Genomic DNA, 121,896 nt, shown 5'->3' on the forward strand with positions numbered 1-121,896 from the left:
AAACTTTCAACTCTTATTTACTTTTTCTTATTTTATAGAATTCATTGTCCACAGGACTGCCACAAGCAGCTTAAGGCTGATGTTTATGGAAGTGAAATCTTTGCACCGGTAAGTTTTTAAATATTAAAACTCAACTATTTAGCCAAGAAATGGTGAAATACAATGATTGAAATCATAACCCAGCGAAGAAGCAAACTATAGTCAAGCCTCTAAAAGTTGAATTCCTGCGTTTCTATTGAAATTGGTCTGATTTTGAAATTAATGTCTACTTTTTTCTACAGATGTCCTCCGTTTGCAGAGCAGGTCTCCATCAAGGAGTAATGAGCATTGAGGGAGGTATTATGTATCTAGAAAAGGTGGAAGGACTACCCAGTTATGAAGAAACCACAAAGAATGGAGTGAGGAGCAAAAGATATGGTCCTTCTGAAGTATCATTTAGAGTCTACAAGCACCTTCACGAGTCTCCATCTGAAGATAAGCCATCCCTAGAAGATCTTATATGGAAATCTGAACCTTCAGAGTTTCCAGGGACTCCAGAAACAGGGGAACCTAGCAAAGAAACCCGACCTTCATATCCTACTGATGATGCTGAAGATACCAAAAAAGGTGGGAAGAAACCAAAGAAACCACCAGGTAAATGCCTATCGATAACTTGTCAAAATATGCAGTAATTAAAAAAGAAATGGATTTTAATGCTGGAGTAGGACTGTATTAAACTTTATGGGAGATTAGAAGATATAGGCTACCTGAATATAAAAAAAATTGTGTGATGACTTCATAGAATTGCCAAAATCACTCATTATCTAAACTTTAAACTTGGTGTAATGCTAGATTTTTGAAAAGACAGGTGACACAGACAGTGACTGTAGTCCCTGAACTAAAGCCCCTTTTAGCTGTCCCTTCCTACTTAACTAGCCTACCCCAAGCGGTAGGGGACTTGTGAACATTCCCTTCCAAGGGGCAAAAAAATACAGAGACAAAGACAAAACAGTGAAGAATAGTCACCAGAACTGGATCACAACCAAGTGAACAAACACAGTCCAAAATCACAAGGCAAAAGGATAGTCTGAATAGAAGCAAAGGGTCAAAATACCAAGATACAGAGTACTGAAGAATAGGATAACCAGGAGGTTGCAAATTACTAATACTTTAGCAGACCAAGAACCTAGGGCATGCAGGCCTTTTTATGTTATGTCAGAGTCCCAGTCCCAGGAAGTGAACTCTAGAAGGCAGACAAGACAGAACAGCGAGGGATCAGTTTGAGTGGAAGGAGATTCAATCAGTAGCAGTGGGTTCACTATTGTTGAGCCGCAGGAAAGCTGCAGGAGACTGACGGGCGTGGTGAAATTCAATCAAGTCTTTCAATGAAAGGAATACACTAAGTGTTCAAACTTAAAAATAAACAGCATGAAGAGACTGACAAATCAGCACATCCTCTGCTTAACTTTAGGGGCAGTCACAGATGAAACACATAGCCAATTTATTGGACACATTGGAAAATGATCATAAAATATTCAGACTATATCAAAACAAATTCTCTGATACCAATTATTGACATAATCACACATACAAGTATTACTCACAAAAGATGTATGAATAGATTTAGACACCTTAATTATATATTTTTTTCTAAATTGCAGCTTTAATGGAAAAACATTTTGTGTAGATTTTTCTCATATCCTGACAATGCTGTTCTATAGTTTCACAAAAAGTCAAAAAGGTCGAAAAGTAATGTTTGCCTTTTTCTCTTTTCTTAACAGTTAAGAGCCAGTGCCTAACATCTGCCAAACAATTGGCTGAATCGGTTGCAGAGTAAGTTGAACTAGCAGCTCTGTTTCTGACTTGCATGCTATTTCTTCTGTACCACTGCACTTTTTTATGTTCCATTCCACTTATTTGTCCATTTTCTTTGTTAGTGTAACTTGCCCAGCCGACTGTGACAAACATCCTAACACAGTGTGGGGTATAGGTCCCTACAGCATAGTAAGTCGCCACTGAAACATGTACTGTATTCTCTCATGACTGTGACTTTTTTGCAAATAAATAATCATGTGTTCTTTTTGCCATTAAAATGACGGGAAACATGGCATGATTTATTAGACTTGTTTTTGAATGTAGGATTCTTCCATGTGCCAAGCTGCAATACATTCTGGAATACTGAAGCGAGGAGAAAGTAGAGTCATAAGAGTGGAAAGAATCCAAGGTCTACAGAGTTATAAAGAATCAAACAGGAATGGAATCATGACAAAACCATCTGGTCCTTCTTCTTGGGCATTTAGAGTAAGATTACCACCACGGGAACCAGAGGAATCGCCTTCACAACTTTTTAGGTTACCAGCAGGTGATTACTAATTTCTGTTATTTTTCTGGTACACACAAAGTTAACCTTTTAAAGCAACATGCTAACACAAAAACAAATTCTTTGAATTTCAAATATCCTTAAAGGGGCTCATGGAAGAAAATCAATATTTGGCTATCTGTCAATAGAGTCAAAACTGGGTTGGACTTGATAGTTCTTGTTAAACCTTATCTGCTTTACTTACAGTCAATATAGTCAAAACTTTAAGGGAGATGACAACAGCTATATATGCGAAAAATCAAGCTTCATCAGCCCAGAAATTGCCACCTATATAATGTGCCACATTCATTGTTTCTTTTATATTTGAAATGTGTTTCATTTTCTAACAATATTATTTTAATATATGTGACATGAACTTTTGTTATAACATGTATCAAACATCTCATCAAATTATTAAGTGAGTAATGTGACATTGAATCCATCTCGTAATCAAACGTTACTTTTCTCTTTTTTTTAGCTTTTTCTTTCCAAGCTTAGATGTAACAGTGCCTTAAAACACTAGATTTTACTTAAACCATAAATATGTAAAAGTTGGTTTTATTCATATTTTGCTTTTATATTTGTTTCAGAAAAATCCTCCTGTACATTAACTGCACTACAGATTAAAGAGCGTTATGCAGAGTAAGTCTGGTTTTCTTGGTTTTAAATACATTTTTGTGGACCAAGTGTAAAATACTTGAGCTAAATATGGAATTGGTCGGATTTACTGCAACATATGATATCCCCCCTCAAAAAGAACATTTCAACTCTTATTTACTTTTTCTTATTTTATAGAATTCATTGTCCACAGGACTGCCACAAGCAGCTTAAGGCTGATGTTTATGGAAGTGAAATCTTTGCACCGGTAAGTTTTTAAATATTAAAACTCAACTATTTAGCCAAGAAATGGTGAAATACAATGATTGAAATCATAACCCAGCGAAGAAGCAAACTATAGTCAAGCCTCTAAAAGTTGAATTCCTGCGTTTCTATTGAAATTGGTCTGATTTTGAAATTAATGTCTACCTTTTTCTACAGATGTCCTCCGTTTGCAGAGCAGGTCTCCATCAAGGAGTAATGAGCATTGAGGGAGGTATTATGTATCTAGAAAAGGTGGAAGGACTACCCAGTTATGAAGAAACCACAAAGAATGGAGTGAGGAGCAAAAGATATGGTCCTTCTGAAGTATCATTTAGAGTCTACAAGCACCTTCACGAGTCTCCATCTGAAGATAAGCCATCCCTAGAAGATCTTATATGGAAATCTGAACCTTCAGAGTTTCCAGGGACTCCAGAAACAGGGGAACCTAGCAAAGAAACCCGACCTTCATATCCTACTGATGATGCTGAAGATACCAAAAAAGGTGGGAAGAAACCAAAGAAACCACCAGGTAAATGCCTATCGATAACTTGTCAAAATATGCAGTAATTAAAAAAGAAATGGATTTTAATGCTGGAGTAGGACTGTATTAAACTTTATGGGAGATTAGAAGATATAGGCTACCTGAATATAAAAAAAATTGTGTGATGACTTCATAGAATTGCCAAAATCACTCATTATCTAAACTTTAAACTTGGTGTAATGCTAGATTTTTGAAAAGACAGGTGACACAGACAGTGACTGTAGTCCCTGAACTAAAGCCCCTTTCAGCTGTCCCTTCCTACTTAACTAGCCTACCCCAAGCGGTAGGGGACTTGTGAACATTCCCTTCCAAGGGGCAAAAAAATACAGAGACAAAGACAAAACAGTGAAGAATAGTCACCAGAACTGGATCACAACCAAGTGAACAAACACAGTCCAAAATCACAAGGCAAAAGGATAGTCTGAATAGAAGCAAAGGGTCAAAATACCAAGATACAGAGTACTGAAAAATAGGATAACCAGGAGGTTGCAAATTACTAATACTTTAGCAGACCAAGAACCTAGGGCATGCAGGCCTTTTTATGTTATGTCAGAGTCCCAGTCCCAGGAAGTGAACTCTAGAAGGCAGACAAGACAGAACAGCGAGGGATCAGTTTGAGTGGAAGGAGATTCAATCAGTAGCAGTGGGTTCACTATTGTTGAGCCGCAGGAAAGCTGCAGGAGACTGACGGGCGTGGTGAAATTCAATCAAGTCTTTCAATGAAAGGAATACACTAAGTGTTCAAACTTAAAAATAAACAGCATGAAGAGACTGACAAATCAGCACATCCTCTGCTTAACTTTAGGGGCAGTCACAGATGAAACACATAGCCAATTTATTGGACACATTGGAAAATGATCATAAAATATTCAGACTATATCAAAACAAATTCTCTGATACCAATTATTGACATAATCACACATACAAGTATTACTCACAAAAGATGTATGAATAGATTTAGACACCTTAATTATATATTTTTTTCTAAATTGCAGCTTTAATGGAAAAACATTTTGTGTAGATTTTTCTCATATCCTGACAATGCTGTTCCATAGTTTCACAAAAAGTCAAAAAGGTCGAAAAGTAATGTTTGCCTTTTTCTCTTTTCTTAACAGTTAAGAGCCAGTGCCTAACATCTGCCAAACAATTGGCTGAATCGGTTGCAGAGTAAGTTGAACTAGCAGCTCTGTTTCTGACTTGCATGCTATTTCTTCTGTACCACTGCACTTTTTTATGTTCCATTCCACTTATTTGTCCATTTTCTTTGTTAGTGTAACTTGCCCAGCCGACTGTGACAAACATCCTAACACAGTGTGGGGTATAGGTCCCTACAGCATAGTAAGTCGCCACTGAAACATGTACTGTATTCTCTCATGACTGTGACTTTTTTGCAAATAAATAATCATGTGTTCTTTTTGCCATTAAAATGACGGGAAACATGGCATGATTTATTAGACTTGTTTTTGAATGTAGGATTCTTCCATGTGCCAAGCTGCAATACATTCTGGAATACTGAAGCGAGGAGAAAGTAGAGTCATAAGAGTGGAAAGAATCCAAGGTCTACAGAGTTATAAAGAATCAAACAGGAATGGAATCATGACAAAACCATCTGGTCCTTCTTCTTGGGCATTTAGAGTAAGATTACCACCACGGGAACCAGAGGAATCGCCTTCACAACTTTTTAGGTTACCAGCAGGTGATTACTAATTTCTGTTATTTTTCTGGTACACACAAAGTTAACCTTTTAAAGCAACATGCTAACACAAAAACAAATTCTTTGAATTTCAAATATCCTTAAAGGGGCTCATGGAAGAAAATCAATATTTGGCTATCTGTCAATAGAGTCAAAACTGGGTTGGACTTGATAGTTCTTGTTAAACCTTATCTGCTTTACTTACAGTCAATATAGTCAAAACTTTAAGGGAGATGACAACAGCTATATATGCGAAAAATCAAGCTTCATCAGCCCAGAAATTGCCACCTATATAATGTGCCACATTCATTGTTTCTTTTATATTTGAAATGTGTTTCATTTTCTAACAATATTATTTTAATATATGTGACATGAACTTTTGTTATAACATGTATCAAACATCTCATCAAATTATTAAGTGAGTAATGTGACATTGAATCCATCTCGTAATCAAACGTTACTTTTCTCTTTTTTTTAGCTTTTTCTTTCCAAGCTTAGATGTAACAGTGCCTTAAAACACTAGATTTTACTTAAACCATAAATATGTAAAAGTTGGTTTTATTCATATTTTGCTTTTATATTTGTTTCAGAAAAATCCTCCTGTACATTAACTGCACTACAGATTAAAGAGCGTTATGCAGAGTAAGTCTGGTTTTCTTGGTTTTAAATACATTTTTGTGGACCAAGTGTAAAATACTTGAGCTAAATATGGAATTGGTCGGATTTACTGCAACATATGATATCCCCCCTCAAAAAGAAAATTTCAACTCTTATTTACTTTTTCTTATTTTATAGAATTCATTGTCCACAGGACTGCCACAAGCAGCTTAAGGCTGATGTTTATGGAAGTGAAATCTTTGCACCGGTAAGTTTTTAAATATTAAAACTCAACTATTTAGCCAAGAAATGGTGAAATACAATGATTGAAATCATAACCCAGCGAAGAAGCAAACTATAGTCAAGCCTCTAAAAGTTGAATTCCTGCCTTTCTATTGAAATTGGTCTGATTTTGAAATTAATGTCTACCTTTTTCTACAGATGTCCTCCGTTTGCAGAGCAGGTCTCCATCAAGGAGTAATGAGCATTGAGGGAGGTATTATGTATCTAGAAAAGGTGGAAGGACTACCCAGTTATGAAGAAACCACAAAGAATGGAGTGAGGAGCAAAAGATATGGTCCTTCTGAAGTATCATTTAGAGTCTATAAGCACCTTCATGAGTCTCCATCTGAAGATAAGCCATCCCTAGAAGATCTTATATGGAAATCTGAACCTTCAGAGTTTCCAGGGACTCCAGAAACAGGGGAACCTAGCAAAGAAACCCGACCTTCATATCCTACTGATGATGCTGAAGATACCAAAAAAGGTGGGAAGAAACCAAAGAAACCACCAGGTAAATGCCTATCGATAACTTGTCAAAATATGCAGTAATTAAAAAAGAAATGGATTTTAATGCTGGAGTAGGACTGTATTAAACTTTATGGGAGATTAGAAGATATAGGCTACCTGAATATAAAAAAATTGTGTGATGACTTCATAGAATTGCCAAAATCACTCATTATCTAAATTTTAAACTTGGTGTAATGCTAGATTTTTGAAAAGACAGGTGACACAGACAGTGACTGTAGTCCCTGAACTAAAGCCCCTTTTAGCTGTCCCTTCCTACTTAACTAGCCTACCCCAAGCGGTAGGGGACTTGTGAACATTCCCTTCCAAGGGGCAAAAAAATACAGAGACAAAGACAAAACAGTGAAGAATAGTCACCAGAACTGGATTACAACCAAGTGAGCAAACACAGTCCAAAATCACAAGGCAAAAGGATAGTCTGAATAGAAGCAAAGGGTCAAAATACCAAGATACAGAGTACTGAAGAATAGGATAACCAGGAGGTTGCAAATTACTAATACTTTAGCAGACCAAGAACCTAGGGCATGCAGGCCTTTTTATGTTATGTCAGAGTCCCAGTCCCAGGAAGTGAACTCTAGAAGGCAGACAAGACAGAACAGCGAGGGATCAGTTTGAGTGGAAGGAGATTCAATCAGTAGCAGTGGGTTCACTATTGTTGAGCCACAGGAAAGCTGCAGGAGACTGACGGGCGTGGTGAAATTCAATCAAGTCTGTCAATGAAAAGAATACACTAAGTGTTCAAACTTAAAAATAAACAGCATAAAGAGACTGACAAATCAGCACATCCTCTGTTTAACTTTAGGGGCAGTCACAGATGAAACACATAGCCAATTTATTGGACACATTGGAAAATGATCATAAAATATTCAGACTATAACAAAACAAATTCTCTGATACCAATTATTGACATAATCACACATACAAGTATTACTCACAAAAGATGTATGAATAGATTTAGACACCTTAATTATATATTTTTTTCTAAATTGCAGCTTTAATGGAAAAACATTTTGTGTAGATTTTTCTCATATCCTGACATTACTGTTCTATAGTTTCACAAAAAGTCAAAAAGGTCGAAAAGTAATGTTTGCCTTTTTCTCTTTTCTTAACAGTTAAGAGCCAGTGCCTAACATCTGCCAAACAATTGGCTGAATCGGTTGCAGAGTAAGTTGAACTAGCAGCTCTGTTTCTGACTTGCATGCTATTTCTTCTGTACCACTGCACTTTTTTATGTTCCATTCCACTTATTTGTCCATTTTCTTTGTTAGTGTAACTTGCCCAGCCGACTGTGACAAACATCCTAACACAGTGTGGGGTATAGGTCCCTACAGCATAGTAAGTCGCCACTGAAACATGTACTGTATTCTCTCATGACTGTGCCTTTTTTGCAAATAAATAATCATGTGTTCTTTTTGCCATTAAAATGACGGGAAACATGGCATGATTTATTAGACTTGTTTTTGAATGTAGGATTCTTCCATGTGCCAAGCTGCAATACATTCTGGTATACTGAAGCGAGGAGAAAGTAGAGTCATAAGAGTGGAAAGAATCCAAGGTCTACAGAGTTATAGAGAATCAAACAGGAATGGAATCATGACAAAACCATCTGGTCCTTCTTCTTGGGCATTTAGAGTAAGATTACCACCACGGGAACCAGAGGAATCGCCTTCACAACTTTTTAGGTTACCAGCAGGTGATTACTAATTTCTGTTATTTTTCTGGTACACACAAAGTTAACCTTTTAAAGCAACATGCTAACACAAAAACAAATTCTTTGAATTTCAAATATCCTTAAAGGGGCTCATGGAAGAAAATCAATATTTGGCTATCTGTCAATAGAGTCAAAACTGGGTTGGACTTGATAGTTCATGTTAAACCTTATCTGCTTTACTTACAGTCAATATAGTCAAAACTTTAAGGGAGATGACAACAGCTATATATGCGAAAAATCAAGCTTCATCAGCCCAGAAATTGCCACCTATATAATGTGCCACATTCATTGTTTCTTTTATATTTGAAATGTGTTTCATTTTCTAACAATATTATTTTAATATATGTGACATGAACTTTTGTTATAACATGTATCAAACATCTCATCAAATTATTAAGTGAGTAATGTGACATTGAATCCATCTCGTAATCAAACGTTACTTTTCTCTTTTTTTTAGCTTTTTCTTTCCAAGCTTAGATGTAACAGTGCCTTAAAACACTAGATTTTACTTAAACCATAAATATGTAAAAGTTGGTTTTATTCATATTTTACTTTTATATTTGTTTCAGAAAAATCCTCCTGTACATTAACTGCACTACAGATTAAAGAGCGTTATGCAGAGTAAGTCTGGTTTTCTTGGTTTTAAATACATTTTTGTGGACCAAGTGTAAAATACTTGAGCTAAATATGGAATTGGTCGGATTTACTGCAACATATGATATCCCCCCTCAAAAAGAAACTTTCAACTCTTATTTACTTTTTCTTATTTTATAGAATTCATTGTCCACAGGACTGCCACAAGCAGCTTAAGGCTGATGTTTATGGAAGTGAAATCTTTGCACCGGTAAGTTTAAGTTTTTAAATATTAAAACTCAACTATTTAGCCAAGAAATGGTGAAATACAATGATTGAAATCATAACCCAGCGAAGAAGCAAACTATAGTCAAGCCTCTAAAAGTTGAATTCCTGCCTTTCCATTGAAATTGGTCTGATTTTGAAATTAATGTCTACCTTTTTCTACAGATGTCCTCCGTTTGCAGAGCAGGTCTCCATCAAGGAGTAATGAGCATTGAGGGAGGTATTATGTATCTAGAAAAGGTGGAAGGACTACCCAGTTATGAAGAAACCACAAAGAATGGAGTGAGGAGCAAAAGATATGGTCCTTCTGAAGTATCATTTAGAGTCTATAAGCACCTTCATGAGTCTCCATCTGAAGATAAGCCATCCCTAGAAGATCTTATATGGAAATCTGAACCTTCAGAGTTTCCAGGGACTCCAGAAACAGGGGAACCTAGCAAAGAAACCCGACCTTCATATCCTACTGATGATGCTGAAGATACCAAAAAAGGTGGGAAGAAACCAAAGAAACCACCAGGTAAATGCCTATCGATAACTTGTCAAAATATGCAGTAATTAAAAAAGAAATGGATTTTAATGCTGGAGTAGGACTGTATTAAACTTTATGGGAGATTAGAAGATATAGGCTACCTGAATATAAAAAAATTGTGTGATGACTTCATAGAATTGCCAAAATCACTCATTATCTAAACTTTAAACTTGGTGTAATGCTAGATTTTTGAAAAGACAAGGGACACAGACAGTGACTGTAGTCACTGAACTAAAGCCCCTTTTAGCTGTCCCTTCCTACTTAACTAGCCTACCCCAAGCGGTAGGGGACTTGTGAACATTCCCTTCCAAGGGGCAAAAAAATACAGACACAAAGACAAAACAGTGAAGAATAGTCACCAGAACTGGATCACAACCAAGTGAACAAACACAGTCCAAAATCACAAGGCAAAAGGATAGTCTGAATAGAAGCAAAGGGTCAAAATACCAAGATACAGAGTACTGAAGAATAGGATAACCAGGAGGTTGCAAATTACTAATACTTTAGCAGACCAAGAACCTAGGGCATGCAGGCCTTTTTATGTTATGTCAGAGTCCCAGTCCCAGGAAGTGAACTCTAGAAGGCAGACAAGACAGAACAGCGAGGGATCAGTTTGAGTGGAAGGAGATTCAATCAGTAGCAGTGGGTTCACTATTGTTGAGCCGCAGGAAAGCTGCAGGAGACTGACGGGCGTGGTGAAATTCAATCAAGTCTGTCAATGAAAGGAATACACTAAGTGTTCAAACTTAAAAATAAACAGCATGAAGAGACTGACAAATCAGCACATCCTCTGCTTAACTTTAGGGGCAGTCACAGATGAAACACATAGCCAATTTATTGGACACATTGGAAAATGATCATAAAATATTCAGACTATAACAAAACAAATTCTCTGATACCAATTATTGACATAATCACACATACAAGTATTGCTCACAAAAGATGTATGAATAGATTTAGACACCTTAATTATATATTTTTTTCTAAATTACAGCTTTAATGGAAAAACATTTTGTGTAGATTTTTCTCATATCCTGAAAATACTGTTCTATAGTTTCACAAAAAGTCAAAAAGGTCGAAAAGTAATGTTTGCCTTTTTCTCTTTTCTTAACAGTTCAGAGCCAGTGCCTAACATCTGCCAAACAATTGGCTGAATCGGTGGCAGAGTAAGTTGAACTAGCAGCTCTGTTTCTGACTTGCATGCTATTTCTTCTGTACCACTGCACTTTTTTATGTTCCATTCCACTTATTTGTCCATTTTCTTTGTTAGTGTAACTTGCCCAGCCGACTGTGACAAACATCCTAACACAGTGTGGGGTATAGGTCCCTACAGCATAGTAAGTCGCCACTGAAACATGTACTGTATTCTCTCATGACTGTGCCTTTTTTGCAAATAAATAATCATGTGTTCTTTTTGCCATTAAAATGACGGGAAACATGGCATGATTTATTAGACTTGTTTTTGAATGTAGGATTCTTCCATGTGCCAAGCTGCAATACATTCTGGAATACTTAAGCGAGGAGAAAGTAGAGTCATAAGAGTGGAAAGAATCCAAGGTCTACAGAGTTATAAAGAATCAAACAGGAATGGAATCATGACAAAACCATCTGGTCCTTCTTCTTGGGCATTTAGAGTAAGATTACCACCACGGGAACCAGAGGAATCGCCTTCACAACTTTTTAGGTTACCAGCAGGTGATTACTAATTTCTGTTATTTTTCTGGTACACACAAAGTTAACCTTTTAAAGCAACATGCTAACACAAAAACAAATTCTTTGAATTTCAAATATCCTTAAAGGGGCTCATGGAAGAAAATCAATATTTGGCTATCTGTCAATAGAGTCAAAACTGGGTTGGACTTGATAGTTCTTGTTAAACCTTATCTGCTTTACTTACAGTCAATATAGTCAAAACTTTAAGGGAGATGACAACAGCTATATATGCGAAAAATCAAGCTTCATCAGCCCAGAAATTGCCACCTATATAATGTGCCACATTCATTGTTTCTTTTATATTTGAAATGTTCATTTCAAGTGTTTCATTTTCTAACAATATTATTTTAATATATGTGACATGAACTTTTGTTATAACATGTATCAAACATCTCATCAAATTATTACGTGAGTAATGTGACATTGAATCCATCTCGTAATCAAACGTTACTTTTCTGTTTTTTTAGCTTTTTCTTTCCAAGCTTAGATGTAACAGTGCCTTAAAACACTAGATTTTACTTAAACCATAAATATGTAAAAGTTGGTTTTATTCATATTTTGCTTTTATATTTGTTTCAGAAAAATCCTCCTGTACATTAACTGCACTACAGATTAAAGAGCGTTATGCAGAGTAAGTCTGGTTTTCTTGGTTTTAAATACATTTTTGTGGACCAAGTGTAAAATACTTGAGCTAAATATGGAATTGGTCGGATTTACTGCAACATATGATATCCCCCCTCAAAAAGAACATTTCAACTCTTATTTACTTTTTCTTATTTTATAGAATTCATTGTCCACAGGACTGCCACAAGCAGCTTAAGGCTGATGTTTATGGAAGTGAAATCTTTGCACCGGTAAGTTTTTAAATATTAAAACTCAACTATTTAGCCAAGAAATGGTGAAATACAATGATTGAAATCATAACCCAGTGAAGAAGCAAACTATAGTCAAGCCTCTAAAAGTTGAATTCCTGCGTTTCTATTGAAATTGGTCTGATTTTGAAATTAATGTCTACTTTTTTCTACAGATGTCCTCCGTTTGCAGAGCAGGTCTCCATCAAGGAGTAATGAGCATTGAGGGAGGTATTATGTATCTAGAAAAGGTGGAAGGACTACCCAGTTATGAAGAAACCACAAAGAATGGAGTGAGGAGCAAAAGATATGGTCCTTCTGAAGTATCATTTAGAGTCTATAAGCACCTTCATGAGTCTCTATCTGAAGATAAGCCATCCCTAGAAGATCTTATATGGAAATCTGAACCTTCAGACTTTCCAGGGACTCCAGAAACAGGGGAACCTAGCAAAGAAACCCGACCTTCATATCCTACTGATGATGCTGAAGATACCATAATAGGTGGGAAGAAACCAAAGAAACAATGCCTATCGATAACTTATTAAATATACCGTAATTCTTTAAACACTTACACTTGTTTATTCAGATAAGAAATGTTATATAACATCTTTTGTTTGTACTGCAGTTTCAGGTACCTGCTATACTACTGCAGCAAAGTTTACGGAAACATTTACGCAGTATGTATATCTTTGAATAGAAAATGTTATTTCTACGTTATCTTCTATCAATGGTGAAAAAAATTGTTGTTGCTTATTTTCAGAGTCAACTGCCCGAGTGGATGCTTAAGCCAGAAAAGCCTTGTTAAAGGATTTCTTACGTATACAGATGTAAGTTAAAATATCAATGGTATTAAAAATATAAGTCTGTTTAATATACTGGCAAATAGGGATAGGCGGAACAAAACGTCATTGCTTTGGTCAGTACCAAACACTGCAGGTTTTTGTTCCCAAACACGAACCTGAACTTCAGCCAACTGCGGTAGAAACTACAATCAACGCGAGGGCTTTGCCTGAGGCATTTAAAGGGTAACAAGCACGATCAGTGCAGTCTCTAATCATGGATGTTAAATTGTGATGAACAGACCGTGCATCCGGGATTTACAGGTACGGAAAGTATTCAGACCTCTTTACATTTTTCACTGTTTGTTTCACAGCAGCCAATTGGTAATATCAAGATAGTTCTTTTTTTCTCTTTAATGTACACTCTGCACCCCATCTTGACAGAAATGTAGATATTTTTGCTAATTTATTAAACAAGAAAAACTGAAAAAATCACATAAGTATTCATACCCTTTGCTGTGACATTTATATTTAACTCCCATTCCTCATTGGAATCCAGCTGCATTCAATTAAACTGATTGGACTTCATAAAGAAATGCACACACCTGTCTATATAAGACAGCTCACAGAGCATGTCAGCGCACATGAAAATCATGAGCTCTAATTAACTGCCTATGGATCTCAGAGAATACATTTTGGCAAGGTACAGATCTGGTCAAGGTTAGAAAAGAATTTCTGCTGCACTCAAGGTTCCTAAGAGCACATTGGCCTCCATTACCCTTAAATAGAAGAAGTTTGAGATGACCACAACTCTTTCTAGCATGCACCATCAGCCAAAATAAGATCTGGCTGAGCTCCAGAGATGCAGTAGGGAGATGAGAGAAAGTTCCAAAAATCACTGCAGTCTCCACCATTCAGGGCTTTATGGCAACAGCAGCCTCTCCTCAATGCAAGACATATGAAAGCTACATACAGTGAAAACACACATAAAGGACTCCCAGACTATGATAAATTAGATTATTTAGTCTGCTGAAACAAAGATTTAACTTTTTTGCTGTTAGTTCTAAGCGGTATATGTGAAGAGAACCAGGTACTGCTCATCACCAGCCAAATACAGTCCCAACAGTGAAACATGATGGTGGCGGCATCATGCTATGGGGACAGGGACAGGACGACTTGTTGCAATTGAATGAAATATGAATGGCACCAAGTACAGAGAAATCCTGCATAAAAACCTGGACCTGTCAGCAGGTTCAACCTCCAACAAGACAATTACCATAAGCAAACAGCTAAAATAACAAAGCAGAGGCTTCAGAGATCTCTGAACATAACTGATTGGCCCAGCCAGAACCCGGACCTAAACCCAAGTCTCTGGAGAGACTTGAAAATGGCTTCCAGCAATGTTCACCATCCAACCTGAGGGAACTGGAGAGGATCTGCAAGGAAGAGGTAGAGGATCCCCAAATCCAGGTATGAAAAACTTTTTGCATCATTCCCAAGACAACTAATGATTGTATTAGCTCAACAGCTGCCTCTACTCCATACGGAGCAAAGGGTCTGAATACTTATGAACATTTGATATTTCAGTTTTTCTTGATAATAATAAATTAGTAAAAAATCTACATTTCTGTTTTTTTTTCATTATCTTTCTTAAGATGGGGTGGAGAGTATACATTCATAAGCAGAAAAATAACTTTTTCATTCTAATAAATTGGCTGCAATGAAACAAAGAGTGAAAAATTTAAAGGGGTTGAATACTTTCCGTAAAAACTGCAAAGTATGCCAGCGGCACCCAGCGATCCATGCAAGCTTAGCGGTTTGTTTGGGTTCTCGTCCCCAAACCAAACCTTTGTTCTATGTTCAGGTTAAGCAGCCTAACCTGAACTATACTGGGTCTGCTCATTACTACTGGCTAATAAATACTTGTTAATTTAGTCTTTTAGGAATGTAAAAAAACCCTCTGTTTTGTGTGCTATTTGATTGCCAGGACTCCGCTATTTGCAGAGCTGCTATCCAAACTGGAGTCATAGACAATAAAGGTGGGGCAGTTATTGTTAAGAAGACTGCAGGACGAGACCGCTATGATGAATCCAACAAGAATGGAGTGAAGTCGATCAAGTTTGGCCAATGGCCGGAGTCTTTTGAATTCCATACACCCTCATCTACATCCGAGGCAGAAAAACCTGCTGAACAGTCTCATGCTCAACAAATTCCAACATACAGATCACCAGAAGGTAAAAAAATATGAAATAAAAACAAATCTTAAGATGGTCACATCAAATTGGTAAAAAGTATAAGATAGCTCTTTTGTTCAATAACTGTTTAACCAAAACCCACACATTTGTTACACTCTGTCCAGTTTGTTTATGTGTTCAGTGGCAAGATGCTACTACTGATTACCCAGTCCCAGGAAGGGCTCATGCACAGAAACATATTGGGGACTGATATGCCACCGCCACAATTGCGGCTGCATACCAGTCCCCATTGACGTCTATGGTGCCAGGTACTGTGTGGTGAGCAGACGTTGTCTCACCGCACCATGACCAGGTATGGGAAAATATAGAACATGTCCTATATTTCACCGTGTTACAATGCCGGACCTGCACCGCTCTATGGAGAGGGGAGGGGTGAGCGCAATCTTCAGCGCAGTAACGTGTGGTAGCTTTGCTTACGGCACACATTTGTGTGAATGTACACTAAGATTGTTAGGTTGAGCTGATACAAATCTATTATGTATTTGCAAATAAATTTTATAGAAATGTTACCAGTAATGAGAAAAGTCTCCTTAGTTCTCTGGGAAACCATGTTCTAAATGTATCTGTTCGAAGGTGGTATCCATAGGAAAGTCCATGTGACTTTGTATCCACATGTTTCTGATGTTGTGAATTGGCACCTACTTATAAAGAAAAGATACTGTTCTACCGGTGAAGTTTTCTACACAATTGTGTAGGCATTGTCTACAGACTGTTGCCCTTCATTCATAAAATAGCAAATAATATTTGGAGCCACATGAAATTCTAGTGATCTCATTTACAGTGACTGATTCATGATTTTTCATTTCATTGCTCCAGTAACTTGCAGAACTGGTGGACATCAGATACCAGAGAACATTGCAGAGTAAGTTTGATGGCAGCTATTAATAAACACAATATTGTTTTAATAAACTAAAAACATAAAACATAAAGGCAACTATACGTGAAACTGTGTTTCTTATGTATTTATTACTAGAATAATATGTCCAGATGGATGCATCAGAGATAAAGCTAGTGTCTGGGGATCCAAAATCTACAAAGAAGTAAGATAACCCTGCATATTTCAGAAACCTTTAATGGGGTTGTCGACTTTCAGAAAATAATTTATATTGTTTGTGTGATAAAAATGTTATATAATTTTACAATATACTCTATCAATTCATCATGATTTTCTAAAAACTGCTTGCTGTCATTTTATAGAAAGCTTCTATGTTTGCTTCCATTGGACAGAAATATGTCCAAGGTCATATGATATCACATAGGTGCACAATAGAGATGAGCGAACATGCTCGTCCGAGCTTGATGCTCGTTCGAGCATTAGCGTACTCGAAACTGCTCGTTGCTCGGACGAATACTTCGCCCGCTCGAGAAAATGGCAGCTCCCGCCGTTTTGCTTTTTGGCGGCCAGAAACAGAGCCAATCACAAGCCAGGAGACTCTGCACTCCACCCAGCATGACGTGGTACCCTTACACGTCGATAGCAGTGGTTGGCTGGCCAGATCAGGTGACCCTGGGATAGACTAGCCGCTGCCCGCGCTGCTCGGATCATTCTGTGTCTGGATGCCGCTAGGGAGAGAGCTGCTGCTGGTCAGGGAAAGCGTTAGGGTGTTCTATTAGCTTACTGTTAGGCAGGAGTGATTCTCCAAGAACCCAACAGCCCTTCTTAGGGCTACAATAACGTTCTACTTTTTTTTTTTTTATTTGCATCTAGTACCATTTTGTGAGGAATTAGCAGGGGGACTTGCTACCGTTGTGTTTAGCTCTTAGTGGCACACATATCCACCTCAAACACCAAAGTGGGAAAATTTAGTAGGGGTTGGATTTCAATTAGGCACAGTCTGCCATTTTTCCTTTTTTATTTTACGTTTATTTTGTTTAATAACTCAGCGTCATCTCATCTGGCATAGTAGTGTGCTTTCATACTTGGCTAGAAAATAGCCATAGGAGAATCCAAACGGCTTACGCCTACAGTAGCGTTATATATTTGATTTCTGGTTGATCTGCTGGTGGCTGTACTTGCTGCAGTGCATCTACTAGCCAATTGTGAGCAATTTGTAGTGAGACTTGCGACCGGTGTGTTTTGCGCTTAGTGACGCACATATCCATTGCAAAGACCGAAGTGGGAAAATTTAGTAGGGGTTGGATTTCAATTAGGCACAGTCTGCCATTTGTCCTTTTTTATTTTACGTTTATTTTGTTTAATAACTCAGCGTCATCTCATCTGGCATAGTAGTGTGCTTTCATACTTGGCTAGAAAATAGCCATAGGAGAATCCAAACGGCTTACGCCTACAGTAGCGTTATATATTTGATTTCTGGTTGATCTGCTGGTGGCTGTACTTGCTGCAGTGCATCTACTAGCCAATTGTGAGCAATTTGTAGTGAGACTTGCGACCGCTGTGTTTTGCGCTTAGTGACGCACATATCCATTGCAAAGACCGAAGTGGGAAAATTTAGTAGGGGTTGGATTTCAATTAGGCACAGTCTGCCATTTGTCCTTTTTTATTTTACGTTTATTTTGTTTAATAACTCAGCGTCATCTCATCTGGCATAGTAGTGTGCTTTCATACTTGGCTAGAAAATAGCCAAAGGAGAATCCAAACGGCTTACGCCTACAGTAGCGTTATATATTTGATTTCTGGTTGATCTGCTGGTGGCTGTACTTGCTGCAGTGCATCTACTAGCCAATTGTGAGCAATTTGTAGTGAGACTTGCGACCGCTGTGTTTTGCGCTTAGTGACGCACATATCCATTGCAAAGACCGAAGTGGGAAAATTTAGTAGGGGTTGGATTTCAATTAGGCACAGTCTGCCATTTGTCCTTTTTTATTTTACGTTTATTTTGTTTAATAACTCAGCGTCATCTCATCTGGCATAGTAGTGTGCTTTCATACTTGGCTAGAAAATAGCCAAAGGAGAATCCAAACGGCTTACGCCTACAGTAGCGTTATATATTTGATTTCTGGTTGATCTGCTGGTGGCTGTACTTGCTGCAGTGCATCTACTAGCCAATTGTGAGCAATTTGTAGTGAGACTTGCGACCGCTGTGTTTTGCGCTTAGTGACGCACATATCCATTGCAAAGACCGAAGTGGGAAAATTTAGTAGGGGTTGGATTTCAATTAGGCACAGTCTGCCATTTGTCCTTTTTTATTTTACGTTTATTTTGTTTAATAACTCAGCGTCATCTCATCTGGCATAGTAGTGTGCTTTCATACTTGGCTAGAAAATAGCCAAAGGAGAATCCAAACGGCTTACGCCTACAGTAGCGTTATATATTTGATTTCTGGTTGATCTGCTGGTGGCTGTACTTGCTGCAGTGCATCTACTAGCCAATTGTGAGCAATTTGTAGTGAGACTTGCGACCGCTGTGTTTTGCGCTTAGTGACGCACATATCCATTGCAAAGACCGAAGTGGGAAAATTTAGTAGGGGTTGGATTTCAATTAGGCACAGTCTGCCATTTGTCCTTTTTTATTTTACGTTTATTTTGTTTAATAACTCAGCGTCATCTCATCTGGCATAGTAGTGTGCTTTCATACTTGGCCAGAAAATAGCCAAAGGAGAATCCAAACGGCTTACGCCTACAGTAGCGTTATATATTTGATTTCTGGTTGATCTGCTGGTGGCTGTACTTGCTGCAGTGCATCTACTAGCCAATTGTGAGCAATTTGTAGTGAGACTTGCGACCGCTGTGTTTTGCGCTTAGTGACGCACATATCCATTGCAAAGACCGAAGTGGGAAAATTTATTAGGGGTTGGATTTCAATTAGGCACAGTCTGCCATTTTTCCTTTTTTATTTTACGTTTATTTTGTTTAATAACTCAGTGTCATCTCATCTGGCATAGTAGTGTGCTTTCATACTTGGCTAGAAAATAGCCATAGCAATAGGATAGCATTGTTTGGTTTTAAAAACTCAAAAACACAAAAAAAAAAAAAAAACACAAAAAAAAGTTAAAAAAAAATTAAAGCTATAACTCTCATTTTAAAAATGTTTAACCCGAGGGCTAGGGGTAGAGGACGAGGGCGGGGACGTGGGCGTCCAACTACTGCAGGGGTCAGAGGCCGTGGTCCTGGCCGGGGTGAGACACCACCTGCTTATGAGGGAGCAGGGGAACGCCGCAGAGCTACACTCCCTAGGTTCATGTCTGAAGTTACTGGGACTCGTGGTAGAGCACTGTTGAGGCCAGAACAGTGCGAACAGGTGATGTCGTGGATTGCTGACAATGCTTCGAGCAATTTGTCCACCAGTCAGTCTTCCACGCAGTCCACCCATGTCACCGAAATCGCCACTCCTCCAGCTCCTGCACCTCAGCCTCCTCCCCGCCAGTCTGCCCCCTCCCAGGAAAATTTGGCATTTGAACCGGCATACTCTGAGGAACTGTTTTCTGGACCCTTCCCACAGTCACAAACCACTTGTCCGGTTGCTGCTGAGCAATTTTCCGATGCCCAGGTTTTCCACCAGTCACAGTCTGTGGGTGATGATGACCTTCTTGACGTAGTGGAAGTGTGTAAAGAGGTGTCCGACGATGAGGAGACACGGTTGTCAGACAGTGGGGAAGTTGTTGTCAGGGCAGGAAGTCCGAGGGGGGAGCAGACTGAGGGATCGGAGGATGATGAGGTGACAGACCCAAGCTGGGTTGAGAGGCCGGGTGAACACAGTGCTTCTGAGACGGAGGAGAGTCCTCGACCAGAACAGGTTGGAAGAGGCAGTGGTGGGGCCAGACGGAGAGGCAGGGCCAGAGCTGGTGCATCAGCGCCAAATGTGTCAACTAGTGAAGCTCCCGTGGTGAGGGCTCTTGCGGCGAGGGCTAGATCTTCAGAAGTCTGGAGGTTCTTTAAGGAAACACCGGATGACCGACGGACTGTGGTGTGCAACATTTGCCAAACCAGGCTCAGCAGGGGTTCCACCACTACTAGCTTAACTACCACCAGTATGCGCAGGCATATGAATGCTAAACACCCCACTCAGTGGCAACAAGCCCGTTCACCTCCGGCCGTGCACACCACTGCTCCTTCCCCTGTGTCAGCTGATAGTCAGCCCCCTGCCCAGGACCCTGCCACAAAAACCCCATCGTCGCCTCCACGATCCTCCACAGCATCCACCAGCGTTCAGCTCTCCATACCCCAGACGCTGGAGCGGAAACGCAAATATAGTGCAACCCACCCGCACGCCCAAGCCCTTAATGTGCACATCTCCAGATTGCTTAGCCTGGAGATGCTGCCCTATAGGCTAGTAGAGACCGAGGCCTTTCGCAACCTCATGGCGGCGGCCGCCCCTCGGTATTCGGTCCCCAGCCGCCACTACTTTTCCCGATGTGCCGTCCCATCCCTGCACCAGCATGTGTCAGACAACATCACCCGTGCCCTGACCAACGCCGTTTCTGACAAGGTCCACCTGACCACGGACACGTGGACGAGTGCTGCCGGGCAGGGCCACTATATATCGCTGACGGCACATTGGGTTAACTTGGTGGAGGCTGGGACCGAGTCTGATCCTGGGGCTGGTCATATACTGCCGACGCCGAGGATTGCGGGGCCTACCTCGGTCCAGGTGTTTCAGGCCTACTATGCCTCCTCCTCCTCCCACCCCTCCTCCACCTCCTCCTCCGAACTACCATCCGTGGGCACGGCGCCATCAGTCGGTAGCTCTAGGCACAGCAGCAGTGCCGTCGCTAAGCGACAGCAGGCGGTGCTCAAACTGCTGAGCCTAGGCGACAAAAGGCACACCGCCCAAGAGCTATTACAGGGCATCACGGCGCAGACTGATCTGTGGCTGGCACCGCTGAACCTGAAGCCAGGCATGGTTGTGTGTGACAACGGCCGTAACCTGGTGGCGGCTCTGCAACTCGGCAGACTGACACATGTGCCATGCCTGGCCCATGTGTTAAATCTGATAGTTCAGCGTTTCCTCAAGACATACCCCAATCTGTCTGATTTGCTCACGAAGGTGCGCCGCATCTGTGCGCATTTCAGGAAGTCCAGCCCAGATGCTGCCACTCTCAGGGCAGCGCAGCGCCGCCTCCAACTGCCCGCTCACCGACTGTTGTGCGACGTGCCCACGAGGTGGAATTCAACACTGACCATGTTATCCAGAGTTTACCAGCAGCGCAGAGCGATTGTAGACTGCCAGATGTCAACTTCCACCAGAAGTGGTAGTCAGGTCAGTCAGCTTCCTCAAGTCTACAATGAGGAGTGGACGTGGATGTCTGATATCTGTCAGGTGCTGAGTAACTTTGAGGAGTCAACACAGATGGTCAGTGGCGATGCCGCCATCATCAGCCTCACCATCCCGCTGCTTGGCCTGTTGAAAAACTCTCTGATCAGCATGAAGTCGGAAGCTTTGCGCTCGTCACAAGAGACGGGGGAAGAAGATTCCCTTGTTGATAGCCAAAGCACCCTCAGGTCTGTTTCTCAGCGCATATCGGAGGAGGTGGAGGTGGAGGAGGATGAGGAGGAAGAGGAGGAGAATGTTGGCGAGACACAAGAGGGGACCATTGTTGAGTCCTTCACTGTTCAGCGTGTATGGGCAGAAGAAGAGGAGTTGGAGGAGTTGGAGGAGGAGGAAATGGACAGTCAGGCCAGTGAGGGGAGTGAATTCTTACGCGTTGGTACTCTGGCGCATATGGCAGATTTCATGCTAGGCTGCCTATCCCGTGACCCTCGCGTTCAAAGAATTTATTCCAGCACCGATTACTGGGTGTTCACTCTCCTGGACCCACGGTACAAGCAAAATCTTTCCACTCTCATCCCTGCAGAGGAAAGGAGTGTGAGAATGCATGAATACCAGCAGGCCCTGGTGCACAAGCTGAAACAGTATTTCCCTTCTGACAGCGCTAGCGGCAGAGTGCGTAGTTCTGCGGGACAAGTAGCGAGGGAGAGTAGGCGAGCAGGCAGCTTGTCCAGCACTGGCAAGGGTACGCTTTACAAGGCTTTTGCCAGCTTTATGTCACCCCAGCAAGACACTGTCACCTGTCCCCAGTCTCGGCAGAGTAGGGCTGATCTTTACAGAAAGATGGTGAGGGAGTACGTAGCTGACCATACCATCGTCCTAAATGATCACACAGCTCCCTACAACTACTGGGTTTCAAAGCTGGACATGTGGCACGAACTGGCGCTGTACGCCTTGGAGGTTCTTGCCTGCCCTGCCGCTAGCGTCTTGTCCGAGCGGGTTTTCAGTGCAGCTGGTGGCATCATCACAGATAAGCGTACACGCCTGTCGACTGACAGCGCTGACAGGCTGACGCTTATTAAAATGAATAAAGGCTGGATTTCTCAAAATTTCCAATCTCCACCAGGTGAAGGAAGCTCAACCTGAATAATTGATCCACTCCTCCTCCTCCTCATTTTCCTCCTTCTCCTCCTCTTTGTACAGTAAAGCAGAGGAAACTGGCTATTTTTTGACAGGGCCCACTGGCTCTTGCTATAGTACTTTATGCATTTAATTTTTCTGGAGGGCCACCTACCCGGTCCTCTGTTTGAAACAATTTTTGTGAGTGCCACATACAGGCACTCAATCTATTCCATTTTTCTGGAGGGCCACCTACCCGGTCCTCTGTTTTAAAAAATTTTTGGGACTGCCACATACAGGCACTCAATCTATTCCATTTTACTGGAGGGCCACCTACCTGCTCCTCTGGTTTGAAAAATTTTTGGGACTGCCACATACAGGCACTCAATCTATTCCATTTTTCTGGAGGGACACCTACCTGCTCCTCTGGTTTGAAAACTTTTTGGGACTGCCACATACAGGCACTCAATCTATTCCATTTTACTGGAGGGCCACCTACCTGCTCCTCTGGTTTGAAACATTTTTGGGACTGCCACATACAGGCACTCAATCTATTCCATTTTTCTGGAGGGACACCTACCTGCTCCTCTGGTTTGAAAACTTTTTGGGACTGCCACATACAGGCACTCAATCTATTCCATTTTACTGGAGGGCCACCTACCTGCTCCTCTGGTTTGAAAACTTTTTGGGACTGCCACATACAGGCACTCAATCTATTCCATTTTTCTGGAGGGACACCTACCTGCTCCTTTGGTTTGAAAACTTTTTGGGACTGCCACATACAGGCACTCAATCTATTCCATTTTACTGGAGGGCCACCTACCTGCTCCTCTGGTTTGAAACATTTTTGGGACTGCCACATACAGGCACTCAATCTATTCCATTTTTCTGGAGGGACACCTACCTGCTCCTCTGGTTTGAAAACTTTTTGGGACTGCCACATACAGGCACTCAATCTATTCCATTTTTCTGGAGGGACACCTACCTGCTCCTCTGGTTTGAAAACTTTTTGGGACTGCCACATACAGGCACTATCCAAATTAAATTGTCTCCATAGCAGCCTCCACACGTTGTCTCCATTGCTACCTCCAAAAGTCGTCCATATAGCTGCCTCCATACATCCTCCCCTTATCAAACGAGGTGTGTCAGGCAGAAATTTGGGTTGTTTTCATGGATTCCACATCAAAGTTGTTAACTTTGTTGCCACCCTGCTGTGTTATCCACAAAATATACTGGCAAACTTTTATGATTAACCGATATTATTTCAGCGCTTCTTGCGCAGCTGTTTACATTCCCCTCACCCGCCATATCCCAAACTTATAAGAACGCTACTACACTTGATCTTATACAAAAGGTTCTTAGAAGTGCTGTTTGGGGAGTAGCCTAGAGACAGGGGCTTGGATTGGCGAAAGCTCGCCTGGCTGCAGAGCGCCAGCTCCATCCCAAGATCCAACTAACATAGTTTTAACTGCAGCACCTTTAATCTACTACTAGTTCACTGCCTCCATACATGGTCCCCTTATCAAACGAGCTGTGTCAGGCAGAATTTTGGGTTGTTTTCATGGCTTCCATGTTAACTTTGTCGCCACCCTGCTGTGTAATCCACAAAATATACTGGCAAACTTTTATCATGTACCGATATTATTTGAGCGCTTCTTGCTCACCTCCTTTGGTTCCTCTCTGCCACCCATTGGTTTGAAGCCTGAGTCCATTTAGGGTATGTCGCCATGACACTCTCTAGCCTGCTGCCGCTGCCTCTGCATGCCGTCCCCTATAGTGTCAGGGTCAATTATTGGATGTTTTAGATGCTATCTAGCTTCATTCTGTCACTCTGTCATGGCCATGCTGTTGCCCATAATTTTGGCATAATGTTGCGATTATGCAGCCTCAGAGGCATCCATGCATGCTGCCCCTGCTGTTTCCTGTCCATTTCCGTGGTGTTTCCATCCTTTTCTGAGGTTCCCAGGTGTTTGGCCAAGCTTCCCTGTGCAGAGCCTTGGTCCCCTTGAAAAATGCTCGAGTCTCCCATTGACTTCAATGGGGTTCGTTATTCGAGACGAGCACTCGAGCATCGGGAAAAGTTCGTCTCGAATAACGAGTACCCGAGCATTTTAGTGTTCGCTCATCTCTAGTGCACAAGCATTATAACATAAAGCTCTGATTACTCTCTTTGATACTAATGGTTCACTGGAAGTAAACATAAAAGCTACCTATAGAGAGACAGCAGAGATCTAGAAAACTCGGAAGAATTCATACAGAGACTACATTGGAAAATTGTATAACTGTTCATTATTTGATCAATATTATTTGATCCCTTTAAGCCAACTGTGCATGCCTTGTTAAGTTATTGTCTAATTTCATAGAAAAATGTATAAAGAATATGGAGTTCAAACCACTTATATTTCTTTGAACCTATGAAAAGCAGAAACATACCAATACCGATCAACAAACGTATGTACATTATGAGGGGGATGTATTAAAGCTTGTACGTCTGGGTAGGAATTCCGACTATTTCCTATCACCATGAATGTTTGATTATTTATTTTATTTAAACATAATTTAAACACCACATATTAGATTATTTTTCTCCATTCCTAATAAAAATATCAGACATGACATAATGCAAATATAAAAATATATTATTTCCTAATTATTATTTTACAGATATAGTTAATAGACATGCTAGAAGAGTTGACATGTCTTCTTCAATGAAAAATCAGCATTTTGAAAAAAAAACCTGTTTTGTAAAAAATTTTTGTCTACAATACACAGGACTCATCTATTTGCCGAGCTGCCATTCATAATGGAGATCTGCCTCTCTCCGGGGGTGCTATTACAATAGAAAAGATACAGGGTGAAAGTAGTTATGAAGATACTACAAGAAATGGAGTGAGATCCTTTAACTTTGGTAGCTGGCCTGTATCGTTTAAATTCCGCCCGGCCATAGATCAGCCATCTCCTGAAAGTACAGAACAAAAGGATAAAGCTGTAACAGGTACTTTTGTTACTTATTAGTGGTGAATATACAGAAAAATAGTTTTCTCTGTGTTGTTATTTTTATTTCTGTTAATGGGGTATTCCAGGAATATGAACTTCTGATACAAAAACCCATAATGCTAAAAATAAAGGAACCCAACTCAATGTTCTTAATCACAAAATGGAGTTAAAATAGTTTTCTTTAATGATTCAAAACTTTTTATTGTCTTTTTAAAGTAGGCGGGGTTATCTCTAAGATGGCCACCATCTACAACTACAATCCCCATGAACCCTCAGTTCTCAGTAACAGCTCCCCCTCTCATTCTCCACTCCCAGTGATGAACTAACAAACTGTCCTTAATAATGATGTGTATAACTCCAATCATTGCATGTTGCCCCAGTGAGATGACGTCTCACCACAACACTGGCCATACTGTATTCAATGCAACCAACTGACTAAAGAAAAACATAGTGATGATCACATGACCTGGCCGGGCTGCTGCAAGACACGTAATATGGACAGTTGACCAATGACCATCTTCTGTCCTGTGTCTCCTTCATAGGGACAAAGTCTGATTAAAGGACTGATTAAAGGGCCAGTAGCACTATTTGTTATGATTGTTAAAACATCAGAAAATAGAGTATGAAAGTCTAGCTCCATCTTTTTTCTGTGGTGGTCAGCTCCATTACTTCTAGCTAAGCTCCTATTTAAAGCAAATTTACCACATGGGTGTAGTGTTTCTAAACCAAGCACACTTACATGCTGGGATGGTCATCCTGAAACAAAATCCATTCTTCTTTTTGCTTCTAATGGCCTCGTTGTAGAGAAAACCTGTCTTTTAAAATTATGCAAATGAGTCTCAGGGGCTCCTGAATACATCAGAGAAATCTTGTCTGTCTCCATCGTTTGTTCATTTTTACACCTCCATTCAATGTTTCTGTCACCTCCTCCCTCCCCACCCAGAGAGCTGAATTGAGATATGAATAATTACCAGACACTGGAGCAAGAAGTGGTTTCTGTGACATATCAAAGAGCCCCTGAGGCTCTTTTGAACAGTTTTAAAATATGGTTTTCTGAAAAAGTCATTAGAAGCAAAAAGAAGAACAGATCCTATTTCAGGAGGCACATGCCAGAATGTAAGTGTGCTTGTTTAAGTAGCACTGCATCCATGTGGTGGATTCCCTTTAATTGAACAGATTCTCCATGTCAGTACCACAGCTCGGCCACTACATAGAAGTATGAAGAACAGGAAAAATGAGACTACATAGAGTATAGGGCTAGATTTCCAGCTTCGTTCTTTGTTGTTACTTGGTCTCAGAGGTTACCTAAATCGACTGATCATTGGTGAGACCACTATTATCATTATTATTATTATTATTTATAGAGCACCATTAATTCCATAGTGCTGTACAATCAGTAAGGGGGTCACATGCATTACACATTTATGTGTTCAGTGGCAAGATGCTACTACTGATTACCTAGTCCCAGGAAGGGCTCATGCACCCAAACGTAATGGGGACTGACATGCCACCGCACGAATTGCGGCTGCATACCAGTCCCCATTGACGTCTATGGTGCCAGGTACTGTGTGGTGAGCAGACGTTGTTTAACCGCACCATGACCATGTATGGGGAAATATAGAACATGTCCTATATTTCACCGTGTTACAATGCCGGACCTGCACCGCTCTATGGAGAGGGGAGGGGTGAGCAGCGCAGTCTCCACGTTTGGTCGCTTTGCTTAGGGCACACATTTGTGTGAATGTACACTAAGATTGTTGGGTCGACCTGACACAAATCTATTATGTATGTGCACATTAATATAATAGAAATATTACCGGTAACAAGAAAAAATCTCCTTAGTTCTCTGGGAAACCATGTTCTAAATGTATCTGTTCAAATGTGGTATAAAGAGGAGTCCATGTGACTTTGTATCCACGCATTTCTGGTGTAGGTTGTGAATTGGCACCTACTTATAAAGAAAAGATACTGTTCTGCTGGTGAAGTTTACTGTAGGCGTCGTCTATAGACTGTTGCCCTTCATTCATAAAATAGCAAATAATATTTGGAGCCACATGAAATTCTAGTGATCTCAGTATAGAGATGTCTAATATCTACATTTACATTTTAGAATTTTATTCTATCAGTACAATTCATGATGATTTTTCATTTCATTGCTCCAGTAACTTGCAGAACTGGTGGACATCAAATACCAGAGAACATTGCAGAGTAAGTTTGATGGCAGCTATTAATAAACACAATATTGTTGTAGTAAACTAAAAACATAAAACATATAAAGGCAGCTATACGTGAAACTGTGTTTCTTATGTATTTATTACCAGAATAATATGTCCAGATGGATGCATCAGAGATAAAGCTAGTGTCTGGGGATCCAAAATCTACAAAGAAGTAAGATAACTTCAGATGTCAGATACCTTTAACGGGGTTGTCGACTTGCAGCAAATAACTGATATTGTTTATGTGATAAAAAAATGTTATTCAATTTTCCAATATACGCTCTGTATCAATTCATCGTGATTTTCCAAATCTCCGCTTGCTGTCATTTTATAGAAAGCTTCTATGTTTGCTTCCATTGAACAGAAATATGTCCGAGGTCATATGATGTCACACACGTGCACGAGCATTATAACATACAGCTCTGATTACGGCTCACCGGAAGTAAACGTAGAAGCATGACAAAGAGTGACAAAGAGTGACAAAGAGTGACAGCAAGCAGAGATCTAGAAAACCCAGAAGAATTCATACAGAGACTACATTGGAAAATTGTATAACTCTTCATTATTTGATCAAAGTGGACAATCCCTTTAAGCCAACTGTGCATGCCTTGTTAAGTTATTGTCTAATTTCATAGAAATATGTATAAAGAATAAGGAGTTCAAACCACTTATATTTCTTTGAACCTATGAAAAGCAGACACATACCGATACCGGTCAACAAATATATGTACATTGTGAGGGGGATGTATTAGAGCTTGTATTTAGGAATTTCCTCCTGACGCCACCAATAAGCCAAGTGGGCATAAAGCGATGTGAAGTCGCCTTCCCCTGGCTGCAGAGTGGTCTGGAACGGGTTCTCCTACACCGCTCCTGGAGAGACCAGGATTTACATCATGCGCTGGCCGCACACTAATGGATATTCTCATACAGACATTGGGGTACATTTAACAAATGCCTGCACAAAGTGTACCAGCATATGATGTTGCTCCCATCCTGCTGTATCCAATTTTCAGAAGGCTTTAGGGCAAAATTGTACCTATTTCTGGGCTTGTACTCTAGACCTCCACCCCGTGTTCTCAAATAAGAAAACATTTTCCATGTAATAGTCTTAAGCAGTTTTATGATATCTGTGCATCAGCCTTACTAACTAAAGCCTTATCACCGATCAAGTATAAACTCGGGTACCAGAAGCTTGTAACCACCGCATATTAGATTAGTAAATAACAAACATGACCATATTGCAAATATATAAATTTTATTTCCTGATTTTTATTTAACAGATATAGATAGTTACTAGAAATTAAAGAAGAGTCTTCTTAAGTTAAAAATGTTAATTTTTGGAAAAAAAACTGTTTTGTAAAAAAAAATTTGTCTACAATACACAGGACTCATCTATTTGCCGAGCAGCTATTCATAATGGAGATCTGCCTCCATCTGGAGGTGTTATTACAATAGAAAAGATACAGGGTGAAAGTAGTTATGAAGATACTACAAGAAATGGAGTGAGATCCTTTAAATTTGGTAGCTGGCCTGTATCATTTAGATTCCGCCCAGCCAAAGATCAGCCATCTCCAGAAACTACAAAACAAAAAGTTAAAGCTGCAACAGGTACTTTTGTTACTTATTAGTGGTGAATATACAGAAAAACTGTTTCTCTGTATTGCTTATTTTTATTTCTGTAAAAGGGGTATTCCAGAAATATGAACTTCTGATACAAAAACGCATAATGCTAAAATAAATTAACACAACTCAATGTCATTAATCACAAAACTGAGCTTTAATAGTTTGCTTTTATGATTCACTAAATTTTATGGGTGTTTTAAAATAGACAGTGTTATCTCCAAGATGGCCACCATCTACAACTACAATCCTCATGATCCCTCAGTTCTCAGTAACAGCTCCCCCCTCTCATTCTCCACTCCCAGTGATGATGTAAAAGAATGTCCTTCTTTGTTACCATAGTAATGATGTATAACTCCCATCAATGCGCATTGCCCCAGTGAGATGACATAGTGATGATCACATGACCTGTACAGGCAGGGGTAGGACATGATGTGGGCATGTGACCAGCGGCCATCTTCTATCCTGTGCTTCTCCATCATATTGTATGCCCACAGCAGGGGAGAAACATTTTAAATAACAACTAATTACTTATTATCTTATTATTTTATTGACCCATTGGAATATAAATTTAGCTAATTCCTGGAATTACCCTTTATAAATTATTAACTTCTCTAAAAAAAAATTCACATTTTGATACAACCATGGATTCTTGTTTCTGACAGTGGCAGCTTCATGTGCCATGCCTGCTAAATACCTACCAGAGACATTTAATGAGTAAGTATAAGTTTTCATGTTATTTTTTTCGATTAATGTCTGAAATATGAGAACACTCTAATTAGCATTGATAGAATGAGATGGAAAATCCAATAATATTAACTAGGGATGACCAGACCCCATTAAATTCAGAAAACAAGCAAAAGATCCCGCTGCAGACACGTTCCTTAAAACTTAATCCAACTTTTTATTCCCTATTCATTAAAATGTCCATACAGACTCCACAAAAATACCAGGCAAAGCCTACGCGTTTCGACATAATCTTAATCATGGCTACATAATCTTGCATTTCCTGTTAAAATTGCTCACCTCCGGAAGCTTGTCTAATTGCCATGAAAATACACAGGTGATGTGGGACCCCTAGGTGGAGTTAAAAAACAGCAAAAAGTAGGATATTGTTAAGGAACAACCGACATTATCAACTTTTGCAAGCACGATGATGTGTGCACAATCCTTACATTTACTCTATTCTTATAAAAATACATAAAAAGATCCAAAGCCCAAACAGTAACACCTACAATTGGTGCTGGCACCAAGTGTTGTTGACTTAAATGCTGGTGGCTTACCAGCCACATGCACTTGCTTGACCCCATTACTTTGTGTATGGTCGCTCTCCATGACATTATAGGGGAGCGCCAATCCACCCCTAAAATTTCAATGCTGCTGGCACAAATCACAATTAGAGGTGGTGTTGAGCCAGACCAGTACACAAACTGACTAAAGTTCATGTCCAGGTTCACGGCCCAAACATTTTACAGACCAGGAACTTTGCAGCTCGGACTGATTGAACACTATAAATAACACATAGCTACTAGCATTTGTGCTTTACTATTACAAACACAACAAACGTAAAGACATTTTTTTTTCATTAAAGTTTTCAGATTAAATATAATATTACTAAACAATTGAGACCATTGGGTATCTTAAAGGAAACCTGTCACGAGGTACCATACCATTTTTTTATGGCCACATGGCATATGGCCACATTCATTTCAATGGACAATACATCCACATATTTATACTGCTGTACCGTAATGTATATAGCATGTCCTATTTTCTCCCGTATTTCAGTTCCGTATGCCCTTAAAAACCTATGGGGACGTGTAAATATGGGTAAAATACGGATAAAATAATGGGCATAAAATAAAAATCACATATGTAGAAGCTCATATGGCACGGAAATACGGGACTGGAGAAATCACATGTTCGTGTGAATGCAGCCTAAGTATAAATCTGTTGAATGTCACTTTACATCTACTATTTGTTGGATTATTTTACACCTAAAAATGCATCCTAATTTTGGTGCAAAGTCAATCAGTCAGCGCCTATTTCAAGTGAAACCATTCTCTTTTTGTCAAACTAAACTTACACACTTGATAATTGTAATGTAAACAATTTTTCTGTAAATTGAGATAGATTTTAGTTTTTCAATTACAAAATAGCCATGGATCCAACTGTAGCATAAAAATATACAATAAACATATAACTGAAAAATATATAAAAACAATAAACAGCTTCTACTTTTTTAAATATTTTAAGCTGCTTATTAAAATTTTATAAACAACAATATTATAGAAAATTTTAATAGTGAAAGATAAAAAGTCCAGGCATAGCCATAATGAAAATGGCTTTCCAGGCTCAGGAAATTGTCAACGGATTATGATTGCCAAAACTAAATGTATGGGCAATTCGACATCAGGGACCTCTCTGACCCGCTTAACCAATATCCTTCAGGACTGGAATAACATCAGAAAATAGAGTAAGATTTACAGCTTCATTCTTCGTTGTTACTTTGGTACCAGAGGTTACCTAAATCGACTGATCATTGGCGAGGCCTCTATTAATAATATTTATTTATAGAGAACCGTTAATCATATATTACATTAAGTACAAATGCAAGTGATTGGGAGATAAGCGGAAGGAGGACTTTGCCCCTGAGAGGTCATAATCTATATGAATAAATCTATTGATCTCATACTGGTTACCTTAATTATGTATAATTAATATCATGAGCTTTGAAACCATATAGGTATATCCAACTTGAAAGAGACAAAATAATGATGTTCACATATAAAAACTCATCCCGATCGTGGGTATTAACTATTTAAATGCTGCTGGCAATGTTGACACTGATGTTCAAATTCCCACGGACACGTGTGCCTGCACTAGCATGCCAATAAGGCTCAGTGCTTCTACCATGCTAGAGCTTTTTAAAAATTGGCAGTGGTATTTAAAGAGTTAGCATCCACGATTGGTGCCAATCGGTAATGAATGTCGTCGCTAATGGTGGGAGGGCTGAACCCAGTACTGGCCCCAAATTTTTAATGAAGTCTGCTCATCACTAGATTCGACTTCATTCATCTCAGTGCCTTATACTTAGTATAACTATGCTGCAATTTATTTGCCTTGAGTATTATATATATATATATATTATATATTTCTAGAGTCACGTGTCCACCAGGATGTCAAAAACAAACAGCTGCCATCTGGGGAACAGATGATTACATGGATGTAAGTAATTATTTCTAGATTTCCAGGCCTTTAGTGAAAATTAGGGGAAATATATAAATATGTAAATCCTTAAGATAACACATATCTTATTGATAAACCACAGGGGTGGAAAAAAAGCAGAAAACTAAATGTATGAACTTTTGTCAATTCTCCTTAGGAATCCTCTGTGTGCAGAGCTGCAATACACAATGGAAACCTAGAAGATGCTGGAGGAATCACTTGGGTGGAGAAAAGGCCAGGAAAAGATACTTATAAGGCATCCTTTAATAATGGAGTGAACTCTGGAAATTATGGAAAATCATCAGGATCTTTTGTGTTCCACAAAGAATATCCCACTGTCAATGTTCACAATCAACAGCCTGATATAAAGGAGCAAGTAGGAGAAGGATCATCAGCTGATATATACCAACATGGAGAAGGCCAAAAACCTAGTTTATACCATCCAGCTAATGAAAATGTACAACTAGGTCAGGACCTACCAATGGACATGAATGTACAAGTTAAAGAAAGACAGTCACCCGATGAATACCAACCTGGAGTAAGTCAACAACTTGGTCCATTCCCAACTCCTAGTGCAAATATACAACCCGGGGAAAACCAACCACCTATATCATATCAACCTCCTAATTCAAATATTCAGCTAGACCAGGACCTACCACAAGGCATAAAAGTAAAAACAGGAGAAAAACTGTCACCTGATGAATACCAGCCAGGAGCAAGTCAACAACATCGTCCTAACAATTCTCCTAATACAAATACACAATCTGGTGGAAGCCAAACATCTGGTTCATATGAACCTCCCAGTGCAAATATCCAGCCTGGTTGGAAACAACCATCTGGAATAAATGTGCAAACAGGAGAAAATGATAAATACCAACCTGGAGTAAGTCACCAACCAAGCCCATCCCAAACTCCTAATGCAAATATTCAACCTGGGGGAAGCCAACCACCTAGTTCATATCAACCTACTGATTCAAATATACAGCCAGGTCAGAACTTACCACAGAGCATAAATGTGCAAACAGGAAAAAGACCATCATCTGATGGAAACCAACCAGAAGAAAGTCAACAATCAAGTCCATACCAATCTTCTAATACAAATACACAGCCTGTTGTAAGCCAACCATCTAGTACATACCAACCTCCTAGTGGAAAAGTAGAACCTGGTGGGGACAAACAAAAAGTTTCATACCAACCACCTGGTACAACCATACAGATTATTGGCAACACAAAACCTACTGAGAGCAAGCCACCAGTTGCTGAACAACAAAAAGAATACCAAGAATATGAAGATAATATTGTCATAAAAACACCACAGATATCAAGTTTTACAGGTACAGCTTGTCACATTCAGGGGTTATCGTCTTTAGAGAAGAAGCCTACCTAATGATAAATAACCCCCTTACATGGTATGTGGTAAGGGGGTTATTTATCGGCATATAGGCTGTAGGTATGTGTGTTAATACTGTATACATATTTTGTGTATTTGTATAAACATGTGTATGTATAGAAATGTATATTTTGTTAAGGGTAAGGTGCGGCCCCATTCAGCAGTGTGCTATGGGACCCAGCCTCTCCTAGTTACGCCCCTGATCACAACACATTGGGGCTCATCTACTAAGGGTCTGAATCGCGCACTTTCGTCGGGCTTCCCGAATATTTCCGATTTGCGGCGAACTGCCACGAGATTTTGGCGCACGCGATCGGATTGTGGCGCATCAGCATCGACTTTCACGCAACAGAAATGGGGGGGTATGGCCGTTGGAAAACTCGATGGATTCGGAAAACCGCGGAATTTTTTTTAAAAAAATGTGTCGCAAGAATAGCGCAGTGGGATGAAGAAGGTGAACTCCGGCGGACTTCAGGGCAGCAGCGACACCTAGTGGATATCCAGCGCACGACCTTAGTGAATCCCAGCAATCTCCGAATCAACGTTGGACAGCGTGCCGCAGGATTGCGAATGGACCCATTAAATTAAATGAGCCCCATTGTCCCACTAACAGCACTAACTGAACAGTATCATAGGTGGATTATGTAATCTCAAAAGAATAGGACATTGGAGCGTTTAGGGGCTGTTATTTAATAGGCAATATTATTATTTGCTAAAATTGTATTATAGATCTACCAAATTTTTGTGTCCATTTTTGTATCTTCCAGTTCAAGCTCTGTGTTCTTCTGTTGGAACCAATTTGACGGCGAAAGTTACCAGGTTGTTACAACTACACTGCGGGGGGTGTACATGGGTTTTTATTTTTTACGTAAAATAACATCAACTAAATAAAACTCGATTTGTACTTCCAGGGTTGTATGTCCTCCTGGATGCTTATATGAAAAGGGTCAGTTGTGGGGAACCGATGAGTACACAGAGGTAAGCTCGATTATTTTTTAACAAAGAAATGTAAAAGTAACCTAAAATACTTCCTCTAGGATCTTAACTCCTATGCTATATTCCAGTGACCAGTGATATTGATACATTTCACATTTTAAGGTGATATAAAAATCAAAAAGAACGAATACTTACCACGTACAACGTTTGATTCCTATTCTATTTTCTTCTGCACATGTAAGGGAACTCTAGCAGTAGCATATATTAAAAAACAACATTTGTAAAGCAGTTATCTGATAATAACACCATGACCCCCTGGTCAACTAGACCACTGGGATGGCTCCCCAAAGCCAAAAACTACTGATTTCATTAGGTGTAAAAAGTTTTAATATACAGGCAGTCCCCGGGTTACGTACAAGATAGGGTCCGGAGGTTTGTTCTTAAGTTGAATTTGTATGTAAGTCGAAACTGTATATTTTATAATTGTAGATCCAGACCAAAACATTTTTGGCCCCAGTGACAATTGGAGTTTAAACATTTTTTGCTGTAATGGGACCAAGGATTATCAATAAAGCTTCATTACAGACACCTTACAGCTGATTATTGCAGCCTGGGACTGTAGTAAAGCATTCAGAGAGCTTCACCAGAGGTCAGAGGGGTCTGTCTGTAACTATGGGTTGTCTGTAAGTCGGGTGTCCTTAAGTAGGGGACCGCCTGTATTTACAAAACCATTGTAATCAATGCCATAGCTGCCTTTAGATTGGTTCCCTGTTCTGGCTCATAGACGGTGGTCTAGTCTATGAGCATAGTCTACATTCCCCATATGTCCTAGAATGGTATTAAGACCAAAGTTACCTTCATTACACAAAGACTTACATTTTTAAATGGCAATGTTATACTCACATGAGGGAGGAGATTTATCAGAAGTGTATGAGAGCATAACTGTTCTAGTCGCCCATGGCAACCAATCAGACCTCAGGTTTAATTTTCCCACAGCTGTTTATAAAAAGCACAGCTGAATTTTTATTGGTTGCCACTGGCATTTACAACTGTTCTGCTCTCACACAGTTCTGATAAATCTCCGTTATGGAGTGGCAGAATTCCCCAAAGTTTCCAAAATTTATTGTATTTCTATTTTTTTTCTTTTTTTTCTGCAACAGAACTCTGTCATTTGCAAAGCAGCCATCCATGCTGGAAAACTAACTAATCAAGGAGGTGATATAACAACTGAGAAGATTCCAGGGCTAAACAAACATCAACCATCAGAGCGCAATGGCATCAAATCTATGGAGTATGGCCCATGGCCTTCCTCTTTCAGATTCATCTCCCCATCTGTTGCAGCTCAAGAACTTGGTGTTCCATCTGTTGAAAGCCCACAACCTGCTGACACGGAGTCCCCCGAAAACTACATGGGAAAAAGTAACAATTATTTATTAGATTTTATTTTATTTAAATTGATTCCTTGTTTTTTTTTACAAACCATGTTAACTGCTAAATTGAGAACATTATCACATATAACATGCAATATTTCTCCACTGAAGGGTGGAAAATGGGCTTAAACATAGCAGTCCTTGCCAGTAACAGCTGATCTCAGGGGCTGCAGACACTGATCAAAAAATATTAGATATTTGCATGACTTTACAACTACAGATCAGTGAAAACTTTGACTTTTTACTGCTTGCCCCTGAACAGAAGTTCTTTCTTATATTAGTTAGGCGTAGTCCCATGTGTAGCTATGTAGTACTATATATTAAGACACATAGCTGCTCTATTCTCGTTCTGGCAATACTATTTTTCTGATTGGGTCTAATCTCGACTAGTACGAGTAAAGAGTTTGACCTTTGAAAAGGGGGCGTAGGCTCATGGTAAAAAAGTTTGTGCACCCAAAAAATTATGCTGATGTGCCACATTTTGGTGCATACACTAGACCAAGTAATTGATGGTGCAAAGTAGGACTTGACAGCCTAAGACGTCACCAGATTTCATCAACACAATGACACATGCGCCGCAGCAGAAGAATATTGTCTTATTGTCAAATTGTTTATTTCATTTTCAGTTGAAGCCTTATGCTCATCCACTGCCACACACCTATCTACAATTGTGACCGAGTGAGTATTAGTTCACCACTTATATAGAAACCTATGAATGGAAGTACTACATAAAATGAAATGGTCATCGCAATATTAATACAACATTAACACTTTATTAGAAACTCAGAATTACTAAGAAATTAGCAAAATCGTAACATGAAGAAGTCGCATTACATTGAATATCACTATCACTTAAAAATGAGGGGTGTTTTAATTCTGTAATGATGGTTTCCCTAAATCCACGTATAATTTTAAAAAGTGTATTGCTTCAATCTATGTGATAACAAAGCCAACAGAACAAATAGCTGTCCCGGAAACCATAAAAAAGAAATCTGGACATTTTTGTTGGCTAATATGGGGTAGCATTGGCTATTATTAAAAATGACTGTTAAGTTATATATTGTGTATCTGTAGCTGTTGTATACTTCGAATAATGCGTGCACCATAGTCCTATGAGATCCAGCAGTGCTCTGTGCAGAGCATCCAGTGTATGCATAAGAGATGGGCTGCTTCCTGTCAACTCTCATAAGCAGTAGGCAGAAAACAGCAATGTTTAAATGAAACTAGCATGAAATGCACTGGACTTATTGCACTTTGTATCCACAAGATGCAGATGAATATTTAACAATGTGAGCCATGAAGGATGAATAATTCTGCAGTTTGTCATTTAAATGATTCACCTATTATATCATTGTACAGGCAGTCCCAGGGTTACGTACAAGATAGGTTCCGTAGGTTTGTTCTTAAGTTGAATTTGTATGTAAGTCAGAACCATATATTTTATAATTGTAACCCCAGCCAAATTATTTTTGGTCTCTGTGACAATTGGATTTTTAAAAATGTTGGATTGTCATAAGAACCAGGAATAACAATAAAGCTTAACTGCAGATGGCTTTAATAACTATTATGGCTGTTTATTGTGGCCTAGGGCTAAAGTACAGTAAATTACCAATTACCAGAGGTCCGTTTGTAACTAGGGGTCGTCTCTTGGTCAAGTGTTCTTAAGTAGGGGACTGCCTGTACTGGAGCTTTCACTTGCTACCTTACATAGGAAAATATGTTTAGCTGCACTGTATGCATCGGGACAGGAGCTTATGACAAATGCCATACAGGTAGTACCCGGATTAAGTACAAGATAAGGTTTGTTCTTAAGTTAAATTTGTATGCAAGTCGGAACAAGTATATTTTATAATTATAGCTCCAGTCATCATCATCCCAGTGACCATCGGATTTTTAAAGTTTTGTGCAGTTTTCGCCTGTACTGTAGCTTAAGAAATTAACAGGGTTCAAATATATGGATTCAACTTAGCTGAGCTGAAAAAAACATAATTTTTTTGATCACTTTGTTAAAGGGGTTCTCTAAGAATTCAAGATGAGTCAGTGATAGAATTTTAACATAATGCTTTCTAATAATGTTCGTTTTCCTTTGTAGAATCATTTGTCCATCCAACTGTATTGAAGAGGCAGATGAAGATGTGTGGGGATCTGATATTTATACTGACGTAGGTGCTAAGTAAAATAAATGTTAAAAGGCAGTAAATTTCTTTTACCGTTTTCTTTTACTTTTTACATTAAAAGTAAGATTTCAATCAATGTCGGCCACATACAAGTCACAGTATAAGCCAAAATTATGGATTCTTATTCCGTTCCATAACAAGTTAGAAATAACTGAACATTTGAAGTTATTGTTCTATGATTTTGTTTATTAGGATACCCCCATGTGTCTCGCTGCGATCCATTCAGGATGGCTTAAACCTGTAGGAGGTCGTGCTTTTGTCAAAAAGATGCCAGGACAGAACATGTATGAAGGATCAACCAGAAACGGTATAACATCATATGAACATGAGGAATGGAGCGGATCATTTACATTCATTAGTCCAGAAGAAGCCGCCAAATTTACTACAGTAACTCAACGTCCTTCAAAGCCAAAGCCAGCACCAAAATTACCAGTTGGTAAGTTTCATCTCAATGTATAGAATATCTGATATTCTTCCATAATTGATCCATAATTCTATATAAAACATATCTAACTAGCTAAATAGAGAAAAGCTTATCTACTTGTTGGTTCGTAGATTCAAACTAAGTGAACTAATCCATGTTTTAGAGGACTACCGGGTGTTATATACCAAATTCCAGGACAAAAGGATCAACATCTGCTCAAATCTAAATAGATTTAGACCACAACCAAATGTTTAGAAAAGTTTAGTGAAGCTTCAACAAAGCTCATCTGTGATGATTAGCTCATACTGAAGTTTCCAGTATTTAGCTATAAACTCTAAAAAAAAAACCCTGTGAGTGTTCAGTTTTTCAGTAATACCACCAAAAATAAGGGAACCTGTCATCACGGAGGTAATTTTTACATGATGACAGGTTCCAATAGTCTCTGGCATATTGATTTAAAAACATTTGTTGTGCATTTAAATAATTCCAGAGCTTTTTCATAATTTTTTTAACATTACCTGTGTGTGGTGAGTCCTGGCGGGGGTAACAGTTCAAATGAGAATTGCTTGCAGCAAGGAGCTGATGTAAACAACCGGATGTAGTGGGGGAGAGTCTGGGGAGGAGGCATTGCAGAGAAGATGTTGATGTCTCATTTTAAATGCCCCCTCCGGGGCTCACTACATGGTGCTTGAAGGGAGCCAGGTATTATTAAAGAAACAATTAAAAAGCACAGAAATTATCCGGATGGAACCTGTCATCATGTAAAAATGACCTTCCCGATGACAATTTCTTTTTTTAAAGGGAATATATGAATCTTTATAAATCAGGTGATAATTTCACTTTTAATTTGTTTTAAATTCAAATAGCACATTGTTTTCTCATATTTTATGTTATGTTTTTTCTCATATATTATGATTATAGTGGTTGCCATTAACTTTTCCCATACTCTGTTAACAGCATTTATTGGCAACAGTCTCATATAAAATAGGTAGCAGTCCCTAGTTCTGGGTCTAGGGCGTACTTTAAACGGCTGATCTGTGCTGGGTCCGGGTTTCAGAATTCCATATTTGGAACTGATTTGAAACACCATCTTATAGGTCATTCAGATCAATTCAGATCATTCAGATTTAGATATCCCCTTTAAGTATTGTTTTTCCATCAGCAATGTCATCTATCTTTTCAGCTGAAGCCTTATGTTCATCCTCCGCCCTTCATCTACCTGCTCCACTTACTGAGTGAGTACTGCACACATATACAGTATTGCCTATTAGTCATTATCAGATATGACAGCATTGAACACCATCCTCTTTGTTCAGGAATAGTCACCATAAAATTGTTCTGTAATATAAATTTAAAATAATTCCTTCCTTCCTTGGTTTCATTTCCACTCACTTACCTGCACCCATACATGGAATTATATTGTGTAGACTGATGCCACTAAACGAACAAAGAGTTATAACATATTACTCATAATTTTTCTAGAGTTATATGCCCTGCTGGATGCATGGACGAATATATACAAGTCTGGGGAAGCAAAATCTTCACCGATGTAAGTTGCTGAAATAGATAGGAACTTTTAATCATGGGAATGTTTCTTCCACATAAGTTTCAATGCTAGAAGGTGGTACTTTCAATATAAGTTTTAAAACCTTGAACACAAGCATCGGGTCAACTCATCTTTACTGTTGACCATAATGAACCAAAGATACTGCCTTTCAATAGTTTATCCAGTATTTCCATGATCCCTAAATATCCTCCACTTTAACTAGTTTAATATTCATTGATACCTGCATTGTGTTTATGTGCACTATATAAGAAATCAAAACTAATCATCTATAGTCTAGTCAGAAAATAAAAATATGAATATTGTTGATACAACAGACTGTATAAAGGCACTACTGATACATCATCATAATTTTTTCTGTCTTAAAGGATTCTTCCATTTGTCAAGCTGCAATTCATGATGGAAAACTACCCGTTACTGGGGGACGAGTTGTTGTGCAAAAGAAACCTGGTGAAAAGCAGTATGTTGCCTCCTTGCAGAACGGGATACAGTCATTCGATTATGAGGAATGGACGGGATCCTTCATAGTTTTAACTTATGAACAAGTATCTACAGAATTGGCAGGAAGCATACCACAGGAAGTCAATCCATCTTATATATTAAACCCACCATCTACAGAAAGTTCACCAATTGCAGGAAACCCACCATCTACAGAAAGATCACCAATTGCAGAAAACCCACCATCTGCAGTAAATCCACCAATAGCAATAAACCCTCAATCTACAGAAAATCGACCTTCTGAAGTAAATCCTCCAGATGGTGCAGGTACAACAGCTCCTTTTTCTCCACCGAAAAGTTAGCATGTACAGAAATATTCAAAACATTAATGTACTGTTTATACATTAAACCCAGATAAAAAAAATCACTATAAAGAAATGGTCAAACTTTAAAAATTACTTACATAATTATTTGTCATGAATACAGCTCGCCAGCTTCCTCGAGCAACATATGGCCAGTACATGGACTACTGAGCCAGAGGCAGTGGTAATATTCAGAAAAGACATAGTGATGTCCAGCAACCAGGCAAAATCATCTTGTAGATGAAAAAAATTGAAAATCTTAAAAATGTAGTGGCACCACTGCACAATCTGACATGTTTCGAGTTATACAGCTCTTATTCATAGTATAAAGAGGAAATGGCTAGTAACAAATTTATACCCATAAAAGCTAAACTACTTGATGGTCACATGACACATCAGCACAGTGAGGCATCACAGCGAGAAAACCCAACATGGAATGACAGACAAGCGGTACAATAAAAATAAAAAACATTACAAAATGCACAAAATATAATAATAAATTCTGAGATAACTAACAGTAAAGTGTTTGTAACGTGGGGATGCAAAATGCTTCTCTTTTGCATAATACAATAACCCAGTCCCTTACAATTTGTGGGCTGGCAAGACGGTATCGTCGCTGGGAGTGGCTCTTGATACGTGTGCTACAAGATGTGCCTCGAGTCTACGTTTTGTACTGCCAGTAGTTGCAGTTGCTGAATACGCCACATATAGGCCTCTTTCACACAAATATATGATTTCTCCAGTCCTGTGTTTCAGTGCTGTATGAATCTGTATTATATGTCACTGTATCTGTACCGTCCCTGGATAAAATACAGTGGGACGGCAAATTATGTCTGGCTGACTATTGGCTGACAGAACTGGCTGACAGAATGCACCTCCCACTAATTCTGGTCTCCTTGGATACTGCATGTATATATGGCAACATACGGTCTAGAACTGTACGCAGCATGTATGCAGCACATAATTTAAACATTCCCATAGAATTCATTGGGGCATACAAAATGGAAATACTGGAAAAAATAAACATGCTCTATATTTTTTTCATCTCGCTCATGGTACGGTAAGGTACAGAGGACAATACGTATGCTACCGTATAAAAACAGTACTATATGGGTAACATATGGCCTTTTTCATACGTTTGTGTAAAGGAGGCTAAATACTAGTGTTCTTTATCAACTGCAACAATGGGGCAGATTTACTTACCCTGTCCATTCGCGATCCAGCGGCACGTTCTCTGCGCTGGATTCGGGTCCGGATTTATTAAGGTAGTTCCTTTGCCTTCCACCTTGTGGCGCTGCTGCGCTGAAAAGCATCAGAACGCGCTGGAGTTCACCGGCTCGGGCTGAGTGAAGGTAAGTGCAAGCTCTGCAACAGAATTTTTTTTTAAATGCGCCGGTTTTTCCGAATCCGTCGGGTTTTCATTCGGCCACGCCCCCGATTTCCATCGCGTGCATGCCGGCGCCGATGCGCCACAATCCGATCGCGTGCGCCAAAATCCCCGGGCAATTCAGGGGAAATCGGCGCAAATCGGAAATATTCGGGTAACACGTCGGGAAAACGCGAATCGGGCCCTTAGTAAATGACCCCCATTATGTGTGGTGTATTTGGTGTGGTGTATTTTATCATTTTTTACGTGGAAAAATGTACTGTAATCAGTACCTGGAACCATGTGGCCAATAATACATTTATTCTCTGGCAATTTGTGGTCTGTAAAAAAATTTGTGTTTCTTATATGGAGAAAGTGTTAATTTTTTATGTTGAGTTTCGGCAAAGTTATTTTTTAAATAGGTAGTTATCAATCCAAAGACCTGAGTGTATTACGTTTATCATGATGCATCATTTATGGTATAGATATATATGTCTGTAAAACATTTTTCCTATTTCATTTGTTACAGAAAAGACAACGGACGAAAATGTGCCTGAAGGTATTTAATTTCTTCTAGTATTTTTTATTTTTATTTTTTGCTTTATTTTCTCTCACTATTAAGCATTGGGGTCCTGGGTTCAAGTCTTATCCAGGTCAATATCTGTAAAGAGTTTGTATGTTCTCTTTGTGTTTGCACTGGTTTCCTCCGGGTCCTCTGGTTTCCTCTCACACACCAAAACATACTGCTAGGTGGATTAGATTATGAGCCCTATTGGGGACAGGGACTGATATGGCAATGTCTGTGTAACTCTGCAGAATCTGTGCGCTATATAAATAAAGGAATTACCTGTAATTAATTAAGACAGATTTGATTACAATAGAAGATAAAACATCATTATACTTTATACATTATACTAGGACACTACTTGTACATCTTTTTGTATAATTATAGGCAGTATGTCTTTTTTTAAAGGGAAATATTAAAAGTTATCTTTACATAAAAACATAATCACATCCACTACTGATGCTTGATAACTATAAATGATGCCACTCATTGGTCTTGATAAAGAGAGACCCATCTTATCCATAGGCACTGATAGTCAGACTAATAGTGATAGTGTGACTGATACTTCACTCAAAGCCCTGTACTCATGACTGGTAGGAAATTTAGCAGTAGGATCCCCCATCAATGATCAGCCACTCATCACTGATCATGAATTGTGTAGGTTGAATAATCTCTTTAATAGAATGCAGTTCAAAAGCTCTTACATGTCATTTTATCTCTTTAGTACAAGCATCGTGCTCATTGACCGGAAAGGACGTGGTTGTACCAGTAGCAATGTAAGTGCAAAATAATAACAAACATGTAAACCTAATCGGTAGTAGAGAAACCACAGCACTCCTCATGAGGGCTTCTTCCTCATCTGGTAATATTTGGAATGCTGGTAAATCCGCCATTGAAATTTCAAACTGTATATAGAATATCATTGGTTCTATAGTATTTATTGGGATGATGTATACTTAATTACTCTATAAACAACAATTACCATACATTTGGGTGCTCTATTCTCTATACAGATTTATATTGTGCCCCTTTATTTCTGCACTATAGTGCCTTTGTATTTGAGAATGGCACAGTTCATACAACATCCAAGAACAAATCCCAATGTGCCACTTTGTATTGTCTTAGGCCTTCAGAGACACAGGCCACAAATTGTTGTATCCTTAACCTGTACCTAACTACAATATCAGTTATCACACGAAAGAGAGTCAATACTTACAGTTCGGTAAAAAATTGATATGTCATAAGATTTAATAGTATCCCATATCCACATGTTGATTAGTGGAGGTCCGACTAGAGGGATCCCCCACCACTGCTCATTGGATTTGGGCTAGTGGGTCTGTCTGAAATCGATGACCAAAAGGTCACAATATTTATACGAGTATTACATGTTGTGTTTGTTTTGAAGTAGGTAGTGTCCTTCATTGAGAGGCCTTGAAGAAAGTACTAGGACACTACTTGTACATCTTTTTGTATAATTATAGGCAGTATGTCTTTTTTTAAAGGGAAATATTAAAAGTTATCTTTAAGATGGTTCAATTTTTTCTGTGATTTTTCATTGGATTGGGGATAATGTTCACCCTATTGAATAAAGTCGAGTATGCACCCTGCTAATCCATCCATTCTCTGTGGCACTGCCGGTGATGGCCGAGTGATGTTTGCTGGAGTACATACTAGACATTTTGCTCCATTCTTCAGGGATAGTGGGAGTCCTGTTCTTATGTTTGGTGGGTGTCACAGCAGTCACACAGGATCAGTATGTTATCACATATTCTATCACAAGAATCTTTTACGGCCCTCAACGCCCGAGAGTTATGATTTCATGTTCCATAGTTAACAAATATTTTTGTCTCCTCTCCTAACACCGAAATCTTTCCTTTTCCATTTTAGAATCACTTGTCCTGAGAATTGCCATAAACAACCTGTGCAAGTCTGGGGATCCAAAATCTATGCAGATGTGAGGATAGAGAACAAATAAACACTGAATCACAAAACAGGTGGCAATAGTTTTATATTAACATGTATTCATTCTGATCTTTAGGATTCTGCCATTTGTCTAGCCGCCATCCATACTGGATATATGACCCCCAATGGTGGACGTGTAATCCTACAGAAGAAGCCAGGGCAGAGCAGTTATGAGGAATCCACAGAGAACGGAATAACAACACAGCGTAGAGGTCCTGCATCCGGATCATTTATACTGAGCCTCTCCTATGAATACCAGACCACCACATATACAGAATATTCCTACACAGTGCCGATTAGTGGTATGCTGACACATATGCAACTTATACAAAATTATTCCTGTATCACCACCACAACTCTTACCAGTGTAATATAATTATACCTTCTGTTTCAGGAATCACCTGGGATTCTAAGCCAGGTAATGGTCTATATTTAACCAGACTATTGGAATTATTTTAATTTGTTCACAGGCAAATTATTTATTGAATGTAAATATGTGAAATGAAGACTTGACGTAGACCATATAGACATTTGGAAAACTACATTCCATGAATTTGCAGTATTTTAATGTTTTAATAACTTTAAAAAACCCAAACCCAAAAAGCACAAAAGCACAAGTACAGTAGGGAGAGGGGCCCAGAGGTATCCTTACACATTAGACAAACTATGGTCAACCTATTAATTTTGGCTGGTCCAGCCACCGGCTAATTTTTATCCCGATTCTCCTCCAATGGCAGATGTTGGGAGGCAGAAGAATTAAGTTTGTGGGATGGCAGCATGTTTGATTTCTTGTTTTCATGGGAGAGACATTTTTGTTGGAGATATAAGTTAGTGGCTTAATTCCTACATACCTATTGGGAAGTCAAGAAGAGCAGGCAACATGCATATTAGATTTTTGCAGATACCCATCTGATTCATTAAAACATTTATCTAATGTTGCTTTAGTTCTGAATCTCAAGTAATCACCCCATCAGCAACATTTCAGCCATCCAAAATGTCTGAAAGGTGTAGAAGACAGAAAGAGTTTAGAATGAGAGAATATATATGGGGAATGGTGAAAAAATGGAGGATCATCACACCCCTGTGTAAAATACCAAAGGTTGTTTTAAAATCTCCTTTCAACATGGTTTTAACCATTAATGGAGTTTCTGGGCTCTATTTTTTTACATGAGCCCCAGTGTGTGTAAAAACTCCAACACTCCAGTCCAGCAAAGCTCCTGCTATCACTGCCAACCTCTGTTTATATACAGACGCTCAATGGTGTCATGATTTGTGACTTGTCAATCTTGTGTCACCGCTGTATACGAACACAGACCTGCGATGATAGGATCTGTGGTGAACCAGAATGCCGGAGAGAGGTAAGTATAGGATTTTGTTTTAAAAAAAAAACATGATACCAAACAATACCATTAAGATTCTAGAGATTCACACCTGAAAATAAACCTTAATGGATAATTTCTTTATTACAGTTACAGCGCATTGTGCAATGTCTGCAACGGAAATAAATACACCTATAGTCATGTAAGTCTGTCAAATCAAAAGTCAATAGGATAGATTTCTGGGACCTAAAGTTTTTGTCTGAGACTTATAATAAGGGGGAGATATATCATAAGTTTCTTAGAGCATAACTGTACTAGTTGCCTATGGCAACCAATCAGAGCTAAGGTTTCATTTTCCCACAGGCGTTTAAAAAATTAAAGCTGAGCTCTTATTGGTTTCCATGGGCAACTAAACCAGTTTTACCTCAAATATTTGATGTTAAATCTCCCCCTAAGGGCCGGTCCTTAGGGAACGTTAATGAGGATTGGTGAGGGTATGACCTTGAGTCATTTATTGATCACGAAAAAGAAAACTTGAAACAAGTAGCTCCAAAAACTGTGAAATGGCCAGATAGTATTCAAATAAATAGGAAATAAGCTACAAAACACAACTATGAAAATCGCAGAGCCATCTGGAACGGGCTCAGTATAATGCTAATATCAGATTATTCCAAATACAGGCAGTCCCCGGGTTACGTACAAGATAGGGTCTGGAGGTTTGTTCTTAAGTTGAATTTGTATGTAAGTCGAAACTGTATATTTTATAATTGTAGAACCAGACAAAAAGAATTTTGGCCCCAGTGACAATTGGGGTTTAAACATTTTTTGCTATAATGGGACCAAGGATTATCAATAAAGCTTCATTACAGACACCTTACAGCTGATTATTGCAGTCTGGGACTATAGTAACATCCAGAGAGCTTCACCAGAGGTCAGAGGAGTCTGTCTGTAACTATGGGTTGTCTGTAAGTCGGGTGTCCTTAAGTAGGGGACCGCCTGTAATTACCTATCCTCATATTGTACATCTTCTGTCAGTCACTGTTCTACTCTCCAATTCTTTTTGCTCACAAGACAGTGTATTCTGTATATCAACAATCACCATCTACTCATGTGTCAATGCTACTTTGTCTACTACCTGGACCCTTTTGCACACTAATCTACGGCCTGAGGGTGCTACACTTAGTGACTGGCTTTAGTATGGTATAACATGTTGAATTAATATTTACCATTGTGTACTGCATATTTTACTTTGCAGAGTCATATGTCCTAAAGGATGTAATACCCAGAAGGAAAGGGTTTGGGGAACAGATTTCTACGCACAAGTAAGAACAGATTTTTTTTGTTTTCTGTCTTATAAAAATAAAACCATTTTTTATATTAGTGTAAATAGATATAAACTGAATTGATAACCTTTCAAAATCAATGGCATTTGAATTAAAAAGGGGCACATTTACTTACCCGTCCAGAGGTGTTCACCAAAAGTGCATTGTGATAATATGCACCGTGTGATGATAATGCACGGTGCTGCGATTCAATAAGATAGTGCGCCCAATATCCTGCATGTGTAGCTTCCCCGCTCAGGTCCAACAGAGATCACCTTCTTCTTCCTGGTGCATGTAAGTGCTTGATCTTGCGACACAATTTGAAAGTCAAATTCCATGTTCAGTCCGAATAAGTCAGATAACCCCCACCAATGCGCTAAAATCTGATCACGTGCCACACAATCCCCTGTATAATACTTGTCCAAAACATGCAAACCCCCAAAAACATTGGAAAATCCGCTGACCTTTAGTAAATAAACCCCAATGTGTTAGATGGGTCTCTTAGCATTAAAGCAATAGGACTTGGGGCAATCAGGTGATCACCCTGAGGACACATTTACATCTGTCTGCTCACTGGGGTCTGAACACAAATTACCTTGTGCTGTCCTTTGAATAAGAATTCCAAGAGTAAGCTAGTTCCATAAAAGTCAATGGAGTGCACCGGGGATCTCCATCTTACACTTCACTAACTTCATAGAATGCTCAGTTGTGAAAAAGTTTACAGCTGGGCCTTTTTTTTTTAAGTGCATATATAGTTTTAACAGAGACCAATTGTAGGGACATATCACTTTGATGAGGGGGAAATAACACACAGTAGTCAACTGAGTCATATATTTGTATAAGTAAAGTACCTACCTAAATTTACAAATGTTCTCAAATATGTCAAAAAGTTTACATACTACACAATTACATACTACACAAACACAATTTGGCAGATTTATCATTCACGTCGTAAAGTTGGACAATATTTGACTGCACCACATATATCAATTTGGGTTCCTGATGTTAGATGATAAATTTGGAGTGGTCTGTCTATCTACCATCAAATATACTTAGGTATCGGCTGATTTCTTCACTCTTCTTCCTCTCTACCTTTGGACCTCCCATTTGTTGGTTTAGAGAAACTGTGCCAAAAACTTGGAGCATTGAATAAATTGCCGCATGTGCCCTTTTTCCACTGAGCCATGTCCCCTTTCCATTCGCCATGTCCCTTTTGTCATACCAGTCATTAAAGTGACTAAAGACTAAAAAACCATTAGTAACATGCATGATGCCTACAAGACATAGTTTTGGATCAAATCAACAGAATTCTTCCCCAATAAGCTAAATAATAAAGCCTCATTAGGTTGTGTAATATGTATCACCTTGTCTTGAGTATTGGATCACTGCCTCCTTTTTCGTTGTTTTAGGGTTCTTCAGTATGTGCATCAGCGATACATAGGGGAATGATCACAGATGATGGGGGAAGTGTCATGCTGCAAAAGAAACCAGGGATGAAGAATTATATGTCATCTACAAGGAATGGCATAACATCAAAGAGTCTGGAAGAGTCACCCGAGTCATTTACATTCAGCAAGGATTTTAACGTCCAAACGACAACCAACATAGAAACAGTATATAACACCCCAGGAGAAGGTAATATTTAAAAGTTCAGTTTTATTTTTTATTTAAATATGTATATAACATCATTTCTGACATTTGACTGTTACATTTACATCTATAAACAGATGACATACTGGAGTTTAAACCAACAACAGGTAAAATTTGTATTTATTTGGTTATTTCTTTGGCTGATGAGTGATGAGTAGAGATGAGCGAACACACTCATCCGAGCTTGATGCTCGGTCGAGCATTAGCGTACTCGAAACTGCTCGATGCTCGGACGAATACTTCGCCAGCTCGAGAAAATGGCATCTCCCGCTGTTTTGCTTTTTGGCGGCCAGAAACAGAGCCAATCACAAGCCAGGAGACTCTGCACTCCACCCAGCATGACGTGGTACCCTTACACGTCGATAGCAGTGGTTGGCTGGCCAGATCAGGTGACCCTGGGATAGACTAGCCGCTGCCCGCGCTGCTCGGATCATTCTGTGTCTGGATGCCGCTAGGGAGAGAGCTGCTGCTGGTCAGGGATAGCGTTAGGCTGTTCTATTAGAATAGTGTTAGGCAGGAGTGATTCTACAAGAACCCAACAGCCCTTCTTAGGGCTAGAATAGCGTTATATTTTATTTTTTTTTTGTTTGCTTGTGGCTGGGCTTGCTGACACTAGTAGTGCAGCTAGTACCATATTGTGAGGAATTTGCAGAGAGACTTGGGAACATTATATTCAGCTCTTAGTGACACACACATCTCAAACACCTAAGTGGGACAATTTATTAGGGGTTTGATTGAATTAGGCACAGTCTGACAATTTTTTTTTTCTTCAAAACTTAAAGTGACTTAAAATCCAGTTGTTGTGTGCTGTTAGAAACTAGGCATACAAGAACCAAACCGACTTTCTTAGGCCTACAATAGCGTTATTGTATATATATATTTTGTTGATACACTTTCTGTATCAATTTCTCACTGTACTCTGGAAGTAAACATAGAAACTTTCTCAAGAATGGCAGCAAGCAGAGATCTAGAAAACAGAGACAAATTGGAACAAAAAGTATATTGTAAAAAATTGTCTAACTTTTCATTATACAAACAATAATGTTATTTGTTCAAATGGGACCACCCCTTTGAGAAAAATGTATCAATATGCTCTGCATCTCCTGCTCTATGACATGATACCAACATATTAAACCAATATTCTGTACTTTATATTTTTTAACTTTATATATATGTTTGTTTTATATCTTAATAGACTTTATTTGGAATGTGAATGAAGGAGCAGGTGATAATCCATTATTTCCATTAATTATATATGTAAAATATTAAACCTTGGGTGGTTTTCCAAATTCAGAATTTTATATGCAGTTTGCTTGAACCTAGAGCCAGTAGTAGAAAGGAAAGAAGGTGCAAGTGGCAACATGTTAACATGAGGACTTTAACTTATTTTTTTATTTTTTTATTTTTATTTACAGAACTTAATTGGGATGTTTCTACTCAACAAGGTAAAGATACTGCAATAAAACGTAGAACACTTTTAAATCTCCAGTCACAGCCTTCAGTCTGAAGACACTATTGATAGCCAAACATATTCTTCAAGAAACATTCATAGGAAACATTTTTAGACTAGGTCATTTATATAATTTTGTGATCCAGAGTGTCACAACCCACCAATGACTAAAAGGAAATCTATCCTCAAAATCATGCATGATAACCCAGGGACATTTACTCATCTTCTTATATTTGTTATCCATGGCCTCTGCCCATCTAGCTTTTAAAATTATGTTAATGAGCCATAAAGGCACTGGGAAATGTTACCAGAGCCCCTCTGACTTCAAAGGCTGTTACAATGCACAGGAGCACTTCCCAAGTAGAGGGAGGGGGTAAGTGCTGAGGGAGGGTGAAGACATTGTAACAGCCTGCGAAGTTGCAGCATGGAGGGGCTCTGGTAACCACCTGCAAGAGCCCTCCGGTATCATTAGCATAATTTCAAATGTTGATTTTAGAAGGAAGGCGGCTGTGGATAACATATATAAGAAGATTACCAAAGTCACTAGCATCTATGTTTCGCTGGTTTATCGTGTTTGATTTGTATGGTAGATTTTCTTTAATCTATGCACCGGCCATCAATACTGTTATCCTGGAAAACCCTGTGTATTGATACTGTTGGAATGGTCGGTCAACCTGCCATGGTAACATATTATAGATAAAGAGATCTTGAACAGATTAAGGTATAACCTTGTGGAATAGGTTTGCTCAGTTTAGAAGTCTAGTGAGTGATCCTACGCAGTGACTGGAAACTATCATTGTATACAGATTGACACTAGGGAGGCTGTAAGAAGCATATTAGGACCAGCCACTGGACTCATAGGCCCAAATCAAATGGGATTTTCAAATCAATTAACAATTAGTTCTAATTAATCTGCCACAGTATAGTTGCTTCAAAGAATTATTTTCAAGTGCAACAAACATGTACCGTATATACTCGAGTATAAGCCGACCCGAGTATAAGCCGAGACCCCTAATTTTACCACAAAAAACTGGGAAAACCTATTGACTCGAGTATAAGCCGAGGGTGGGAAATGCATTGGTCACAGACCCCCCAGTATATAGCCAGCCAGCCCCAGTAGTATACAGCCCAGCCTGCCCCCAGTAGTATACAGCCCAGCCAGCCCACAGTAGTATACAGCACAGCCTGCCCCCAGTAGTATACAGCACAGCCTGCCCCCAGTAGTATACAGCACAGCCTGCCCCCAGTAGTATACAGCACAGCCTGCCCCCAGTAGTATACAGCACAGCCTGCCCCCAGTAGTATACAGCACAGCCTGCCCCCAGTAGTATACAGCACAGCCTGCCCCCAGTAGTATACAGCACAGCCTGCCCCCAGTAGTATACAGCACAGCCTGCCCCCAGTAGTATACAGCACAGCCTGCCCACAGTAGTATACAGCCCAGCCTGCCCCCAGTAGTATACAGCCCAGCCTGCCCACAGTAGTATACAGCCCAAGCCTGCCCCCAGTAGTATACAGCACAGCCTGCCCCCAGTAGTATACAGCACAGCCTGCCCCCAGTAGTATACAGCACAGCCTGCCCCCAGTAGTATACAGCACAGCCGTGCCCCCAGTAGTATACAGCACAGCCGTGCCCCCAGTAGTATACAGCACAGCCTGCCCCCAGTAGTATACAGCCGTGCCCCCAGCAGAATAAAAAAATAAAGTTATATACTCACCGTGCGCCCTGATGCGCAGCGCTGCTCCCCCGATGGCATCGCGGCTCCTCTTCTTGCTTCAGCTTGCTGGGCGCCATCATGTTCTTCTCGCGGGCGGCGCCTAGTATGACGCGCCGCTGCTGACGTCATACTAGGCGCCGCCCGCGAGAAGAGCATGGCGGCACCCAGCACGCTGAAGGAAGAAGAACAGCCGGGAAGCCAGAAGAGGAGCCGCGATGACATCGGGGGAGCAGCGCTGCGCATCGGGGCCACCGGAGGGTGAGTATATAAGTTTATTATTTTTTTAGTCAATTTTAGTCAGTATTGACTCGTGTATAAGCCGAGGGGACGTTTTTCAGCACATTTTTTGTGCTGAAAAACTCGGCTTATACACGAGTATATACAGTATTTTCTGTGTCATAGGAGATGTAGAATGGGACCTGGGTACAGGATCAGGTATTACTATATTTTTACGTTTTTTTTAACTTTAACTGTAAGTAAATTGTACCGTACATAGAAACAATTGTATATAATGTTTATAATTTTATAAGTTTACCACGTTAATAATAACCCATTTTATTTAATTCCCCTCTTATCTGAACAGGAATCAATTTGGATTCTTCCACATCATCAGGTATAATATACATGTTGCAGCAAAAAATATTTTTGTTGGCCATCTTGAGACTACTGGATCCCCCATAGACTCTCATTAAGGCATACTTCAAAAAAATGGTGGGATAACACTATAATGTTTATTTTTTAAAACTTTACATATATGTTTATTTTATATCTTAGCAGACTTCAATTGGGATGTGAATGGAGGAGCAGGTAATATTTTATTTGCTTATGTATTCAAAATATCATCTCACATTGTATACTGTATATATATATATCCCTATATTTGTTTATTTTCTATCTTAACAGCCTTCAACCTGGATGTAAATGGAGGAGCAGGTAATATATTATTGCTTATTTATTCAAAATATTGAAGGGGTAACAAAATAACACATTCTCTAATTCACTGTTATTAACAAAAATGCTGCATTTTACAGATATATGATTCTGTGATATAATATAGGAGAACTACAAGCTACATATAGATATGTTGTTTACCTGGGGAGACTCAGTAGGAAGGCACAGCAGATCTAGTGTGTTGTGAAATAGCAGAGATGTAGCAGGGCTGGAGACTGTCATTATGTGCAATAGGCATCTGATGGATCTCATCATCTATGATCTGTCTCATCTCTCTTTCTATATGTCATATACTAGTACAATGTTCATAAGCTAAATGAAAGTGTATAGAAACCACATTGTCACCTCACAGAACTAGCTGGATCATAATGGGGCACATGTACTTACCCGGTCCTGTTGTGATCCCTGCTGTGTGTTGTCCGACAAGAATTGACTTTGCCGCGATTCACAAAGATCATGCGCCCGATTTCCTGCATCTGTCGCTTCCCCGGAGCGCCGGAGTTCATCTTCTTCCCAGTGTATGTACGTGCATTGGTTTTGAGACATCTTGAATATTAAATCCCACGTTCAATCCGAATCAGTTGGATCGCCCGACGGTCCACCCTCAGATTTCTGTCGTAATTGCGGTACAATCCGATCGCATGTGACACAATCCCCAGTTCAACACAGCGGCGCAAATCCCAAAAATTTCTAAAATCTGATGAAAGTGCGATCTTTGGACCCTTAGTAAATAAGCCCCAATGTGTTTGCTTAGAGAGTCCCCGTCCACACCCTGGATTTTTGCACTGACAAGCCTAGGGAGTGATAGAAGATAAAACAGCAATAAAACTGAGTAAAAAAAAAAAAAGAATAATGGAGATGAAGCACAGACAGTTTTAATTGAGTGTTCTATGTCTGCATCTCACATTGTATATATACACATATATATATATATATATATATATATATATATATATATATAATGTATATAATATCGCTACGGTGCAGCACACGTGTGCATCGTACCGCTCCGTAGCCCGGGAAAAGATAGGACATGTCCTATCTTTTCCAGTGATACGGCGCCGTGCACTGTATCTTCCTATGGAGAGGGGCGGGGGTGAGCAGCGCTCATGCCCTGCTCCTCTCCGCAGCGCCCATGAATGCCCGCCGTACTACGGTACGGCGGGCATACATCGTGTGAATGTAGCCTTATAGAGATAAAGCACAGTTTTAAATGGGGTACCAGTATAAACAAACTTTAATAATGTGTAGGGGTTACATTTTGGAATAAAAGAACATGAATAGTCATACTGACTTAGAATATGCTCCAGTGATTGCAATGGCCAAAAATCGTAGGTTTGCTAATTCAAAGTGTTTGCTATATTTAGCAAAGTCAATTAAAGCAGTACAATAATCTGTATCTGTATCATGACAGATGGCCAATGGAATCTGAATTCCAGAGAAGGTAACATTTAACAGTTTTCTATCAATATTTTAATATTTTGTAGAGAGTGTAACAGAAAGCAGATTTTTGTAACTTGTTTTTATTTATTTTTTCATAAACATACATATAATATTCCAACATACGTTGGGATTCTTGTATTAGCCAAAGCAGGTTATTTTAATTTTATATACAGTCCATCACCTTGAGTCTTGTTGCTAGATTTCTCTCTGCTTTGGTACAGGTTTAGTTTGCATGTATATGTTCTGTATGTTAAAGCTGGGATTAATAATACAGAAAGTAGATTTGAAGTTGAGAAATATCTAAGTTAAGAATCAAACATATTTTTAAAAAATTGTTCTATTTTCCAAACTGAATTTTCCAAGAATCTGGTAAATTCTAAATCCAGTTGCTGCTGATAAATAAAAATAAACATTTAAAGTATTGAAAAGTTGTGAAGCATTTAAATACACAGTTAAGGTCATATTTGACCTTCTCTCCTTCTCTTCTCTAGATACCATAGGTCAGTAGATCTGACAGTCACAATATATTCATGTTGTAATCCATCATGATGCACTTACGCATAGATCCAGGCACCGTGACTGTGGTCATCTTCTTATATTTGTTATCTGTGGCTTCCTTCATTTTACAATCAACTTTTAACAGTATGCTAATGAGCCTGACAGGTTCTGGCATTACCAGAGCCCCTCAGTGATACAGATTCACAGGCTGTTTCAATGAGCAGAACATGTATTACCCAACCCCCTGATCTCTCCCTTTGCCTGTGTAATCTAGCAACAAGAAGGGCAGAGGAATGGGAGATATGATTTACTTGTTGTAACAGCCTGTGAAGCTGTAGAACTGAGGGGCTTTGGAAACACATACCAGAGCTCTTCATATTCATTAGCATAATTATAAAAGTTGATCTTATATGGAAGGAGGCCATAGATAGCAAATATAAGATGACCACAGTCATGGTGCCAGGATCTATGAGTAAGTGTCCCTAGTTTATACTGATGGATTTTGATGCTAGATTTCCTTTAAGAATAATTTAATCTGCAGACAGATAGAAGTTTTTTGAGTGCAGTTCAACAATCATTGAATCACAAACACATGGAGAGAGTTTGTGGAAAAAAATTGACTTGTAGGCAACTGGCCCAACACTGATCTTCTACCTAATAATATATTTTCTTGGTCTTCCTTAAGTCTATGTTCTAATATCTTCAGAGAGAAGTGGGAAGATTTAGAAAACTAATATATCTGCTGCCCTGGCAGCCAACACAATGTAATCTGTCATGGTTGTCTGCTAATAACATTACAGTATTGGTAAATCTAGAAATTGCACTAATATTTATGGCAGCCTTAGTGAACAATAAAAAGCTTGTTTAACACTTAAGCAGATGATGTATACCAAAGTACATATTATAGGCAGAAAGTATTACCCACCAATTTTATTACTATTGTTATGGCATAATGCCTCAGCATAGAAGCAGTGAAGGGAATCATCAGGTAAGTAATTGGTGATGTTGTTAACCACTGTATTATTATTGAATTGTAAATTCAGATTGATATGTAATATCCTATTGCATTAGATTAGTCTGTCCACCATATTGTGATGTTTATTCCGGCCCTTTGCAGTTTTTACCCGCATTTGCACTGATCTCATTAGAATTGTTAGAAAGTTCTAATGGCTCTTACATATTTTAGGGGGGATACAATGGAACATTCCATTCAATAAAGGTAATTTTTTTCAATATTTACCTAATAAAAAAAAATAGTTCTCAATTGCTGCATGACCTAATGGTTGACCCATGGGTTACCAGTTAATAGATAATATATTAATACTTATTATATAAACTTTTAAAGGAAGCGCTATAACATCTTCCAGATAATGTTCCTTTTATCATCCAGAAAGTTGATTTTGAAGTGAGATGGAAATTGGTTGTATAAACTAAAGGAGTCAGACAGTGGCGTAACTAGGAGAGGTAGAGCCCCATAGCGAACTTCTTAATGGGGCCCACATACCTCGTAAAAAATATACAAACAGTGTATAAACACCATATACACAGACATACAAAGCAAATACACACCACATACACATTCACATTTAGACCATATACACATCACAAATACACACATACAGCATATTCACACCAAATATCCCAGATGCCGGGGGCCCCCATGATACTGTGGGCCCCAGAGCAGCTGCTATGGCTGCTACCACTGTAGTTACATCCCTGGAGGCAGAGAATTTAGCTCTGAAGTCAAGCTCTCCCCACCTCAGAATATTCCATTCACTACAATTGACCCCTCGCACCCGGCTTTCCTGAATGAGGTCAATCACAGCAGAGGGGGCATTGAGGGGCAGGGAGAGCTTGACTACAGTTCTGAGTTTTTTGCTTTCATGACTTTCCATAACTAATTTACATTTCACTTTACCTGTAGCACCACTAAGCTCTTTGGGTGTCTCACACAAATTAGGATAATACTATACAGTTTATTTTTATTTTTTTAAACTTTGCATATTTGTTTACTTTATACCTTAACAGCCTTCAACTGGGAAGCAAATGGAGGAGCAGGTATTATTTTGTTGCTTATTTATTCAAAATATGAAGCCCTTTTTAGATTTTCAAAAAAGTATGATGGCCTCACTTTGCTGGTTTTCCAAATTTAGTGTTTTACAATTAGTTTGCACAAAACCATCTTAAATGAATAATGTACAAAGCTACATGTTAGGAATAGGAAACTGTAAATCTATTTGCGTTTAGTAATTAGAATAATGGAGGTGAAATACATACAGTTTTAATTACTGTAGTAATAATAATAATAATAGATATTATAATAATAAGTTTTCTATGTCTGCATCTCAAATTGCATATCCTGTTTTTACATTTGAAATTAATAAAAGTTATGTATTACAGACCTCTGTGAAAAGTCAGCTAATGGCCTCTAGATTTTAAGATATTTTTGTAAAAAATGTTGAACCATCTATTTTGCAGTGGGGTCTAATCATACAGAAATAGCTGATACACAGTGTACAAGCTTTTGTAATGTGTAGAGGAAACATTTTTAAATAAAAGAAAAATGAATTGTCATACTGACTTCCATTGAGCTCAAAAGATTGTAATGACCAAAAATTGTAGGTTTGCAAATTCAATGTAAGGTTTTTGCTATATCTAGAAAAGTCAAGTAAAACATTACAATTATATTCTCTCATTCATGACAGATGGCAACTGGGATCTGAATGCAAGAGAAGGTAACATTAAACAGTTTTCTATAAATATTTTTAACCAAATTTGCAAAGCAAAGCATTTAACAGATTGTACTTTTAATGTAACCCCTTAATTACTTAGCCAATGAGCCCTCTCCATACGCCCTTAAAATATTTTTGACATACTGAACTGCCCTAAGTATTTAAAGAGACTAAACAATTCTTTGAAAAAAATTAGGTGTAAATGTAACAAATAATAGAACTATAATAATGAATATCATGGCTTGAAGAAGTATTCCCACAAGGATAACAAAATAACACAATTCACTATTATTAACAAAAAATACAGCATTTCACCTATATAATTCCAATCTGTCTGTATCAGTCCTGGTGTACACAATCTTGGTTGCCCCTGGATACCACAGTAAATCTTCTGACTATGGTTGGAATTTTCTCATGAATAGCTTCTCCTGTCTGCACACTGCAGGGCTCTCTGCCTCATGACCCTCCCATTACAAGACTAGCTCAGACACAGGCACTTCCTGCCAGCAAGCAGCAGTGTGCAGAGATCTGCTTTACATGCTACAGGCCAGATAAGGTCTTTATCCTGGGGGAAGGCATAACAGGGCAGACTCTGTGTGTGTTATAGGCGATATACAGCAGAGCTGAGAGTGTCATTGTGTATTTATTTCATGGATCTCATCATCTCTGTTCCATCTCATCTCTCTTTTACTATGTGTCAGATACTAGTAGAATGTTCAGAAGCTAAATAAAAGTGTAGATAAACCTTGTACCCTGATTATCTAAGCAAATTGTCAGCACACAGTATCTCACAGCACAGAGGGATCATGAAGTGTCTGCTTAGAGAGTCCCCGTCCACACTCTGGATTCTTACACTGACCATCACTGAGTGATAGGAGCTAAAACAGCAGTAATATTGTAAAGTAGGGGGTTAAAAATGATCTTTATTGTGTAAACATCACTAGGTTATCAAAATGAGAACTTTCTTGGGCAAACCTCTTAACTTGAATTAACTGTGGAATATTTGTATTAAAAAATATACACAGGATTTAATTAGAATATCAATTCCCCAAAAAGTATTACAATTACAATGTACAATATTACAAATAATTATATTAAAGAACATAAACACATTGCTTGCAATTTTGAAAAAATATTATATTTTCAATATGATTATTTTCTTTGATTTGTTTATTCAAATTCCATTAGGATTTAATTGGGATGTGAACTCAGCAGAAGGTAATTATTTAATTAACCCTATTTTTAATTTTTTGTCAATTTCGTTAACAAGCTATAACTTTTATATTTTTCGGTCACTATAGCCATATGAGGACTTGTTTTTTTTTGGGGGGGTTCAAATGTAGTGTTTAAAAGCACAATCTTGGGTGAACGTTTCTAAACTCTTATTTTGTGCTGTATATTTTAAAAAGACTGCAAAAATATTCTTGTACAGAATAAATAATAATATAGTTTTGTAGCTTGGATCGGTATGGAGATACAAAATTTATGTTTTTTTTAGTTTTTTTCTTAAAGGATGATTTTTGTGTGTTGGTAATCTTTTTCACTTTTATTTAATCAAAACTTAATTTAAGGGGACACTTGTAGAGATTATTTGATCTCTTATATAATGCACTACCCTATTTATGTAGAGCAGTGCATTAAAACTCTCCTAATAGGCATCTATTAGGCCAATCCTCCGACATGTACAACACTATCGGGCCACTGCGATTAGAGTTGCAGGGTGCCGATGGATGGCACAGGGTATATGCTAACTCTGCAGTTTCCTTGACACTACAATTCTACATGGTTGAACCTGGGATTGGAGCTTTTCTGATCTCAGTTGTTAGTCACATGGCTGGTTTGTGTTATCACATTATAGTTTTATCCTGCAGGAATATACAATATCCTGCAATCTTCTTCTGCCATGGCGCTGTAGAAAGGTCTTGGATTAGAAGAAATACCCGTAATTACCACCATAATCAATACAGCGGTCGTTAAGGGGTTAATAAGTATTTATCACATTTTGAGAACATCATTCAATCTGCAGACAGATATTTGAGTGCAGTTCAGCTGTCCTATGTCCAGTCTACGGAGTGTGTTTGTTGACACCGGACACAATCTAGACTGGCATTGGGAACTCTTATTAGATCCTTGTTATGTCCAGAAATTGCTCTAATATTAATGGCCAGCCTTACTGCAAAATAAAAAAAACTTTATCAATTTAGCATATGATGTAAGCCAAAGCATATATTATGAACATAAATATTACCAATCATTTGTATTCCTATGGAGTGAGGGATTCAGGAGGTAAACATAAGCAAAATATTTGCACATCTCAATTGACAATGCTATTAACCATTCACATTAATCCGAATGTACAGTAATGTATAGTGATATCCTATAATTTTTTTTTCAAAATAGCTGAATTCGATCAGTCTGTCCATCCAATCTAGACCCCACATATTGTGATGTTCATCTCAGCCCTTTCCACTTGTAATCTGCATATGCAGTAACCTAATCAGAATTGTTACAAAGCTCTAATTGTTCTTACATATTTTAGCAGGGACGCAGTGGAACATGCCATTTAATAAAGGTAATATTTTCAACATTTCCTTATTTAAATAGTATTTAATTGTTGCTTCACATGTTATACAAAATGGTTGACCAATGGGTTACCAGTTAGTAAATAGTATATTAATAATTATATGAATTATAGAAAATGTAAAGGGAAACTCTCTGAAATTGACCTAATAAATCTCAATGAGTTCATAGTGAAGCAGCTTAACACCTTCCAGATCAGGTTCCTTTTATGTACCTGCATGGTTGTATGGTAGTATAATCCTGAAAGTTAACATAGAAGTGAGATGTAATTTGGTTGTAGAAAGTCAAGCTCTCCCCACCTCAGAATGACCCTTTCACTGAAATTGACACTCCTACATCCAGGAACATCAGTACCAGGCCCTCCTGAAGTCTGGTGCATGATGTCAATCAGAGGTGGGACTCAAAATTGATTTGAAATAGATGATGCCAACAATGTGGACCATGAAAGAGAAATGTGTGCATTTGCTTGACAACATACTAGCAGTGGTGTTTTAGGTCAGTATCTGTTGATAGGTTCCCTGGATTTCAAACCCAAGATCACTTTTCTGCTTTTTCTTAGGCTATGTCATAATTTTGTAGAAAGTACAATAATAATATAAAGGACACCTTAAAATATATAGTATAGAAAATGAGAAGCTTTTATTTCCTCTTTACACAGATATAAAATGGAACGTACAATCTCCAGGAGGTAAGCTATAGTATGAATGATCACAGGATAATTATGACAGAATTTGTTTTTGGACAGATAAGTTACATAAATCTCCCCAACAGTTTTCTGGCTTCTCTATCCCACACACCATTTTGGGCTTGTTGGGGCTGGGAGCAGGGCAGGTGATGGGTGGTCAGGGGCATGAATGGCCTGCAGGATTTACAATAGTCTCTGCCAGAAAACCAGCTGGGACTATAGCAGAAAACTCTGCCAGATTATACCTGATCTAACAATATCGAACCTATCGAAAACTGAACCCGTATTTACTGAGAGGCCAGAGAATTTTAGTTGAAATGAGCGATGGGAGAATTTTAGTTTTAATTAATTATCCCCATTGTGTCTGGACATTATGGGGCTTATTTATTAAGGGTCCGCAGATCGCACTTTCGTCGTATTTTAGAAATTTTCGGGATTTGCTCTGCTGTGACAGGTATTTAACTGTGGATTGTGTCACACGGTATCGGATTGTGACGCAATTGCGCTGGCTTTCATGTGACAGAAATCCGGGGATTGGGCCGTCGGACGATCCAACTGATTCGGACTGAGCGTGGGATTTACAATTCAATTCGTGTCGCCAAGACAATGCACTTACATACACCTGGAAGAAGAAGGTGAACTCCGGCGGACCTGAGAGGGGAAGTGACAGATGCAGGAATCGGGCGCACAATCTTTGTGAATCGCGGCAAAGTTCATTCTCTTGAACAACCCACAGCGGGGATCGCGTAGATCTTCATTTTCTAGCAGCTTTCCTTGCCGTTGTTTTAAAGATGCTACAAGAAGAACTAGTTGCTGAGACTACCTTCCCCTCTTCTCTTCATTGAATTTTATGTAATCTGACATGAGCTCCAATCTATCTTGACAGCAAAGCCAGAATTCACAGAGATTTAAGAGGCAAAGCAGATTAGCAATGAGGCAGGAGCGATAGTAATTGGAGTAGGAAGATATATTACAAAGTTTTTTGTTTTCACTTGCACTACTGATTTATATAAAGGTGATTGAAAAAAAACTAACCATTTATATTAAAAATAGACAAACTTTTCCAGTCACAAATATCTTTTTCACATCTTCACAGGTATCAATTGGGATATAAACTCAGGAGCAGGTAATGTTTCACAAACTCATTGAAAAATACAAAAGTACCGTACATACACGTGTATAAGCCGAGTTTTTCAGCACAAAAAATGTGCTGAAAAATGATCCCTCAGCTTATACATGAGTCAATACAAATGTCAATGCACTCAAAAAATAAGAAACTCATATACTCACCCTCCGGTGGCCCCGATGCGCAGCACTGCTCCCCCGATGTCAGCGCGGCTCCTATTCTGGCTTCCGCACCTGTCTTCTTTCTTCTGTAACATCCTGCAGGGCGCCGTCATGTTTTTCTCCCCGGCGCATAGTATGACGTCAGCAGTGGCGCATCATACTATGCGCCTGCCGGCCGGGGGAGAGCGGTGGTGGCCCCCTGCAGGATGTCACAGAAGAAAGAAGACAGGCACGGAAGCAAGAAGACGAGTCACGCTGACATCGGGGGAGCTGCGCTGCACATCGGGGCCACCGGAGTTTGAGCAAATAAGTTTTTTTTTTAATGCTGGGCTGGCTGTATACTACTGGGGGCAGGCTGAGGTGGCTGTATACTACTGGGGGCAGGCTGGGGTGGCTCTATACTACTGGGGGCAGGCTGTATACTACTGGGGGCAGGCTGGGCTGGCTGTATACTACTGGGGGCAGGCTGGGGTGGCTCTATACTACTGGGGGCAGGCTGGGGTGGCTCTATACTACTGGGAGCAGGGTGTATACTACTGGGGGCAGGCTGGGGTGGCTGTATACTACTGGGGGCAGGCTGGGGTGGCTGTATACTACTGGGGGCAGGCTGGGGTGGTTCTATACTACTGGGGGTAGGCTGTATACTACTGGGGGCAGGCTGGGGTGGCTGTATATTACTGGGGGCAGGCTGGGGTGGCTGTATACTACTGGGGGCAGGCTGTATACTACTGGGAGCAGGCTGTATACTACTAGGGGCAGGCTGGGCTGGCTGTACACTACTGGGGCAAGCTGGGCTGGCTGTATACTACTGGGGGCAGGCTGTATACTACAGGGGGCAGGCTGTATACTATAGGGGGCTGGCTGGCTATATACTGGGGGGGGGGTGACCAATGCATTTCCCACCCTCGGCTTATACTCAAGTCAATAGGTTTTCCTAGTTTTGGTGGTCAAATTAGGGGTCTCGGCTTTAACTCGGGTCGGCTTATACTCAAGTACATACAGTATTTAGAACTATTCTAGAATCTGGAGATAGATCCAATGTTTTTGTATACACTTCCCATGCCCCTCTAGTTTCCCTATGTGTACAAACTGAGTTTTAATTTGGTATATTCCAAATGCCAATTTCTGACTCTCTTAAAAAGTCATTGCTTTATTCACTTTATGAATTTCTGTGTAGTTATTTTGAGGTATCCAAGCACTGCTATGTAAACCAAGTTTGTCAAGTTTTAGGTAAAATAGGAATCTGAAATAGGGATCAAATTATAATTTCATATTTTCTCCCGACAGATGTTCAGTGGGGTCTAGATTCAGCAGCAGGTAATAACGTAATGGCTTTATTGCCAATATTTATCAAAGGTTCTCTCGTCTCCTGCTGTCAGCACCAACATATTTTATATTTTATAAGGGAACATAAAATGAAACATAAAATGATCATTGTTTTTATAACAGTCTTTATTAAAGTAGACATTTGTTGCTTTTGATTTCTAGGCATAAATTGGAATGCTAACTCACAAGAAGGTAATCTTTCTTAATTTTTGTTTTACTTTAGCATATAAATTGTAAAAGCGTTGTTATGTATTTTTAATTCAGATATTTGTGTTCTAAATCTAAACAGGAATGAATTGGGATGTGAACTCAGAAGCTACAGGTATATAAGTATCACTTACAACCAAACTTCATTCATATAATATTTTGCAGAAAACTGTTGCAAATTCATATACAGGTCTTATACTGTATCTATGTCAACAAGGACATACCATTATCAGAATCACAGAATTACAAATCATAGTTTCTACAGTCTGGATGCCAGTAAACATATCTTAGTTGACAGATCACATATCCAGCTTAATTACTGTGATCCAACTGTGATCTTAATTTCTGATGTCACTTCCCACTATCCCTCTCCCACACATCACTCAAACACACAGAGAACCAGAAGGCACCACTTGTCAAGGCAAAGATGAAAATGTTGGAACCTGTAACTCAACCTGCAAATCCATGACCATGTTTTTTCTTACTTATAAAACATACACATGAGACACATATCAACTTTAAAACTTTACAACTTAAAAAAACATTTCTAAAAAATGTTTATAAGAAAGTTGGCAGCTTCTCTGTGGTGTTGGGCGTGGAGAGATAAAATGTAAAGATATTTGGAGAGATAAAATGTAAAGATATTCTATATTTTATGCAATGAAATATAATGTAGCCTGTAATGATGAAAATATACTGTATATCATAGTCTTTATCAAGGACGTTTTTGATTTCTAGGATTCAATTGGAATGTTAATCCATCAGAAGGTATTTTCATACTTTAAATTTTTTATTCCAAATTAAAACAAACATTTTGATTAAAACTCATAGTTTTCTATTTAAATCCAAATAAATTGGAACATTAATTCACCAGGAGGTTATCCCATGGCCTCTTTTATTCTATAATTAATACATAATGATGAATATATTTACAGATGTGTTTTACAATTTTAACAGGAATGAACTGGGGTGTTAATTCAGCAGCAGCCGGTATGTTTTACTTTACAATTACCATTCAATAGCCGATTCTACTTAATACCAAGCTTCACTGATGGGGTGGTACACAAAGTCTATGGCACATTCTTGGGATAGGCCATCAAGATCAGACTTGTTTAATCATAAGAAGGCATTAAGAGGTTCTGTCATTGCTTGACAGCAGACTATATGATACAGAAACCTTAAAACGCACCTGTCATCAGGAGTCCTTTTTCTGGCAACCTCATGCCCCCATAGAGAATAGTGAGCACATTGCCAAAGTGCTTTTATAATAAAACCGGCTTTTTCCAATTAAAAAAAAAATCAGATTAAAGTTTACCTCTCTTCCTGCAGAGTAGTGTCCCATGTCCCATAGGAGTGTCCCATAGGAGTGGCCAGTGAGGAGTGCCCCCACCTAAGAAAACCACTGCTCGTGCATCTTTTTCAAATTAAAAGACTCCCACATACCGACAGAGAAATTTCCTGCGCTTGGGTGGGGGACACTCCTCCCTGGCCACCGTCATGTGACACGGGACACTGCTTTCATCTAACTTTGTTCACTTGTGCGCACTATTCTCTATGGAGACATGGGGGAGCCAGGAAAAGGCCTCCTGATGACAGGTTCCATTTAAGCCAGATTTCCTCTTGATTAATAGTGTTTATAGTCTAAAAAATACAATATACTAGTAACTCAAATTATTTTACATTTCAAACTCAATCAAATAGATCTTTTGCCAGACACACCCTTTAAAGAGGACCTGTCACCTGTAAAAACTGCACTAGGAGCTGCTTATGCTAATGCTACAACAGATGCAGCAGTGTTACACTGCTAGCCTTATCGGAAACATCCAATAATGCTCGCAAACACTGCCGAGCTGTACAACTTGACTGTGCTGTAAGCGGTAGGGCCTATTCATGAGAGGGTGGAATTAGGGGCGTCGACTGCCGCATGAAGCTCAGAAGTCACTGCCGGCCTTTGGAGTAGGAGGGGTGGTCCGGGGAATGCTCAGTAGAACAATTGATTGCTTTATTCCTTTTGTCTGTTTTTTAATGCTTTTTTCTTTTTCAACTGTATGTTTGTTTTAAGCTGGTGTGACAAGCAAAAAATTCCCCTATGGGGACAAATAAAGTTCTATCCTATAAAATATACCATAGCACTTATAAGGAAAGGATTGCTTTAAAACATTTGTTGTTTCCAATTTCTAGAGTTCAAGTGGAATGTTAATCCATCAGAAGGTACCTGCATGCTGTATTACTATGTCATATACATATATAAAATTTCAAAGTAAAACAAACATTTCGATTGAAACTCATACATTTATAATTCATACATTTATAATTCATACATTTATAATTAAATCCTAACAGGAATAGGCTCTTGTATTCTATAGTTAACACATGCTGATAAATATTTTTAAAGCTTATAAATGTATTAAACTTTTTACAGGAATAAACTGGGGCGTTAATTCGGTAGCATCTGGTATGTATTTGTTTTACTTTACCATTCCCATCCAATAGCAAATTTTACTTACCTTACTTGATATATATATGTCCTGTTATAAGCCACCATTATCAGATCAGTGGGGGCCAGTTTTATTCTTAGCACCAATCCCTATCAATCAGATATAAAATAAATTAAAAATGATAGACAACCCCTTCAATTTATCATTCTGCATAAAAGTATAATGCTTGTAGAAGATGCATAAAATGATTAAGAAATATGTCCTAAATGTTATACCTATGTATACATACACATACCATCACATATCACTATACAGACCAACAATTTCTATATACCAGCAATTTAGATGCTAGAAAACATCTTTTGGTCAGGAAAGAATAAGAACACCTGACTTACAGACGACCCTACTGTACTGTACTTTACTGTACTTTAGCCTTAAGCTACAATGATCAGCTATAACAATTATCACAGGTGTCTTCAATAAGCTTTATTGTTACTCCTGGTTCTTATGACAATCCAACATTTTTAAAATCCAATTGTCACAGAGACCAAAAAAAATTTGGCTGGAGCTACAATGATAAAATATACAGTTCTGACTTACATACAAATTCAACTTAAGAACAAATCTACAGAACCTATCTTGTACATAACCTGGGGACCGCCCGTAATTGTATAACAAAGATCCTTTGTTTTTTATTTTAACTTGAGTATGTAGTCACTTCCGTTCCCAGGGATAATATATGAGCATAAATAGATTCACATATTGATCCATTTTCTTCTTGTTGTAAGAATATAAGTTATTTATTCGATAAAAGTGAGATAAAAATTCCAAAGAACAAAAATTGTTAAGGAATTAACTTCAGAAATTAAATTCCATTTTACTTTGAAATACAGGAGCAACTGGTGACGCTGCATCACAGACAGGTAGTGTTTAATCAACTTTTTTGTACTGAAAGATCATTTAAAATATTGGACTACATGTACTTTGCAGTAATTTTAATGTAGAACAAGCTAAAAAAGTGGTTTTCCAAATATTTTGGTAACCACTCTGAAAGCAGGGGCAGAAAAAGAAATAAAGTGTATTTAACTGGCTTTGGCTCCTGGTTGGTTTACGGGCATACCAGGATGGGCTGGAAGTGCTGCAGCCAATCAGTGGGTCCCATTGCTCTGCTACAAGTGATGTCACAACGGTCCAATGAGGATGAGGATTGGCAACAGCAGTCCTGTAACCACAGACACTCGTGGCCCACATAGGAGGATCAACTGAAAAAAAATTGTGCAGCAAGGGTAATTTAGCTTTTTTGTTTTTTCTTACACTTTACTAGTGGGTTAAAGGATTCTGTACAGTTAACATCAAAATAATCTCTAAACAGAAATATGCTAAGATGTTAAGCAAATGTTCTATGTGATCTATATTGGACATGGGTGCAGTCATCTTTAATTACAACTGGAAATAAAGCAGATCACACAAAATAATAAATTAGAACAACAATTTTGTTAAACACCAATTCCACTATTGTTTTACTTTACTTTACAGCGATGAAATGGGGTGCAACATCTCCAACAGGTAAGTATCATCCCAACACAAAAGAACAAACTAGAAATCATATGTTTCAGTACCGTAGCATTAATACATCCAGTTCCCAAAATATCTGCCAAATATTTATCATAACATTATCTATATGCCCTTCAAATTCTTAAAAATTCATGAATTTTGAAGGTTTGTTTCATTGAGGTGCTATTATATGTCACCTACTCCTACATTAGCAAATGTAATGGTTATAGATAAAGTCCATAAACTATACTTTCTGTTTTCATGTCTGTGGAGACTTAAAGGGATCTTGTCACCTCACCAGGGATACCCAAACCCCAAAGAGCACCTTTTTTCTATATCACCATCCAATTGCTGTCCAATGTTCCACCATTGTCCTGAAATCGACTTTTATTCCACCTGTCTATTACTCAAGAAGTCGAGCTCCCTGCACCTCATGCCAGCCATTGACTCACAGGGCAAGCGCTACATGGAGAGTGTGATGTCAGCACTAAGGGGCAGTATTAGATTGCTGGGCGCCGTGAGAAGGCGGAGGAAGCATGGGGAGTAGTTGGGAGGTCTTTGGTTTGATGTTTGTACTGTTAAATGTTAAAAAATGGAAAACTATCTTGCTGGTTTTCAATAAAAAATTTATTTGATCCAAAAAAAGAATGGGTTGCAGAAACCTTGTAGAAGTTCTTTGCATAGACTGTGTGTCGTTCCCATAATCCCATATTCCTACATCATGTTATTAGGCTTCTTGTAGGTCATACTTGAAGGGGGCTGCCTTTCAAGGTAGCAAAAGGAAGCATTGTTTTCCATTTAACACCTTGGAAAATGAATTTGCATACTTCCCAGAATTCCCTAGTGGAGCATCTATGGCTTTAAGTCTGCGCACGCCTATAAGACGGCATTTATTGGCAAACTCTCCATAAGGAGAACTTTTACCTTCTGGCCCTGTAATTCCCATACTAGTACAAAATGAATGAGCAGTATACAAAAAAGGTGCAGAATCATGCACCACATTGGTTGGCGTTACCAATGATACATCTTAATTAGAGATGAGTGAGTATACTCGTCCGAGCTTGATGCTCATTCGAGTATTAAGATACTCGAAACGGCTCGTTGCTCGGACGAGTATTTCCCCTGCTCGAGATCGAGCATTTAATTAAAAATACACTGTGAAGAACAATGAAGAATAGAATAAAAACAGTGATCACAGTGAACACAGGATCATTTAAGTGAAAAACACAGTGAAAAATACAGTGAAGAATAGATTACAGATGTTTGGCACATCTGCTTACTTGTCGGGAGATACGCGCGGAACAAAATAGTATGTGAAGAACACATTGAAGAACACGGGGAGCAGCACAGAGACACCAGGGAGCAGCACAGAGACACCGGGGAGCAGCACGAAGACATCGGGGGAACAGCAGCACGGAGACATCGGGGGAACAGCAGCACGGAGACACCGGGGGCACAGCAGCACGGAGACACTGGGGGCACAGCAGCACGGAGACATCGGAGGCACAGCAGCACGGAGACATCAGGAGCACAGCAGCACAGAGACATCGGGGGCACAGCAGCACAGAGACATCGTGGGCACAGCAGCACGGAGACATCGGGGGCACAGCAGCACGGAGACATCGGGGGCACAGCAGCACACATCGGGGGCACAGCAGCACACATCGGGGGCACAGCAGCACACATCGGGGGCACACAGCACACATCGGGGGCACACAGCACACATCGGGGGCACAGCAGCACACATCGGGGGCACAGCAGCACACATCGGGGCACAGCAGCACACTTCGGGGGCACAGCAGCACAGAGACATCGGGGGCACAGCAGCACGGAGACATCGGGGGCACAGCAGCACACATCGGGGGCACAGCAGCACACATCGGGGGCACAGCAGCACACATCGGGGGCACACAGCACACATCGGGGGCACACAGCACACATCGGGGGCACAGCAGCACACATCGGGGGCACAGCAGCACACATCGGGGCACAGCAGCACACTTCGGGGGCACAGCAGCATGGAGACATCGTGGGCACAGCAGCACGGAGACATCGTGGGCACAGCAGCACGGAGACATCGTGGGCACAGCAGCACGGAGACATCGTGGGCACAGCAGCACGGAGACATCGTGGGCACAGCAGCACGGAGACATCGTGGGCACAGCAGCACGGAGACATCGTGGGCACAGCAGCACACATCGTGGGCACAGCAGCACACATCGGGGGCACAGCAGCACGGAGACATCGGGGAGACTTCAGTGGAAGAACAGGAGCGGATCCCGGGACAGCGTATCTCCCGACAAGTAAGCAGATGTGCCGAACATCTGCAATCTATTCTTCACTGTGTTTTTCACTTAAATGATCCTGTGTTCACTGTTTTTATTCTATTCTTCACTGTTCTTCACATCTGCTAACTTGTCGGGAGATAATATACGCGCGGTGAAGTGAAGAATAGATTGCAGATGTTTGCATACATCTGCTAACTTATCAGAAGACATTCTTTTTCAATTAAATAACACATTTTAATCCCGTACCATGGTCCCTTTGAAAAATGCTCGAGTCTCCCATTGACTTCAATGGGACTCGTTATTCGAGACGAGCACTCGAGCATCAGGAAAAGTTTGTCTCGAATAACGAGCACTCGAGCATTTTAGTGCTCGCTCATCTCTAATCTTAATACATAAATGCGGGTTTACTTACAGATGAAAAACAAAATAAGATTGACTTAATTATCTTTTTTTTCTTAATCCTAACAGATAAGAAATGGGATATCAACTCAGGTAACAATGATACAATTCAATATGGAACATTCAATGCAACAGTCCAGCATAAAAAATATACATAAAAATATATATATAAAATACATACGGTATATAAAATAGTTGAATTAGACAATACTTTGTGGCCATGAGTCACACAAGTAGCAGAATAAAACACACACTATACCTTATAGTATTGATATGTACAAGAATGAAAATTATTTTCTGAAATGTTATATTTTTTCCTCAAATTTCTAACAGATATTAAATGGGACATCAGCTCAGCCGGAGGTAATTCTTTAATCCCTAAACCAAACTAAAATATAACTTGCATCCTTTATAATGTTATTTACTAATCTTTATTAAATTTATCAGTTCCTTCTCTTTTAATTTAATGTTTAACATGTATCATCCGCTACTATTATTGACTCAATGGTGCAATATGTAAGTTGCTAGAGAGATGAAGGGAAAATCCAATTTTTACTAACAATCACATAAATTCATACCGGTCCATAATGGCAAAAACCGGGCTGAGAAATATAGCATATATAGTAGTGTGGTGCTCTATTCCATAGGAACAACAGAATGCTTGGTGTGAACATGATGTAGAATGGCTCTCACCGCATGGAATCTTCTAGCTAATCCATTTATTGGAAATACTCACATATAGCATACAAAGAAAAATGCAGAGGGGAAGGTAGGACATAGTTTAGTATATCACATGGTTACAAGCGAACTATGGCTGTTTCAGGCACTTCATCCGGTTAACTTGAGTACCCTTAGCTCTGCATTTTTCGTAGTTTGTATAATAATAACAATAATAATTCCATTATTTATATAGCGCACACAGATTACGCAGCACTGCACAAAGCCAAATCAGTCCCTGTCCCCAATGGGGCTCACAATATACCAGTATGTTTTGGAGTGTGGGAGGGACCTGGAGGACCCAGAGGAAACCCACGCGAACAAGGAGAGAACATACAAACTCTTTGCAGATGTTGACCCTGAGACATGAACCCAGGTCCCTAGTTCTTCAAGGCTGTAATGCTAACCACTGAGCCACCGTGCTGACCCTAATTTGTATGTTATATGTGAGTGTTTCCAACAAATGGATTAGCTAGAAGATTTCAAGCAGTGACTAATTCTACATTCTTCTTGTGTTTACTAACAATCCCACCAGGGCAGAAGTCTATCAATGGCCTCAGGCCTTACATGAAGCATCAGACCATTTCAAAAGCTCTAATAAATCCCGAAATACAATAAATTATTGTTGATGTAGCATTATATGAGCTGGATTTAATCTGAAATCCTCTTATTGGAACAATCTCACCATTGATCATGTAGTGGGGTTCATGACCACATTGATGCTTGTCTGCTTCTTTTTGGTAAACTCACGTATAGTTATAAAAATTACACTGTTTTTAAATTCTTAATCAAAAACTTTCAATTTTCTCACCCCTGACAGACATAAAGTGGGATCTAGATACTGCATCAGGTAAATATAATCCTAAAGTATAAAATAGTGCTAAGAACAATACAGTACAGGTCATAAGGAATTAATGTATTGCTTTTGATTTCCAGGAGCACAATGGGTTAAACATTCCTCTGAGGGTAAGCTCATGTCATTCTACAGCACAAATTCCAAAAATATGTATTATAAAATCCAGTTTTGGGATTTGGGGCTATGTGGTGATTAATAATTTATACCCTTTCCCCTTTTTTAAGTCTATCCTTTAAAAATGCATAACTTTATATTTTTCCATTTACAGAAAGAAATGTGGGCTTGTTGTTTGTGTAACAAATTGTGCTTTGCTTTTGCAGCTTTTTCTGTGCTCTCCAAATGACACCTCCATTTAAATTTTTGAGTTGGTACAATCACGGAGCTACCAAGTTCATATGGGGTTTTATTATGTTTTAACACATTGAAAAACATTGACATTTTTTGTACAAAAAAGTCTTTGTTTCGCCATATTCTGAAGCTAATAACTTTTTTATACTTCAGTGTACAGACCAATGTACTTTGCTTTTTTGCGTAAAGAGCTGGCGTTTTCATTGCTACCATCTTGAGGACTATTTGTCCTTTTGATCATTTTTCATTCAAATTTTATGAGTTGTAAAATGGCAAAAAAGTGGCAATTTGGAGAGGGAGCAATGCCAGGAATAATTGCTTTTATATTTTAATAAACCAGGCACTTTGGGATCCAGGAATACAGAACTATTTTATGATGGTATTTGTATTTATCTTTGTATGTGTTTTAGTGGGGGATTTGAACTTTTAGGGTTTTTCATTACTTTTTTTTTATTACGGTAACTATATTTTTTGTAGTTCATCCTTTGCTGTTTGAATCCTAGGGAATCTGATCACTCGTACTATACATTACAAAAAAAATGGGTTTTCTGCTGATTTGTAACCGTCTGCCTCCCTACATATACATAGTTTTGCCCCTTAAGAACTACATCCAGCATAGATACGCAATTGATTATGTGAAATAAGGCTTTTACAGTTTCTTTAACCTGTCTGGGAGATAAATTGTACAATAATACTTTGAGTTGTAAGAATATGATATGATTATTTATTACTTAGCATCCTCTGAATTAACATATTTAATGAAACAACATGATTGTGTCTAATCATTTATTTATTATTAATTGCAGGCAAAGTGAGAGATACATGTCTTTGTTTTGAAATGACATTTCTTTTACTGACCCATAATTACATCACTACATACAACAAATGATGCAAAGCTCATATTCTCACCCTCCCTGTACAATGACCTCTATATAGATAACACTGAGCCATCATTACATCACTACTAACAATAGATGATGTCACAGCTTTTCTCCTCCTCCTCCCTGTACAATGACCTCTATATAGATAACACTGACCCATCACTACATGACTACTGATAATAGATGATGTCACAGCTTATCTCCTCCCCCTCCCTGTACAATGACCTTTATATAGATAACACTGAGCCATCATTACATCACTACTGACAATAGATGATGTCACAGCTTATCTCCTCCCCCTCCCTATACAATGACCTCTATATATAACACTGACCCATCATTACATCACTACTGGCAATAGATGATGTCACAGCTTATCTCCTCCCCCTCCCTGTACAATGACCTCTATATAGATAACAGTGACCCATTATTACATCACTACTGACAAAAGATGATGTCACAGCTTATCTCCTCCCCCTCCCTGTACAATGACCTCTATATAGATAACACTGACCCATCATTACATCACTACTGACAATAGATGATGTCACAGCTTATCTCCTCCTCCTCCCTGTACAATGACCTCTATATAGATAACACTGACCCATCATTACATTACTACTGATAATAGACGATGTCACAGCTTATCTCCTCCCCCTCCCTGTACAATGACCTTTATATAGATAACACTGAGCCATCATTACATCACTACTGACAATAGATGATGTCACAGCTTATCTCCTCCCCCTCCCTATACAATGACCTCTATATATAACACTGACCCATCATTACATCACTACTGGCAATAGATGATGTCACAGCTTATCTCCTCCCCCTCCCTGTACAATAACCTCTATATAGATAACACTGACCCATTATTACATCACTACTGACAAAAGATGATGTCACAGCTTATCTCCCCCCCCTCCCTGTACAATGACCTCTATATAGATAACACTGACCCATCATTACATCACTACTGACAATAGATGATGTCACAGCTTATCTCCTCCTCCTCCCCGTACAATGACCTCTATATAGATAACACTGACCCATCATTACATCACTACTGATAATAGATGATGTCACAGCTTATCTCCGCCCCCTCCCTGTACAATGACCTTTATATAGATAACACTGAGCCATCATTACATCACTACTGACAATAGATGATGTCACAGCTTATCTCCTCCCCCTCCCTATACAATGACCTCTATATATAACACTGACCCATCATTACATCACTACTGGCAATAGATGATGTCACAGCTTATCTCCTCCCCCTCCCTGTACAATGACCTCTATATAGATAACACTGACCCATTATTACATCACTACTGACAAAAGATGATGTCACAGCTTATCTCATCCCCCTCCCTGTACAATGACCTCTATATAGATAACACTGACCCATCATTACATCACTACTGACAATAGATGATGTCACAGCTTATCTCCACCCCCTCCCTGTACAATGACCTCTATATAGATAACACTGACCCATTATTACATCACTACTGACAAAAGATGATGTCACAGCATATCTCCTCCCCCTCCCTGTACAATGACCTCTATATAGATAACACTGACCCATCATTACATCACTACTGACAATAGATGATGTCACAGCTTATCTCCTCCCCCTCCCTGTACAATGACCTCTATATAGATAACACTGACCCATCATTACATCACTACTGACAATAGATTATGTCACAGCTTATCTCCTCGCCTCCCTGTACAATGACTCTATATAGATAACACTGACCCATCATTACATCACTACTGACAATAGATGATGTCACAGCTTATCTCCTCCCCCACCTTGTACAATGACCTCTATATAGGTAACACTGACCCATTATTACATCACTACTGACAATAGATGATGTCACAGCTTATCTCCTCCCCCTCCCTGCACAATGACTCTATAAAGATAACACTGACCCATCATTACATCACTACTGACAATAGATGATGTCACAGCTTATCTCCTCCTCCTTCCTGTACAATGACCTCTATATAGATAACACTGTCCCATCATTACATCACTACTGACAATAGATGATGTCACAGCTTATCTCCTCCCCCTCCCTGTACAATGACCTCTATATAGATAACACTGACCCATCATTACATCACTACTGACAATAGATTATGTCACAGCTTATCTCCTCGCCTCCCTGTACAATGACTCTATATAGATAACACTGACCCATCATTACATCACTACTGACAATAGATGATGTCACAGCTTATCTCCTCCCCCACCTTGTACAATGACCTCTATATAGGTAACACTGACCCATTATTACATCACTACTGACAATAGATGATGTCACAGCTTATCTCCTCCCCCTCCCTGCACAATGACTCTATAAAGATAACACTGACCCATCATTACATCACTACTGACAATAGATGATGTCACAGCTTATCTCCTCCTCCTTCCTGTACAATGACCTCTATATAGATAACACTGACCCATCATTACATTTCTATATAAATTATAATCAGTAAATCAGCTTCTGTTTATTGTGTTATTTGGCTCTAAAGCTCCTTAAAAATGGATGTAAAACACTGATGTATTTTATTTAACTTGACTGTGCATAAATATCTTTATTGAAATAAAAATTTACCTGTTTGTGTATAACTATTTCTTCATAACACATTGCAGGCAAAGCACAGACACCTAACCCACCACCAGGTAAAGGTAGTTTATTATTATCATAAATTTATTTCAGACATTAAAAAATTATGAAACAAAGTAAAGCATGGGAGTGTTTGGGGCCATCAACACAAATTGCGGAAAGCAAATAATTTGACGGCAGCTTTTGTCATCATATGTCTGCAGCTCTTCCTGCTTTGTAGAGATCAATTTTCAGTAGTCATTTAGTGATAATCACAAACACAAATATTTTAGGTTGAGTTGCAAGAATATGATACAATTTTTTATTACTTAGCATCTTCTCCATTAACATATTCAATTAAACAATAGTCTTTACCTGTATTCAATCAATTATTTCTAATTAATTGCAGACAAAGTGCAGACATCAAGACCACAACAAGGTAAGGATCGTTATATATCTTTGTTTTGAAATTACCTTTCTATCATAAAGACATCATTACATCACTTCATACAATAGATGATGTCACAGCTTATCTCCTCTCCCTACCTGTACAATGACCTCTATATAGATAACACTGACCCATCATTACATCACTACTGACAATAGATGATGTCACAGCTCATCTCCTCTCCCTCCCTGTACAATGACCTCTATATAGATAACACTGACCCATCATTATATCACTACTGACAATAGATGATGTCACAGCTTATCTCCTCTCCCTACCTGTACAAAGACCTCTATATAGATAACACTGACCCATCATTACATAGCTACTGACAATAGATGATGTCTCAGCTTATACCCGCATCCTCCTTGTACAATGACCTCTATATAGATAACACTGACCCATCATTACATCACTACCGACAATAGATGATGTCACAGCTTATCTCCTACCCCTCCCTGTACAATGACCTCTATATAGATAACACTGACCCATCATTACATCACTACTGCCATAGGTGATGTCACAGCTTATCTCCTACCCCGCCCTGTACAATGACCTCTATATAGATAACACTGACCCATAAATACATCACTACTGACAATAGATAATGTCACAGCTCATCTTCTCTCCCTCGCTGTACAATGACCTCTATATAGATAACACTGAACCATCATTACATCACTACTGACAATAGATGATGTCACAGCTTTTCTCCTCCTCCTCCCTGTACAATGACCTCTATATAGATAACACTGACCCATCACTACATGACTACTGATAATAGATGATGTCACAGCTTATCTCCTCCCCCTCCCTGTACAATGACCTTTATATAGATAACACTGAGCCATCATTACATCACTACTGACAATAGATGATGTCACAGCTTATCTCCTCCCCCTCCCTATACAATGACCTCTATATATAACACTGACCCATCATTACATCACTACTGGCAATAGATGATGTCACAGCTTATCTCCTCCCCCTCCCTGTACAATGACCTCTATATAGATAACAGTGACCCATTATTACCTCACTACTGACAAAAGATGATGTCACAGCTTATCTCCTCCCCCTCCCTGTACAATGACCTCTATATAGATAACACTGACCCATCATTACATCACTACTGACAATAGATGATGTCACAGCTTATCTCCTCCTCCTCCCTGTACAATGACCTCTATATAGATAACACTGACCCATCATTACATTACTACTGATAATAGACGATGTCACAGCTTATCTCCTCCCCCTCCCTGTACAATGACCTTTATATAGATAACACTGAGCCATCATTACATCACTACTGACAATAGATGATGTCACAGCTTATCTCCTCCCCCTCCCTATACAATGACCTCTATATATAACACTGACCCATCATTACATCACTACTGGCAATAGATGATGTCACAGCTTATCTCCTCCCCCTCCCTGTACAATAACCTCTATATAGATAACACTGACCCATTATTACATCACTACTGACAAAAGATGATGTCACAGCTTATCTCCCCCCCCTCCCTGTACAATGACCTCTATATAGATAACACTGACCCATCATTACATCACTACTGACAATAGATGATGTCACAGCTTATCTCCTCCTCCTCCCCGTACAATGACCTCTATATAGATAACACTGACCCATCATTACATCACTACTGATAATAGATGATGTCACAGCTTATCTCCGCCCCCTCCCTGTACAATGACCTTTATATAGATAACACTGAGCCATCATTACATCACTACTGACAATAGATGATGTCACAGCTTATCTCCTCCCCCTCCCTATACAATGACCTCTATATATAACACTGACCCATCATTACATCACTACTGGCAATAGATGATGTCACAGCTTATCTCCTCCCCCTCCCTGTACAATGACCTCTATATAGATAACACTGACCCATTATTACATCACTACTGACAAAAGATGATGTCACAGCTTATCTCATCCCCCTCCCTGTACAATGACCTCTATATAGATAACACTGACCCATCATTACATCACTACTGACAATAGATGATGTCACAGCTTATCTCCACCCCCTCCCTGTACAATGACCTCTATATAGATAACACTGACCCATTATTACATCACTACTGACAAAAGATGATGTCACAGCATATCTCCTCCCCCTCCCTGTACAATGACCTCTATATAGATAACACTGACCCATCATTACATCACTACTGACAATAGATGATGTCACAGCTTATCTCCTCCCCCTCCCTGTACAATGACCTCTATATAGATAACACTGACCCATCATTACATCACTACTGACAATAGATTATGTCACAGCTTATCTCCTCGCCTCCCTGTACAATGACTCTATATAGATAACACTGACCCATCATTACATCACTACTGACAATAGATGATGTCACAGCTTATCTCCTCCCCCACCTTGTACAATGACCTCTATATAGGTAACACTGACCCATTATTACATCACTACTGACAATAGATGATGTCACAGCTTATCTCCTCCCCCTCCCTGCACAATGACTCTATAAAGATAACACTGACCCATCATTACATCACTACTGACAATAGATGATGTCACAGCTTATCTCCTCCTCCTTCCTGTACAATGACCTCTATATAGATAACACTGACCCATCATTACATTTCTATATAAATTATAATCAGTAAATCAGCTTCTGTTTATTGTGTTATTTGGCTCTAAAGCTCCTTAAAAATGGATGTAAAACACTGATGTATTTTATTTAACTTGACTGTGCATAAATATCTTTATTGAAATAAAAATTTACCTGTTTGTGTATAACTATTTCTTCATAACACATTGCAGGCAAAGCACAGACACCTAACCCACCACCAGGTAAAGGTAGTTTATTATTATCATAAATTTATTTCAGACATTAAAAAATTATGAAACAAAGTAAAGCATGGGAGTGTTTGGGGCCATCAACACAAATTGCGGAAAGCAAATAATTTGACGGCAGCTTTTGTCATCATATGTCTGCAGCTCTTCCTGCTTTGTAGAGATCAATTTTCAGTAGTCATTTAGTGATAATCACAAACACAAATATTTTAGGTTGAGTTGCAAGAATATGATACAATTTTTTATTACTTAGCATCTTCTCCATTAACATATTCAATTAAACAATAGTCTTTACCTGTATTCAATCAATTATTTCTAATTAATTGCAGACAAAGTGCAGACATCAAGACCACAACAAGGTAAGGATCGTTATATATCTTTGTTTTGAAATTACCTTTCTATCATAAAGACATCATTACATCACTTCATACAATAGATGATGTCACAGCTTATCTCCTCTCCCTACCTGTACAATGACCTCTATATAGATAACACTGACCCATCATTACATCACTACTGACAATAGATGATGTCACAGCTCATCTCCTCTCCCTCCCTGTACAATGACCTCTATATAGATAACACTGACCCATCATTATATCACTACTGACAATAGATGATGTCACAGCTTATCTCCTCTCCCTACCTGTACAAAGACCTCTATATAGATAACACTGACCCATCATTACATAGCTACTGACAATAGATGATGTCTCAGCTTATACCCGCATCCTCCTTGTACAATGACCTCTATATAGATAACACTGACCCATCATTACATCACTACCGACAATAGATGATGTCACAGCTTATCTCCTACCCCTCCCTGTACAATGACCTCTATATAGATAACACTGACCCATCATTACATCACTACTGCCATAGGTGATGTCACAGCTTATCTCCTACCCCGCCCTGTACAATGACCTCTATATAGATAACACTGACCCATAAATACATCACTACTGACAATAGATAATGTCACAGCTCATCTTCTCTCCCTCGCTGTACAATGACCTCTATATAGATAACACTGAACCATCATTACATCACTACTGACAATAGATGATGTCACAGCTTATCTCCTCTCCCTCCTTGTACAATGACCTCTACATAGATAACACTGACCCATCATTACATCACTACTGACAATAGATGATGTCACAGCTTATCTCCTCTTTCCTGTAGAATGACCTCCATATAGATAAAACTGACCCATCATTACATCACTACTGACAATAGATGATGTCACAGCTTATCTTCTCCCCCTCCCTGTACAATACCCACTATATAGATAACACTGACCCATCATTACATCACTACTGACAATAGATGATGTCACAGCTTATCTCCTCTCCCTCCCTGTACAATGACCTCTATATAGATTACACTGACCCATCATTACATCACTACTGACGATAGATGATGTCACAGCTTATCTCCTCCCCTCCCTGTATAATGACCTCTGTATAGATAACACTGACCCATAATTACATCAATACTGACAATAGATGATGTCACAGCTTATACCCCCCTCCTGTACAATGACCTCTATGTAGATAACACTGATCAATCATTACATCACTACCGACAATAGATGATGTCACAGCTTATCTCCTCCCCACCCTGTATAACGACCTCTATATAGATAACACTGACCCATCATTACATCACTACTGACAATAGATGATGTCACAGCTTATACCCCCCCTCCCTGTACAATGACCTCTATGTAGATAACACTGACCAATCATTACATCACTACCGACAATAGATTATGTCACAGCTTATCTCCTCCCCCTCCATGTACGATGACCTCTATATAGATAACACTGACCCATCATTACATCACTACTGACAATAGATGATGTCACAGCTTATCTCCTCCCCCTCCCTATACGATGACCTCTATATAGAAAACACTGACCCATCATTACAACACTACTGACAATAGATGATGTCACAGCTTATCTCCTCGCCTCCCTGTATAATGACCTCTATATAGATAACACTGACCCATCATTACATCACTATTGACAATAGATGATGTCACAGCTTATCTCCTCTCCCTCCCTGTACAATTACCTCTATATAGATAACACTGACCCATCATTACATCACTACTGACAATAGATGATGTCACAGCTTATACCCCCCTCCTGTACAATGACCTCTATGTAGATAACACTGATCAATCATTACATCACTACCGACAATAGATTATGTCACAGCTTATCTCCTCCCCCTCCCTGTACAATGACCTCTATATAGATAACACTGACCCATCAATACATCATTACTGACAATAGATGATGTCACAGCTTATCTTCTTCCCCTCCCTGTACAATGACCTCTATATAGATAACACTGACCCATCATTACATCACTACTGACAATAGATGATGTCACAGCTTATCTCCTCTCCCTCCCTGTACAATGACCTCTATATAGATTACACTGACCCATCATTACATCATTACTGACAATAGATGATGTCACAGCTTATCTCCTCCCCTGCCTGTATAATGACCTCTATATAGATAACACTGACCCATCATTACATCACTACTGACAATAGATGATGTCAAAGCTTATACCCCCCCCCTGTACAATGACCTCTATGAAGATAACACTAACCAATCATTACATCACTACCGACAATAGATGATGTCACAGCTTATCTCCTCCCCCTCCATGTACGATGACCTCTATGTAGATAACACTGACCCATTATTACATCACTACTGACAATAGATGATGTCACAGCTTATCACCTCCCCCTCCCTATACAATGACCTCTATATAGAAAACACTGACCCATCAGTACAACACTACTGACAATAGATGATGTCACAGCTTATCTCCTCGCCTCCCTGTATAATGACCTCTATATAGATAACACTGACCCATCATTACATCACTACTGACAATAGATGATGTCACAGCTTATCTCCTCCTTCCTGTAGAATGACCTCCATATAGATAAAACTGACCCATCATTACATCACTACTGACAATAGATGATGTCACAGCTTATCTTCTCCCCCTCCCTGTACAATACCCACTATATAGATAACACTGACCCATCATTACATCACTACTGACAATAGATGATTTCACAGCTTATCTCCTCTCCCTCCCTGTACAATGACCTCTATATAGATTACACTGACCCATCATTACATCACTACTGACGATAGATGATGTCACAGCTTATCTCCTCCCCTCCCTGTATAATGACCTCTGTATAGATAACACTGACCCATCATTACATCAATACTGACAATAGATGATGTCACAGCTTATACCCCCCTCCTGTACAATGACCTCTATGTAGATAACACTGATCAATCATTCCATCACTACCGACAATAGATGATGTCACAGCTTATCTCCTCCCCACCCTGTATAATGACCTCTATATAGATAACACTGACCCATCATTACATCACTACTGACAATAGATGATGTCACAGCTTATACCCCCCCCCCTTGTACAATGACCTCTATGTAGATAACACTGACCAATCATTACATCACTACCGACAATAGATTATGTCACAGCTTATCTCCTCCCCCTTCATGTACGATGACCTCTATGTAGATAACACTGTCCCATCATTACAACACTACTGACAATAGATGATGTCACAGCTTATCTCCTCAACTCCCTGTATAATGACCTCTATATAGATAACACTGACCCATCATTACATCACTATTGACAATAGATGATGTCACAGCTTATCTCCTCTCCCTCCCTGTACAATTACCTCTATATAGATAACACTGACCCATCATTACATCACTACTGACAATAGATGATGTCACAGCTTATACCCCCCTCCTGTACAATGACCTCTATGTAGATAACACTGATCAATCATTACATCACTACAGACAATAGATTATGTCACAGCTTATCTCCTCCCCCTCCCTGTACAATGACCTCTATATAGATAACACTGACCCATCATTACATCACTACTGACAATAGATGATGTCACAGCTTATCTCCTCCCCCTCCCTGTACAATGACCTCTATATAGATAACACTGACCCATCATTACATCACTACTGACAATAGATGATGTCACAGCTTATCTCCTCTCCCTCCCTGTACAATGACTTCTATATAGATAGCACTGACCCATCATTACATCACTACTGACAATAGATGATGTCACAGCTTATCTCCTCTCCCTCCCTGTACAATGACCTCTATATAGATTACACTGACCCATCATTACATCACTACTGACAATAGATGATGTCACAGCTTATCTCCTCCCCCTCCCTGTATAATAACCTCTATATAGATAACACTGACCCATCATTACATCACTACTGACAATAGATGACGTCACAGCTTATCTCCTCCCCCTCCCTGTTCAATGACCTCTATATAGATAACACTGACCCATCATTACATCACTACTGACAATAGATGATGTCACAGCTTATCTCCTCCCCCTCCCTATACAATGACCTCTATTTAGATAACAGTGACCCATCATTACATCACTACTGACAATAGATGATGTCACAGCTTATCTCCTCCCCCTCCCTGTACAATGGCCTCTATATAGATAACACTGACCCATCATTACATCACTACTGACAATAGATGATGTCACAGCTTATCTCCTACTCCTCCCTGTACAATGACCTCTACATAGATAACACTGACCCATCATTACATCACTACTGACAATAGATGATGTCACGGCTTATCTCCTCCTCCCTGTACAATGACCTCTACATAGATAACACTGACCCATCATTACATCACTACTGACAATAGTTGATGTCACAGCTTATCTCCTACTCCTCCCTGTACAATGACCTCTACATAGATAACACTGACCCATCATTACATCTATATAAATTATAATCAGTAAATCAGCTTCTGCTTACTGTGTTATTTGGCTCTAAAGCTCCTGAAAAAGTTTTCACCTGTTTGTGTATAACTATTTCTTCTTAACTCATTGCAGTCAAAGCACAGATATCTAACCCTCAACAAGGTAAAGGTGGTTTCTTATTATCATAAATTTCTTTCAGACATTAAAACATTATGGTACAAAATGAAGCATGGAAATCACATATATTTTGAAAGTATCTAAGCCCATATTGCGTAAAGCAAATGGTTTGACTGAAGCTTTTAGCTGCAATATACCTGTAGCTCTTCCTGTTTTGTAAAGATCGATTTTTAGTAGTCATTTAGTGATACTTACAAAAAGGATTATGGATTGAAGATAACGTTGGTACAGAAAGTTAAAAACACCATATTAGAGACTTTGCATTTTCCTTTTTCCTTTACTGAATAAGGATTAAGGGGCAGATTTCTCAAGCTGTCTAAAAGAAAGAATGTTTTTAGATGCCCATGCCAACCAATTACAGCTCCCCTTTAAAATATTCATGAGCACTGGTAAAATGAAAGTTGAGCTGTAATTGGTTGCCATGGCCAACTAAGAACATTCTTACTTTTAGACAGCTTGATAAATCTGCCCTTAAGTGTCTGATTGCTGGCGGTCTGACCACTGGGACCCCAGAAATTGTTAGAAGTAGGAACCTATAGTAAATTATTTTCTGTAAACTGTTCACTTGAATGGCAACTCCAGCAATATTCCAGCCTGAAGCCTTGTATACTGTATATATATGGTGAGAGGCATTGCTGCCGTGATTAGTGTCCAGAATACTCCTACAACTCTGTGACTACAAAATATCTATGTCTACATCCTTACACTACAGCTTCTTTTTCATTTGTCTCTTCTAGGATTTTTTTCCAGATGGGGTTAAGTGATCCACAACCCGAAATCTAAACCGTTTTATGCAAAGATATTACTAGACGAGCGTCTCTATAACTTGCTTCACTGTAATCATTCATCTGTGTACTGTGCATTATCTGATTAAATAAAAGCTTTAAGAAAATCTCCACCGGAATGTTTTATTATCAAATAGATTAAATGTTCAAGTGTCACAAGGAAAACTTACAGTATAAAGAAGCCTACGCCTCGAATTTTCCACATGAGTTGAGATTTTCCCACAAATGTAGCAACAATAGATTTGGTCCTTTGTCATCTTGGTCAATTATACCTGAACTATTTCTAGAAAATCTACTTCCTTGGAAACATATGCCAAGGACTGTAAGCATTTAATGTAATGAATAATACTGTTACCTGCCAAGCCATGATAAATCCCCCCCTATCTCTCCTGCTGTGGACACAGGGAGTGGCACATACACCATGTAGGAAATATCATCCGTCCACTTGAGTAGAAGAACTGCCATGTACTAGACCTAATCACATAAATATCAAGGTATGATTAGGAGGCACTTAGGGGTGTTGTGGAGATAAATAAATTATGCATGGGAACATAAATTATGTCACGTTAAAGGACATCCACCGCCAGGATGAAGGATTGTAAACCAAGCACAAGGACATACTGGTGTGTGCCCCCTCTGGTAGGATCTTCTCTGCCCTGGTTTAAAAAAAAAAACACTTTACAATTATGCAAATGAAACTGAGGGGCTCCAAGCACCAACAACTATGGAGCTACCCAGGCTCATTTGCATAATTTCTTTTTGTAAAAACCAGGGCATAGCAGATCCTGCCAGAGCACACACCAGCATATCAGTGTGCTTGGTTTACAATCCTTAATCCTGGTGGTAGATATCCTTTATTTTAGCAGTCCCCTCAAGTAGGGTATGATATATCCTTCCTTGAATTTCCATGTTTACCTACAAAAAAATATTTTTTACATGTTGAAATGAGCAGAGAACTTTTACTTTAGTTCCTATCACTCAGTAATGGTCAGTGTAAGATTCTAGAGTGTGGGAGGAGACTCACTAAGCAGACACATAGGGGCAAATTTACTTACCCGGTCCATCAGAGTTCCAAAAAGTGCATTGTCCGACGACAAAGTACTGTGCCACGATTCACTAAGATTGTGCGCCCTGTATCCTGCATGTGTCGCTTCCCTGCTCAGGTCCACCAGAGTTCATCATCTTTTTCCCGGTGTATGTAAGTGCATTGTTATTGACACAATTTTAATCTTAAATCCCGTGCTCAGTCCGAATCAGTCAGATCGTCTGATGGCCCGCCTCCCGATTTCTGTAGCATGAAAGGCGGCGCCACTACACCAAAATCGGATTGCGAGCGACACAATCCCCTGCTAAATCCCTGTCCCAGCAGCCCAAATCCCGAAAACCATGAACAGTCTGATGGAAATGCAATAAATAAGCCCCATTATGATCCATCTAGTGCTGTAAGATGTTGTGTGCTGACAGTGTCCTTAGATTATCAGGTTCCAGGTTTATCTACACTATTATTTAGCTTCTGAATATTCTACTAATATCTGACACATAGAAAAAGAGAGATGAGACGAATCATAGATGATGAGATCCTTGAGATGTACATAACATACAATGACACACTCCAGGTCTTCTATATTTAGGCCATAACACACACTGTCAGCATTGCTACATTTCAGAGTGCCTCCCTCCCCTGGATAAAGACCATATCATATCTCTAGCTTGTAGAGTAAATCTCTGCACTCTGCCGCTTGCCGGCAGGAAGTTTCTGACCGTGTCTTGGAGGGGGGAGGGGACGGTGGCAGAGAGCATGTTGCATCATGCAGACAGAAGCTATTCATGAGAAAAATCTGCCCTGCCTAACCACAGTCAGAATATTTTTGGTCGGATCCCAGGGCAACCGAAACTGTATATACCAGGAGTGATAGAGACAGATTGGAATTATATCTGTGAAATGCTGTATTTTTGTTAATAACAGTGAATTAGAGAATGTGATATTTTGTTATCTTGAGTAAATGTAAGAATATTGCCTTTATGGGAATACCCCTTTAATAACAGGAAGCCATCATCTAGAGTAAAGAAAATTTCTATACCAACATAAAAGAAGATTCTACAGAAACTGAAAAGCAGTGAAACCATGGTACACTCTGCCAGTGGAAGTCATAAGGAATCTATGAAAACATTTCAGCTATCTAGACTGCCGCAATTACAATATATATGGTGCATGTCCCTTTTCCTCACAAGCCCCATTTTCCAAATCTTAAAACAAACATTATCATAAAAGTGTCTACATGCTGTCATAAACCCTCAATTGTTACACTCTGCAATTAAGATGGCACAAATTACAATAGAATTATTTCATAACCAGATTCCTCCTGTATGTCTTTTCAATCCCTACATCTGTACCATTCTACTGGACGTGACTAGGATATGCTTAATCAGCTTTGACAAATCCTTATACCTTTTTTCAAAACAGGATTTGAACAACAAGGCTTAGATCTTCCAAAAAACACATCTGTCTACCAGTCAAGTGGGGTATTGGAGCTCACCCTATTCTCTTGAGTTGAGGTGAGCTACAATAACAGTTACTACCAATAGACAGTTGCTGTTTTTGGAAAATAGCCTCAATGTTTTTCCAAACCTGGGTAAACCCTTTAAGTGCCAAGGTAGAAAGCATGCTGCCCTCTGCATACACACAAGCTGCAGTCTCTCTCACTGCTCCAGGTTTTCCATTGACTGCACACTGTCAGGATTCAGGGGTAGTGGACCCTCGTGTAAGTGGCACCTGGTTTTCACAGAGCTCACCTCAAAGCAGGTTTGACTTGCTGCAGTGGGATACCACCAGGTAGCTCCACAGGCGCAATTTTGCTCACAGTGATGGCCAAGGCGAAGTACAGAATCTTAGAACAGAAACGTGGTCATGGACAGGCAGGAGGTCCAGACAGGCAGCACAGGATCAAAGTCGGGGACATGGTGGAAAGTCAGGGCAGGCGGCAAAGCATCGAGTCAGGATTTCAACAGGGAAGCCGGCCGGCCAGCGCCAATTATCGGTGCGCTGGCCCTTTGAATCTCAGAATGCCAGTGCCCATGCATGCTAGAATGGCGGAGACGTGCACACTGGACCGAAGGGACCATGGGGCTCCAGGATTGCGGTGAGGCACACAGGTGCACTTGAAACCTGGAACATGGGTCACAGGAGCACCCGTGACACACACTCTGTCTCTCTCATCCACACTGACAGAGACTGGGAGAGGGACAGGGGAGGGATCAGGATGAGGCATGAAGATGTAAAGTAAGAAGCATGGAGGGTCTGCACACAGAACATTCAGGGATTATCCGCAAGGCAGTAAAGGCAAATGGGCAACGTATGTACAGGAGTGACCAACTCCATTAAGCACAATATTTGATTGCATACTTTTTATTAAATCTACCAAAGGAAACAATTTCACAGCCCTAAACTGTATGCAGGAATATAAACGTTTACTCTTTATTACAACCTAAAATATGAGTACAAATTCTTATAATAAAATTAATTGGTAAACAAAAATAACAATCACATTACTAAATTATAAATAAAACATTACTAAAAGTGTTACCTTGTTATTTTTCGGTTCCTGTAAATTTTGCTGTGGAAGAGGTCAGGTGTCATCCATTGCGTAACTGCACCGTTTTATCAGCTTTCTTTTATTTGCTTTGTGCAAGAGAGGAAAAATCCTTGTTTGTTAATGTCTTACTGCCAGGGGGCTGGTACATATATGGTTACTGCATGGATCTTCAGCTGAGGTCAGTTCTACACTGCACAATGAAGGCTAACGGTCTGTTGCTGCTTATAATTCTTGGTCTCGGCGGAGCAGGTACACTTTACTTTTTGTTTTTACATACGTAATGACATAGTCATACTGAGACTCTATGGGAGGATATTCACTGACAAATCTCAAGCTCTCTGTCTACTGCCCTGATGTAAGTGTTAGAAAATGTAGCACTAAAAATCATAAATTTATTATTAAGCCCAAGTCTTCTAAGGGAACTGGAAGGAATAAATTGCCACATTGCGCTATTTTTACAGAAGCAGAGTAACGGTTGCATCATGACCCTTGTTCCGCAAACTACAATTTGTAAAAAGACAAGAATTTAACAAAATGGTTCTTTCTGCCAAATACTTCACATTTGGTTTCTTTCTCTTTTTATTTATTTTTTTTATTTGTTTATTTTGCCGCTTTGCAGTTTTAGATTTAATGATACAACAAAAAGATCTAATTATTTTAGTGGGCCTTTTCCTTTTTTGGGTACCTGACATTTGAAACTAAGTTCATTACATAAAAGCAGCACCAGAACCAAGCTGAGTACAGAAATACCCCATTCTGACATTACTAGTAATATCCTCCTACAGCACCAAAGATTAGGGACACCCTGTGACTACTCAGGCTGACGCTTCCTCACACACTAGTATCAGTCAGTGACACAGATATTAGTGATGTCTAGTACTTCACAGGTGACTATTTGCTCCATCAGTAAGAGAACTTCATTACAGTTTCTTCCATACATGACAATCACTGTTGAGGTCACGGACAGATGTCTTCAGCTCCAATCAGCATCTCTGGACTGCGTCCAAAAAAAATACAACAGTCACTTACAATATGTCACCTGGATAACAACACTATGCTCCTAAATACTATATATAGAGATGAGTGAGCACTAAAATGCTCGGGTGCTCGTTATTCGAGACGAACTTTTCCAGATGCTCGAGTGCTCGTCTCAAATAACGAGCCCCATTGAAGTCAATGGGAGACTCGAGCATTTTTCAAAGGGACCATGGTTCAGGAATAAAATGTGTTATTTAATTGAAAAAGAATGTCTTCTGATAAGTTAGCAGATGTATGCAAACATCTGCAATCTATTCTTCACTGTTCCACGCGTATATTATCTCCCGACAAGTTAACAGATGTGAAGAACAGTGAAGAATAGAATAAAAACAGTGAACACAGGATCATTTAAGTGAAAAACGCAGTGAAAAACACAGTGAAGAATAGATTACAGATGTTCGGCACATCTGCTTACTTGTCGGGGTGATACGCTGTCCCGGGATCGCTCCTCTTCTTCCACTGAAGTCTCCCTGTGCTGCCCGATGTCTCCCCGTGCTGCCCGATGTCTCCCCCGTGCTGCCCGATGTCTCCCCCGTGCTGCCCGATGTCTCCCCCGTGCTGCCCGATGTCTCCCCCGTGCTGCCCGATGTCTCCCCGTGCTGCCCGATGTCTCCCCCGTGCTGGCCGATGTCTCCCCCGTGCTGCCCGATGTCTCCCCCGTGCTGCCCGATGTCTCCCCCGTGCTGCCCGATGTCTGCCCCGTGCTGCCCGATGTCTCCCCGTGCTGCCCGATGTCTCCCCCGTGCTGCCCGATGTCTCCCCCGTGCTGCCCGATGTCTCCCCGCTGCCCGATGTCTCCCCGTGCTGCTTGATGTCTCCCTGCTGCTTGATGTCTCCCTGCTGCCGTTCCGCACGTATCTTCCGACAAGTAAGCAGATGTGCCGAACATCTGTAATCTATTCTTAACTGTGTTCTTCACTGTCTTTTTCACTTAAATGATCCTGTGTTCACTGTGTTCACTGTTCTTCATTGTTCTTCACTGTGTTTTTTTAATTAAATGCTCAATCTCGAGCAGGGGAAATACTCGTCCGAGCAACGAGCCGTTTCGAGTACCTTAATACTCGAACGAGCATCAAGCTCGGACGAGTATATTCGCTCATCTCTAACTATATACAGTATCCCAAACCACACAATTTAATATATAGCCCTTAAAAATGTAATAAATACAGCAAACCATCAGCACACCCCCTATTTACCGTATATTCCGGCTTATAAGACGACCTGGTGTATAAGACGACCCCCCTACTTTCCTGTTTAAAATATAGAGTTTAAGATATATTTTCCAACGCATACAAAACACCGGTAAAAATTTAAAAAAAAAACAGATTTGAATTTAACATGGTCCTTTTTTTAATTTAAATTCTTATGACATGCAGGTATATAGCAGGAAAACTGTCACTCATAAACATAAGGCATACAACAACAACATTACCATTACAGCACAGCCCCCAGTAGTATACAGCACAGCCCCCAGTAGTATACAGCACAGCCCCCAGTAGTATACAGCACAGCCCAGCCCAGCATTAAAAAAAAAATAAACTTATTTACTCACCCTCCGGTGGCCCCAATGTGCTGCGCTGCTCCCCCGATGTCTGTGCGGCTCGTCTTCAGTGTTCCGCGCCGTCTTCTTTCTTCTGCTGGGCGCCGCCATTGATCTTCCCCGGCAGGCGCCTAGTATGACGTGCCGCTGCTGGGAAAAACATGGCGGTGCCCAGCAGAAGAAAGAAGACGGCGTGGAAGACTGAAGACGAGCCGCGCAGACATCGGGGCCAACGGAGGGTGAGTATGCGCCCCGATGTCTTTTTGAGGCTGCTGGCAGCTTTTTGAGGCTGCCAGCAGCCATCGCTGTGAAAATATGCAGCAAAGACTTACTGGCTATGGAGAGGGCTCAGCCCGTGAGCCCTCTCCATTACCGGCGTATAAGACCACCCCAGAGAAGACAGAAGATTTTTCTGTCTTCAAAAGTCGTCTTATACGCCGGAGTATACATTAATATTCATCCCCCCATAAAAAGTCCCCTCCATCCCCGGTTTAATTATATATAGTACTCATTTAAATTCTCTGTAACCCCATTTTATCCCTGGGTACCATAGTGAGTCCCCCCCCCCCAGGTTTTATCTCCCTCTCCTTTTTTTATTATGTGCACCCCCCCACAAATGTTTTTTTCTATTTAAAAAGTGTAAAGTTTAAAAATAATAGAACTTTTACTTACCTCCACCCACATCGAGGTCCTTTCTTCTCCTCTCGGCTCTTCATGACGCTCTATGGCACTGGACGATGCAGGCAGCGTTTCATTACATCATGTCACCTGAATCCTTCAAAGCCATAGAGCAGCGCAGACAAACAGGTCTGTGCTGCGCGCTGTACCAAGCTGCAATGCTTGCCTCCGTGTCTACAGAAGCGGATAGTAACTTGGCAGTACAGACTGCCAGCGGCATCTCCGTACTGCTAGTGGGTGCTTTGCACGAGTGCCCGAATCACCCACAGATGTTTTGCCACCTCTTTCAGGGCCCCACATCTATCGTCTGAGTTTTTCATCCCGCCTCATGGCAGATGTGGCCCTGATTATAAGTGTGGGTAGTGGGGGCTTTTCACAGCAAAAAACAGCCCATTTTGTCCGCAATGGACCTACCACAGCAATTTTTGGTCTCTGAAATACAGGCCATGTGATTAACTTAAAGGGAATCTATCAGCAATACCACCTGCAGCGCATTGCAACCATCCAAAAATTGCTCCTTCTCATGCCTATAATCTTTCATATCTTTTCCCAAAGTTATCTCTCAATTCACCCTCTGCGAGTACAATTTGCCTCAGTGCTGGGTCCAGCATATTCACAAGTCTCCTCCACAGCAACTACAACATGAGGGAGTGGGGACGAGGGAGTTGATTTTTCTTCAAGTCACACACAACAAACATCTCTCAACTCCCTAATCCCCCCTCATTGGGAATTCTCTTAACCCAGTCACACACAGCAAACGAAACTCCCGACCCGAGCCAAACAATAACTCTGTTGAACAAAAAGAATGCCCCTTCTGACTCATTTAAAGGGGTTTTCTTGGACTTTAGAACAGGTAATCAATATCAGATAGACGGGCATCCAACACCCAGCATTCCAAATGATTAGCTGCATTTTCTGCTGTGTATTTTGCTACTCACTAGTTTTTACACTGTGTAACCCACACTGCTGTTTAAAACAGCTGAATTTATCACTTTTTAAATTTTTTACATTCGCGCTTAATTAGACTTATTGCCTAAAAACTTCTTTTATGACAAAAGTAAAGAATGTTATGGTAATATGATTATGAAATCTGTAATCTAAAGAGAACCTTCCAACAATTCCAACAAGCAACATGTCCTGTTCTCCTGATTAAGGTGTAGTTTGAATTTCCTTTCTTGCCCTATTAAGAAATATCCTTAGTCAAACTTAGGACTTCACATTTGGCATGAAAGGGACTAGTAAGTGATGGAAGTGATGATCTTCTCCAAAAATAGCATAACAGGAAGCGACGATACCCCCCAAAATGATGCCAATGGCATTTATTGGGTTAAAAACCATGATTACTGCCAGCCCCGAAAACAGAATTTTCAATTTTGCTCCAACCGTGCACCCCCATTGGACAGTATATGGCTATTTAGCATATTGGGTGCTCAGACTCCAAAGAAACAATCCTAATAAGTCTCTTTACTGTCAGATGGGTGGTCCTGGGCTTGAGCAGAAGAACTGGTATCACCCATCTGATATAGGGAGCCAAAAATATTGAGGGGGCAGTCACATGTGCTGTTTGCAATGAGTTTAGAGATGCATGGCATATGCTAAGGGAAAGATGGAGCCTTTTCCATTGAAACACAAGTGATTATTAATAGTTTACATATAAAACACCAGTTGCTTGTTACCGAACGCACATGTTTCAATGAAAACACACAAGCTGTTGGGCCTATCTTCTCCCCCAATTGGGCTTCTAAACACAATGCAAATTTCATGTGTGACCACACCCTAACATTTATTTGTCAGGCATGGTGGGAAATAACAAATATAAGTGGTGAAATGCTTATAATACAATGCAAATAGTTGGGTTTGGTGAAAGTAGGGGTGGTTCTCTTTTAGGAATCATGCACACGATCATATAAAAATGGGCGTATAAACGGAACCATGCATTCCAAAGGGCAATATGGCCATCTATGTACATGGCCGTATTGTCCACCGTACCGTACCATAAGTGAGCTGTATAAAAATATAGAACATGTCCTATATTCCACCGTATTTCCATTCCCTACTGCCCATAGAAGTCAATGGGAACGTATAAAGTATGGGCTAAAAATGTGCTGCATACGGATGTACACCAAATGCTGCCGTATATACGTCTAGTATCCAGAACCAGTGGGAGGGGCATTCTGTCATCCAGCCAATAGTCAACCATCCATCATCTGCCAGCCCACCGTATTTTATACAGATACGGTGCAAAACGTTGTCATACTGTTGCAATACAGCCTGTATTTATGGCCAGAATACAGCCGTATATACAGAACAGAAAGGACCATACGGTCGTGTGCATGAGGCCTTAGTCTGTTGAGCATTTACTTTCCATTATAATTGTGGAAGTGATCTCACCTCAGAGCCCTTTTGTTTCTGAATATTTTAGAGGACAAAAAAATATTACCCTTTGAAGCAACTTGTTCGACGACTGGGGGAGACATAAGAAGCTCACGGGCAAAGTAAGTTTACAGTTGATTCTTAATCATTTAGAATCAGACATTATACCATCCACAAAAAAATCCCTTACCGTAATCTTGATTTGCCTTTTTTAGTGTTTTCTGTCCAACCAATTGCCTGAAAAGTAAGAGGAACGTTTGGGGAACCGACATCTATATAGATGTAAGACACAAATGTATTAACCCTTGGATTTCTTCCACTGTTGTGATCCGGAGCTGAAATTTAGGCTACTCGGATAATACTTGTGTTTCCAACCAAAATAACTGATAGGGCACTTATTTCTGTAGTAGCCTTTATTCCAATGGGATGAGATTGCAATATATCCATTTTATCCTGCTTTATACATGGATGTGAATATCATCTAGAGCTTTGGATCTGTTCTGAAATCCATGTGACTATTTCATCTAGCAAGAATAACCTAAACGCTAGTTCACACAGTTCGTGAAAATCCATGGCAAAATCGCTCTTCCAAAGACACACAATGGGGCAGATTTACTTACCCGGTCCATTCGCGATCCAGCGGCGCGTTCTCTGCACTGGATTCAGGTCCGGCCGGGATTCATTAAGGTAGTTCCTCCGCCGTCCACCAGGTGGCGCTGCTGTGCTGAAAAGCATCGGAACGCACTGGAATACACCGAGCCGGGCTGAGTGAAGGTAAGTGCAAGCTCCGCGACAGATGTTTTTTTTAAATGCGGCGGTTTTTCCGAATCCGTCGGGTTTTCGTTCGGCCACGCCCCCCGATTTCCGTTGCGTGTATGGCAGCGCCGATGCGCCACAATCCGATCGCGTGCGCCAAAATCCCGGGGAAATCTGCACAAATCGGAAATATTCGGGTAACACGGCGGGAAAACGCAAATCGGGCCCTTAGTAAATGACCCCCATTATTCCGGTTAGTATTTGTAAACCAAAAACAGGAGTTAGGTGAAAATCTGAAGGAGTGAAAATCTTTAAATTTTAGTTTTTTCTTTGATTTCTGCTTTTAACTTACAAATACTGATCAAAAAGAAATTGGCTTTATATAACTTCCTCTCTGGAGATGCCTACTCCACAAACAGAGCTAGCTGATATGAGATTGAGATGACTATACTGTAATCATTTACACTGATGTATATTTCTTCTTCACACCTTAGGCTTCACCTATCTGCAAAGCGGCAATCCATGCCGGAGCACTGACCAACGATGGAGGACATGTGGCAATGAAGAAGTTACCTGGTCAGTTCAGTTACACTGGATGCACAAGACATGGAATCAAAAGCAGGAACTGTGGATACTGGTTAGGATCATTTACATTTTTTAAGACTTCAAGTCCAGTGACACCTGAACCCAGAAAAGAGACTACAAAAAAACCTTCAGGTATTCTTCTTACTGTGATTACAAGCACATATTCAAATCAATACAGTAGAGGCGTGTATATCGGTACATCAGTGCAGTGTTTGCATGCAGTGTTTCAGTTTGATGCCAAAAATCCAACAGTAAATAAATAAATTCATCAAAATTATTTTTCACAGATCACTAGCTCTTGTCATGTAAATAGATATTTCCTATTATCTTGATTATCTATGTCCCCCAACTATAATGTATGGTTTATGGTACTAATATTCCCATATGGGAAAATAAACACCTTCTTTTGCTATCCTTCTCAGTTTAGCCTATTCCTGCAGTAGCTATCTCTCATGGCTGTGTTGCTTATCCTTGTGAAACAGTATCTTGTATAAATAAAGGATACAGTGTCACAGAGGGGAGGAGCTAATGCTGCTCCCTGCTCAGTCGGGAAAGACACTGAGAAGGTTGTGTAATTCTCTATGTGTGTAACTAGCAGATGAGCTGTATCTATGCAGATCTGTGAATGTCACTGGATTTACTGCTAAATTACCTTATGGCATCATGGGAAATGTGGGCATCCTAAATTGGACACAGCTTTAGGTCAGAGAAAGGAAAAGGTTAGTCTCTGCCCACTTCACTGCTGCTGAGAAAGATTTCTGACATGTAGCTTCATAACAGAAAATGCCATAAATCTGAGCAGCAAAATATGGGCATCATTGTGTTTGTTTTAATGGGGGATGTTCGTGACTATAACATGAACATCATATGAAATCGAAGTTACATTTAAAGAAAGCAGGTATGTGTGAAAGTGGCCTCATAGAACAATTGTGCATTGGCCTATAGTCAACATTAGTTCATAACTGCTCTGTATTTTACAATGCATCAGGCATTAGATTAATTCCTGCTAACCAGATCAAGATAAAAATCTAAAAATGTACCAAAGAACTTGTCAAATGTGGAACAAGGGAGTAAGACAGGACATCTTTGTAGAAAACCATTAAGCTAGTGTTACGGGTGCTCCCGCAATCCCTGTCTCGGATCGTGGGCGCACCAGTGTCCCTCCATGTGCCCACGGAGCCTAGCAGAACTTACCTCTCCTGGCTCCAGCACCGGTCTCACTGGCTCCCGCTGTTCAGCGCGCATGTCCCCATCTCCTCGGGTACGTGCGTCAGCTCGCAAAGATTTAAAGGGCCAGCACGCCGATAATTGCTGCTGACCTGCTATAAGTTTCTTCCTGTGACCCTTGCCGGATCTTCAAGCCATCCCCTGAAGAGAAAGCCCCCCTGTGTATGCTGCGTTCCTGTGTATCCTGCGTTCCTGTGTTTCCTGTGTTCCGGTGTATCCTGCTGTCTCGTGTGCCAGTCCATTCCTGTGTTCCTGATCCATCTGCCAGTCCATTCCTGTGTTCCTGATCTGTGTGCCAGTCCGTTCCTGTGTTCTTGATCCGTGTGCCAGTCCGTTGCTGTGTTCCTGATCCATGTGCCAGCTCCTGACATTCCTGACGTGAGTCATAGTGTGCCTTCCTGTGCTGTTCTCCTGCTGTCATCTCAGATACAGACTGTCTCCTGTACTACTACCTTGGCAGCCACCACCAGCTAGTCGCACCTGTGGAACGACCTGGTGGCACACCGCCGCTTTGCGGCGGCCTCTAGTGAGGACCAGGTGCCACTTAGACTCCGGTCCCAGGTGTCAGTTTGTACCATCTCCCACGGTGGTCCAGAGGGTCCACAGACTCACAGTCCTGACAGCTAGGAATCTTCGGAGAGGGCCTTCTCTTAAATTTGTTATGTTTCTGTCATGGAAGTTGAATGAGAGCTTGTTTGAAATCACATTTCTACTGGGATAAAATTATAGTATGTACTGTACAAGTTAAATAATATGGTACTTTAGATAAGTCTTTTTATGATAGCAAAAATAGTAATAGAGTAATCTTTATCTAAAAAGATTTTAAGGAGTAAAAATGTATTTTATGGGGTTAAATCATTCTGTAATAGTTTGGCATAGATTATGTATTCATTTATATTGATTATGAATAAATTAAATTCTATCAGTATACTTCTTATGAAAAATCCTCCTTATGATCTCTTAAATTTACCCATTTTATTGCAGTGACAATATATTGTACAACAACAGCCAAGGACATAGCAGGATCCTCTGCAAAGTAAGATTCCCACATATGCTCCTATTTTATTTTTATTTTATGCTCTTGTTCTTTATTTTCTTAACAGTGTCCAGTCAATAACATTGTTCTGTTTTATATTTCTTAGTGTTTTTTGTCCAGCCGAATGCCTCGCTAATGGAAGATCTGTGTGGGGAACTCAAGTTTACACCGATGTAAGGTCAAACAACAATTTTTTTAACTATGTAATTTAAAAAATGTAAAAGCATGTATATGGTTATTACATTTTATTTATATTTTAACTGACCTGATTTACTGTTTTAAATGGTTGGTATTCTTGCTCTGACTGTATGTGCCCAATATTATTAGAACCGTACTGTGACTCCTAAAAGGGGTATTCCAAGAATATGAACGTCTGATACAAAAACCCAGGATGATATAAATAAATGAATAAAACAAAACTTCAATGTCATTAGTCACAAAATGGAACTTAAATTGTTTGATTTTATGATTCATAAAATTTTATGGCCTCTCTAAAGTAGGTGGAGTTATCACCAAGATGGCCGCCACTGGAAACTACAAAACCCATGATCCCTTAGTTCTCAGTAACTCTTCCTCCCTCTTATGCTCTGCTCCCAGTGATGATGTAACAGATTGCCCTGCTCTGTAGAAATTATGTGTAACTGGCATCACATGTTTTTCAAATTTTTCAAATAGTTTTTCAAATTTTTTGCACATTACTTCACCTCATGATGTCTCACCACAGCAGCAGCTATACTGGATGCACTGCAACCAACTGGCTACAGCCAAACTTAGTGGTGATGACATGACTTGCCCAGGACATGTGACCAGCGGCCATCTTCTGTTCTGTGTGCTCCGCGCTGAGAAAATAGACTGACTGATTAAAGAGCCAGTAGCATTTTAATTCTTCATTACAGTCTATGTCCACAGCATTTTTCTGGTAATAGAAGCAAAATTTTAAATAACGACTAATGACATATTAGCTTATATTTTAATATGAAGGTCCATTTGTATATGAATTATGCTTATTCCTGGAATACCCCTGTAAGAACAGGCTTTTTGTAACAATGAACCAAACATTGTGCTGCACTTTTTTGTGCTTATACGTGGACAAATACTATGTTTGTATAAATAAAAATCTTCAATCGAAAATATTGTTGAAAAAAGCATGGAAAATAATATGTGTAAGCATTTCATCCACTAATGCATTTAAAATTTCTCTTAGGATTCTTCTATTTGCAGAGCAGCTATCCATGCTGGAATAATATCAAATAGTGGAGGAGAAGTCACGCTACTGAAAACACCAGGTCAAGCCAGTTATAGTGGATCCGCAAAGAACGGGATCACAACCAATAACTATGGAGCATGGACTGGCTCTTTCATATTTGTTAACTCTTCAAGTCCAGTAACTCCACAACCAACAAAAGTGGTTACACAGAAGCCTCCAGGTATTCTAATTTACATTCTTCTTAAATGGAAAAATTTGAAAAGCAAATGTTTCCAAAGATTATAAAACAAATTTTAATTTTCTGTCAGTTCTTATCTCCACAGCTTATATCTGTGAATTTGCAGGGCACTATTAGTGGCTGGAAGGAGAAGTTACTTTTGTTCTGCGCTGCTCCTTCTTCCCTAGAGCTTCTATGTCATCTAACAATCCAGTGACCTGTTCTCCGTCTTGTTTCTAGCAAGATGGAATTCAGGAACATTTTCTGAAAGAAATGCAGAGTAGGAAGTACAAAGGGAAAACAAAAAGGGCAAAAGTGATGGGGGAAAGAAGCGCTTATATCTGATAAGTTATAGTTTTTAAAAATCTAGTCACTTGGATTGCTGATTTGATGGAAATGTTCTTATAAAGTTAGTGGCCATTGAAAAACATTTTAAGGAATTGTTATAACAATGGCTGTTGAAGTGCTCTCTCTCTCTCTCTTCTCTCTCTCTCTTTATATATATATATATATATATATCATTTATATATTTATATATATAATTATATATATATATAATTTGTGTGAGCTGTATTGTTAATAGGAACATTCTTTTTAAAGAGGACATCGTTTTCACACGAGATTGCAATAAGCTTCCATATATAAGCAGTTCAGTCACCTTTGACATCTATACATATAAATAAAGTTTTAAAATATAAAATGTGCTCAACTACTTTAGGCACCTGTACATACAGTTAAGTTGGGTGATTGCGTAGGCACAGTGCTGCCCAGCATAAACCCTGCAGGTATATATTGTATCAAAGCAAGACCTTAATTATTTCATACAGTGAATTGTGTGAAGTAAAGCAATAAAACATACAAAACAAGTGAAGCGTACCATAAAATGATGCAATTTGAAAATTCATCTTCATCCACAAAAAGTCCTCAGCCAGCAACATTGTTCGAAAAATGTAACAGTGCAAACTTTCAGAAGGCAACGCTAAAAAAAAGCATAGACATTGGTGGCTCATGTGCAGGCGGTTAGCATGGGAGTGCCATTGGGCATTTCAGGGATTTTAAGACAGAAAACATTTAAGCCCTTACAGGTCTTTCCCATTATGTCAATGCCCAATCTGGCTGCATTCTGTTGGAATCAAACTCTGCAATACTTAGAAATACTTGTAAGTAGAAATTCCGAGTCTGTTATTACAACAATCCCTCCATATTGTAAATTCATTGCAGTGACTGTAACCTGTACAACTACAGCCAGCGAGATAACAGAATCCTCTGAAAAGTAAGATGTCTTTTATCCTATTTTTATCTTCAAAAGTTTTTATAACCATGTTGTAAATTTTTTGTTATTGTATTTCCTAGTATTTTATGCCCAGCTGAATGCCTCGCTGATGGAGGATCTCTATGGGGAACTGATCTTTATACTGATGTAAGATCACACCAATGACTATTTAAGTAATTTCTTAATGTTACACTTCATTATTACTTTAGCTATATTTTCTAAAAGGATTCCTCTATTTGCCGAGCCGCTATCCATGCTGGAATAATACCCAATGAGGGAGGAGAAGTCACAATATGGAAGACACCAGGTCAAGCCAGTTATAGTGGATCCACAAGGAACGGAATCACAACAAAACATTATGGAGCATGGCCCGGGTCATTTAAATTTTCTAACTCTACAGATCCAATTACTCCAAAACCCACAAACATGATAACACAAAATATTCCAGGTAATTTACATTACATAAAGTTTCTGTCTATCTGGTATCTATACTCAGTGCTTGTTATGGTTCACATTTGACTAAGCTTGCATGTATTCTGTCTGCTTTTTTCTAGTATCTTATGATTCCTTGACTTGCATTCCTGGTTATCCCTTTGTCTATTGATTTGGTACTTTGTGTTACTCTTGTTATTCGACTTGGCTACTTTTCTTATTAGTTTTTATGTTTTCCCCTCATCTGTTATCACTCAGAGATAAGCAAGGACTGTTGCCCAGTTACTGTCAACCTCCCAAATCAATTTCATTGTAAAAATTAAAGTGAAGCTTTGTGCCTGTTTTTACAACAAAAAAACACATTTTGTCTCATACAATTGATAATTCATTGCAGTGACTGCAACCTGTACAACCACAGCCAAGGACATAACAGGATCCTCTGCTAAGTAAGAAGATTTATATATTGTCTAGTTTTACCTTTATCTTCAATTTTTTATTACCATTTTTAAATTATTTTTTTGCATTCCTTAGTGTTTTATGCCCAGCTGAATGCCTCGCTGATGGAACATCTGTGTGGGGAACTGATGTTTATACTGATGTAAGATCAAACCAAAACCATTATTCAAAATTACAATTGGTAATAAGTTAAGCATTATAAATGTATCTATAATTTCTCTTAGGATTCCTCTATTTGCCGAGCTGCTATCCATGCTGGACTAATACCCAATGAGGGAGGAGAAGTCACGGTATGGAAGACACCTGGTCACGTCAGTTATAGTGGATCCACAAGGAACGGGATCACAACAAAACATTATGGAGCATGGCCCGGGTCATTTAAATTTTCTAACTCTACAGATCCAATTACTCCAAAACCCACAAACATGATAACACAAAATATTCCAGGTAATTTACATTACATAAAGTTTCTGTCTATCTGGTATCTATACTCAGTGCTTGTTATGGTTCACATTTGACTAAGCTTGCATGTATTCTGTCTGCTTTTTTCTAGTATCTTATGATTCCTTGACTTGCATTCCTGGTTATCCCTTTGTCTATTGATTTGGTACTTTGTGTTACTCTTGTTATTCGACTTGGCTACTTTTCTTATTAGTTTTTATGTTTTCCCCTCATCTGTTATCACTCAGAGATAAGCAAGGACTGTTGCCCAGTTACTGTCAACCTCCCAAATCAATTTCATTGTAAAAATTAAAGTGAAGCTTTGTGCCTGTTTTTACAACAAAAAAACACATTTTGTCTCATACAATTGATAATTCATTGCAGTGACTGCAACCTGTACAACCACAGCCAAGGACATAACAGGATCCTCTGCTAAGTAAGAAGATTTATATATTGTCTAGTTTTACCTTTATCTTCAATTTTTTATTACCATTTTTAAATTATTTTTTTGCATTCCTTAGTGTTTTATGCCCAGCTGAATGCCTCGCTGATGGAACATCTGTGTGGGGAACTGATGTTTATACTGATGTAAGATCAAACCAAAACCATTATTCAAAATTACAATTGGTAATAAGTTAAGCATTATAAATGTATCTATAATTTCTCTTAGGATTCCTCTATTTGCCGAGCTGCTATCCATGCTGGACTAATACCCAATGAGGGAGGAGAAGTCACGGTATGGAAGACACCTGGTCACGTCAGTTATAGTGGATCCGCAAAGAACGGGATCACAACCAATAACTATGGAGCATGGACTGGCTCTTTCATATTTGTTAACTCTTCAAGTCCAGTAACTCCACAACCAACAAAAGTGGTTACACAGAAGCCTCCAGGTATTCTAATTTACATTCTTCTTAAATGGAAAAATTTGAAAAGCAAATGTTTCCAAAGATTATAAAACAAATTTTAATTTTCTGTCAGTTCTTATCTCCACAGCTTATATCTGTGAATTTGCAGGGCACTATTAGTGGCTGGAAGGAGAAGTTACTTTTGTTCTGCGCTGCTCCTTCTTCCCTAGAGCTTCTATGTCATCTAACAATCCAGTGACCTGTTCTCCGTCTTGTTTCTAGCAAGATGGAATTCAGGAACATTTTCTGAAAGAAATGCAGAGTAGGAAGTACAAAGGGAAAACAAAAAGGGCAAAAGTGATGGGGGAAAGAAGCGCTTATATCTGATAAGTTATAGTTTTTAAAAATCTAGTCACTTGGATTGCTGATTTGATGGAAATGTTCTTATAAAGTTAGTGGCCATTGAAAAACATTTTAAGGAATTGTTATAACAATGGCTGTTGAAGTGCTCTCTCTCTCTCTCTTCTCTCTCTCTCTTTATATATATATATATATATATATATATATATATATCATTTATATATTTATATATATAATTATATATATATATAATTTGTGTGAGCTGTATTGTTAATAGGAACATTCTTTTTAAAGAGGACATCGTTTTCACACGAGATTGCAATAAGCTTCCATATATAAGCAGTTCAGTCACCTTTGACATCTATACATATAAATAAAGTTTTAAAATATAAAATGTGCTCAACTACTTTAGGCACCTGTACATACAGTTAAGTTGGGTGATTGCGTAGGCACAGTGCTGCCCAGCATAAACCCTGCAGGTATATATTGTATCAAAGCAAGACCTTAATTATTTCATACAGTGAATTGTGTGAAGTAAAGCAATAAAACATACAAAACAAGTGAAGCGTACCATAAAATGATGCAATTTGAAAATTCATCTTCATCCACAAAAAGTCCTCAGCCAGCAACATTGTTCGAAAAATGTAACAGTGCAAACTTTCAGAAGGCAACGCTAAAAAAAAGCATAGACATTGGTGGCTCATGTGCAGGCGGTTAGCATGGGAGTGCCATTGGGCATTTCAGGGATTTTAAGACAGAAAACATTTAAGCCCTTACAGGTCTTTCCCATTATGTCAATGCCCAATCTGGCTGCATTCTGTTGGAATCAAACTCTGCAATACTTAGAAATACTTGTAAGTAGAAATTCCGAGTCTGTTATTACAACAATCCCTCCATATTGTAAATTCATTGCAGTGACTGTAACCTGTACAACTACAGCCAGCGAGATAACAGAATCCTCTGAAAAGTAAGATGTCTTTTATCCTATTTTTATCTTCAAAAGTTTTTATAACCATGTTGTAAATTTTTTGTTATTGTATTTCCTAGTATTTTATGCCCAGCTGAATGCCTCGCTGATGGAGGATCTCTATGGGGAACTGATCTTTATACTGATGTAAGATCACACCAATGACTATTTAAGTAATTTCTTAATGTTACACTTCATTATTACTTTAGCTATATTTTCTAAAAGGATTCCTCTATTTGCCGAGCCGCTATCCATGCTGGAATAATACTCAATGAGGGAGGAGAAGTCACAATATGGAAGACACCAGGTCAATCCAGTTATAGTGGATCCACAAGGAACGGAATCACAACAAAACATTATGGAGCATGGCCCGGGTCATTTAAATTTTCTAACTCTACAGATCCAATTACTCCAAAACCCACAAACATGATAACACAAAATATTCCAGGTAATTTACATTACATAAAGTTTCTGTCTATCTGGTATCTATACTCAGTGCTTGTTATGGTTCACATTTGACTAAGCTTGCATGTATTCTGTCTGCTTTTTTCTAGTATCTTATGATTCCTTGACTTGCATTCCTGGTTATCCCTTTGTCTATTGATTTGGTACTTTGTGTTACTCTTGTTATTCGACTTGGCTACTTTTCTTATTAGTTTTTATGTTTTCCCCTCATCTGTTATCACTCAGAGATAAGCAAGGACTGTTGCCCAGTTACTGTCAACCTCCCAAATCAATTTCATTGTAAAAATTAAAGTGAAGCTTTGTGCCTGTTTTTACAACAAAAAAACACATTTTGTCTCATACAATTGATAATTCATTGCAGTGACTGCAACCTGTACAACCACAGCCAAGGACATAACAGGATCCTCTGCTAAGTAAGAAGATTTATATATTGTCTAGTTTTACCTTTATCTTCAATTTTTTATTACCATTTTTAAATTATTTTTTTGCATTCCTTAGTGTTTTATGCCCAGCTGAATGCCTCGCTGATGGAACATCTGTGTGGGGAACTGATGTTTATACTGATGTAAGATCAAACCAAAACCATTATTCAAAATTACAATTGGTAATAAGTTAAGCATTATAAATGTATCTATAATTTCTCTTAGGATTCCTCTATTTGCCGAGCTGCTATCCATGCTGGACTAATACCCAATGAGGGAGGAGAAGTCACGGTATGGAAGACACCTGGTCACGTCAGTTATAGTGGATCCGCAAAGAACGGGATCACAACCAATAACTATGGAGCATGGACTGGCTCTTTCATATTTGTTAACTCTTCAAGTCCAGTAACTCCACAACCAACAAAAGTGGTTACACAGAAGCCTCCAGGTATTCTAATTTACATTCTTCTTAAATGGAAAAATTTGAAAAGCAAATGTTTCCAAAGATTATAAAACAAATTTTAATTTTCTGTCAGTTCTTATCTCCACAGCTTATATCTGTGAATTTGCAGGGCACTATTAGTGGCTGGAAGGAGAAGTTACTTTTGTTCTGCGCTGCTCCTTCTTCCCTAGAGCTTCTATGTCATCTAACAATCCAGTGACCTGTTCTCCGTCTTGTTTCTAGCAAGATGGAATTCAGGAACATTTTCTGAAAGAAATGCAGAGTAGGAAGTACAAAGGGAAAACAAAAAGGGCAAAAGTGATGGGGGAAAGAAGCGCTTATATCTGATAAGTTATAGTTTTTAAAAATCTAGTCACTTGGATTGCTGATTTGATGGAAATGTTCTTATAAAGTTAGTGGCCATTGAAAAACATTTTAAGGAATTGTTATAACAATGGCTGTTGAAGTGCTCTCTCTCTCTCTCTTCTCTCTCTCTCTTTATATATATATATATATATATATATCATTTATATATTTATATATATAATTATATATATATATAATTTGTGTGAGCTGTATTGTTAATAGGAACATTCTTTTTAAAGAGGACATCGTTTTCACACGAGATTGCAATAAGCTTCCATATATAAGCAGTTCAGTCACCTTTGACATCTATACATATAAATAAAGTTTTAAAATATAAAATGTGCTCAACTACTTTAGGCACCTGTACATACAGTTAAGTTGGGTGATTGCGTAGGCACAGTGCTGCCCAGCATAAACCCTGCAGGTATATATTGTATCAAAGCAAGACCTTCATTATTTCATACAGTGAATTGTGTGAAGTAAAGCAATAAAACATACAAAACAAGTGAAGCGTACCATAAAATGATGCAATTTGAAAATTCATCTTCATCCACAAAAAGTCCTCAGCCAGCAACATTGTTCGAAAAATGTAACAGTGCAAACTTTCAGAAGGCAACGCTAAAAAAAAGCATAGACATTGGTGGCTCATGTGCAGGCGGTTAGCATGGGAGTGCCATTGGGCATTTCAGGGATTTTAAGACAGAAAACATTTAAGCCCTTACAGGTCTTTCCCATTATGTCAATGCCCAATCTGGCTGCATTCTGTTGGAATCAAACTCTGCAATACTTAGAAATACTTGTAAGTAGAAATTCCGAGTCTGTTATTACAACAATCCCTCCATATTGTAAATTCATTGCAGTGACTGTAACCTGTACAACTACAGCCAGCGAGATAACAGAATCCTCTGAAAAGTAAGATGTCTTTTATCCTATTTTTATCTTCAAAAGTTTTTATAACCATGTTGTAAATTTTTTGTTATTGTATTTCCTAGTATTTTATGCCCAGCTGAATGCCTCGCTGATGGAGGATCTCTATGGGGAACTGATCTTTATACTGATGTAAGATCACACCAATGACTATTTAAGTAATTTCTTAATGTTACACTTCATTATTACTTTAGCTATATTTTCTAAAAGGATTCCTCTATTTGCCGAGCCGCTATCCATGCTGGAATAATACCCAATGAGGGAGGAGAAGTCACAATATGGAAGACACCAGGTCAAGCCAGTTATAGTGGATCCACAAGGAACGGAATCACAACAAAACATTATGGAGCATGGCCCGGGTCATTTAAATTTTCTAACTCTACAGATCCAATTACTCCAAAACCCACAAACATGATAACACAAAATATTCCAGGTAATTTACATTACATAAAGTTTCTGTCTATCTGGTATCTATACTCAGTGCTTGTTATGGTTCACATTTGACTAAGCTTGCATGTATTCTGTCTGCTTTTTTCTAGTATCTTATGATTCCTTGACTTGCATTCCTGGTTATCCCTTTGTCTATTGATTTGGTACTTTGTGTTACTCTTGTTATTCGACTTGGCTACTTTTCTTATTAGTTTTTATGTTTTCCCCTCATCTGTTATCACTCAGAGATAAGCAAGGACTGTTGCCCAGTTACTGTCAACCTCCCAAATCAATTTCATTGTAAAAATTAAAGTGAAGCTTTGTGCCTGTTTTTACAACAAAAAAACACATTTTGTCTCATACAATTGATAATTCATTGCAGTGACTGCAACCTGTACAACCACAGCCAAGGACATAACAGGATCCTCTGCTAAGTAAGAAGATTTATATATTGTCTAGTTTTACCTTTATCTTCAATTTTTTATTACCATTTTTAAATTATTTTTTTGCATTCCTTAGTGTTTTATGCCCAGCTGAATGCCTCGCTGATGGAACATCTGTGTGGGGAACTGATGTTTATACTGATGTAAGATCAAACCAAAACCATTATTCAAAATTACAATTGGTAATAAGTTAAGCATTATAAATGTATCTATAATTTCTCTTAGGATTCCTCTATTTGCCGAGCTGCTATCCATGCTGGACTAATACCCAATGAGGGAGGAGAAGTCACGGTATGGAAGACACCTGGTCACGTCAGTTATAGTGGATCCACAAGGAACGGGATCACAACAAAACATTATGGAGCATGGCCCGGGTCATTTAAATTTTCTAACTCTACAGATCCAATTACTCCAAAACCCACAAACATGATAACACAAAATATTCCAGGTAATTTACATTACATAAAGTTTCTGTCTATCTGGTATCTATACTCAGTGCTTGTTATGGTTCACATTTGACTAAGCTTGCATGTATTCTGTCTGCTTTTTTCTAGTATCTTATGATTCCTTGACTTGCATTCCTGGTTATCCCTTTGTCTATTGATTTGGTACTTTGTGTTACTCTTGTTATTCGACTTGGCTACTTTTCTTATTAGTTTTTATGTTTTCCCCTCATCTGTTATCACTCAGAGATAAGCAAGGACTGTTGCCCAGTTACTGTCAACCTCCCAAATCAATTTCATTGTAAAAATTAAAGTGAAGCTTTGTGCCTGTTTTTACAACAAAAAAACACATTTTGTCTCATACAATTGATAATTCATTGCAGTGACTGCAACCTGTACAACCACAGCCAAGGACATAACAGGATCCTCTGCTAAGTAAGAAGATTTATATATTGTCTAGTTTTACCTTTATCTTCAATTTTTTATTACCATTTTTAAATTATTTTTTTGCATTCCTTAGTGTTTTATGCCCAGCTGAATGCCTCGCTGATGGAACATCTGTGTGGGGAACTGATGTTTATACTGATGTAAGATCAAACCAAAACCATTATTCAAAATTACAATTGGTAATAAGTTAAGCATTATAAATGTATCTATAATTTCTCTTAGGATTCCTCTATTTGCCGAGCTGCTATCCATGCTGGACTAATACCCAATGAGGGAGGAGAAGTCACGGTATGGAAGACACCTGGTCACGTCAGTTATAGTGGATCCGCAAAGAACGGGATCACAACCAATAACTATGGAGCATGGACTGGCTCTTTCATATTTGTTAACTCTTCAAGTCCAGTAACTCCACAACCAACAAAAGTGGTTACACAGAAGCCTCCAGGTATTCTAATTTACATTCTTCTTAAATGGAAAAATTTGAAAAGCAAATGTTTCCAAAGATTATAAAACAAATTTTAATTTTCTGTCAGTTCTTATCTCCACAGCTTATATCTGTGAATTTGCAGGGCACTATTAGTGGCTGGAAGGAGAAGTTACTTTTGTTCTGCGCTGCTCCTTCTTCCCTAGAGCTTCTATGTCATCTAACAATCCAGTGACCTGTTCTCCGTCTTGTTTCTAGCAAGATGGAATTCAGGAACATTTTCTGAAAGAAATGCAGAGTAGGAAGTACAAAGGGAAAACAAAAAGGGCAAAAGTGATGGGGGAAAGAAGCGCTTATATCTGATAAGTTATAGTTTTTAAAAATCTAGTCACTTGGATTGCTGATTTGATGGAAATGTTCTTATAAAGTTAGTGGCCATTGAAAAACATTTTAAGGAATTGTTATAACAATGGCTGTTGAAGTGCTCTCTCTCTCTCTCTTCTCTCTCTCTCTTTATATATATATATATATATATATATATATATATATATATATCATTTATATATTTATATATATAATTATATATATATATAATTTGTGTGAGCTGTATTGTTAATAGGAACATTCTTTTTAAAGAGGACATCGTTTTCACACGAGATTGCAATAAGCTTCCATATATAAGCAGTTCAGTCACCTTTGACATCTATACATATAAATAAAGTTTTAAAATATAAAATGTGCTCAACTACTTTAGGCACCTGTACATACAGTTAAGTTGGGTGATTGCGTAGGCACAGTGCTGCCCAGCATAAACCCTGCAGGTATATATTGTATCAAAGCAAGACCTTAATTATTTCATACAGTGAATTGTGTGAAGTAAAGCAATAAAACATACAAAACAAGTGAAGCGTACCATAAAATGATGCAATTTGAAAATTCATCTTCATCCACAAAAAGTCCTCAGCCAGCAACATTGTTCGAAAAATGTAACAGTGCAAACTTTCAGAAGGCAACGCTAAAAAAAAGCATAGACATTGGTGGCTCATGTGCAGGCGGTTAGCATGGGAGTGCCATTGGGCATTTCAGGGATTTTAAGACAGAAAACATTTAAGCCCTTACAGGTCTTTCCCATTATGTCAATGCCCAATCTGGCTGCATTCTGTTGGAATCAAACTCTGCAATACTTAGAAATACTTGTAAGTAGAAATTCCGAGTCTGTTATTACAACAATCCCTCCATATTGTAAATTCATTGCAGTGACTGTAACCTGTACAACTACAGCCAGCGAGATAACAGAATCCTCTGAAAAGTAAGATGTCTTTTATCCTATTTTTATCTTCAAAAGTTTTTATAACCATGTTGTAAATTTTTTGTTATTGTATTTCCTAGTATTTTATGCCCAGCTGAATGCCTCGCTGATGGAGGATCTCTATGGGGAACTGATCTTTATACTGATGTAAGATCACACCAATGACTATTTAAGTAATTTCTTAATGTTACACTTCATTATTACTTTAGCTATATTTTCTAAAAGGATTCCTCTATTTGCCGAGCCGCTATCCATGCTGGAATAATACCCAATGAGGGAGGAGAAGTCACAATATGGAAGACACCAGGTCAAGCCAGTTATAGTGGATCCACAAGGAACGGAATCACAACAAAACATTATGGAGCATGGCCCGGGTCATTTAAATTTTCTAACTCTACAGATCCAATTACTCCAAAACCCACAAACATGATAACACAAAATATTCCAGGTAATTTACATTACATAAAGTTTCTGTCTATCTGGTATCTATACTCAGTGCTTGTTATGGTTCACATTTGACTAAGCTTGCATGTATTCTGTCTGCTTTTTTCTAGTATCTTATGATTCCTTGACTTGCATTCCTGGTTATCCCTTTGTCTATTGATTTGGTACTTTGTGTTACTCTTGTTATTCGACTTGGCTACTTTTCTTATTAGTTTTTATGTTTTCCCCTCATCTGTTATCACTCAGAGATAAGCAAGGACTGTTGCCCAGTTACTGTCAACCTCCCAAATCAATTTCATTGTAAAAATTAAAGTGAAGCTTTGTGCCTGTTTTTACAACAAAAAAACACATTTTGTCTCATACAATTGATAATTCATTGCAGTGACTGCAACCTGTACAACCACAGCCAAGGACATAACAGGATCCTCTGCTAAGTAAGAAGATTTATATATTGTCTAGTTTTACCTTTATCTTCAATTTTTTATTACCATTTTTAAATTATTTTTTTGCATTCCTTAGTGTTTTATGCCCAGCTGAATGCCTCGCTGATGGAACATCTGTGTGGGGAACTGATGTTTATACTGATGTAAGATCAAACCAAAACCATTATTCAAAATTACAATTGGTAATAAGTTAAGCATTATAAATGTATCTATAATTTCTCTTAGGATTCCTCTATTTGCCGAGCTGCTATCCATGCTGGACTAATACCCAATGAGGGAGGAGAAGTCACGGTATGGAAGACACCTGGTCACGTCAGTTATAGTGGATCCACAAGGAACGGGATCACAACAAAACATTATGGAGCATGGCCCGGGTCATTTAAATTTTCTAACTCTACAGATCCAATTACTCCAAAACCCACAAACATGATAACACAAAATATTCCAGGTAATTTACATTACATAAAGTTTCTATCTATCTGGTATCTATACTCAGTGCTTGTTATGGTTCACATTTGACTAAGCTTGCATGTATTCTGTCTGCTTTTTTCTAGTATCTTATGATTCCTTGACTTGCATTCCTGGTTATCCCTTTGTCTATTGATTTGGTACTTTGTGTTACTCTTGTTATTCGACTTGGCTACTTTTCTTATTAGTTTTTATGTTTTCCCCTCATCTGTTATCACTCAGAGATAAGCAAGGACTGTTGCCCAGTTACTGTCAACCTCCCAAATCAATTTCATTGTAAAAATTAAAGTGAAGCTTTGTGCCTGTTTTTACAACAAAAAAACACATTTTGTCTCATACAATTGATAATTCATTGCAGTGACTGCAACCTGTACAACCACAGCCAAGGACATAACAGGATCCTCTGCTAAGTAAGAAGATTTATATATTGTCTAGTTTTACCTTTATCTTCAATTTTTTATTACCATTTTTAAATTATTTTTTTGCATTCCTTAGTGTTTTATGCCCAGCTGAATGCCTCGCTGATGGAACATCTGTGTGGGGAACTGATGTTTATACTGATGTAAGATCAAACCAAAACCATTATTCAAAATTACAATTGGTAATAAGTTAAGCATTATAAATGTATCTATAATTTCTCTTAGGATTCCTCTATTTGCCGAGCTGCTATCCATGCTGGACTAATACCCAATGAGGGAGGAGAAGTCACGGTATGGAAGACACCTGGTCACGTCAGTTATAGTGGATCCGCAAAGAACGGGATCACAACCAATAACTATGGAGCATGGACTGGCTCTTTCATATTTGTTAACTCTTCAAGTCCAGTAACTCCACAACCAACAAAAGTGGTTACACAGAAGCCTCCAGGTATTCTAATTTACATTCTTCTTAAATGGAAAAATTTGAAAAGCAAATGTTTCCAAAGATTATAAAACAAATTTTAATTTTCTGTCAGTTCTTATCTCCACAGCTTATATCTGTGAATTTGCAGGGCACTATTAGTGGCTGGAAGGAGAAGTTACTTTTGTTCTGCGCTGCTCCTTCTTCCCTAGAGCTTCTATGTCATCTAACAATCCAGTGACCTGTTCTCCGTCTTGTTTCTAGCAAGATGGAATTCAGGAACATTTTCTGAAAGAAATGCAGAGTAGGAAGTACAAAGGGAAAACAAAAAGGGCAAAAGTGATGGGGGAAAGAAGCGCTTATATCTGATAAGTTATAGTTTTTAAAAATCTAGTCACTTGGATTGCTGATTTGATGGAAATGTTCTTATAAAGTTAGTGGCCATTGAAAAACATTTTAAGGAATTGTTATAACAATGGCTGTTGAAGTGCTCTCTCTCTCTCTCTTCTCTCTCTCTCTTTATATATATATATATATATATATATATATCATTTATATATTTATATATATAATTATATATATATATAATTTGTGTGAGCTGTATTGTTAATAGGAACATTCTTTTTAAAGAGGACATCGTTTTCACACGAGATTGCAATAAGCTTCCATATATAAGCAGTTCAGTCACCTTTGACATCTATACATATAAATAAAGTTTTAAAATATAAAATGTGCTCAACTACTTTAGGCACCTGTACATACAGTTAAGTTGGGTGATTGCGTAGGCACAGTGCTGCCCAGCATAAACCCTGCAGGTATATATTGTATCAAAGCAAGACCTTAATTATTTCATACAGTGAATTGTGTGAAGTAAAGCAATAAAACATACAAAACAAGTGAAGCGTACCATAAAATGATGCAATTTGAAAATTCATCTTCATCCACAAAAAGTCCTCAGCCAGCAACATTGTTCGAAAAATGTAACAGTGCAAACTTTCAGAAGGCAACGCTAAAAAAAAGCATAGACATTGGTGGCTCATGTGCAGGCGGTTAGCATGGGAGTGTCATTGGGCATTTCAGGGATTTTAAGACAGAAAACATTTAAGCCCTTACAGGTCTTTCCCATTATGTCAATGCCCAATCTGGCTGCATTCTGTTGGAATCAAACTCTGCAATACTTAGAAATACTTGTAAGTAGAAATTCCGAGTCTGTTATTACAACAATCCCTCCATATTGTAAATTCATTGCAGTGACTGTAACCTGTACAACTACAGCCAGCGAGATAACAGAATCCTCTGAAAAGTAAGATGTCTTTTATCCTATTTTTATCTTCAAAAGTTTTTATAACCATGTTGTAAATTTTTTGTTATTGTATTTCCTAGTATTTTATGCCCAGCTGAATGCCTCGCTGATGGAGGATCTCTATGGGGAACTGATCTTTATACTGATGTAAGATCACACCAATGACTATTTAAGTAATTTCTTAATGTTACACTTCATTATTACTTTAGCTATATTTTCTAAAAGGATTCCTCTATTTGCCGAGCCGCTATCCATGCTGGAATAATACCCAATGAGGGAGGAGAAGTCACAATATGGAAGACACCAGGTCAAGCCAGTTATAGTGGATCCACAAGGAACGGAATCACAACAAAACATTATGGAGCATGGCCCGGGTCATTTAAATTTTCTAACTCTACAGATCCAATTATTCCAAAACCCACAAACATGATAACACAAAATATTCCAGGTAATTTACATTACATAAAGTTTCTGTCTATCTGGTATTGTCACGGGTGGTCCCGCGATCCCCGTCACGGATCGCGGGCTCACCCGTGCCGTCGGTCCCCCGCCAGCGCACCGCAAGCGCTACTCACGGGTCCCGGCTCCTGCCCCTCCGGCGTCGGCTCCGTCTGCAGCTTCCTCGTCCCCTTCGGCTGTGCGCGCGCGTCCCCGACAGCTAGGGCGCGCGCGCGGCAAGTTCTGTAAATTTAAAGGGCCAGCGCGCCACTAATTGGCGCTGGCCTTTTCCCTTTAATTATTTAACCCTGCCTCTTCCTGTTACCCTTGCCGGATCTTTGTGCCTTGCGCCCTAGAGAAAGCTGTATTTTGATGCCTTGTGCTGTTCTTGAGATTTCCTGTTGTGACCCCAGTTCCGTTTCTGACTACGCTCCTTTGCCGCCTGTCCTGACCTGTTGCTACGACTCTGACTACGAACCTGTGCTGCCCGTCCTGACCTCCTGCCTGACCCCGACTACGAGATTGCCTGCCGATTCTGTACCTCGACCTTGGCTGCCACTGCGGACAAGTCACGCCTGTGGAACGACCTGGTGGTACCACGCCGCAGCAAGTCCAACCCGCTTTGCGGCGGGCTCTGGTGAAAACCGGGTGCCACTTAGACTCCGGTCCCAGGTAGTGGCTTGTGCCATCGTCCGCAGTGGTTCAGAGGATCCACAACCTCTAAGCCTGACAGTAAGATCCGGCCATGGATCCCGCTGAGGTGCCGCTTCCTACTCGGCCGACTCTGGCTGCCATCGTGGGTCAACAATCCCGAGAGATTGTCGCTCAACGCCAACAGCTGGAACAGGTTACCGCCATGCTGCAGCAGCTGCTGGCCACCCAGCAGCAACAACAGGTTCCTGAGGCCGCTCCAGTGGCTCCCGCTATCCCGGCTTCTCCTCCCGCCGCTGAACCGAGGCTACGGCTGTCTATGCCCGGGAAGTATGATGGTGATCCCAAGTCTTGCAGGGGCTTCATAACCCAGTGCTCCCTGCATTTTGAGTTGATGCCGTCTCAATTCTCCACGGAGCGTTCCAAGGTGGCCTTCATCGTCAGCCTTCTCTCTGGTAAGGCCCTGGCCTGGGCTACTCCTCTCTGGGACAGAGACGACCCGGTCACAGACAATCTCACTGCATTTCTGGCGGAGTTCCGGTCCGTTTTTGAGGAACCTGCACGGGCCTCTTCTGCCGAGACTGCGCTGTTGAATCTCCGCCAGGGGGGCTCATCCGTGGGAGAGTATGCGGTCCAGTTCCGTACCTTGGCCACGGAACTCTCCTGGAACGATGCGGCCCTGTCCGCAACCTTTAAGAAGGGACTTGCCCCTCATATTAAAGACGCTCTGGCCGCTCGGGATCTGCCGTCTACCCTGGGTGGTCTTATCACCTTAGCCACCCGGATTGATGTGCGATTTAGAGAACGTGCTGAGGAATTACGCCTTGAGCAACCGCAAGTTCGCCCACGACGATTGCCTCGCCTGGCTCCAGCTTTTCAAAGACCGCTCCAGCCCCCAGATGTACCACCCGTGGAGGAGCCTATGGAGGTGGACAGGCTCAGACTCTCTCCCCAGGAGCGTATCAGAAGGCGTCAGGGAAACCTCTGCTTCTACTGTGCCAGTCCTGGACACTTCCTGGGGTCTTGCCCAATCCGTCCCCAACCTTCGGGAAACGCCAGCACCTAGGGTTCTTGGGAGAAGCGTCCCTAGGTGTGAGCAAAGCTTCTCCACGTTTGATGATACCGGTGCTTCTCAGCGTGGGTACCGGCACCCAGATCCAGGTCTCTGCCTTCTTGGACTCAGGCTCCGCGGGGAACTTCGTGGATGCCGCCTTGGTCTCCCGGCATCACCTTCCTGTGGTCCGTCTTGAAAGGCCGTTGGTCATCTCCTCCGTCAGTGGACAAATCCTTTCTGACCCGGTCCACTACCGCACCAAGCCACTGTCTATGCAAGTCGGTGTGCTGCACAAGGAGAACCTGTCCTTTTATGTGCTTCCACGTTCCACATCCTCCATCCTGTTGGGTCTACCTTGGTTGCAGTGCCACGCACCCGTTCTTGACTGGAAGACGGGGGAGATCCTTCGGTGGGGACCCGACTGCCAATCTCGTTGTGTGGATTTGCCTCGTCCTGTGCCAGTTCTGGTCTCTTCTGTGTCCCTTAAGGCCCTGGAGGGTCTTCCGGCATGTTATAAGGACTTTCGTGATGTCTTCTCAAAGAAGCAAGCTGAGACGTTGCCACCTCACCGCCCCTACGATTGTCCTGTGGATCTGTTGCCGGGCACTTCTCCCCCACGGGGTCGTGTGTATCCGCTTTCTGTACCAGAAACCTCAGCCATGTCGGACTATATCCGAGAAAATCTGCAGAGGGGATTTATACGCAAGTCTTCCTCCCCGGCTGGTGCAGGTTTTTTCTTTGTGACCAAAAAGGACGGGTCACTCCGACCATGCATAGACTATCGCGGTCTTAACAAAATCACGGTTAAGAACCGTTATCCGTTGCCATTGGTCACTGAGTTGTTTGACCGCCTTCGTGGAGCCAAGATCTTCTCCAAGTTGGATCTTCGTGGGGCTTACAACCTCATTCGTATCCGCCAAGGGGATGAATGGAAGACCGCTTTTAATACCCGTGATGGACACTTCGAATATCTGGTGATGCCGTTCGGACTCTGTAATGCACCAGCCGTCTTTCAGGAGTTCGTGAATGACATCTTTAGAGACTTGCTTTATGTCTGTGTGGTGGTCTATCTGGACGATATCCTCGTGTTTTCTCCGGACCTTGAGACCCACCAAGTCCAAGTACGACAAGTACTCAGTCGATTAAGGACCAATCGTCTCTATGCCAAGCTGGAAAAGTGTCTGTTCCATCAGCAGAGTATTCCATTTCTCGGCTATGTCATCTCGGACAAAGGCCTTCGTATGGATCCTGCCAAGCTGTCGGCGGTTCTTCAGTGGCCTCGCCCAGTGGGACTGCGCGCTATACAGCGATTTCTGGGCTTTGCGAATTATTACCGCCAGTTCATTCCACGTTTTTCCTCTCTGGTGTCTCCAATTGTGGCACTTACCAAGAAGGGTGCCAATCCCCGACTCTGGCCTTCGGCAGCTGAGGAGGCCTTTAAGAACCTAAAATCTTTGTTTGCCTCGGCTCCAGTCCTGGTGCGTCCCGACGTTGAAAAGCCTTTTCATCTGGAAGTGGATGCCTCCTCTGTAGGGGCCGGAGCAGTGCTCACGCAGAAGGGTCCCAAAGGCCGCACAGTCACCTGTGGATTCTTCTCCAAGTCTTTTTCCTCCGCGGAGAGGAATTACGGGATAGGAGATCGAGAATTATTGGCGATCAAGCTTGCCCTAGAAGAGTGGCGTTATCTCCTGGAGGGAGCTCGGTTTCCGGTCAACATCTATACAGACCACAAAAACCTCCTCTATCTCCAGACTGCTCAGCGACTCAACCCACGCCAAGCTCGTTGGTCACTCTTCTTCACCCGGTTCGATTTTCTCATTCATTTTCGTCCGGCCGAGAAGAACATCAAGGCAGACGCCCTTTCTCGTGCTTCGGATGTCGTTGGGGAAGAACCGGTTCCTCGTCATGTTATCTCTCCTGACCGTCTTGTACTGGCCGCGCCAGTGGATCTTCGTCTATTACCTCCTGGCAAGACATACGTACGACCTGCGCTACGGAGGAGAATTCTGTCTTGGGGACATTGCTCCCGTGTGGCTGGGCATCCTGGGGTGCAGCGTTCTATCGCCCTCATTACCCGATTCTACTGGTGGCCAGACCTGGCCAGAGATGTCCGGGATTTTGTGGGTGCCTGTACTTCCTGTGCCCGGAATAAGCCTTCACGTCTTAAGCCTGCTGGTCTTCTTCTGCCGTTGCCAATACCCAGCTGTCCATGGACTCATATTGCTATGGATTTCATCACGGATCTACCATCTTCTTCAGGCAATACTGTCATCTGGGTGGTGACTGACCGGTTCTCTAAGATGGCCCATTTTATTCCTCTGCCAGGTTTGCCAGCTGCTCCATGTCTTGCCGAACAGTTCTTTCACCACATCTTCCGACTCCATGGACTTCCACGACACATAGTCTCTGACCGTGGAGTACAGTTTGTCTCGAAATTTTGGCGTTCTCTCTGTAACCAACTACAGGTGAAGTTGGACTTCTCTTCTGCCTATCATCCCCAGTCGAACGGGCAGGTGGAGAGAGTTAACCAGACTTTGGGCTGCTATCTACGCCACTTTGTTTCTGCCCGTCAGGACGATTGGTCCCAATTGTTGCCTTGGGCGGAGTTCTCCTATAACTCCTTGGACTCTGCATCAGCAGGTTCCGCTCCATTTTTTGTCAACTATGGACTCCATCCTCGCCCGCCTCTACCTCTACCCGTGGCTTCTGATGTTCCTGCTGTTGAGGAGTTGGTACAGGACTTAAAAACCATCTGGGAGCAGACCCGCCTTTCCTTATTACAGGCTTCGACGCAAACTAAGATTCAAGCCGATAAAAGACGCAGACCTTCCCCCGTCTTCTCTCCTGGTGACAAGGTTTGGCTGTCCTCCAAATACGTCCGGCTTAAAATTCCTGGCTACAAGCTCGGTCCTCGTTTCCTGGGTCCCTTCGAGGTGATGCATCGCATCAATCCAGTCTCATATAAGCTGCGCCTTCCTCCTACCATGCGCATCCCGAACTCCTTCCATGTATCCCTGCTCAAGCCTGTCATCTTGAACCGCTTCTCCCGACAGCTGTCTCCTCCTGCTCCAGTGGCCGACTCCTCTGACATCTATGAGGTAAAGGAGATCCTTGATGCTAAGACTGTAAGAGGTAAGCGGTTCTTCTTGGTTGACTGGAAGGGGTTCGGGCCTGAGGAGAGATCCTGGGAGCCCGAGGACAATATCCTGGACCAGGATCTCCTGCAGAGATTCCTCCAGCCCAGAAAGAGGGGGAGGCCGAAGGGGGGGGGTACTGTCACGGGTGGTCCCGCGATCCCCGTCACGGATCGCGGGCTCACCCGTGCCGTCGGTCCCCCGCCAGCGCACCGCAAGCGCTACTCACGGGTCCCGGCTCCTGCCCCTCCGGCGTCGGCTCCGTCTGCAGCTTCCTCGTCCCCTTCGGCTGTGCGCGCGCGTCCCCGACAGCTAGGGCGCGCGCGCGGCAAGTTCTGTAAATTTAAAGGGCCAGCGCGCCACTAATTGGCGCTGGCCTTTTCCCTTTAATTATTTAACCCTGCCTCTTCCTGTTACCCTTGCCGGATCTTTGTGCCTTGCGCCCTAGAGAAAGCTGTATTTTGATGCCTTGTGCTGTTCTTGAGATTTCTTGTTGTGACCCCAGTTCCGTTTCTGACTACGCTCCTTTGCCGCCTGTCCTGACCTGTTGCTACGACTCTGACTACGAACCTGTGCTGCCCGTCCTGACCTCCTGCCTGACCCCGACTACGAGATTGCCTGCCGATTCTGTACCTCGACCTTGGCTGCCACTGCGGACAAGTCACGCCTGTGGAACGACCTGGTGGTACCACGCCGCAGCAAGTCCAACCCGCTTTGCGGCGGGCTCTGGTGAAAACCGGGTGCCACTTAGACTCCGGTCCCAGGTAGTGGCTTGTGCCATCGTCCGCAGTGGTTCAGAGGATCCACAACCTCTAAGCCTGACAGGTATCTATACTCAGTGCTTGTTATGGTTCACATTTGACTAAGCTTGCATGTATTCTGTCTGCTTTTTTCTAGTATCTTATGATTCCTTGACTTGCATTCCTGGTTATCCCTTTGTCTATTGATTTGGTACTTTGTGTTACTCTTGTTATTCGACTTGGCTACTTTTCTTATTAGTTTTTATGTTTTCCCCTCATCTGTTATCACTCAGAGATAAGCAGGGCCGGCGCTATGGGTAGGCAAAGGTGGCAATTGCCCAGGGCCCCCAGGGAGAAAGGGGAGAATCTCTTCTTTCAAATGAATCTTGAATTGTGTTTCTAGGTGCTATGGATCCAGAGATATTCAGGTTTAAAGTGAGAATATCAGGTGCCATTTTTATATATAAATATCTCCGTTTTCCTACATTTTAGAAACACAAATTTAGATTCATATAAAAGAGGAGACTCTCTTCTTTCATAGGAAAAAAGAAGTGAGGTTCTATGTGTCACAGAACCAGAGATACAGCCCCCTGAAGTGTCTCCCCCATCTCCAAATTCTTAGCCATCAGGCTGCGGGAGCATTTGCTGCACACAGGAGCTGCTGCACCTCACAGATAATGGAAATAATCACTTTATATGTTACTAGTACTACATTTTGAGAAGGGATAATATCAACTAATATTCATGTTTTTAACCCTTCTCTATGCAAATCTAAGAACACACTTTGGGCCACATGTATCAATCATTTTTTTCTGTTGTTTTTGTGCCATTTTTGCAACTAAATGCCAAACTAGCTGCGCAGCAAAAATAACCAGCTTTCCCTCATTTATCCTAGCAATCCAGATGTTTTGATGCGCCTAATGATATTCATGACTTGCGACTTTTCATTTAGGCGCAAAAACGGGCGGAAATATACTCCAGCCCGAAGCTGGCGTTATCTGAGAAGAAAGCACTGAGCCCCTTTGCAGAACAGCTCATTTCTAGCAGCAAAGCTCAGCCAGACACTAGAACATATAATAGATACATTAGATACTCTGCAGACAGGAGCTGCAGACTCTATTTACAGTTCATCACCTTCTATTTACAAAACATTCTGCAGAATCCTGAGCTCACAGCAAGACAGAAGAGAACGTTACAGAATGTTGCAGATAGTACTGACAAGTGTCCCCCATGTAATTCTGCACAGTATTGCCAGTGTGTCTGAGGGGGATATTGTGCAGAATTACAGGGGTGCAGCAGGAGATCAGCACTGGGGGATCCCCTCCA

General features: G+C 39.8%; 2 protein-coding genes and 6 long non-coding RNA genes across 14 annotated transcripts; all 8 read left to right on the plus strand.

The window, feature by feature from the left end:
• The first annotated feature begins 13,259 nt into the window (after positions 1-13,259).
• Positions 13,260-25,671, plus strand: LOC140103719 (uncharacterized). The gene is made up of 5 exons (XR_011850166.1): positions 13,260-13,326; positions 15,266-15,512; positions 16,350-16,395; positions 16,507-16,573; positions 25,591-25,671. It is a non-coding gene; the product is annotated as an uncharacterized lncRNA (long non-coding RNA).
• A 2,465-nt stretch (positions 25,672-28,136) lies between these two features.
• On the plus strand, positions 28,137-30,359 carry LOC140104616 (uncharacterized). The gene is made up of 3 exons (XR_011850378.1): positions 28,137-28,203; positions 29,417-29,639; positions 30,317-30,359. It is a non-coding gene; the product is annotated as an uncharacterized lncRNA (long non-coding RNA).
• A 2,459-nt stretch (positions 30,360-32,818) lies between these two features.
• LOC140104472 (uncharacterized) lies at positions 32,819-86,018 on the plus strand. 7 transcript variants are annotated; one of them, XM_072128028.1, is made up of 52 exons: positions 32,819-32,879; positions 33,037-34,213; positions 35,037-35,088; positions 35,181-35,247; positions 36,366-36,624; positions 37,262-37,313; positions 38,728-38,797; positions 39,005-39,248; positions 40,420-40,471; positions 40,719-40,785; positions 41,169-41,565; positions 43,496-43,525; positions 44,256-44,307; positions 45,419-45,485; positions 45,570-45,795; positions 45,888-45,911; positions 46,963-47,014; positions 48,068-48,134; positions 49,544-49,769; positions 49,862-49,891; positions 50,980-51,009; positions 51,200-51,229; positions 53,536-53,565; positions 53,727-53,759; positions 53,856-53,885; positions 55,318-55,347; positions 57,031-57,063; positions 57,873-57,902; positions 58,550-58,579; positions 59,765-59,794; positions 61,116-61,148; positions 61,815-61,844; positions 62,938-62,967; positions 64,416-64,445; positions 64,617-64,646; positions 64,744-64,776; positions 65,400-65,429; positions 65,619-65,651; positions 66,843-66,872; positions 67,084-67,116; positions 67,993-68,022; positions 68,636-68,665; positions 71,410-71,433; positions 71,674-71,703; positions 72,878-72,907; positions 72,994-73,023; positions 76,820-76,849; positions 77,182-77,211; positions 80,055-80,090; positions 80,417-80,446; positions 85,082-85,111; positions 85,864-86,018. In XM_072128028.1, exons 1-52 carry the CDS (start codon positions 32,874-32,876, stop codon positions 85,884-85,886), a joined length of 4,188 nt encoding a protein of 1,395 aa, XP_071984129.1. In that variant the 5' UTR covers positions 32,819-32,873; the 3' UTR covers positions 85,887-86,018. The 7 variants fall into 7 exon arrangements, with proteins under 7 accessions (XP_071984129.1, XP_071984132.1, XP_071984131.1 ...); XM_072128031.1 differs by having other exon boundaries at positions 80,055-80,084; XM_072128030.1 differs by having other exon boundaries at positions 61,119-61,148.
• A 3,647-nt stretch (positions 86,019-89,665) lies between these two features.
• LOC140105236 (uncharacterized) lies at positions 89,666-102,925 on the plus strand. The gene is made up of 14 exons (XM_072129184.1): positions 89,666-89,753; positions 95,183-95,255; positions 95,349-95,415; positions 96,384-96,606; positions 98,686-98,737; positions 98,844-98,910; positions 99,942-100,164; positions 101,383-101,434; positions 101,515-101,581; positions 101,660-101,882; positions 102,261-102,312; positions 102,398-102,464; positions 102,547-102,769; positions 102,876-102,925. The coding sequence occupies exons 1-14, from the start codon at positions 89,666-89,668 to the stop codon at positions 102,923-102,925; spliced, it is 1,527 nt and encodes a 508-aa protein (XP_071985285.1).
• Positions 102,926-103,456: 531 nt separating this feature from the next.
• Positions 103,457-105,216, plus strand: LOC140104940 (uncharacterized). Its single transcript, XR_011850458.1, has 4 exons — positions 103,457-103,656; positions 104,887-104,938; positions 105,019-105,085; positions 105,164-105,216. It is a non-coding gene; the product is annotated as an uncharacterized lncRNA (long non-coding RNA).
• An 857-nt stretch (positions 105,217-106,073) lies between these two features.
• LOC140104924 (uncharacterized) lies at positions 106,074-107,973 on the plus strand. Its single transcript, XR_011850450.1, has 4 exons — positions 106,074-106,273; positions 107,494-107,545; positions 107,626-107,692; positions 107,771-107,973. It is a non-coding gene; the product is annotated as an uncharacterized lncRNA (long non-coding RNA).
• Positions 107,974-109,567: 1,594 nt separating this feature from the next.
• On the plus strand, positions 109,568-111,483 carry LOC140104874 (uncharacterized). Its single transcript, XR_011850437.1, has 4 exons — positions 109,568-109,767; positions 111,004-111,055; positions 111,136-111,202; positions 111,281-111,483. It is a non-coding gene; the product is annotated as an uncharacterized lncRNA (long non-coding RNA).
• Positions 111,484-113,077: 1,594 nt separating this feature from the next.
• LOC140105170 (uncharacterized) lies at positions 113,078-114,947 on the plus strand. The gene is made up of 4 exons (XR_011850509.1): positions 113,078-113,277; positions 114,502-114,553; positions 114,634-114,700; positions 114,779-114,947. It is a non-coding gene; the product is annotated as an uncharacterized lncRNA (long non-coding RNA).
• The last annotated feature ends 6,949 nt before the right edge of the window (positions 114,948-121,896 follow it).

This window comes from Engystomops pustulosus, chromosome 10 (genome assembly GCF_040894005.1).
Source record: "Engystomops pustulosus chromosome 10, aEngPut4.maternal, whole genome shotgun sequence".
Classification (NCBI taxonomy): domain Eukaryota; kingdom Metazoa; phylum Chordata; class Amphibia; order Anura; family Leptodactylidae; genus Engystomops; species Engystomops pustulosus.

Excerpts from the sequence above, each read along its gene's own strand:
- LOC140104472 (XM_072128028.1), top strand. Across the intron at positions 51,010-51,199 it reads GAATGTGAATGAAGGAGCAG|AACTTAATTGGGATGTTTCT; the intron begins GTGATAATCCAT and ends TTTTATTTACAG. Across the intron at positions 80,447-85,081 it reads GACATCAAGACCACAACAAG|TCAAAGCACAGATATCTAAC; the intron begins GTAAGGATCGTT and ends AACTCATTGCAG.
- LOC140105236 (XM_072129184.1), top strand. The coding sequence starts at position 89,666 with ATGGATCTTCAGCTGAGGTCAGTTCTACACTGCACAATGAAGGCTAAC. Across the intron at positions 95,416-96,383 it reads GAACCGACATCTATATAGAT|GCTTCACCTATCTGCAAAGC; the intron begins GTAAGACACAAA and ends TTCACACCTTAG. Across the intron at positions 102,465-102,546 it reads GAACTGATGTTTATACTGAT|GATTCCTCTATTTGCCGAGC; the intron begins GTAAGATCAAAC and ends AATTTCTCTTAG.